This window comes from Dipodomys spectabilis, unplaced genomic scaffold (assembly GCF_019054845.1).
Source record: "Dipodomys spectabilis isolate Male_0828 unplaced genomic scaffold, ASM1905484v1 ptg000032l, whole genome shotgun sequence".
Classification (NCBI taxonomy): Eukaryota; Metazoa; Chordata; class Mammalia; order Rodentia; family Heteromyidae; genus Dipodomys; species Dipodomys spectabilis.
In genome coordinates this window covers 30,194,520-30,338,698 of record NW_024870709.1, presented here as the reverse complement: position 1 = coordinate 30,338,698, position 144,179 = coordinate 30,194,520, and the positions used below count along the sequence as shown (strand labels likewise).

The window sequence follows — 144,179 nt, the reverse complement described above, 5'->3', positions numbered from 1 at the left end:
GTATTATATTACTAATATATTCTCTTTTGTTGTTCCCATATTAGGGCTTGAACCCAGGGCCTGGATGCTGTCCTTCAGCTTTTTCATTCAAGGCTGACACTCTACCTCATGAGCCACAGCTCCACTTCTGGCTTCTCTTTTAAAAATTAATTTACTTTATTGTTATTACAGAGGGGTTACATTTACATACATCAGGTAACAAGTACATTTCCTTTCATACAGTGTCATCCTTTCCCTCATTTTCTCCCATTGACTTTTTTTTAAATGTCAAAATCTCATATAAACTTTTAAAATCAAAACAGAGCAAGGAACATTCTTTGAGCACACTTAACTTCCTGATCTCTTTTGTAATGAGTTAGCTTCACCAGGAAAGAGAACTAGACAGTTTGGCACACAGGAATCTTGATAAGGACATATGTATGTAGGGATCAATATCCATGGGAGGCAGCAAGATGGGGCAGAGGGAGGAGTCTAGTTGTGGTGGTCTCCACAGAAGCTTCAGGTGGCCAATAGCTGTGAAGATAGATGAGCTTCAAAGCAACTGTGATACGCTGCAGGGAGGAGGGAGAGGAGAGGTGGGAGGGGAAGGTAAGTGGGGAAGGAAGAGAAAAAGTAGTTAAGGGGAATAGTTGCCCTAGGAAAGGCCCATGCCCTTGGTGAAGTGATTCTCTTTAGCAATTCTGAAGGGACCTGGAAGCTTGAAGACTGTCTTCAAGCAATTCTCTCAGCAGCTAAGTAATCAATCTTAGTCCATAATTACTGAAAAGGGACATGGGCAGTCCATTACAGTGTTTGTTACATTTGAGAATAATAAATGAGGTCTACTAAGCTTGTCTTGTACTGGATGGAGTCTTTATAGCAGCTAGCATTAGTTGTGTAGTCACGATCCAACTTCAGATGGTCTAATTTGTTTGAGGCAATGATGTACCTAGCCCACTTAAACACACAGGCATAGACACATACGTGTTTAACTCAATTAGGAGAATCCCATTCCCTTATTTTCTAGAGTTTCTCTCTGCCCTCTTATCCTGTGAAAAACTTAGATATACTCTAGATAGCCTAGTTACAGACAATAAAATTGATGGAAATGTTTGCTATAGAGATTTTGAAGACTGTTTTTATTATTAAAAGGAGATGAAGATAGCAATCTCTTGCCCTCCCTGATTCCTTCTTCATGTAGCTTGAACACAGAAATAGTACTTAAGAGTTTCAGAAGCCTTCTTGCTGAAGATCAAGAGAAATTCCCTGACATTGTTTAGCTATTGAATAAAGTCATAATACTCTAGGCTTCCTTCTCATTAAGGGAAATGAGTCCTAATTGTCAGTAGCAAAGCATAATTCAAATTAAACCTAAAATTATAAAATGGAATGATGACTCCATTAACAATTTTGTTAAAATAGATAGCTGACATCTGTGTGTATATTTTGAATAAGCTTAAAAACATCCCAAATTGGGCCTTTCTTAAAGGTTTCAAGTTGCATATAAGTATTCATGGTGTTAATGACCAGTGTTAAGATGTTCTTCCACCAATAATCATATTTAAACAATTGCTTACATTTCAGAAAAAAATATCTGCATCTTAAATGCATTTGCTATTATTTGGACTGCTTAATCCAAAGTTCTGTAGATTATTTCTGAATAATTTCCTAGTTCTGAAATTGTTTTCCCAGAGTTCTGAGGTAAGTAAAAAGAGCAACAAATGCCTTTGTTTTCATATGCCAAAGATGGATGACTCAAGCAAGAAAGTAGCTTTGAAACACTGACATGTTGATCTGAGTTTTAGGATGTGGTTGATGTGCTACAGGGAAAGTGCATAACAGTATGTTTGCAGCATTGTTTTCTGGTCATAACTAACATCCTGTGCCTCTCTGTAGCAGTTTTTTTTTATCTGCCTGCAACCAGTCTCTCTTCATTATTGTGCTAGCATGTGCAGAGACAGAGTGGAAATGTACAACTTCCTACACTGGAGACGTCTTCCACTTTGACATAGAGAGTGGTGGCTGTCAACAGTTTAACAGTGGTCTGATTTGCACTTGGTGAACAGTCTCCTAACCTTTGTATTATGCATCAGAGTCTGCCCACAGGTGCTTTGGAATGCCCCTTGATTATTCTGGTGTGAATGATGAGATGATAGTCTTGCTTTTGTCTTTAACCTGTTTTTTTTTTTAAACTTGTGCTTTTATTCAAGTATTCTACTGCAAGGTAACATAAGATGTCTTTTCAAATATTATCTTCTTCAAATACTATCTTTCCGAAACTTCATCTTCTATATCTAGATAAGAAGCCCAGGTCATCTCATTCATCTTTATGTGAAATGATCAATTCATTTGCATGGTCTCTCTGCTGTCCCCTAGAGGCCAAGCATGGTTATTCCTTGCCTTGATCACTTCCACACAGTTTCAAGAATAATGCTTTAACTACAAAATTAGGTCAAGTCACTCTTTATAATGGAGGTTCTCAATAGATTTACAGCAAGCTAAGAATAAACTCTCAGCTTCTTACTATCCTTTAAAGCTGTCTATGGTCTGTATCCCAATCAGTTTTCCAATCGCAACACTGAGCCCTCCAGGAAGTCTAGCCCTCCAGGAAGACAGATCCTTGTCTATTTTTCCATATTGCTATCCCAGTATCCAGAAAGGAGCTGCACATAGTATATGCTCACAACATATTGATTTAACAAAATAAATATTGTAACCATTTTAATGAAAGGCATTCAATCATTACTTTCATCTCCAATATAAGTTTCCATAGAAAATAGTGTTCTCCCTTAGAAACAATGTAGAACAAGTGCAAGAATAACAATGCTATGATTTCAGTTCCTAAAACTAGTCAAGTTGCACAATAGCCAAGATATGGAAACAACCCAGATACCCCACTATAGATGAATAGATCCAAAAATTGTGGTATCTATATACAATGGAATATTATGCAGCCATTAGAAAGGACAAACAATGGCATTCACAGGGAAATGGATGGAACTACAACAAATCATTTAAACCAAGGTAAGCCAAGAGCAGACAGACAAATGGCACATGGTCTCACTGATATGTGGATGTTAAATCCAAAATGCAAAGAGATATGACAAAGTAAACAGAACTCAAGAAACAAAGGACCTCTCTCTCTCTCTCTCTCTCTCTCTCTCTCTATATATATATATATATATATATATATATATATATGTATATATATATATATGTGCACATCTGAAGGGAGTTAGGAGGAGGGCACAGAATCAGAGGGAAATGGGGAAATATACAACAGAGGGGCCCATCAGCTGCACTGGACATTGATGAAAATGAACTAAGCAACTCAAGGGCAGCTATAGGAGGGAAGAAATGAGAGGGAAAGAGGGAACAGCTTACACTAAGCAAAAGGAAAGAAACATCCATATCACCTAATGTAGAAGAAATAGTTGTATTGTCAAAGCTTATAGAAAACACAAACATTACAGACCATGATAATGACAATTTTCCTTGTGAAGGTTAAAATGTGTTTGTGATTTTGACTATCACTATCTCACAATACTGTGAAATTTATGTAATCACTTAATCCCATCCCAGTAAAAATTATTTAAAAAACTAGTCAAATTGCCCAATGTATTCATTTATGTATCCATTTATTCATTCACAAATGTATATGAACTGCCCATTCTAAAAGCATGGGACAAAGACTGATTTAATAGGACTGTGCATTTGCCAGTAGTATGACTAATCTTATCTTAATGTAACTATGAAAAAGTATTGCCAGTATTATCTGTGAGATTTCAGATATCAAAGGGATGTCATTCTGAGGTTTTCCCACAACCCAACACTCTACTTATCCAGAACCACTGCCTCACAGGCACAGCAAGAATGCTGCTGCTAGCCCCAAGACAAAAGCAGCCAACCTGTTCCTCTCCACCCTAGTGAGAGGATAGCTGAACATAAGACTTAACTGAAGCATTATGTAAGGAAAGGAATGAAGCTGGAGCTACTTTGGTCGTGGTGCTGATTCTCTACAGCAGAGTGTGGAAAAAGGAATTACTCTAGTCATATGTTGTCAAGAGAGGTATGGGAGAGTTTGGGATAGCCTCCTAACATTCTCAATTTTCTTCTATCCTCAACTTTTTTTTTCTTTGTCCTCTTGGGCTTGAACTCTGGGGCCTGTACCCTGAGATTTTTCACTCAAGCTAACATTCTACAGATTTGAGCCACAGCACCACTTCCACTTCCGGTTTTCTGGTGGTTAATTGGAGATAAGAGTCTCAGAGACTTCCCTGTCCTGCCTGGCTTTGAACCATGATTCTCATTCTGTAACTCCTAAGTAGCTAGGATTCCGGGGGAGAGTCACTGGTACCTAGCTTCTCCTTAGCTTTTAATGGGTAAAAGAGTACATGTTATCTTGGGATAGTTTGGGTTTACAGGTTATAGAGCACATTCCAAGAAGTAGATACAGGCTATCAGCATATAATAAAGATTAGGCAAGCTAAAGAACAGGCATTCATTTATTTCATCTTTGGACCAGGCGCACTCAAAATCCTATGTCTTGGCTCAAACACAGGATAAAGAAGACTCTTATACCAGCAGTTTCTACTAGCATTAGACTTCCTTCTTACACATCACCAATCCTACTTCCTACCAGTCATAGCTCCCATGGAGCTTTATGGTCCCCACGTGATTGTAAGTCTGGTCAACTATGGAAAAGGGGAGGGTTTGTCATCGGGGGCTGTTGGAGCTTGGTGATAGTGAACTTGAATGAGACTGTAGTAGAGGGTATTGGACAATGCAGCCACAAGTTTTATGGAGTCAGACATAAGGACAGTGATTCCTTAAAAAGCAGAGCAAAGCTGGGTATGGTAATGAATTCATTTAATTTCAGAGGTGGAGGCCAGAGTATTGCACAATAGACAAGTCTTAACAAACACAAAAGGAAAAAATGGTATAGTGTTCCTACCTTGCCAAATGCTATTTTAAGTTTTTGGGTAAACTCCCTATTCTTCCACCTGCCACTCTAAGCTATTTGGTAAATTCTCTTAGGTCTAGAGCCATGAATTCAGAGTCTTAGTTTATTCACCCACATCACATTCAAACTGCCTAGCTCATATTCTCTTAAATACATAAACGAACAGCAGGTGCCATTTGAAAGATGTGTTTTCCCAAGTATTCAATATGTAGCGAATATAATCAAAGCACTTACATCACTTTTGAGATATTTTTCTTCTTGTATATATTGCTAAGTTTGCAACACAGTGTTGGAAGACAGATTTAAATGCTTTTGGTGCTTCCTGATGAAACTGTCTGGTAATTATCTTGTTTGAAATGGTAAATGATGCTTAGCAAAGTGTAATCTCATTAACCTAAACTTGAAGTAAGTTTCACAACAAGTGCAACATGAACTTTCCTACCACTCTGTGTCTACCACTGAGCATTAACGGGTATAATTTCTAAGGAAACTGTAAAAATCCTGTTGGTATGATTTCTTTCAGTTTAAGCCTGTTCTTATTGTGGGATATATTAAAGTTTTGTAAAAAAAAATATATTGCTTACTGTATTTTTCATACTTGACAAGTCTTCTTTTGCTAAGTTGATATAGTATTTGTACACATCCCTCCTATTTACCATCATCCTTCTTATATTAATGAAGCCCTTGTATTAGAAATGTCAAGACAAATTGCTGGCATTCGATGACTATACAGAGTTCAGTATTGCCCTGCTATTAGTAAAAGTGAAACTATGTAGGAAACTATTTGGCTCAGAAATCCAGGTCCAGTTTGATACCAAAATGCTGACAGGTTGAAGCATTTAAAGCCATCCAGGCAAATAAAAAGGCAAATAAATCATTTGAGATCATGACCAAGGATAAATATTGATATTTTATATTTTATATAGGAACCAGCTTGTTATAGCTAAACGAAAAATGAGAACCTAAATTTGTCATGTAAGGAAGTATACAAAAGTGTTTTCTCAATCTTTACTTCCATGTATTAGAATATTTTAAGGAGTACTTACATTAACTTTTAGTGTTTAGTAGAACTCACAGAAAAGTCTTTAAATTCTTAAAAATAAAGGTAAGTAGGAAGCTGATGGCTCATACATGTAGTCCTAGCTATTCAGGAGGCTGAGACCTGAGGATTGCAGTTCAAAGCCAGCCCGGGCAGGAAAGTCCATGAGACTCTTATCTCCAAAAAAAAAGATAACAAATAAAAGAAAACTACTCAGAAAAATCTAGAAGTAATGATGTGGCTCAAGTGGTAGAGCACTAGCTCTGAGCACAAAAAGGCACAGAGACAACACCCAGGCCTTAAATTTAAGCCCTAAGACAGGATATATATATATATATATATATATATATATATATATATATATATATGATGTATATAATACATATTTATGTATATATTGTATATATCAAGAGAGAGAGTGAGAAAGAGCTATTAGCTCAATATCCACTGAGCTATTGAATGGTTAAGATGAACTCAATATCGTTTATAAGTAAAGCACACAATCTACTTATAGACTATTAGGAATTTAAAATATCTGGATTTGTAGGAAAGTAAGTGTAAACTCCACAGAATTTGTACATTAAGGCCTATAAAATGAATTTTGCTAACTTCTTGGGGCAGAAAAAATTTCTTAAGCGTTTTTCTGATTCACTATATAATGCCTTAAAAAGGTTCCATGATCACAGGAGGTATTCCATGTTTATTTAGTAACAGAATTAATGTTAAATCAAATTAGTAAACCCAGACAAGCTTGTCCACATTTTACTCTTAAATATTATGAAGGACTTTAGTTTGCTATGCATTTTAAAAATTACATCCCTCAGTTCATTTGTCATTTTCCTGTAGCACTTTGATTTTGAATTATCAATCAGTGCATCAACCACATATACTTAAGAGCACATCCTTCAGGTTTCTTGTAGCTTTGATAGATTTTCTGTTCTTCTTTTTTGTAATCTTGGGAGTTTTTGATGAGTAACGTTCCATTGTTCCTTTAATTGTATCAAGTATTTTTAGAATTTCCTGTTAAAATTCCTTAGTACCTTCATTTCTAGTATTCATTTGTTCTTGAATATTACCTGTGTCTTCTATTAAAACTCTTCTTGTGTTAATCTTAAATATTTTAAACCTTCTGCTTGTCATGCTTAATCTTGTCAATTTGATTGGAAAAAGAAATATGTAAGAGATTAATATGACATACCCCCTGCCCAAAGATAGATCTGATCTATTCTATATGTGCATTCAAAATGTGGACTCTTGGGAGGTGATGGAACTGTGGCCAGTCTGGAGGAAGTAGGTCACTGTGAGTGTTCTTAGGGGTTCTGTCTTGCCCTCTTCTATTCATGTTATGACTCCATTGTGTTTCCTGGCTGCCATAATGTGAGCTGCCCTTCACCATATCCTCCTCTACATGATGGATTCAGAAACTAGAACTCATAATAAATCACTCGTCTACATTGTTCTTTGATGTATTTTGTGTTTTTTTAAAAAAAAACTCTATATTTAAATCTAATTCTAATTATTTGTCTCTTAAGATATCTTTTTCTTTTTCTTGTACATTGTGAAAGACAAATGTCCTGAAACCAAGTTCAGTAGGCCACCAAAATGAAATTTTATCTTCATATGGCTGGAAGTTGGGCTCTTTTGTATTTGCTGTTGCTATACAGGACAAAAACTTCATGTTTCTCTATTATCTTTATATTTTGTCTACCTTCTTCACTTTGGACTTAAGTACTCTAACTAGAAGATAATTTGTATCTTGTAATGTCTTTCAGTTGTCACCCACTGCTATTTTACTGGTACCTTCTTGGTGAGGTGGAAGGTGTGTGTAGATTGGAGGAACATCCTTTAGTTTTTTTCAATTAAATATCAAGCTTTTTGTGAGATTGTTTCTCTGGCCTATGGCTTCCAGAAGTGGCTTTTCTTGAACAGTATCTCCATCATTTGGTGAGGTAGAAAAGTTTGATAGGACCATAGAAACTCCTTCCCAGCATAGTACTTGAACATTTTGAAAAGTCTTTCCCCAGAATAGTAAGCCTATTGTGGGGAGAGCTCCAGGCAGTCACATTTCCCATAACTTTTTTCTATTCTCCCTGTCCAAACCTGAGGAGAATCTCTTAAATCTTGAGAACTTGTTGAGTTTTCCAGAGGTAGAGTCCATCAGTGTGGGAGGTATCTAGTATATCTGAAGTCTGTAGAAATCACTCTCAAAGTACCCTACACTGAGCCTTCAGAAATTCATCATAATTAATATATATGCAATTCTACCATTTTCTGCTTTGCATGATGTCTGTCCCAGATAAGCAAATTTTGGTGTGATACTGAGTCTGTCTGCCCTTCCAAATTGCAGGGTGATGTCTTGTCCAGTACACACAGTTCAAGGATAGGTCAGAACAAAGGTACTTCTTTTGTTTGTTTGAATTTTGGTCCCAAGGGTAAAATGAATGAGGCACAGCCTCCTCGAATCTCAGGGCTGAAACTTGGATTTTACTTTCATTGGTTGCCTTTTATAGATGAAAGTTTCATACTCAAATTTCAAAACTATTTGTGCTTTTCTTCTTGGCAATACATCAACTGCCACTGATTTAAATTTTTATCACTAGCAGTAAAACAGCCATAGAATCATTTTATATATCTTGCCACATGTTCTGAATCTATTGTATCTCTTTTGCTTTGCTGAAAATGTGGGGTTTTATGTCCATCAGCCACAAATCTCAAATATATAAACAAAAATAAATTAGATCAAATACATCTTTTAAATGTGTGCATGTAGTTTCATTATATATGGTTTTACCATTTTATTATATTGAATAGATATTCAAATATATATTTGATATATTATATAGATACATAATTCGGGGACTAATTATAAAATTATTACCCATGTAATCATTACTCACATTAAGAAATATAATGCTGCCAGTTAGAATATACTATTAAATTATAATAGAAATTGTGGTCATCTTGTCTTTATGGGAAGTTTATAGAATTTATTCAGTAAAGTCATTACTTTAAGTACCAAAGCATATTGTTTCATTATATTAAGAGAAGGAATATTCTCAATTCTTGTATTTCCAAACATTTTTTTCTTTTTTTATTGTAAAAATACTGTACAGAGGGGTTACAATTACATGAGTAAGGTAACGAATACATTTCTTATCAAGCATTGTTACCTCCTCCTTTGTTTTTTCCCCTACCATCCCTGCCCTCCCATCTCCACAAATATACCACCCCCCCCACACCCCCCACCACCGCCAAAGTTGTAAAGTTCGTTTTTCAAGATAGCATTTTGTACATCTCATTGTTGCAATGGATTAGCCTGTATCCCTATTTAAACAATTTATTTTTTTTTCCCTTCCCCTCCCCAAATTTTATTAACATCAAATACAGTGAAGACAGGGGTTATACGGGGGAGGAACATACAAAGCAACAAAACAATCACCTAATCTATATGTTAGAAACAATAGCAAGAAAGAAAAAAAAACACTTGTATCCTTATCTTGGGGTTCATTTCACCTAACATCATCTTATCTGATGATTATTCTTTTTAAATTATTCAAAGAATTAATTTTCAATAGGTCTTTATTTCAATAAGTCTTTATAAAACCCCACATTTTCAGAAAAAAAGGCTGGTGATAGTATTTTATAACAACTTTGTAGAATAAACTAGAAGTTCCAAGTTATCCTTTTTCTATATTATTTAAATTTATCCAACTCTTCAATGTTTTCTTCATCTTATTTGTCTGTTTTATGATTTTAAATGTCATTGTTAATTCCTATAGTCATTAATTGAATGATTAGCCTGGAAAAATTAACTGTCAAATTTGTAAGTCAATAATTATCCTGAAAATGAAAGATAAATGTCTGTCTGTCTGTATGCTTATCATCTATTTTCATCTTACTTTTTACTACAGGCCTTTTCTTTTCTTTTATTGATGAAAGAAAAGATAATAGGCTAATACTCACCTTGAAAAAAAATTCTCACTAGAAACTTTTTCTGGCTAGCAAAATGTACATTACTATGGAAAATAACATTAAAAAAAAAGAAGTGATAGGTAAGTCTTTTAAATTGATAAGTTCCACTTGTGTTGACAAAAATAAAGAACTTGAGGCCATTGCCCCAAATAATAATAAACTCTTGCTGCGTTCAGGAGCCTTAGTAGCTCCAGGCTTCTCCAAATTAAACATTTCTGTTCTTTGTAGATTTTTTCATATCTTTCTTTACATATGTGCATATGTTTTATTCAATAACAGGCTCAATAAAACCATGTAAGTTGAAATTTTCTTCACTTAGCCTATCATCAAATATATTAAATTAACCTGACTTTAGGTAATTCTAGTATAAATGAAGTAAACAAAATTCATGTAGTGACCAAATTGTTAAGTTTCTGTGTTCCTTCCAGTTGTAAAGAATAAATTAGATTCTACCTCACAGCTACTTGTCCAATTTAGCCTTATTAATATGCTATTCATCAGATTTTCTCCTTTTAAATAAGATTTGTCTTTCAAAGTGATCCCCAAACTGAGCTTAAACATCAATTTTATTTTCGTACTTTGTTGAATATTTCATGTCTCTTCATTAAAGTTTAACATTTAGTTTAAACAATAGTAATGTTACTAATAAACTATTAACTCCCAAGCATCTAAATTTCTATCATTTCCCAAGATTCCAAATACTTTTTGTAGTTTTAGTTACCTCCTTTACTGGGTAAAAGGACTTAGAAAATTAACGTTTTTATGACTGGCTTATCCAGAAAGCAACTTCAGTGGAACTACAGTAGTTTAAATTCGGGGGAAGACTCAAGAGATGAGGAATGTTGACAGAGTTGGACAAGGGAAAGAGAAAATTGGAGGGAGCAGACATTTTGAGAGTGAAGAGCAGAGAAGAAAGAATGATGACAAAATAAGTTATTAAAAGATGTTTGCTTTGCTTTAAGAATCAGACTGTCAACAGAAGGGTAGAATAGTTAGTGTCAACCAAGAGCACAGATTTAACAACATGTAAGAAATGAAACACTTTGTAAGAATGCTTGAATCCATTTAGGAAGTTAAAAGGGGATATATTAATGTGGGTAAGACCAGTTCCTCTACCAAATTAGCAAAATACTCAGTACTCTCTAAGATAAGAGGGAAATGTGCAATGTCCCTGGCCTTTCAGAAAGCTTCCTAAGGAGCCACTTTCTGTCTCATTTCACATGAGGCACAGAAAGAACTGACATAAAAATCTAGATCCTGAGGCAGCTGGAGGAATAGACATATTCTTGTGGCTGAAAGAGTTCTGGGAAACTTTGAAAAAGAGAAGAACTCAGTTCTATGCTCCAGAAGAAGGGATAGAATGTTACTCCAATATTACCAGCCTTGCAGCATTATCCCTGATGGACTTGTTTCTGCCCATCTTCATATAATGGTGAAGAACCTCAAATATTTACAGATGCCTGAGACAGGTACAGTCAGAATGGCTCTGTGAAACTTGGAGAAGGTATAAAGTTGAGGCTTCTCCTCTGGGAGGTAAGAGGAAATTGTAGCTGGTCAGCAGTGTCTCTAGCATTTCATTACACCACTTGAGGGGCTATAACATATCATCCAAAGCACTAAAAGAATTGACATAATAAGATATGAGAAAATGCAAAAGATAGTAACATCTTCTGAAAAACAAAACAAAATTCCCCTTAACCTCCCAAAATAATGGAGAAACCAGAGCCCCAAATCTCTGTTAAAACTGAGGAAGGACTTCCTAAGTACAAAGACAAGTGGGTTTTTGTTGTTGTTGTTGTTTTGTTGTTTTTAATTGCACAATGTAAAGTAAAGTAAAGCTGTAAGGAAAAAAACAAAACTCCCAGGAAAACTCACATGACCAAAAGAACAAATAATTTTCTAAGTACCCAGAGAGCTATGAATTACCTGATGAATGATTGAAAAATCATCTTAAAGAAGCTCAGGGACTTGTGAGGACATAGATGAATAAACAATACAAAGAAAAATCATACACAAACAAAATCAGAATACTAATGAAGTTGTGGAGAAAAATCAACCAGAAATTCTGAAGAATACATTAACTGAGCTAAGTAAGTCACTGGAAAAACTCATCAGTAGATTTGATCAAATGTAAGAAACAATCAATGAATTTGAAGTCATTTGAAATCACCCAGTCAGAAAGAAAACAATGAGTGAGATGGAAAAAAAGTGTGAGGGAATTATGAGACATATATGTAAATGTAATAAATTGTTAAAATGGAGTTCCTTCAAAAAAACAAAACTGGATCACCTGTTTTAGTTTCCGGATTTGGGAGGAGAGATAGAGAGACAGAGATACAGATGAAAAAGGAGGAAAGCACAAGGAACAGAAAGAGAAGAGAAAAGAAGGGAAAACCACAACAAGGATAAGGCAGCATCACAATGTCCAGAGGATTTCCTGTTTCTCAAAACCAGTTCTTGATTTAAATGATGATTGATCTCTCTGGAAGATATATAGAGGAAGGGATAATGTGTTTCTTTTTTTTTTTTTTTTTTGAGTCCAGTCATGGGGCCTGAACTCTGGGCCTGGGTGCTGTCCCTCAGCTCTTCAGCTCAAGGCTAGCTCTCTACCACTTGAGCCATAGTACCACTTCCGGCTTTTTTCTTTTTGCTTATGTGGTGCTGAGGAATCGAACCCAGGGCCTCAGGCATGGAAGGCAAGCGCTCTACCACCGAGCCACCTTCCCAGCCCGATAATGTGTTTCTTGTACACCTTCTAGAAAAATGGAAATGAAATTAGAAATTAAGTGTTAAGAAATAAAAATATAGAATGAATATTTTCCTTCAGAAAATTTGAGAGATGGAAATATGGGTTTAAATAAAAATACACTATGACTAAGTGTGTTCAGCCAATTTAACTTATTTTTCAACATACTGTACAGGTTAAATTCTTTAAATTTTTTTATTGTTATTATAAAAGTGGTATTATAAAGGTGATATTACGTAACTCAGGTAATGGGTCACTCTTTCCCTCTTTCTCTCCCAGGTTTTCCCTTCCATCTATAAATTGTATAGCTCATTCCCAACAGTGTCTAGTGTGTACTACTGCTACATTTGTTCACCCTTTGTCCCTTCATTTCTGTGCCTCCTCTTACTCTCCCAAAGAAAGATAAATGAACAAACAAGATAATAAAAAAACAGTCATGGGCTTGAAATCTGGTCTGGCACTGTCCGTGAGCTATTTAGTTCAAGGCCAGTGCTCTACCATTATAAGCCACAGGGCCACTTCTGGTTTTCTGGTGGTTAATTGGAGATAAGAGTCTCATGGACTTTCCTGCCCAGGCTGGCTTTGTACTGTGATCCTCAGATCTCAGCTTCCTGAGTAACTAGGATCATAGGCGAGAGCCATGGGCACCCAACTGAAAATACCTTTTGTTTCTATTTCCTGGAGTTCATTTTTTTTTTTTATTGTAAAGCTACTATACAGAGGGTTACAGTTACATGAGTGAGGTTATGAGTACACTTCCTCTTGAACATTGTTACCCCCCTCCATTGTTTTCCCCCTACCATCCCCTCCCTCCCTCCCTTCCCCGAGGTTCTTTTTTTTTTTTTTTTTTGATTGTGATTAAATGATTACATAATTTCAAAGTCACAAGTTCATTCTAACTTCCCTGGAGCAAATTGTCTACCACAGTCTGTAATATATAACAGTGTTCACATGTTATATACCATATTTGTGATCAGCAGCATGAGGATATTTAGTAGTGGTTCAACCAGATGAGCGGGAGTTCTTTGTTTCTTAAGTCCTGTTAGTTTTGTCGTATCACCTAACCTTTTGGATTTAGCATCCACTTATGAGGGAGACCATGTACCGTTTGTCTCTTCGTTCTTGGCTTACCTCGCTCAACATGATTCCTTCTAGCTCCATCCATTTCCCTGCAAATGCCATTATTTTGTCATTTCTAATGGCTGCATAATATTCCATTGTGTATAGATACCACAATTTTTGGATCCATTCATCTGTGGTGGGGCACCTAGGTTGTTTCCATATCCTAGCTATTGCGAACAGTGCTGCAATAAACATGGAGGTGCACGTGTCCTTGTATATTGGTTCCTGTTGTTCAGGGTAGATGCCTAGAAGTGGTATGACTGGGTCGTAAGGGAGGTCAATCTTTAGCTTTCTAAGGACCCTCCAGACTGCTTTCCAAAGTGGTTGTATAAGTGTACATTGCCACCAGCAGTGTAATAGGGTTCCTCTTTCTCCACATCCCCTCCAGCATTTGTCGTTGGCTGATTTGTGGATGTGGGACATTCTGACTGGGGTAAGGTGGTATCTCAGGGTTGTCTTTATTTGCATTTCCTTCACCACCAGGGATGATGAACATTTCCTCATGTGTTTCTTTGCCATTTTTATTTCTTCATTTGAGAAGTCCCTCTTTAGTTCCCTTGCCCATTTAGTAATTGGTTTGTTAGGTTTGGGAGGGATTAGTTTCTTGAGTTCCCTGTATATACAGGATGTTAACCCCTTGTCTGATATATTGCTGGTAAATATTTTTTCCCAATTAGTTGGTTGTCTTTCTAGCTTAGTTGCGATAGATTTAGCTGTGCAGAAGCTTTTTATTTTAAGGTAGTCCCATTTGTCGAGTCTCTCTCCAACTTGTTGTGACCCTGGGACTCTGTTCAGGAAGTTCCTTCCTGTGCCTATTAGTTCAAGTGTCTCTCCTACTCTGTCCTGCAGTAGTTTCAGAGATTCAGGTTTAATGTTAAGGTCTTTAATCCATTTTGAGTTGATGTTGGTGCATGGTGATAGGCTGGGGTCCACTTTTAGTTTTCTGCATGTGGCTGCCCAGTTTTCCCAGCACCAGCGGTTGAAGAGGCTGTGTTTCTTCCATTGTATGTCTTTGGCTCCTTTGTCGAATATCAGCTGGCTGTAGGCCTGTGGATTTATATCTGGATCTTCTATTCTGTTCCATTGGTCTTCGGGTCTGTTTTTGTGCCAGTACCATGCTGTCTTTGTGATTATAGCTCTGTAGTAGAGTTTGAAGTTCGGCATGGATAGCCCTCCCATATTGTCTTTATCCCCTAGAATTGTTTTGGCTATTCTAGGTCTTTTGTTGTTCCATATGAATTTTTGGACTGTTTTCTGTATTTCAGTGATGTACGTCATTGGGATTTTAATAGGAATTGCATTGAATTTGTATATTAGTTTTGGAAGTATCACCATCTTTACTATATTAAGTCGGCCTATCCAGGAGCATGGGAGGTCTTTCCATTTCCTAGTGTCTTCTGCAATTTCTTTCTTTAACTTTTTATAGTTCTCATTAAATAGTTCTTTTACATCTTTGGTTAGGTTAATTCCTAAATATTTTATTTTTTGGGTGGTTATTGTGAATGGGGTTGCTCCCTTTATTTCCCTCTCTTCCTGTGCGTTATCAGTGTATAGGAAGGCCACTGATTTTTGTGGGTTTATTTTGTATCCTGCTATTTTGCCGAAGTGACTTATGATTTCTAAAAGTTTGGGGATGGAGTTTTTGGGATCGTGGAGGTATAGTATCATGTCGTCTGCAAAAAGGGATAGTTTCACTTCTTCTTTCCCTATGCGGATCCCTTTAATGTCTTTTTCTTGCCTTATTGCCCTGGCTAAGGGTTCTAGGACTATGTTGAAGAGGAGTGGAGACAGTGGACATCCTTGCCTTGTTCCTGTTTTTAGGAGGATTGGTTGTAGCTTTTCCCCATTAAGTATAATATTGGCTATTGGTCTGTCATAAATGGCTTTTATTGTTTTTAGAAATGTTCCTTCTATTCCTATTTTCTCCAGAGCTTTTAGCATGAATGAATGTTGAATTTTATCAAAGGCCTTTTCTGCATCTGTGGCGATAATCATGTGATTCTTGACCTTGGCTCTGTTGATATGCTGGATTACATTTATTGACTTACGTATGTTAAACCATCCCTGTGTCTCTGGGATGAAGCCTACCTGATCATAGTGTATTATTTTTTTTTATGTGTTTCTGGATTCTGTTAGCTAGAATCTTGTTAAGGATCTTTGCATCTGTGTTCATCAAGGAGATTGGCCTGTAATTCTCCTTTTTGGTTGGGTCTTTGCCTGGTTTGGGGATGAGTGTGATATTGGCTTCGTAGAATGAGTTTGGGATAGCTCCCTCCTTCTCTGTTTCTCTGAAGAGCTTGAGGAGTATGGGTATTAGTTCTTCTTTAAAGGTCTTATAGAATTCTGCTGTGAATCCATCTGGTCCTGGGCTTTTTTTTGTTGGAAGACTTTTGATAGCTTCCTGTATCTCATTATAGGATATTGGCTTATTTAATTGGTTAACTTCTTCTTTGCTCAGTTTGGGTAACTTGTATTTCTCTAAAAATGCATCCATTTCCGCCAGATTTTCTTCCTTTAGAGAGTATAGCTTTTGAAAGTAGTCTGTTAGAATTGTTTGGATATCTTGGGTACGTGTTGTGATGTTTCCCGTGGCATCCCTAATCCTATTAATATGGGTTTCCTCTCTTCTTTTTTTAATTAATCTTGCCAACGGGCCATCAATTTTGTTTATTTTTTCAAAGAACCAGCTTTTTGTTTGGTTTATTTTGGTTATGGTTTTCTGATTTTCTAATTGGTTAATCTCTGCTCTCAATTTGGTTATCTGGCTTCGTCTAGTAGCTTTAGGTCCCATTTTTTCTTGTTTTTCTAGCTGTTTTAGTTGCAACATGAGATTATTTACTTGGTCTGTCTCCATTCTCTTGATGTGGGCACTGAGGGCAATAAATTTGCCCCTCAGGACTGCTTTTGCTGTGTCCCACAAGTTTCTTTGTGAGGTGTTTTCATTTTCATTGAGTTGTAGGAAATGCTTTATTTCTTCTCTGATCTCTTCTGTTACCCAGGCCTTGTTAAGGAGTGTGCTGTTCAATTTCCATGTATTAGAGAAATTTCTGCGGTATGCTTTGTTATTGAGAGCTAGCTTGATTCCACTGTGGTCAGATAGGATACAGGGGATTATGTCGATCCCTTTGTATTTGCTTAAGTTCCTTGAATGAACTATGATATGGTCTATTTTGGAGAAAGTTCCATGAGCTGCTGAGAAGAATATGTACTGTGTTGTTTTAGGGTGAAATACTCGGTAGATGTCAGTTAATTCCGCTTGAAGTATGGCCTCAATTCGGTAGCTTCTTTGCCAATCCTCTGGTTGGTAGACCTGTCCTTTGGTGAGAGTGGCGTGTTAAAGTCTCCTAGTATTATCGTATTGGGATCTATTTTATTCTGTAAGTTTGAGAGCATTTGTTTAACATATCTGGGTGCACCAATATTTGGGGCATATAAGTTGATGATGGTTATATCCTCCTCTTGGATTGTTCCCTTTATTAATATGTAGTGTCCGTCCTTGTCTTTCTGTACTGATTTTAATGAAAAGTTTATTTTGTCAGATATCAGGATAGCTACACCTGCTTTCTTATTGGGGGAATTTGATTGGTAGATCCTTTTCCACCCCTTCACTCTGAGTTTGTTTGTATGTTTGGCTGAGAGGTGGGTCTCCTGAAGGCAACAGATGGATGGGTCTTGTTTTCTGATCCAGTCCTCAGTTCGTTTTCTTTTAATTGGCGAATTCAGCCCATTTATATTAAGAGAAAGTATAGAGAGATGCATTGTTGTCCCTGCCATTCCGTTTTCCTAAGTTTTTCTTCTTTCCTTTCCTCCTGTGCTTGCTCAGTTAGACTTTGAGTAATGCCTGTTTGGGGCAGGTCCCAGTTCCTGGTTGCTTTCTTCAGGTTGTGTCCCCCCTCTTAGAATTCTTTGTAATGCTGGCTTAATGTTTATGTATTCATTTAGTTTTTCTTTGCTATTAAAAGTTTTCAGTTCTCCATCGAATGTGAATGCTAGCTTTGCCGGGTATATCAGTCTGGGTTGGCAGTTATTGGCTCTCAGGGCTCGTATGGTGCTTTCGCAGGCTTTTCTTGCATTCATTGTTTGTGTGGAGAGATCTGCAGTGATTCTAATTTTTTTCCTGTTGTAGTATAGCTCCTTCTTCATTTTTGCTGCATGCAGGATTGTTTCCTTATTATTCAGATCCATCATTGTTACTATTATGTGCCTAGAAGTGTTTCTCCTGGGATCTTGCTTGTTGGGTGTTCGATAAGCTTTTGTGATGTAGTTAAGATGGTCGTTTTTGAGGTGGGGAAAATTTTCATTGACTATCTTGTTAAATAGGTGTTGCATTCCCTTGCTCTGGAATTCCTCACCTTCGTCCACTCCGATTATGCGAAGGTTAAATTTTTTAGCATTATCTGCTTGCTCTTGAATTTCCCTTTGGTTTAATTTGAGTGATTTTTCCATATCTGTCACTTTTTGGTCCAGTTGGTGTATTCTGTCTTCTGTATCTGACACTCTACCTTCCATTTCATTCACTCTGTTGACCGTGGCTTCTATTGTGGTTTGCATGGTGGAAATGGATCCCTTTATGGATTCAATGTTGGTTCTCAGAGTACTGATCTCACCTCTCAATGAGGTGAGATCAGTATGCATTACCTCTAATTTGGCGTTTATCTCACTTCTTACTGAGGTTTGTGCAGCTTCTATTTTTGCATCCAATTTTTGTTTGATATCCTGTATATCTTTTGATAGTTCATCCTTGTGCTCTTTCAATTTCTGATCCATTTCTCGCTTTATTTCTTGAGTCATTGCCTCCAGCAACCCTTGGATGTAGTTTTTGTCTTCCATTCCTGCTTTGCTCCCACTGGGGCTCTCCCCTGCGTGGCTGCTGGCTTTTGAGGTGAGCTTGCTGTCCTGGGTAGTGGTAAACCTTGTGATTTTTCTCTGTGATTTGCGCATGGGGGTTCAGGAGACTGCTCTTCAATCTTGTTTTGGTGTGTCTGTCTTTGCTTGGTTGCTGATTCTGTATTGGTAGAGAGAGTCTGTGCCTGATCTGGATTCTGTTGGGAGCCTATTTCCAGCTGCTATTCACTTAGGATTCTCAGCTCTCTGCTGTAGCAATTCCCGCCTTTGGAAGGGTTGAGCAGCCTAGACTGCTTGTGTTTGCTCCTGCGGGTGCTCTTGGGAAGATCAGATGCTCTGGATGCACTCTCCCAAATACTGGAGTCTGCTATGGGCTCCTGATGTGTTTTTGTTTGTTTGTTTTGGGCTGGTTGTGGGCTTGAACTCTAGGTTTGGGTGCTGTCCCTCAGCTCTTCAGCTCAGAGCTGGCACCCTACCATTTGAGGCACAGCCCCACTTCTGACCCTTTTTGCTTTGTTCAGGCGCCGGTCCCCTGGCCTGGTTCCGGCCCCAGCCTGGAGCGCGCTCGTTAGGCCTGTGCTAATGTGTATACCACCTTGGTTATGCAGCCTGGAGGACACAGTTCAAATTTCTTCTACTGTTGGTAGTCTTGACCCAAGGGCACTGTTCCTGGCTTGAGCATTTAAGCTCCCTTCCAGGGGTGCTCTTGCTCTGGCCTGGCCAGCAGAGTGTGCTCCACCGGCTGGTGGAGCTCTCGAACAGTTCCCAGTTTTAGTGGGTCCTGTGGTCCGGGTGTTGGGGTAGGGAGTCTAGGTCAGGGTCTGGGGATTCCCTCCAGCTCTGGTCTCCCTTGATGGATTCCCTGTCCCCTGATGGGTACTCACCCTGTAGGTCGTCAGTTGTTGTTGCAGTCCGTCAGTTGTTGTTGCAGTCCGAGTTCAGTTGGGGTGGTTGCGGGCTGGGTTGGGCGGCCCCCCCGCCGCGTCGTTGCGATCGCGATTGGGCGGGTGGTCTGTGGACAGGTCCCTTTGTGGCGCTGCTGGTGCCGGGCGGCTTTGGCGGGATGGAGCCTCTCTGCTCCGGTGGAGAGTGATGGGTGGGGTGGGATCCTCCTGGAGACTCCCGGCTGGTAGGTTTCTCTGTTCCTGGCGATCCGCTGTTCTGCAATCCGGTACCTGGTGATCTGCAAGCAGCCCCCTGTGTCTCTGTGGCTCCGGCAGCCCCCGCGGGGCCGGCTGGCCGGCGGCTTGGCGCACTGCCGCACGGCCAGTAAAGGTTGGGGGAGGGGTCTTCCCTCTTCTCTGTTCTGAAATTCTTCTTTTCCTCTCTTTCTTTTTTTTGTTATTTTCCACCTCTGGTTTTTCTCTGAGTGTTCGTCTCTTTGTTGTTGTCGGTCTCTTGGGGAGATTAAAGGTTGGAACTCGAACTCTCTTTTTGGTTGGAGAGAGCTGTGGCGTTTCCCTACTGCCCCGTCGCCATCTTGGTCCCCCCTCCTTCCTGGAGTTCATTTTGATAATTATTTTTTATGATCAGATGCACATAGGTATTATGCCATTATATTTCTCTTCTGAAAGTACCCTCCTTTGGTCTCTCAGAATTTGCAACTATTAATTATTAGATTTCTTCCTTTGTTCTCAGCTGTGCTTTTTATACTCTTACTGTCTCAGTGTCTGCTAAATTCCTGACTTTTTGGATCTCAACTCCTGGTCCAAATGCCCAGCTTGGAACTTGACCTCAATGAAAAAATAATCCACTTCAAAATCTGCAAGTATTATAGTCATCTTACAGTGTTCCCATTGCTTGAACCATATGTTTGCCCAGACCTCCAATCCTAGCTCTAGGTTTAAAGGTCAAAATTCACAAAAAGCAGTTGTCCTGGGTTGCATATCAACAGACTGATAGCCTCCACAACATTCTGAGCCCTTGCCAGATTGTATAACCATAACCTCTTAATTCTGCTGACAGAAGAGTGAAGTGAATGAGAACTCAGAACAACAACAAAAAAAGGGAAAAGAAAAGAAAAAACAGAACTAAGGAAAGCTTAAGACATTATGGAATGTTGTGCCAAACTTGATGTCAACAGGGAATGCTGAGGTCATATCCCAGATATCTTGGTTGGCATCAGTCAGCTTCAATAAATGCCAGAAGTTTAAATCATAGCTTTATTCTGGATGTTCATTACTCAGAGAGGAAATGCAACAGAGAGGAGAGGTCCTCAGCATAGAACTCCTACATTCTAATCAGCACAATTCCCAAGTTTCTGCATGTTACGGTAGATTATAGCCATTCTATTTGATAATAATGCTTTAAAGCCTCATGCTCAGCTCAGAGGCTGTGCCAGAGCTTGGTATGGAAGAGACAAAATAATAATGGAGACTGATTGCAGAGGAACGTATCAGTGAGTGTAAAACCCAAGAGGAGTGTGCTTGGAAGAGCTGAAATGCAAAAAAGTGAATATTGAAATTAGCTGTTGTCAAAATTCTTTTCTCCAAACCCTGCATGTGATTGTTTAGTTTTATAATAAATATCAATTACTCAGTAGGAGAGAGGAGAGTCAACATCCATCACAAAACATCTGGTTTTGGAAACATCTTTGTTTAGAATATAACCTGTGAAACTGAATCTGTGCAGACTCCATTTTCCTGTGGACACAACTAGCCTTGTACCCAGAAAGGAATCACTTTGCTGTTTTATGTCTGCATTTTTTGCTATTGCATAACACTTTGTTTGTTGCATAATTTTGATTGTTTTTTTTTTGGGGGGGTCCAGTCGTGGGGCCTGAACTCTGGGCCTGGGCGCTGTCCCTCAGCTCTTCAGCTCAAGGACAGCGCTCTACCACTTGAGTCACAGCGCCACTTCCGGCTTTTTCCTTTTTGCTTATGTGGTGCTGAGGAATCGAACCCAGGGCCTCAGGCATGCAAGGCAAGCGCTCTACCACTGAGCCACCTTCCCAGCCCCTTGATTACTTGTTTTATAGCTAGTGGCTTACAATAAAATGTTCCTAAAACTAGTGAATAAATGTCTCCTTATCACCCCTTACATTGTATTTACATTTAGAGAAATAAGACAATCTTATGTAAAGCATAATACAGAGAGGCCTATGCTATGCTCCAAGCTGTATGTCTATTGTGACTTTAGGTAAGCTACAGTGGTCTTAGTCTTAGTTTGGTTGATTTTTAGTTATTGTGCTCTAATACTGTTATGCTGAATTGAAACTGATACCTGACACACAGATTGTGGACTTCATCTTCCTTTTTGCATTCCTATGATTATATGCTGATCACTAGGGCAAAAAGCATCAGAAAAATGTCCTGGAATGTCCTCATACACAGTTTTTAAAAAGTAATTTTTATTGTAAAGGTGATATACAGAGAGGTTAGTTACATAGGTCAGGTCATGAGTGTATTTCTTTTTGAAAAGTGTCACCTCTTCCCCCGTTTTCTCCCAGGTTTTTCCTTCCTGATTCTCCTCTCCCACAGTTATATAGTTCATTCTCATCAGTGTTTAATGAGTATCACTGCTGCAGTTGTTCACCATTTCTCCCATCATTTCTGTGCCACCCTTCACCCTCCCCAAATCAGATAAACTTACATGCAGACAAAAAGTCCAGAAATCAAAAACAGTGACAAGAGGGGAAAAACAAAACAAAAACCCATAAAAAGTAAAACAAAAACCTTGTTTCCATTTCTTGGGAGTTCATTTCGGCAAACATCATTTTATATGATCATATGCAAATAATATTGAGCCTTTGATTTGAGAGTTAGTATAAGCCTTTGTACCATCTTTGCCTAATATTATTGATACTACATTTTGAGAATAAGGACAGTAAGCATTGTTGCTCCTCTTCCTCTAAAAGTACCACTGAATAAGAAAACATTGAAAAGCCCTGGGAATGTTGCCAAGGACCTCATCCTACAGGACCAACAGGATAGAGGCTCCAACAAGGTTACTGAGAGTCAGAAGGGGTTCTTTTGAGCTAAGTTTGCTTTCCAAGAATAGACACAGACATGTAGAAACACACTAGCTACCAATGTGCTGACACACTGCTTACCTTAGCAGTCCCTTCTTGACATACTTGATTCCAAAACAAACTGGACATCCATAAAGGTCCCATTTAATTTTTTTTTTTGGTGGGCCCTGGGGCTTGAACTCAGGATCTGAACTCTGTCCCTGAGCCTTTCTGTGATCCAGGCTAGCACTCTACTACTTGAGCCACAGTGCCACTTCCAACCTTTTCTGTTTATGTGGTATTGAGGACTTGAACCCAGGGCTTCATGCATGCTAGGAAATCACTCTACCATAAACCACATTCCCAGCCCCCCATATGTTTTCAGACAAGAACTAGCATCAATTTGTGTGTGTGTGTGTGTGTGTGTGTGTGTGTGTGTGTGTGTGTGCGCGCGCGCACATGCGCATGTGTGTGCACGCGCTACTTCTGGGGCTTGAAGTCAAGGCCTAGGCACTGTCCCTGAGCATCTTTTTGCTCAAGGCTGATACTCTATCATTTGAGCTACAGCGCCACTTCCAGTTTTTTCTCTGAGTCTCACAGACTTTCCTGCCTGGGCTGACTTTGAGTAGTGATCCTCAGATCAAAGCTCCCTTAGTACCAATTTTGAAATTGCAATCTTGAAAGACAGATTGACAACTTTAGTCAGTCTCTGCTTTTCGTTTTTAAAAATAACATTATGTTGCTGTTTAAACTGTTTCTGTGTAACAACCCCATTCCAAAACAGTGACTTAATGCCATAGTGATGTATTCGTTCTCATAATTCTGTATTGATGGAAAATTTCCCCTGCTGGCCTCACCTGGACTCATATGACATTGTTCATCTATAATACTATCTGGCCAGGAAAGTCAATGATGCACCTATAGTCTAAAGCTCTCAGTTTATATTTGCTCCCAAATCATGCCCAACACAAAAGAGAATTCCAAGTTCAATCACTAATTTTACCTGGTGCCATCTAATCCTTGGTGCTGACTGAACTCAACAGCAGGAAAGCTCCTTTGGGCTCAAATCTACCTGTGTAGCTTTCCTCTTCCTTCCTTATAGCTTCTCATATGTTGGGACCTTGGAGCCTTTTTATATTAACAAAAATCTAACAGGACACCTCAATCATCGAACATCTCAGTTCTAAAAGTCTCATTCTTAAAGTTAAGTTTCTTCAAAAAAGCTGAACTTTAAAGCGAATGTTTTGAAGTCTCTATGGCTTTACTGCTGTGAATCTTTTGGGTCTTTTATAAGCCCTTTCTCATTTGAATAGGTCATGTTCAATGAATTCCAAGAGTAGACTTAATTATAAAAATCCAGACATCTCCCAATTTGATTTCCTATTTGTGGGTTCATGGGATGGGCCACTGAGAGAATTAAATGGATTCATGGACATACAGAATTAAATTTTATTATGTTTAATTACTAGGTAATTAAAATACATTTTAAGTATGATTTTCTAAAGGATCAAACTTACTACATCATAAGTAGTCTATAGCATTATATAAATCATATATATTAAAAGAATGACAGTTCAAAAACATGGCTTCATCACTGACATTAATCTACCCTTTTTCTTTGTCTATACCAAATCACTGATTTTTTTTTTTATAGCAGTGAATCTGTCAGAGTAAGGCCTTTATCAAAAGCAAAAAGACCCAATAAGACAACGGGGAGCTGTGCCAGGAATCTGACCATTTGTCATCCCCAAAGAGATAAAGAAGACATTTGTGAAGTATTAACTTATGAGTCTAGAATTTTAAATTATATGGCCTATAAATCTCAGCTCCTCTTGAGTGAGACTTCTACCTGAACATGAAAGCTGAAGAATAATGGCATTATTTATCTGCTAAGGCACTGTGTATGGCAAAGATGCCAAAATTAGCATTGGTAATCAAGGCTACTAAGAAGTACTGACCACTGTAAATTATTTCCAAGCATTATATCTGCAGCTGACAATCTCTGCAGAAGAACTCAAACAAGAAGTGAGGACTACTGAGAGAAAACTCAGGTCATTGTTTTGGTGGCTTAGGGTGATTTTAAGGGTAAGATAGTCCTTTTTTCCTTCCAGAGGAAAAGTAATTGTAATTAACAGGAGTTTTTTAATCCTTCTGTTATAGTTTTTAAGCTTTACCAGTCCTCTTTCAAGATACAAAGTCAACATACAAAGGAATCAATACATTTTTTCTATAAATAAATAAACAAGCTGAGAAATGAATCAGAATAATTCTGTTTACAATAGCCCTTCTATATCCCCTCAAAAAGATGCTTTGGAAAAATTTAACTAAGGAGAGAAAAGGTTTCTAAAACAAACAAAAAAATTAAAAAATGGAAACAAAACAAGAAAAAAACAAACAAAAAACTATAAAACACTGAAGAGATTGAAGACACTAAGATATGTAAAGACCTCCCATGTGCATGTATTGGCAGAATTGTGAAATTGACTGCACTACTGGAAACAGAAATGCAAGGCCATAAGTTCAAACTCAAGTAGCACCAAAAATTCAAAATATACGTAAAGAATTTCCTGTTTATTGATGAAAAGTTAAATTGTCCCTGCGGCCCTTAGCTCTCCTTGGACATTATTTTGCTTTCTTGCAATGAAGTTAAAGGCAACAAATGAAGAAATGAAGTTGGTTTAGTGACCTAGAATTGCTTTCCTTTGCACTTTTCTCCTGCTTCTCTATTTAGATCACCACCAAAATATCTTTTATAGCCAATGTGAGCATTGAAAATAAAACACCTAAAATGTCAGAAAAAGCATGGTATTTTAATTAAGAAAGCCAAGATACAATAGTACGCAATTTGTAATCCATATCCAAAAAAGGAGTAACCATTTGAGAAAAAGTTGAATCCAGTGATCTTTAGAAAGCCAGTAAGTCATACAGCACTACACATGGCCTTGGTCTAATCTCATCCAATAATCTAGAAAAATTTAGTGATAACTTAATTTTAAGGTTACTTCCTTCTTGCCTTCCTGGTGCTGATGTGGAACATAAGGCTCCTTTGAATGCTAGACAAGTGCTTCACCACTGAGCTGCATCCTTACGCTTGACTCAGTTGATAACATTCTCAAAGAATTCAGTTTCCGCTACCAGACGATTCTCTTTCTTTCCCTTCATCCAGTCATCCTTTATTTCTGCTAACTTCTTTATCACTGCCTTCTAACTGGTCCTACCCTTTAAACTTCTTTCTTCAAGATTCTCATAGAGATCAGATGAGCTCTGCATTATGAGTTAACTGTCAGTCATTTTTCACAATTAAAATAGTCTGTCCTTTACAGATTCTAAGCATTGCCTATTATTGATATTTTTCTTTCTATTAAAATGTTTTAATATTTTTATAGAGAGGTACAATTTAAAGAAAAGAAAATGAAAAGCATATCATCAAGTAAACCATTACTACAGTTTAGAATATATCTTTCCTGTTCACTGCTATGTATCAACAAAAGTTGGGTCTATAATGAAATGCAGTTTTCTTTTCTTTCTTTTTCCTTTTGTTGTTGGCCATAGGGCTTGAACTCAGGGCCTGGGTGCTGTCACTGAGATCTTTTACTCAAGGCTAAAGTTCTACCACTTTGAGTGAGCCACTTCTGGTTTTTGAGTGGTTAGAGATAAGTGTCTCACAGGGACCTTTCTGCCCAGGCTGGCTTTGAACCATAATCCTCGGATCTCAGCCTCCTGAGTAGCCACAAGTGCTTGGATTTTTTTAAAAAAAGTTTCCTAACCTATTGTTTTCTATAATTCTTGGAAAAATATTCAGGATTCCAAATATAGGAAGTCTGCAATCAAATATTTAAATCAACAAATCATTTCTCTTTGGAAAGAAATTTTGTAACTGAAATTACTTTTATTCTATTTTATTCATTTGGTGGTTCTATGGTTGAATCATGCTTGATGGTTAGGAGAGAACTCTACCATTTGAACCATGACTGTACCTTCAACTGAAATTAGAGGTAATTTCTTTGACAAGAAGAAAATTTAGGAAAGCAAATAAAAAGTAGTTTTAAAGAATGTATTTTCTTTAAAAATATATGAGAAATAGGGCTGAAGAGTATAGAGCTTGTCTTCCCTGTATGACCAGGTTCAGAAGGTCTAAAGTAGTGAATTTGATTGCTGTAAACCTTCTAGTTGAGAGAATCTTGGCATGATGCAAATTACTTGGTCATAGATATTCAGAAAATGTGACTTCAAATTGGTTGTTTGACAAATGTCTGCTCATTAAATATGCACCTCTTTATCACAGAATAGCAATGACAACTGTTTCCCAGAAAGAAATATTTCTGATCTACATATGTGTGGCTGATGCATGAAGTCAGTCTTATAAATCACTATGTCATCACCACCACAAAGTCCCTCTGGCCATATTAAAAAAAATCATGACAAGAGGCCTATCAAATTGAATGGATAGGCCATAAAACCATCAGTTCATTTGACATAAAACTGATATATTATGTGATAATGCTTCAAGTAGAACCTGAGACCCTATTCATCACATAGGCCGCTCCATACTAGGTTCTGAGGTATGTGCTAATGAAATCGTCATGCTCCACTCACACTGCAGATTATAGTCCCCAGTCAGCACAGCAAACCTACATACCAGAAAATGTTCCTGTTGAAAATGATTCACTCACTAATGAGCTTTCCTGGGGGAAAGCTACATCAGGACAGAGCACACTACCTCTTGAGGAAAGAGTCAGGCTAGATCTTTGGGTTTCAAAGTACACCTTATATATGTGCATAAGAAAGGGCAGAAGCTGGGACCCATCTCAGGGGCAGGACCTAGGAACTCTTGGCTTTAAACAGATACTGGGGTGATTTTGATGTTCTCTGTGGCTTACTTTCTATGCAAACTATCATCCCAAAACTAACAGTAGCATCAGATGGGAGATAGAAATTTAAGAATGTCAGAACTTACCTCAGACTTGTTGAATTATAATTAGAATTTTAACAAGAATACCAGTGATTCAATGGATGTTAAAATTTGATCAACATGAGAGCAGTGTCTTATATTCTGTATCCCATGTTGACATCACTTAGTTTTAAATAATTACATTACCTATTTATGTCATCTCTAGGCAAGAATCCAAGTGTCAGACAGGTGCCAGGGGCTCATGTCTGGTTCAGATCCTGCCTAAGCAGGAAAGACCATCAGATTCTCATGTCTAATAAATACCAAAAAGCCGGAAGTAAAGCTGTGGCTCAAGTGGTAGAGCAATAACCTTGAGAATAAGCTCAAGGACAGCTAGCATCCAGAAGTTGAGTTCAAGCCCCAGGACCAACACTAAATTATTTAATAGATAAGATATGGAACCAACCCCGATGCCCCTCAGTAGATGAATGGATCAAGAAAATGAGATATGTACACACACACACACACACACACACACACACACACACACACACACACACACACACACACACACACACACACACACACACACACACACTGGAATTCTATGCCTCAGTAGAAAGAATGACATTTGTTAGGAAATGGGAAGACTTGGAAAAAATTATATTAGTGAAGTAAGCCAGGCCCAAAGAAACATAGGTTCCATGGTTTCCTTTGTTTGCAATGACTAGTACATGTCTAGGACAAGCAAAGAAGGTCAAAGGCTATGTACATATGACCACATTAGATAATGTTAAGCAAATGTACCCCAGACAGGGATACAAGTGGTTTTTTTCTTTCTTGCTAGTGTTTTTAATGTACTTACAATGCACTGTGTGATTCTTTTGTTTGATGCTGGTGCTCTGCATGTTGTATATATATTTTTGTAATTTGGGGAGGGGAAGGGATATTGTGGAACACTTAAATGAGGATGCAGGCTGACCCATTGTGACGACAACGAGATATACAGGACACTATATTGAAAATGAACTTTACAATGTATGTGTGTGGCAGGGCGGGGAGGGGGGTTGGAGAGGGAAGTGATGGTAGGGGGAAAACAAAGGAGGAGGCAACAATGCTCGCTACAAAATGTACTCAGTACCCTACTCATGTGACTGTAACCCCTCTGTACAACATTTTTACAATAAATATATATAATAAAATAAAAATTAATAAATACATTTTAAAAATTAAAGAATCCGCCGGGTGCCAGTGACTCAGGCCTGTAATCCTAGTTACTCAGGAGGCTGAGATCTGAGGATCATGGTTCAAAGACAGATCGGGCAGGAAAGTCCAGAGACTCCAATAAATCACTCAAAAAAACCAGAAGTGCACTGTGGCTCAAGTGGTAGAATGCTAGGCTTGAGCTGAATTGCTGAGGGATGGTGCCTAGACCGAGTTCAAACCCCACTACTGACCAAAAGAAAAAAGAGGAACCCAAGTATCATTTCAGAGGATTTTTTTCCCCCAGACTCCTCTTGTGATTCTAATATTGCTTGTCAGACTTTCATCACTGTAACACAATACCTGACAAACAACTTAAAGGGGGCAGTGGTTTTTCAGCCCACAGTTCTTGTTTTTGTTTCTTCTGGGCTGAATGCCCTGAAGCATGTGCACAGGTTACTGATCTCAAGGATGACAGAAAGTAGGAGAGGGGCAGCAGGGGCCTGGGGTAAATACAGCCCCAAGGACCTGTCCCTAGTAATCTACTTCTTCCAGAACATAAAATTTCCAGAACCTGGGGAAGCTGGGATAGGGGATATGACTCAATGGTAGAGTATTTTTCTAGCAAGCAAAAAGCCCTGAGCTCAAATGCCATTACAAAACAACAAAAATAACAAAACCAACCAAATAAAATCCCCCAACAAATAAAAAAGTTCCATCTCTCCAAATGACATCACTAGCTATGAAGCAAGCATTCATTCAATACATGAACCTATGAATATGATAGCTCATATTCAAACCATAAGCAAATGTATAGTCAACCTTGAGACTCACTAGCTAAAAACCTCCTTTACCCTTAGACCCAAGGTTTCAGAAAGAGTCCTCACAGCATGATGTGAATATGTAGTCAGTGAAAAAACAGTGGCATAAAGAAGAAAGGCATACCTATTGCTCATTACTCTTTCATGTCAGATGCTATTGCTTGGATGTTGAGTGTTCTCCAAAAGGCTTATATGTAAAGGTCTTTATATGTAAGTTTATATATTTACGTTATCATACTAGGTTATGATATTGGTATACAATTTTGTTTTGTTTTGTTTTGTTTTGGTCAGTCATGGGTCCTGAACTCTGGGCCTGGGAGCTGTCCCTAAGCTCTTCAGCTCAAGGCTAATGCTCTACCACTTGAGTCACAGTGCCACTTCTGGCTTTTTCTATTTATGTGGTGCTGAGGAATTGAACACAGGGCCTCATGCAAGCACATCTACCTCTGAGCCACCTTCCCAGCCCCTGGTATTAATCCTATGATCAGGGGTTTCATGGGAGATAAAGTGGATACAGGGGTCTCCGTTTCTGCTTTCTGACTAGAGATTGACCATTTTGTTCCTCAAATGTACCGCTTCCACCCCTGTCCCTCACTTTACCAGAATTGAATCAATTCAGGTGCCATGCTTTTGACCCTCTCAAAATGCAACCTAAATAACACTTCTCTTTTTGTCAGTACCTTGGGAATCTTGTCCTAATGGAAGCTGAGTCACATATAAGGCATTCTATTTCATTGTTTAGATCAGTAGAAAAGTAGAGAAGCCTATATCGAACCAACAATATGGTGGTGAGATTTGTCTTTGTCTCTGTTCCATTAGTGAATATATCCTCAGGATACAATGATCATGCTATGAGAATTTAGTGTTCACCTTTTAAAGCCCCTTAATTGAAATATAACCGACATACAGCAAGCTGAACATATTTAAAGTATATGATCTAGGATGTCTTTCACTAAAGAGTTAGCTAGCCTGTGAAAACAAATAAAATAATCTGAAAGAAATTAAAAGTACTACATTAGTTAATAAGCAAACGAACAGAAACAGAAATAGCCTTACTGCTGAAAGTTTTAGTGGTCTGAATAGAAATTTAAACTAGATAAAACATTTCTTTAAACTAAAGCCCAATCCAGAAAAAGGCTTTAACTCTCTTAAATCCTAGGAAGACTGAGAGAAGGAAACTTCATAAGAAAAGCTTTAATCTAGCCTAAAGAAATAGAAATAGACATCTGAAACAGAGATTTGAAGTTTCTGGTACACTTAAGATGAAAGACACAAATAGTTGTTCAATTAAGAAACATTTATTCTATTCCACATAAACATGAAATTACAGTTGTAAACATGAACTAAGAAACAAGTTGTGAACATGAGCAAATTTTACAAGGTGATGTGCTATATGACCACGACTTTAGGTTGCTAGGCAAGCTGATGACCAAAGGTTTTGCCCTGTACGTTTTGAATTCTGGTATATTCTTGGCATTTTATGTATGTACATGAATGCTACTTTTTCTTTCCATTATTGCCCTTTACATTTTCAGTCTATTTTCAATTCAGAAAAAAGTTTAATATGCAATTATAGAAGTAGAAAATTTAAATAAGGATCAAAGTAACTTCAAAACACATTTACACTAAAATATACAGATAAATAGCTGCTGAATCAGAAAACATTTTATTCTTTTCCAAAAGTTAATGAAATTAACATTTTGAATATGAAATGAGGAATATTTGTCTTATAACTGAATTATTTTAATTTTCAAGTTAATAGACATATACAACACATATATACAACAACATTTATACAATGCTATTTTTAAGTAAGTTTTTTGCCTCTAAGTATTAAAGTTCTGAGTGACAAGCTATGGGTATAAAGCTTAGCCCATTGGATAATCCATTTTGTCACAAGCATGAAGTACATATAAGTTTCCTCCTTCTCCACAAAAAAATTAGGTGAAGGAAACTTTTAAAGCCAGAAAAGATATCCATCCAAAATGCAAATTATTAAGGTTCAAAGAGAATTATCTACAGATAAACATAAAAATTTCAATTATTCAACTCAGCAAGAGACTTAATTTACATACTAATATCCCATACACTTAAAAAACTAGTTCCTGATTTCTGATTCTGAGAATATTAATTCTACACAGAATGTCTGGTGGTGTGCTGATAAATGTTTAAGAACCAGCTACTGAAAGAAACATTTGCTTACGGTATTTACCAATGTCTAAGGTATAAACACTCCCGACTGTGGCAGATCTCAAGCCACCAATAATTGGACAACTGGTTTGCAAAATACCTGCAACTTAAACAATCACCTCTCACAAGCCATTACAAGCCAGCTTCAGCATACCACTGCATGGTCTCCACCATCAAGTAGCTCATAATCTCTTCATGGGCACATATTTAAGAAAGCAAAAAAAGAATAGGGAAGACAAAAATACAATTTAAATAATTCATTTATATTTAATAGCTAGTTTTAAAAATTACAGAAACACTGAAATCTGTGGAACTTTCCTACTTTTCTCTGTTATTCTGTTTTTCCTAAATTTATTTCCAGATAATAAAATGTAGTATACTGACAGAAAGTAAGGGGCAAGTAGAAGGAGAAAATTGCCAGAAAAGATATTCTAAGAAATATGCTAACAGGAATCATGTTCACAGACGAAAAATAAAACCCACTAAACAAATATAATGTAACTATTAAAATTACATTTCTTTAAGCCCCTTCAATCCAGTTTATAAGCCCTGAAGACTTGTCATAATATCTTTGGCTACTGTCTTATTTGGCTAGCCTTATTAGCGTAATATTGGAGAACACAGTGCTTTCCACCAGTTATACAATCAGCTTATAAAAATGAAAAGCTCAACTAAATTCCATTCTGAAAACTGAGCTTCCTTTACATAGCCAGCTGTGTTGTATCAGATCTTGGGCAACTGTCGGCTGGGTTGACCAGGGAATTCTTCTGGTAGCAAGACATGGAGTCTACAGGTAGGGCATGTCCCCTGTTGCATCAGCCATGGTCTAATGCACTAAGGAGCAAAATGATTCATGTCAGAGTTTCAGACTTAGCTTAGCAGAGGCAGCTGTCACTCTATATATCAGAGATATTAACTTATATGTTTTCTGATGGATCTAAAAGCCTTACCCTGTGGATTGCCAAACCACCTGCAACAACCATGGCACCTGCTCCTGGTTTGCTGAGCAATATACCTAGTAACTGCAACCTTTCAACTAATTTATTCTACTCAGAGTCTTCCCATGATTTCTGTTTTTAAAATGATGCAATTCTTCTTAAAAAGCAGATTGAGGAAATGGGTACTGGTGGCTCACACCTGTAATCCAAGCTACTCAGGGCTACTCAGGAGGCTGAGATCTGAGGGCCGTGGTTCAAAACCAGCCTAAGTAGGAAAGCTCACGAGACTCAGCTCCTATTAACTACCAAAAAAGCCAGAACTGGAGTTGTATCTCAAGTGGCAAGTACTAGCCTTGAGCCAAAAAAAGTTGTCAGACAGCACCCAGATCCTGAGTTCAAGTCCCAGGACAGAAAAAAAAAAAGTATTGTGGAAACTTGCTATATTCTCTTTATTTTATTATACAGCACCCTTATTTATAATGGAAAAATGTTAAAGCTGATCATAAAAAAATTACTAATATTTTGTAAGAAGCGTTTGTGGTGTTCTAAGATTAAACATCTCAAAAAAGACAAACTAGATTATTTTCAATGGTAACAATAGTATTTATTTTAAACTATGCGTTATCTGTTAAGTGACTTGCTGATTAATAATTAAGAATAAGGTATTTTTAAAATTTATATCAGACCTTAAAAGACTTACAATGGAAAGTTTGGATTACTACAAATCTTTCTTGAAGATCTTTTGGGATTAGATATTTTGTGTATAACTTTTCAGAGCCAAAGAGATACAATAAAATTTTGTTTGAGGTACCATAGGTATCTTTGAAATATTGTTTAATGAATTTGGTTTAAAAGATCTGGCAGTTCTTCAGTTTCTTGAGAATCTTTTCTTGTTTAAGATTATCTTTCCTATATTAAATTACATCTCTCCATAGAGGACATGAATTGTAATAGTATATCAATAACACTTACACAGAAGGCACATTAGAATTAATCGACAAAAATGCCCAGAATAAACAAATGATATGCCAGCTTTGTATTTTTTCTAACATTAAATTAATTCTCAGAAAAACCAAACATAAAACAGAAATAAAAAAAAATCAATCCTACGAATCTTCAAAGGCAAGTACAGGAATATGGATCAGATTGCTAGGTAAGTCTTATGTTTTATAATGATAAGAGGTCATCATTAGACCAAGGAGACTGTAAAAATCATGACAAGTCAAGGAATCATAGCAGTTCTGTTGCCAGTTCTGTAACTAAACTATAATACTAATGAATATTTCTCTTATACCTATATTCAAGAGAACCAAAATCTCAAATTAGTCCCTTCTCCTGTGTGATGTACAGAGATCTGAGAGTACAATTGTATCTGTGTATAAATGAAAAATGTGTGTTTCTGGGTGATATCCAGAAGGTGAAGTATAGTTATACCCACTGGAATTTGTGACATAGTACAAATCATAGCATGATTAATCATGTATATGATATTAAATAAGGTAGTATAAATCTTGCTTAGCTAATTAATAGAAACTACTAGTAGGGCAAGTTTAAAAGGTTTACCTGAGAGTGGAATTTGTGAGCACAAGGCAAAACTGAAAGGTTTTCTGGAGATAGGTTCTCATGGCAGATCACACAAGGCTCCTCTTCTTCCTCCTCCTCATCCTAAGTGGGGAGAGGAATAAATTTAGTTTACTTTTTCTTCTCAAATATAAATATTAACAATCAACAATTTAAAAATATTGTAATTATTAAGGTGTTGTACAGAGGAGTTATCATTTCATAAGTCAGGTAATGAAAACATTTCCTTCTAGACAATGTCACCCTTTCCTTTGCTTTCCCCAAAACAATCAACAATTTTTATCTCACCAAATTATTGGCTTCTTCCCATGTGGAAGCATCTTGTGAATTGTGTGGCCTCCAGGCTGGTTTGGGGGTTTGGGGAGCACTAGGCTGTGATGGAGAATGACTGGGAGAAACACAATTACCATTTGGCACTGATTTTCCTTCACTCTGGAATGAAAATATTGTATTTGTTTTTAAGAACTATTCTAAAACAGGATAAACTGATGAAATGCACACAGTGGGATATAGTGAACATTAGCAAAAGGGTAAAAATTGGATTTATGCTAAGTCTTGAAACAAGATGTTGATAATATTTGTCAGAGCTAAAGATAACAATGATCTCATAATATTTGTCAGAGCTAAAGATAACAATGATCTCCATGTTCTTTTGATTAAAATTAATTTTTTCAGATTATTAGGAAAAAAGCTCTAATTTACAATGATTCAAAGTAACCTAAAGAAAATTTCATGAGGATTACTTTTATTTTAGAATGATCAAAAAAGACTTCCTCTATCATTTTGAAGTGGAAGTTGTTGAATTATTTACTGCTAACCAATATTCTAATATGATTAGAGCTTATTAATTTTTATAACATCATGCAGATAATTAAAATGACCATGTATTAGGTAAGAGTTGAGAAATACAGTTTTCTTCATTGTTGCTGTTTATATGTTTTTTTTCTTTCATTTTTACCTGAGATTTCTTGGGATCAATTAATTGGGAAATCTTGTAAACAATTTCATCAAATGTCATTCCAGATAAGGATTTTCCATGGGTATCTTTCAACTTTCGTAAGGAATCTGTAAGCTCTTTTCTGGAAGAGATTATAAAAGAATGGTGATTTTTCCCCATTGCCTTGAAAATATGTCCTCCAAATGAGATACAAAATAGGTATGTAGCATTATAGATAAAAGTCTAAAATGGAAAGAAAAGATTATAGTTCCATCTTGACTTATCTTAAACCAAATGTAACTCCTACTGTGCTCAATGTGTAACACGAGTAATATATTTTCTTTCCAGATTGTAATTTTATTTTTATTTTTTAAACTTTGTTTTTGAGAACTCACTTTCAAATGTGCAAATCAAGTTTAGTTTTTAATATACTGAGGTTTTAATATTACATCTCTCAAATTTCCCTCAGGGCTAAAATATTCCTAAGTTATTACTGGATTCTTCCTTATTCAGTGCTAATAGTTTTACTTTTATAAAACTTGGATTCAAAAAATAAAGATGAAAAGAAAAGATTAAAAGATGTATTCCTTAGACAAGAATTATTATGTAATTACTTTAGTCAACTTGTGCCTTACCACTTTTCAAAGTCCACTGCTCCAGAGTCTCCATTTACATTTTTATTTGTATGTATGAGTGCCAGTACTGGGGCTTGAACTCAGGGCATGTATACTGTCCCTTAGCTTGTTCACTCAAGACGAGTATTCTACCACTTGAGTCACACATTCACTTCTGGCGTATTGACAGGGCTGGCTTGAAATCATGATCTTCAGATCTCAGCCTTGAGTTGCTAGGATTACAAGTATGAACCACTAGTGCCTGGCTCCATCTACATTTTTGATGGGGAAGATTAGGATAAAATAATTTTCTTTCACAAGTCATTTTCTGTTTATCTATTTGTAATATCCTTATGGCAGTTCTATTTTCTTATTTCTTATGGCAGTTCTATTTTCTTATTAAGAAACTTAAAAAACATAATTTAAAAGGTATAAAAAGCATTGTCTTCAAATGAAAATTACAGAGAAAACTTGAATTATACTCTTGAACCAAGAGTAGAGATGAAAGATATTTCATTTGTATAGAATTAAGTATCTTTCTGCTAAAGTCAGGGTATGAAAAGCATAGTAAAATTATGAATTTTTATATCTAACTATATTCTTTGACAAAAAATTATAAGGACATAAGTAAAATTAAGGTTAGGAAACTAAAAGTTACGCTGTTTGAACATAACTTATAGTGTACAATAAATGTTTACTTTGGTATTTGGTTATTAAGGTAGTTATTATAGCTAGTGGCATTAAAATTGTTAAATTTACAACTACTTATACTTCCAGTAACAAATTTAGTTATTTTCCCATTACTTAAGGCTAATAATAAAGAAGATATTTCCCATATACGTTAGAACATTATCTCTTCTTAGTAAATTACATTTTACCAAACCATAGTAACACAATATTAACATAATAACTGTAGTTTTTGTGTATGTGTATTGTTTCTCTGAAAGATTTTATTGACACAATTATAGCTATAGGAAACTGTATAATACCATCTGTATCTACTAAATAAAAGCTGAGATACCTGGTATGTTGTGGAAAAGCAGTTTTCAGCTTGTCTGTAATTCTTTCCAAATTCATCATGGAAGGATCATTTCCCAGACCTGCTGCAGCAGGGACGGCTTCTGCTACAGGTGTTGGCATAGTCCAGGCTATGCCAGTCATCTGTAAGGAGCAGAGTTACAACTGATGAGCTTCAATTATTAAGTACTATTCCATGCCAAAATGCTATTTCAATATAACAGAAAAAAGCAGCACTAATAATACTGATACCCACATTCTCTTTTTAGAATATTTTCTTAATATTTCTAATTTAATGTAATGACCTTAGCATAATTTGAAAACAAGCTATGCTTGCCTTTATAAACATGTATAAAAATACATGCAGGGTATTTATTGATGGCTATGAAAATTTTAAATTGTTATTATAAAGGGGTACAGAGGGGTTACAGACAATTATGTAAGTCAAATAAAGAATACACTTTTTTTTGGGCAATGACACCCCTTCTGGTGTTCTCTCCCAGTTTTTCCCACCCACAAGTGGTATAGTTCATTTTCAACATAGTGTCTAGTGAGTATCACTGCTGCATTTGTTTACCCTTTGTGCCTCTACTTCTGTGCCTCCCCTTAAACTCCCAAATGGCTGTTTCTTGAGTGAGTGAGTGAGTGAGTGAGTGTGTGTGTGTGTGTGTGTGTGTGTGTGTGTGTGTGTGTGTGTGTGTGTGTGTGAGATATGAAACTGGTGCTTCATGTTTGCTAGGCATGTGTTCTGCCCTTGAGCTATATCTCTAATCATTTTTGTTTTAGTTATTTTGACATAGGGTCTTATTTTCTGCTTAGGTCAGCCGAACCATAACATTCCTAGTTATGCATTCCATTGCCTTTCGGATAATACCATTATGCCCAACTGTTGCTTGAAATGGGGTCTCAGAAACTTCTTGTTCAGGCTAGCCTTGAAACAAGATCTACTCCATCTCTGCCTCCCAGGAGCTAGGATTATAAGTCATTGATGCTTGATTACTGCATATGTTTTTTTTTAATAACAGAAAATTGAAAACAACCTGAAATCAATAAATAAATGAAAAAACAAATTATGAAAGAGCCAATCAAATTCTTAAAAATACATCTATATAGGCATGAGAGATGATCATAGGATTTTTTTCTTTCTACAGTCTAGAATTCAATCATAATAATTTTGATATCTCACCTCTGCATTTCTATATTATTTGCATTTTTATAATTACCCATAAACTTTTATAAGTAGAAAATAACAAAGTTTTCAAACAACTAAACAAAAAAGGCTACTACTATTGCAGAGAAAGATATTGTGGAAGTGATAGTGACATACCTAAGCTATGAAACCATTAATGTTCTCCTCATATTTTATGGTTATTCTTCCTTAGAACCATTATTATACTGTGAACAAGTGAACGTTTTAAGTGTGAATCTGATTACTAAGGTAATTATAGACATATCTTCTAAGAGTCCATGCATTATCATGAAAAATAAGCAACTACCAAAATAGCTTGTATAAAGCCTAATGAGTAAGAAGCAGAATTTTGCTCAAAAATCTGATTCACCTTATAACTCTGATTTACCTTAGTATGAAGTTTTTCCTAAAGACCTCAAACAATTCTAGTCACTTTAAATTTCTTTACTCCTCTTCAGGCCTGGATAAGACCTATCTAGCTGCCTATAACTAGGAAAATTTATAACATTAAATGTATGTTCCAAGGTGAAGCTAATTTCTATTATCCTTTATAGAGTATACACTCTGTGTATTCTACTCTGTTTTACTTTTGTGCTAGTCCTGGAGCTTGAACTTAGCACTGTCCCTGAGCTTTTGTGCTCAAGACTAGTTCTCTAGTACATGGACCACAGCTCCACTTCCTGTGTATTCTATTGTGTATAAATTATATTTTGCTTAGCTTTGTGACATAATTTGTTTGACTTGGCTTCATTTTGCTTTTCAATCTAACCAACAGCTGTGCTAAAAATAAACCAGTTATTAAAAATACCCTACACTGTTTCCTGCTATAATTGTAAGATATATTTTTCTTTGTTTCCAAATACTTAGCTAATATCAGTTAAAGAAATAGTAAATAATATGTAATGCCTTTAGCAAAGCTTCACAGGAAGTAGTCATTCAATGATCATTTAATTATCACCATCCCCTCAATCAACATCATTATCACATCAAACAAATGAACAAAGAGGAAATATTAATTCAGGAAGCCTACTGTAGTGATAAAAAGCTAGTTAATATCTTTTTTACCAAAAGAGTTCTTACCAAGGGGGGTCTAGGTTGGCCAGCTGCAGTGATAACTCCAGGGCAAACTGCAGGCATTTGAGGAACAGTAAGTATGGGTCTAAAGAAAGGTTCCTTCATAAGAGGTCTTCCTAAGAACTGCTGCATCTAAAACAGAAAAAGAAAAAAAAAGGTGTAAAATTCACATTTTATAAATTTATATAGGTGACTATTTAAGTTCATAGATCAATGTATAAGACTCATATGGGAAATATAGATACAAAGCATATTAGAATCAATGTATGTCAGAACAGGGACCTTGATATGTGAATACATAAAAAAGCAAAGGAAGTGAGATAGTGGTATGAGAAAACACAATTAGATTTTAACTTCCACATTCACTCACCTACCTGGGTAACTCAGGATGGCAAGTTCATAGTTTATGAAATAGGGTCAGATTAGGTGATCTTTGTGTTTCTCTCAAGTAGAATAAACATTATAGACCTTGTAAAAGTGATATTCAGTGGAATGTTCCCCATGTTAGCAGACAATATTGATAATAGGAAATTTCACAGAAAAGAACTCAAAGCTACACATAGACAATATGGCCTATATTGTTATGCCTTGAACATACCAATTCTTAAAATAGTTGCAAATGATAGACATTTCAAACTAGAACAATGTTCTTTTTAACCTTTATTTGGCTATGCTGGGTGTTTGAACTTGGGACTTCCTGTTTTCTAGGCAGGCACTTTGTCTCTTCAGCTACACCTACATCCTTTTTATGTTCTCGTTATTTTTGAGATATGGTCTTATCCTTTTGCCTGGGCCAGGCTGAATCTTGACTTTCCTAATTATATTCTCCATTGTAACTGGTATGACAGGTGCTTATCATCATACATAGCTACTGGCGGAAATGGGTCTCTTGTCAACCTTTTGCTTGGCTATTCTCAAATCAAAATCCTCTCTATCTCTGCCTCCTAAGCAGCTAGGATTACAGGCATGAGCCATGAGTGCTTGGTCAAAAATGTTCTTAAACACAGTGCTCCTACAGAAACTAAACAATCCAAACTGTGACAGGTAACAATATCATTTAAACTAAAGGGCTAAGGATGTAGATTAGTAAACTTGACTGGCACGTTCAGTGCCTGAGTTTGACACCCAGCACTACAAAATTAAAAATTAAAAAATTAATAATATTCTAAAGTACATGGTGTTTAATATATAATGTGTTTAGCTCATGATTATATTTTTAATAAGTCAAAGAAGTCATATAGTTTTAGAATTATTTGTTATATTCAACTATGAGCAGAATGACATCTTAAAAGTTCTACAACAAGTAGAGTGCTAATAGCAAATGCTATATGCACCCAAATATCTTACAGTCATCTTAAATTTCTTTACTTAGATAAGTTATGATAATAAAATTTATCACCTTCCTAAATGCTCTTTTGAAAACTGGTGTGAATTTCCTCAGATAAGTTACTATTTTTCCTGTAAACATATTAAAACAGTGTAAAATAGAGTCTAGTATATCTAATTGGTCCCTAGCAATAAAAAGAGAAGGAGCATATGTGGGTGGAAGCTATCTTTTGTGTTGAAAATAGGCTAGAATATACAAGTAAAGAAAAAGAAAATCTAAGTGGAAGGCACTAAATTTTTGTAAATGCTTTCTAGGGTATTGTGCTGAGATGTTGCTAACACAAAAGCATTGTCAATTCTGTTTTCATCAGTTATCTCCCCACAACTACTGTGTAGGGGAGGTTGAATGAAAATTACTCTTTGATCAAATGTATCTCAAAGACTCATTTATATAAACTACTGAACTGAACTCAGCTGAAACAGCAAGCTAATTGTATCATCTGATAAAAATATTTATCCGCTAATTGTATCAGCAGGTATGAACATAATTACAACTGGTTCTCATAACATGGGCATGTTCTATCTTGAGCACACATTAAAAACAGCATATTCATTGTTAAAGAGCTTTACAAGTTAATCAAAATGAAGATGGCAATTTTGAAAATATCAGGTTTCTTTCTTTTTTTTTTAATTTAATTTAATTTTATTTGTGAACATACTGTACAGAGGGGTTACAATTACATGGGCAGGATAATGCGTACATTTCTTACCAAGCATTGCAGCCTCCTCCTTTGGTTTACCCTTCACATCCCTTCCCAGCCTCCCCCCTCCCCCCCAATCCCAATCCTTCTCCTTCCCCCCCTTCCAATATCAGGTTTCTTACGAGTATCTCAGGACTGGGTGGTGGTGGAGGAAGCTGGACTGGAGGCAAGGTACTCAAGGCAAAACCCTGTTTCACCTTGTTGATTTGCTCATTATACTGTGTCTGGTAGAAGAGAAATTATTTTGGATCATAATTAAACAAACAGTATATAGGAATTGCTTAAACAGTTTTGAATAGCAGAATAGTTCTTTATCCACTGATAGAAATGCTATAAAGTTTCTCTACTTAAATACAATTCTACAAACAATTCTATGAACCACTATTCCCTCACATAAATAACAGTATTACTAGAAGATGGTTGATAAGAAATAGTGACACATGATTCACAGTTCCTTATGAGAACTCCTGTGTTTCTATACTTTTCTGTTTCCAACTAGAAACCATCCATAAGAAACAAATGAAGGGGCTGGGAAGGTGGCTCAATGGTAGAGTGCTTGCCTTGCATGCCTGAGGCCCTGGGTTTGATTCCTCAGCACCACATAAGAAAAAAGCCGAAAGTGGCGCTGTGGCTCAAGTGGTAGAGCGCTAGCCTTGAGCTGAAGAGCTCAGGGACCGCACCCAGGCCCAGAGTTCAGGCCCCATGACCGGACCCCACCCCCCCAAAAAAAGAAACAAGCTATACATAATGCACTAGCTAGAGAAAACAAAAGATTTGACTCACAGAATTGAACTACTCATAAACGTTTCTTTAAAAAAAAGTGTAAGGGAAAATTTTAGTGGCATTTACTATCCACATTAAAAAAAACCTCAAATGCTATACATATAGCTCGATTTACTTCTATACATTTTTCCCCTTACTGGATTCCGCCAAAAATAAGAAAGCTTAACACAATGATTTAAACATGTTTAGGGATTATCCCTGGCTCACTTCATTATTTTAGTAAACAAACTGCAAGTTTGTAATCAAAGTCGTACAAAACAATACATTTAGAAATAGCCATGCAGAGAACATACTTAGAGGAAAACAAGGAGAAGGAAAGAGGAATCTCTTTTGAGGTCTAAACTTGGAATAAACCCAGTCCATATGCTAAACCTCACTAAACTGTGAGCTAAAAAAATCCTGAGGAGAAATAATGAAAACTCTCACACAATAACTGTTAGTCTATAGTACTCTGAAGTAGCTCTTCACAATTAATTATCATTGCTGTAGTGTTTTGAAAGCAGAAATAAATTACCACTGTACATAAAAAGGTTATAAAACCAAATTAACAGATATTCGGGGGGACAATTATGTCTCTAGATTACCTCTAGCATAGAGACTCACTATAATTAAGCCAATCATTAGGAATTATTTTGCATTCTGAAGTAATCTCATAAAAAGACTTAAAAAAGAATATAGGGCTATTTAATATTCCTTTTAATTCTGTAAATACATTATTAGACAGAGCTGGTCAATACATTTAAGACTGAATGGGATAGAGTTAGTTTTGGAATTTTAGGAAAACTTTGATGTACAATTTTTGTGTTTAATCATTTCTTCAACTAAGGATGTAAAAAAGGCAGTATGTGTGTGTGTGTGTGTGTGTGTGTTTGTGTGTACAACTACAAATAAACTACATAAAAGCAATCTCAGGCCTGGTGCCAGTGGCTCATCCTTGTAATCCTACCTGCTCAAGAGGCTGAGATCTGAGGATCACAGTTCAAAGCCAGTCTGAGCTGGAAAGTCAGTGAGACACTTATTTCCAATTAAAGCACAGAAAAAGTCAGAAGTGGTGCTATGGATCAAGTTGCAGAGTATTAGCCTTGAGCAAAAGAAACTCAGGGACAGCATTTAGGCCAACTTCAAGCCTCAGGACCAGCAGTCTCAGACCAAAGGCATAAACTTTGACACTCAAAAATTTTTTTAAAAGCCTCAAAATTTACTCTGGGCCTGGGCCCTGTCCCTCAGCTCTTCAACTCAAGGCTACGGCTCTACAACTTAAGCCAGAGCACCACTTATGGTTTTCTGTTGGTAAATTGGAGATAAAGAGTCTCAGACTTTCCTGCACAGGCTGGCTTTGAACTGCAATCCTCAGATCTCAGCCTCCTGAGTAGCTAGGATTACAGGCATGAGCCACCAGGACCCAGCCTAATTGCTTTTAATGTCAGATGTCCTTAAGTGTGTACCACAGGTAACATTGGGTCAATTTGCTTTTCAGAACTTACCCGGAGGTATGCAATCTTGTTTCTAACATCCGTCACAATGGCATTCCAACTATCTACTGCAGCCTTTAATTGAAGTGATTCTAGATTGCTGATACAGACATGGAAACACAGAAAAAGCTTTGTTTTTAATGTGGTATTTCCATTATGTTTCTAGCATATATGTAAACAATATAAAAGAAGAAAATAATTCCTCCCCAAGCAATTATTTCAAATAAGGTCAAAGATATATAGTAATGCTTGTTATTGAAAATGAAAACAGAAGAGTAGGGTCCTGGTGGCTCACACCTATAATTCTAGCTGTTCAGGAGGCCGAGACCTGAGGACCACAGTTTGAAGCCGGCCTTAAAAAAAAAAATGTGTGATTCTTATTTCCAATTTATTACTGAAAAAACTGCAAGTAGAGCTATGGCTTAGTGGTAGCCTTGTGAAAGCTCAGAGACAATGTTCAGGCGCTGTGTTCAAGTTCCAGGACTAGCACATTCACACATACGCAAAATTCCAAACAAACAGAAATCAGTAATACAAGAATTATTTTTTTAGTAATACAAGAATTATTTTATCCTAAATATAATTTAGGATTTGAGTACACCCAGGTTTTTAATCTTGGCAGTATTTTTAGGATATATTATAGAAATAAACCATTATTTTACTGGAATATCTCTAATGATGTCAGAAAGTAGAGAAAAACCAAATAGAATAATTACCTTAGTCATCTCAAAAATGCTGATCCATCTTGAAAGCAGGTTTTCAACTAGCTTCTCATTAACCATGACATCACAGAGCTATAGTTGGTCTAACTGTCTCCTTTGTGAATTATGAAACTATCTCTCTCCCTCTCTTTCTTTCTCTCTCCAGCCTCTGAGAGGGCAAATGAGAAAAGGATCTCCTCTATGAGAAGAATAAGATTACAGGTTTTTGTAAAGTGTCTAAAGTGGACAAACATAAAAGGTCCACCAATTCATGTCCAACAAATAAAGAAGGAACAATTTTGAGACTTTTAGGGTTTATCATCTCTGAAAGAGATTTCATGTGAACTTCCAAAAGGTGTAGACCTATTCTAACATTCCCACTCCTGTACTATTCAGCCTAACAATCTAAAGAGAGCAGAAATTATTTCTAAGATAGTCTCATAGAAATAAGTTTCATAATAATAAACCATTAAAAGGAAAAAGGATTAGAAAAAGTTTCCAATTAGAATTCACCTGATTTTATGTCTGGTGTTTATGCATTTTTCTGATACTTTTGCTGTATTTCACAATGCAACACAACTGTGGTTATTTTTCCAGCAGCTATTATATTTAATGCTCCTTAATACTTACACAGAAGCAACACAATGCAGGAATCAAAGTGACTGGATTAGTTTTGAAGTTTAATAGAACCAGGGTTTCCTTAATTTCGTTTTGTCGGCTGTACTGTACATAATAAACCTTATGTTCAATATGGAAACATTGACCTATCTCTGAGATTATGATGAATTCAGGAAGAAGAAAAGGTTACCTTGCTGCCATGTGAGTCACCCTGGCAAGCTGATTAAGACACTCCTTTTCAGTCTGTTCTAGATGAAGTAAACCAAAATCTCTACGACATTGTAAAAAATATACCTATAGATTTTGGAAGGAAAAAGAAGTTGAGGAATCTTGTTAAAAGTAAAATTTCTCAATTATCTCAAGTAAATTTTAAGCTATTTTTTCAGCCTAATACTCCTAGTACTTCTAGTAGCTCTAGAACCTTTAGTATCTCAATTTCTTGACCATTACAATACCACTTCTTTGTCAGTGTTACTCTGAAATTTTCTTGCTCAGTGGTTATTGGCTTTATAAGCACTCAAGGATATTACTTTTCAAACGTGCGTACATATTAGAATTATTTTGGAAACTTTAAGAATGATGCCCTGGCCCAGAGTGTCTAATGTAACTGATGAATGGGTATAGCCTGGGCATTAGGATTTTTGAAAGCTCTCAGTTGAAGTTTGAAAATATTATTTATTATTATTATTATTATTTTGTCTATCGTGGGGCTTGAACTCCTTCCCTCACTTTTCTTAATTTTTAGAATATGCAGAAAAATATTTTGTCATTTGACAAAGCAGTTTACATATAGAGTACATCTTGATTTGTGTCATCCTTTCAACATTTTCACTTCTTCAACCCACCCCTTCTTATTTTTCTCAGTTCTATGATACATACAATGAATTCTTGGTTGCTTTCTCCCCACTCTCTCCCATTCTCACTTCATTACTCTACCCTTTCCCTTTACCCGACTCCCCTCTTGCAACATTCTCACTAATCCAGACTTTATCCGGCAAGGGATTGAACCTTGCTTTCTTTTTGGAGAGAAAGTGCTTACTGTTATTAAAGAGTGTTAAAAATCTTTTTATCTCTGTCACTAGTAACTTTTATTTAGGATCTAAGAGCTCAACAACTCAATGATGTTTTCTATAGCAAATATCTGTGGAATATAGTGTTGGAGTACTAGTTTTACAAGAAAAAGCTCATCTTACATTAAAAGGTTAACTTTGTGTCCTTCATTTTTCACACTTTCAGTCAAAAGTTCCTTTCTGCTACCATTTAGAAAGGGTGGGTAATAATGTTGAAAGGAGTGACATTGATCAAGGTGCACTTCATAAAGTGCTTCATTGGATGGCAACTTCTTGGTACAACTACTTAAAGATTTTATAATCAAAATGCCCCATAGCCCATTAAAAAAACACAAGTCTATCTTCATAAAAATTTCTCCAAGTGGTCAGTAGTTTCTATACATCTACAATAGATCAATTTCTTGAAGTCACTGAAGCAAAATGACACAAAAATCATAAACATTAATGTTCTCATGCACAATATGCTGCTAACTCAAAAAAGTATAAATGTTTAAGCTGTTTCCTGGATGGTAGTAAGGTATCTTATTTAGGATTTCTTTTTTTTTGGTCGGTCGTGGGGCTTGAACTCTGGGCTTGGGCGCTGTCCCGGCTCTTCAGCTCAAGGCGACCACTCTACTCTGGTGGTTTATTGGAGATAAGAGTCTCACAGACTTTCCTGCCTGGGCTGGCTTTGAACCTCTATCCTCAGATCTCAGCCTCCTGAGTAGCTAGGATTACAGGTGTGAGCCACACAAATCAGTCTTTTTGTTTTGTTTTGCTTTCTTCTTCAATTCTTTCAGTTATATTAATAGTATACAAGTAAAACTGGCCTCTCTCTTAGTCCATCCTCTCATTCTCCCACTGTTCTCTTTTTATTGTCTTACCTCGGCTGTTAAGGCTCTGCTAGTTTCTGCATTCAACTTGTTTAAGTATGTCTTAACTGTGCTTTCCAAGTTATGCTTTTCCATTTCCCACTGGGATCTACAATATATGATCATTAAAGAATCAGCAACATTATAGCAACGATAAACTTTTTCATTTTATTCAGGAGAAAGAAGAGTCAAGCTATATAATCAAAAAGAAAGGATTTCTTAGAAAAGTGTATGGCACATAAAAACAAGAGAAGGCCTTACTGCCATCCTTTACTTTGACGAAGTTTTAAGGTTGTCAACACAGTGCTTATGACCTATAGTGGTTATGATCTGTAACTGGCTCAGACATCAAGTATCTTAGGATGAATCTTAGTTACACATATTAATAAGTATAAGACTTGGGCAAAAATGATATACTTAATGTTTGTCCTTCCACTATCCTCACCCATCACAATTCAGGTAATGCCTTTTTAGAGGTGATAAGGTTAAAAAGGTTAAGTATTCATGAATAGGGTTAGTGCCCATGTAAAAGAGGCTTGAAAGTGTGATGCTGTGTGCTCCTGAATCGGCCTTGACCAGGAGTAACACAATAACAGAGCCAGGATAGCAGAACTGAGGTTTGGGGACCTGTAGCCTTCCACCAGCAAGAGATCCAAAGGTTCTATTAACACAGTTTAGGGTAAAATTCCCTATTCAGTTCCCTTATGCCAGGACTGATAGACCTTTTCAGGAAAACTCTCAGCATTACAAGACATTCCAAACTTCTAGTCCTTTCGGATCTCACAGCTTGGATTTTCAGGCTCTCACATGAAAGCACTTCTTTGCCCCTACCTCTATGTAAAGGTTACAGTGAGAAGATGGCTATCTTTGAGGAAGTAGATTATTACCACATAACAAAGTGGCTGGTGTCTTGAATTTTCAGACCCCAGAACTGTGAGAAATACATTGCTTTAAAAAAAATAGGCTAGTGTCAATGGTATTTTGTTATAGTAGCTAAAACAATCAGAACAAGTGAATTAGTTTCTGTATTCCACAGTTTGTTCAGATATAAAATGGAGAAAGTTGTACTTACTTAAAAAGTGGCTGTTATAAAGTTCATTTGGACAGTATCCATAGAACACTTTTTATCTGTTACATAAGTACTAAATGAAAACTATTACTATTAGTACATTTTATATAAAAGTATCTACAAGTCTTTTGTACATCAATAATAGCAACTACCTACGTTTTTATTATTCCATCATAAAAGGAAGATACTTTACTGGTTGAGTCAAATCTTACAGCTTGAGGGGAAAAGAGAAAGATAAGGACACTGTTTGCGCATATTATAAAAATGGCTAAGTGTAAGGTTTCTTGCTTTTTGTTTTTTTTTTTTTTTTGTCATTCCTTCTCAGCTTCTTACACTCAAGTCCCTGAAGTCCATCGCTTACAAGCTAAATTCTGTTTTTAATTAGAACAATTAGCTGAAAATATATTATGATAGGGGCCTCCCACAAAAATTATTCTCAATGCTGTGTTATTAACTCAAGAGGTTTTGGGAAGAAATAAAATTGTGAAAAACTCAAGTAGATATTCTAACTCCACACAAAAAGAGTTCATTATTATGCCACTAAGTATTTGTACAAAATTTGTACAAAAGTATTTGTACAAAAGAAAAAATACAGACCACCAAAATTAAGAAACATTTGTGCTTTTTTTTTTTTTTTTTTGGTCAGTCATGGGGCTTGAACTCTGGGCTTGGGTGGGACCCTCAGCTCTTCAGCTCAAGGCTGGTGCTGTACCACTTGAACCAAAGTGCCACTTCTGGTTTTCTGAGTGGTTTATTGGAGATAAGAGTCTCCGGGACTTTCCTGCCCTGGTTGGCTTTGAACCATGATCCTCAGATCTCAGCCTCCTGAGTAGCTAGGATTACAGGCATGAGCCACTGGCACCGGGCTACATTTGTGCTTTAAATACTATCAAGAAAAGCAAAGATAACCCACAGGATGGGAGAAGTACTAACAAAACATAGCTGAAAAGAAATTTGTGTCCAGGATTAGTAATACAGCTTGGTGTTAGAGTACTTCTCTAGACCACATAAGGCCCTGAGTTCAAGCCTCAGCACAGAAAAACAAAGAAGCTCCCATGATACCTACATACATAGGATCATTAAAACTCAAGAAAAAAAATGACATTCCAATTTTCAAAATGGGCAAAAAAATTAAGTATAAGAAGATAAAAAGAGGACTAATAAGTAGATAAAAATACATTCAACATATTTAATCACTGGAAAAATGAAAAGTAAAGCCATAATGCTATACCATTTCATACATAAAAGGTAAAATACAGATAATTTAATAAGTCTAAATAAGAATGTAGAGATATTAGAATCCTTATATATTCTTGAAACTGTAAAGTGATATTGCTACTTGGAAAACTGGTAATTCTCAAAAAGTTAAATGTAAAATTTACTGGTGACCCAGCAAATTCTAATCCTTGATATATATGCACAAAAGCATCTCTAGATAAATATTCTTTGATGTTCAATACAACTTTACTCACAATAGTGGAAAAAAATTAGAAAAACTATTCTCCGTATTGATAAAAAGATAAAATGAGTTACATCTAAACATGAATTATTATGTATCCATAAAAGAAATGAGTTCTTATATAAAGGACAGAGGGGTTTTAAAACCATTATGTTAAGTAAAAGGAATTTATCATAAGGAACCACATGTTGTGATTCCATTTGCATAAAATATCTGAAAGAGGCAGATCCATAAAGACAGTAGAATAGGTTTACCAAAAGCTGGAGGAGAAATGACATCATTTTTAATGGCTACAAGGTTTCTTTGGTATAAAGGTTTTTATTATTCCTTTTCATGTACAAAATAAATGTTCATTTTTGTACTTGAAAAAAAAGCACTCTGGAAATAAAGATAGTGGTGACAGTAATATGGTTCTGTGAATAAACTAAAACACCAAAGAACTCTATGCTGTAACAGAATGAATTTTGTGCTATATAAATTACATAGGAAATAAACTTTTAGAAATTATCCAAGGAAAACAATAGGTGGCTGAATGATACCTCTCCAGTATCATAAAACAAATATACCTATTATTACTGATTAAAGGAATAAGAACATGTAAGTTCTAATTTAGGTTAGTAATTTGTTGTTTCTAAGACCAAATTAAAGGTGAATATCTTCCAAAGTGCCAAGGACACTTCAGTTTATATCCACCGTCTATCTGTAATTACTGATACTGTTCAATATCATGCTTTACCAGTTTGAGTGGCAAAGGATATGGCTACTCTAGCCAGAAAATGTAGAGAAATACACAACTTCAGAGAGGGTGCATCTAGCCAAAGAAAATTACCTTTTCATGGAAAGTTGTTCCTTAAGGTTCTTGATTTCATTGTCTTTAGAATGAACTTGTCGCTGTAATCTAAAAAAAATAAGAAAAACATAATGTATTAGAAATTATTTCCCATTAGCGGTCAAAACAGTTTTTCTTGTGGCTGAGTAAGGACCAAGTGGGCCTAATTCAAATAAAAAAATCTTAATACTTGAAACGGTAACTGTACTCCTATATTTGGTCTAATGGAAACTTATCTAATTCACAATTTACTGACTTCTGATTTACTGATTCTAATCTCCAATTGACTTACTTCTGAATTACTGCCTTCTCAATGAAAAGGCAACTAAAAAGTAATCCAAAACATTAGAAAGCCAGAGACAACTGTTACCCTATCTTGCATTCCAGCTCCATGATATGGAAAAGCATCTTTAGCTCCTTATACTTTACCTCACCCACTAAAAAAGATTTGTTCCTAAGAGCAGTGTGACTAGTTTTCTAGTTTATTATAGTTACCCTCTCTCATCATTTTGTTAAAGAGAGAACAGGCTTTTCTTGGAATGACTTTTCCAAGGGTTTACTGACAGTTCCAAATTAAGAAGCTTTTGAACCACCCTGTCTGAGATGTATATGAGGGAAAAAGGATATTTACTGTCACCTCACTCCTCAACTTCCAATGTTTCTACACAGTATATTTTCTTCTTCCATAGCTTTGGATTATTCAGAGTGTTGAAGTTGTGAAGAATGTGTTACACTATCTTGATGGGCCTGGAGATCTCTTTGTTATATAATTTCAATTCTCACATGTTAATCTATATCACTCATTAGCTCAAAAATTAATATCTTACCACATTATAGTATCTTCTACGTATGTGTTATGTATGTTTCTGATGTATTGGGCATCTGATGTTTGATGAATGTTTCATAGTGAATGCTTGTGTATACATATACTTCCTCTAAAGTGGTTCATTTATAGCTTCAAGTACACAAGCATGAAAAGGGAGTAAACCAGTATGAACTACACAGTAAGACTGTCTCAAAAAAGTAAAAGGGATCTACTCAGCAAAGGAGAGAAGCAGCTCATCTGCGCTGATATAATAATCACTTTTCTGATAATATTTTTCTAGATTGGTCATCACTTTTCAGACAAGGACAAAAAGTTTTGAATACTGAAGTCTGAATTTCTTATTCAGTAACTGCAGCCACATAGTTTGTACAAGCTTTCCCTCTTCTTAAACTTAGAAAATCTTTCTAATTCCAGTATCAAATACTTTGTTTTTAAGGTATAAATATTGGAGAAAATTTAAGACCTAAATGTCTATCAAATGTTTCTCTAATTTTATAAGATATATCTTATACTTTTTTTCCTTCTTTAAAAAAAATTATTGAAAGGTGATGAACAGAGAGGTTACAATTATGTATGTCAGGTAATGAGTCTCCCTCATTCTCTTGTTTTTCTGCTCCTCACCCCGTCCTTTCCCTTCCCCCAAGTTGTATCATTCATTTCCAACATAGTGTCTAGTGAGCGTCACTGCTAGATTGGTTTAGACTCTTTGTTCGAAGACATTGTCTATTCTCTCTATAGCATTCTAGGAATAGTAAAAGATTTTAAATTAGGTTTTAGGGATGGCTGGAGTGTTATACTATTACAATTTATTAATATAATTTGTCACAAACTATGTCATTTAAACTAATGCACATCAGATGCAGTGATTAATAAAAGAATATTTATTTTTTCCTGTTTAATTCATCATTTTACTATAGATGTAAGAGAGTTTGGTCAAGACGGGAAGTTTCCATGAATTTGGCTTGTTTCCAATCTCTCAAAACACAAAAACTCTGAGAAATAAGCACTCAACTGATTCTATTATATTTGAGAAATAGACTTATCAAATGCTAAAAAGAAGCAGCCAAGCATTGATCACACTTTTACAAATGAGTCATGACCTAAAAGTTAATTATCTTTGTCATGTAATTCTATTATCTTCACACTTGTACAGTCAATTGAAGAGCTTGATATATAGAATATGCAGGCACTCCTTAATTCAGTTGGTGAAGTGAAAATATGGTGATTTTTAAGCAAGTATAGCCTTTGGAATATCTACTTGTGCAGTAACAATGCCCTCTAGTGGCTACATAGAAATTATCTTTCACAGATGAAGTTAACACAGCATTTCTCTTTTGTGACATTTATACTTACTTGGAAGCTTTATTGATTCCAAAAGCCACTTGTTGGTTAAGAGATGCAATAATTTTGTCTTTCTTTTTAACTTGCATTTGATTTTCTTGCCACCGGAATGTCACTGTTTTCAACTGTCTTTTGAAGTCCTGACCAATGAAAAAGATTATTTTACGGTTAATTATATTTAGGTTATTAAAAATGGAAAGAAAACATTCTTTAAAAAAATAAAAATTTATTACATTAACATTTGAAGGGGCTGGGGAGGTGGCTCAGTGGTAGAGCACTTGCCTTGCATGCCTGAGGCCCTGGGTTCGATTCCTCAGCACCACGTAAGCAAAAAGAAAAAAAGCTGGAAGTGGCACTGTGGCTCAAGTGGTAGAGCGCTAGCCTTGAGCTGAAGAGCTGAGGGACAGCGCCCAGGCCCAGAGTTCAGGCCTCCACAACCGGACCCAAAAAAAAACCAAAAACATTTGAAATACTTCTTACCTCCTTTAACATAATGGCAGAAGTACTTACTTCACATTGATAGTGCAGTTTAAACAACTGTTGCTGGCGCGCAAGCCTTTCTTTTTCAGTTTCTCCATACTCTGTGTTTGCCTTGCCAGTTGAACCCTGTGAAAGCAAATGAAACAGGAAAGTTTCATTTTCCTATAGAAACAGTAATATTTTAGTTACTTATAGGTATAAAGTTGCTAACTCCAAACTTATGCTTTATGGTCCAACTCAGCCCTTCACCAATTACAATATTCATTTAAACTATACTAGTCACTTGTCTGCTGCTATTGGGTAACAATTATCTGAATGCTTAACATTTTTTTAGGAATTTTGTGTATTTTATTATGATAGGAATTATATGAAATAGGCACACTTTTTATCATTTTAAGTAACTTGTTCAAGGTCACACAGCGAACAAAAGAATCTGAATTCTAACTCCGGCAGGCTCAATTGGCTAAATACTTAGTTATTTCACTATATCATCTCATTTTAATGTTTTAACTTCTCCATGAGATTATAAACACTATAGAAGGGATTATGTCTTAACATCTTAACATAGTTCTTGACACAATGTAGGTATTTCATTGGTTTGTTTATTTATTTATTAAGTGCCAGTCCTGAGGCTTGAACTCAGGGCCTGGGGACTATCCCTGAGTGTTTTTGCTCAAAGCTACCATTCTATCACATGAGCTTTTTGATGGTTAATTGGAGGCAAGAGTCTCAGGGACTTTCTTGCCTGGAATGGCTTTGAACCATGATCCTTCGATCTCAGTTGCCTAAGTTGCTAGAGCACCACAAAAAAACATCTTTCAAAAATGTATAACACTTTTATTCTAATTTTGAGTCTTATAGTTCTGACTACAGAAAAACCTATGTACTCATATTTAAACTTCAATGTGATATTTAAAGATAAAAGTATCCCAATTCAGTTTAAATGGACATATTCTAACAGTTTATTTGGAAAAGACAAATAGGGCATACAAATTATGTGGTTATTATACCAGCTAGGGAATCATTTGTATTAACTCTTAGGCAATGAATATCTCTATATAATATATGCCATTATATTTAAATCACAGCGGTTATCACTGAATTCATATTTGTGGGCAAATACTTTCTAAAAAATTTTCATGGGGGCTGGGAAGGCGGCTCAGTGGTAGAGCGCTTGCCTTGCATGCATGAGGCCCTGGGTTCAATTCCCCAGCACCACATAAGCAAAAAGAAAAAAAGGCAGAAGTGGCGCTGTGGCTCAAGTGGTAGAACGCTAGCCTTGAGCTGAAGAGCTAAAGGACAGCGCCCAGGCCCAGAGTTCAGGTCCCACGACCGGAGCCAAAAAATTTTTTTTCATGGACATTTCATGGTTAAAATGAGATTTAGTTTAAAAAACTCAATGTTTTACAAAAATACCTTTCTCATGACATTTAATTCAGTGGGGTTATTTTATGTATTTCTTTTTGTGATGTTCCAAACCTTTTACATGGAATCCATTTATAATAAACTTTACCTAATGATTAAAGCCAGGAAATGATCTGAGGGCTAATGAAAAGAGGCCAGGAACAAAGGGTCTTAAAAAAAATAAATAAGTGCAACAATTTTTAAAAAATCCCAGGAGAGGGTAACAATGCTCGACAAGAAATGTACTCATAACCTTACTCATGTAACTGTGAGCCCTCTGTACAGCATCTTTATAATAAAAAAAAAAATCCCTTTATATGTCTCTTCTTGTTTTTTCTTTCTTTCAGACCACTGGCTTAAAAAAAGAAAAAGTCATACTGTTCAAAAGGAAAATAAAGTAACAAGGAAGGCAGGACTATACCTTCTTCAGTCATGGTTACCTGCTCTATCATGTCCAGAATATGTAATTCATCCAGGCTATAGAACTTGTCTTCAGTTGCAGAATCCTCTTGAATATCACTTGCATCATCTTTCATGTACCTACCAATTGAATGGAGATTTGCTTGTTTGTTCAACTGATCTTCAACTATGTATGAGCTATAGTAGTGATATGATCGATGTGACATTTTAAATTTGTTTGGTGATTTTATATCTAAGCTATTGTTTCCCAAATTAGTGCTGTACTGGTCTCATGAGACACTCATCATTAGAAGGAATTGTAATCAAATAGGCTTTGGACAAAGTTCATCTGTATTTCTGTTAAAGATTTGTTATAAATATTGGCATATTCAAAACAGCACTTGAAATAGTATTTACTTAATTGTGCATCCCAGTATTTTCAAGAATTATGAGACCATAGAGTTCATTTATTCACTATAACTATCAATGTTATTTTGGGAAACAATATTTTGAGGAACATTAACAATCATTTCTGAATTTGCTTTACTATTTTAATCATATAACACATTCATCCCTGTGATCACAGTATTTCTTACAGGTATTTGGGTTTAATCAACTTTTGTATTTTGTTCCAATATATATTTAAATAGAAGGCTGCAACTAACAACAAAAAATAAGATCGCAAAATAGAGAGTTTTTGGTTTTAGAAAAATCTATAGTACTAATATAGTGGTAATAAGTAAATCATTAACAAGGATCAGTAAAAATGAAAATGCTATAGATACAATGATAACTAATTTTATACTTATTTCTCAAACACACCAGTTAAATTACTAGTTTTTAGTTGGCCTACTACCTAATAACTATCAATTTCTTCCTTGGACTGATAACAAGAAGTACTTTTACTTATAGTGTGAATTAGGATATGTTTTACTGTTTTAGCACATTGACATCTTAAAAAACAATGACATCTAATGTTTGTAGAATAACTCATAAAGCACTATATAAATTGTTACTAGGTGTCACTTAGGTATTTGAGAGTGATCTAACATTTTGGAAAATTCAATTAAATCAACTGATTATATAAACTATTCATTCACAACCTCAATGTTCTAAATTAACCAAAGAATAAAAAAAGAAATTACGTATTCTTAGGCATCCTTGTAACTGAATTCTGCAAGATGAAGCATGATGAATTTATATATTTTTAAAGGATCCCCAAAACAATTTCTAAATTTTTAAGTAAAATACAAGCATTGGATAATATAGGAAAATGATCATATTTCTAATATAGACTAAGTGAAGTAAGTAAGGGTAAAGTTATAATGATATTAAGGGTTAAAACACCTAAACACATAAAAGAATGTCAAAGATAGTAAGAAATAAATGTGAAAACAGTACTAGTTATTGAACTGGGATCACACACACACATACATACACACGAACATATATGAATATATGTATGTATACACATATATACTTAGACAATCTACATTTATATATATACTTATATATACATATATATATTTATACTCGTTTGTGCATTTATATATAATATTCTCTTTTTGTGTATATATGAAAAAAAATCTCTTCTTTAGTGATTTAATCATCCAGATTGGGATGCAATACATGGAAAATGAGTGAAAATGATTGATGAAATAGTTTCATCACTATTAAGTTAATTTTATACCACACTGACACAGCCTAAAAAAATTAAGGAAACATATTGACCCAGTGGTTCCAATTTTCTTCCAAAGCAGGTGAAAGCATCTTTGATAATAAACTATTTTAAATTAATGGATTATATTTATGAACATTAATAAATTGTATTCCACAAACCACAGCTTTTAGGTTAAGAAAATATCTTCTTGTGTCATTTTACAGATATCCAATTTATAGGATTAGAATTCTTCAACATTACCAATACTCAGATGAGCAAATTTTTTGGTTGGGATAATGATCCCTTCATTAGACATTTCCACCTCTTCTTTAAATTTCTTTTATGTGTTGTAAATCATATGGCTGCAAAATATATCTTATACCGATCTTCTGACATTAAAATGTTTGTTAAAGTTTCAAATTTTACTTTCAAAAACTAAAATAAAAAAGTACCTCAAGTTAAACTAAATTTGTAAAAGGAGCCAGTGAGATATAAATGATACATCCTTTAAGTCTTAGTTTAGATTTACCTAACTATTGATACATATTTTAAAGTATTTTTTGCAGTATTCACATTGTGAACGAAGCATTAGGAATCAGATGACTCTTAAGCAGCCTCACAGACAAAGGGGTGAGTCTGTTATTGATGCATATTTTAAAGTATTTTTTGCAGTATTCACATTGTGAACGAAGCATTAGGAATCAGATGACTCTTAAGCATCCTCACAGACAAAGGGGTGAGTCTGTTCTTTAAAGATGATAACTTAATTTTATGAACAACTAGATTAACTTAGCAGCTCCAATCTTGTACTACTGATTAAGAGATGGAAATGTTCATTGTTCTTTGATCAGTACATACTGCATGTGTACTGAAATATTACGTTGTACCCTATGAATATGTCCAATTGAAGTAATGAACAAAAGAAAAATGGTAACTAAATTTTTCATCATCTTCTGTGAAATTGAAACAATATATTAAGACAAAGTTCTATCCTTTTTTCAATGAGAACATTTCCCAAAAGAAGGTGTTCACAAACTCACTTTGAAAAATACTAAGAAAAACTTTAAAATTAAATAAATTAACACTTACATTTGCTCTTCCTTTGAGTCTTTACTCTGAAAAATACAATCACAAGGATTTAGTAATCTATATCAACTATGCCAGCATAGTATAGTGATATGATATTTAGGTCATCAGGTCAGTGTAAACTTTTTGAGAACCACCAAATAAAAATTTTTTTCATAATATTGAAAGTACTGAGTTATAGTCTCCACTCATAAACTATAAATCTTATGAATTAAATTTTATCCATTTTACCTGTGAACTATGTTTTTAAATTTATACTTACTTTATTTCCTTTTATGGTTCACTAAACTGATATTATCTATTACTGAGTTAAGACAAGTAACTTGAAACATCACTGATACAGATAATGGAGCTGACTAGTAGAGAAGGTGAATATTAAGAATTGAATTCATACCTACTAGAAAACTTTGGGATAAGTGAGTATAACACATATTCATAGATAGGTACAGGACTTTTGGAAACATAAATGAAAGGATAAATCAGACTGAAACATGAAGAATCTTACAGTAAGTTGAGATTGGTCCAGGAAGAGGGTATGTAAATAAGGGTGATAGAGGGGGGTGAGTTTAATCAAGGTACATTGTATGAATATAAGATAGTATAAAATGAAAATTTATTATAAAACAAACTGATGCTAATAAAAATGTTGAGAAAAAGATCTTTAAAAACGAAGTGCTAGAAGATCACAAATGGGAGGAAATTAAAAATTTCTCAATCCAGCTCCTCAGGAGGCTGAGATCTGAGGATCATGGTTCAAAGCCAGTCTGGGCAGGAAAATCTGTGAGACTCTTATCTCCAATAAACCACTAGAAAACCGGAAATAGCTCTGTGGCTTAAGTGGTAGAGTGCTCCCTTATCCTTGAGCTGAAGAGCGCAGCAACCAAGCCTAGAGTTCAAGCCCCACGACTGACCAAAAAAAAGAACACAAAAAAACAAAACTCTAAATTCTGCTTTCATTAAAACTACAACAACATGACATTTTAACATATAACATTTAACATATATGAAGACAAAAAATTACAGCATTAATACTTACTATCTCCTTTATAAGAAACTTTTATTTATAAGTCTCCTCTATAATGCTGTATGCAAAAACTTGCTCTCTTTCCTTATCAGTATACTAAACTTTATGTCACTGTCTGATTTATGTTCAAAGTTCAGCAAAATTTGTTTCTATAATTTAGAATTACTAATTCCTATCTTGGTTCTAGTGTACTCGATTATGATTTAAAATGACTTTTGATTGTTCATAAAAAACATATCTACTATTCTTGATCATTTTTCAAAATGCCTTTTAGTTCTTCCCTTTACAACTTCAATGCAATTCATATTAGCCTCTATTTTATGCATCTGTACAACTTCTCTCTTATATAGAAGCCACTGATTTAAAGGGCTGGCTTTACTTCCTGTCATGTTTCTCTCTTTTTGTTTCCCCAAGGCTTCATCACAAAAGTCTTCTTGAGTTTTGATCACTCTAATCCTCAGTGAGTGATAAAAGGAACTAATTAATTCCCAAAACTTAGTTACCATTTAGGCATATTACTACTTAAATACTAAATACCTAATTAACAAAGTGAAGGAACATACAGTGTAGTCACAATCCTAATCTAAAGGAATTAATATTTGCTATTAGTATATTTTTGCTAGAAAAATTATACTTCTTCCTATTCTTTCTTTCTTTTTTTTTTTGGCTGGTAGTGGGGCCTGAACTCTGGGCCTGGGCACTCTCCTCAGCTCTTCAGCTCAAAGCTAGCACTACTCTACCATTTGAGCCACAGCACTACTTCCAGCTTTTTCTGTTTATGTGGTGCTGAGGAATTGAACCCAGGGCCTCATGCATGCAAGGCAAGCACTCTACCACTGAGCCACCTTCCCAGCCCACTTCTTCCTATTCCTATACCTAATTGGTATACCTGACTATTGTCAGGTAGACAAGACACAAAACAAATAATTAACAGAGGATACAATTTCACACTGACTTTGTTGTAACTATATATAACATAACTAGTATATGTCTACGACAAACACAACCAGTTAGATAAGTTGATGTTAGGCAAAATGAACCCCAAGATAAGGACTCAAATGTTTATTTATAAGATATTTCTTTGTTGCTTTGTATGTCCCTCCCCCACGGTATAACCTTTGTTTTCACTGTATTTAATATAGGTATAATTTGTGGAGGGGAAGGTGGACCCATTGCAACAATGAGATGTAAAAGACGTTATATCAAAAAACAAACTTTACAACTTTGGCGTGGGGTGGGGGATGGCGGAGATGGGAAAGGATGGTAAGGAGAAACAAAGGAGGAGGCAACAATGCTTGATAAGAAATGTACTCATTACCTTGCCATGTAATTGTAACCCCTCTGTACGGTATTTTCACAATAAAAAAAATAATGCCAATAAACCAAAGCCAAACAATTCAAAAAAAATTTTCAAGAAAACTGAAGAATTTGATTGACTTTATTACTTATTGCTAAGTGTTCACAACTAGATAATTATTTGTATCTACATTAATTGGTTATGTAAGACTACCATATGTAAAATAATCATATGCATAAATCCTAAAACCTGTTCAATAATTTAAAACTTAGAAGATACAAAACTACAGTGTGAAAGTTCTCCTTCCTAATGTCCAAAGTTCATCTTAATAAGAGTATTAACTATCTCATTTTTTAAAAATAAACTACAATGGAAAAATAGATGGAGAAGAAAAATAAGTTTCTATGTGCTTCCTGATATTAATCAAAACATTTAAATAACATCAATCACTAAGTGTGTATTTCTGAAAAGTATGTATATTGATGTTTATAGTTGTGTTGTTCTCTTTTTTCTTATTTTTTCATTAGGCATAACTGGAATTTGAACTCAGTCTCTCATACTTGTTAAACTGGAACTCTATCACTTGAGCCATGCCTTAGCCCCAGATTTCCTAAAAGTTTTGAAAACTGTTCCTAAATATAGTAGAGATAGGACAAAAAAAAGTTTTACTAAAACAAGAAGTAGGTCTTTCTTAAAAAAAAAATTTTTTTTTTTTTTGGTGCTAGTACTGGGGCTTTAACTCAGGACCTGGGTGCTGTACCTTAGGTTTTTCACTCAAGGTCAATGCTCTACCACTTGATCCACAGCTCCACTTCTGGTTTTTTGGTGGTTAATTAGACACAAGAGTCTTATGGACTCTCCTGCCTGGGCTGGCTTGCAATCAGAATCCTCAGATCTCAGCTTCCTGAGTAGCAAAGATTACAGATGTGTGCCACTGGCACATAGCCAACAGTAGGCATTAAAATGAGTGGTATTTGCAGAAATCAATACAATTTTCAAGAGGCTAAATCATTTTATTATTTGTATATTTAAACCTATAAATTATGATTTAGATATGTATTCTGTTTAATTTAAAAGATAAAATATAAAATATGTAAATTTCTCAATAATATATTAAATCAACTATAGAATATATATGGCTATCTGGACAAATTTAACTTCTAACAAAAATTCATGTATTAAAATCAGGAAGGTTTAAACCGATATTCCTAAATTTTAATACTGATATAGTTTCTTACCTTTTTATTCTTAGTTTTTTTCTTTTTCTTTGGTTTATCCATAACCTAGTAGGTAAGAGATAAATCATTTACGTAACATGCGATTTAAATTGTACAATCGATTAGTTTGCAAGGTTAGCTTGCAAAATATATTTCCTTTTACTGATATCTTAAATATTTCACTCTTGAAAAATCACCGATACATAATCAATAAGTAGGCAAGAATGTAAATTTATATTTGCTCACGTGCACATATGCATGTGATAAATGATGAAGACACTTTGAAAAGAGCAACATGTTGTACATGGCGGCTCACACTTATAACCCTAGTTACTTGTAAGGGAAGTGAACATCAGAAAGATTATGGTCAAGGCCAAAAGCTTCATGAGATTCTATCTTAGGACTGCTCTTTCCAGCTATGGGGAAGGCATAAATAGAAAGATGGTGGCCGGGCCCTGGTGGCTCACGCCTGTAATCCTAGCTACTCAGGAGGCTGAGATCTGAGGATCGCGGTTCAAAGCCAGCCCGGGCAGGTGAGACTCCTATCTCCAATAAACCACCAGAAAACCGGAAGTGGTGCTGTAGCTCAAGTGGTAGAGCGCTCGCCTTGAGCTGAAGAGCTGAGGGACAGCGCTCAGGCCCAGAGTTCAAGCCCCACAACCGACAAAAAAAAAAAAAAAAAAATAGAAAGATGGTGATCTAGGGTAATTTCAAGTATAATTTAAGACCCTATTTGAAAAATACCTAAAATGAAAAGATAGGGACATGACTCATGTGGTAGAGCCTGCTTAGCAAGTGCAATGTTTAATAAGTTTAAATTCTGGCACTCCTAAACAAACAAAAAAGTAACATATCCAGGTCTATGGATATAAGATTAAGCCTAAAAAAAAATGAAAAAAGTTGTGATTATAAAGTAGCTGATGTCTGCTAAGAAATATGGACATTCCACATTAGATTATTTAAATTCTACCTTTGTATTAAGAGGTAATAAATTATTTTATTTTAGCTTTTTCTTATTTTTATATCTTCTTTAGTCCTCACTATTCTTTGTTTTGTTTTGTGCTAGTACCAAGGCTTGAACCTGGGACTTCATACTGTCACTCAGCTTGTTCATATCTGGCACTCTACCGTCTTCAGTTATGCCTCTAGCTTCCCCTATACTTTTCTCTCCATTTTACTATCCTTGCATACCTACTTCTACTAGTCAATAAGAAGAAATGTACTCAGAAATATATCATAGTGCCTGGTGCCAAATATATGTTCAATAAAGTATGGCAAAATAAATGATTATTTATAAAGACTACATTAGAAAATACTGAGGGAAAATCATTCCTCTTCAAATTCTGTGTAACATGATTGTCTGGGATAATTTAAATATAGCATATGCAACAAGTAAAGGACCAGAGTAAGCAATAGTAATTCAAATATTAAGAAAAGTTCATACTTCTTGAGGATCTTTAGTAGATTCTGTTGAAGATTCACTGGGTATTGAGCCTCCATCTTTATTCATTTCTGCCAAATGTATTTCAGTGTTTGATTTCACATTTATATTGTACTCCATAAGAGGTGGACTCAGTTCTTCGTCCTCATTTTGTAACTCTTCTATTTCAATACCTAGTTATAAAAGACAAAAACTCAAAATCTGGATGCAAGGTTTAGGGAATTTCAGCCTCTTATTATTATGATTATAAATATTCACCAAACAAATAAAATATCGGAAAAAATAGAAATCTTATTCTTTCAAATCACTAGATGAAGATGTAGTATCAATATATCCACAATCAAATAATAGGTACACACAATAGCCTGGAACTAATATGTAATGAAATACATTACTGGAATCTTAAGTAAACTCTAGATATTAGTTACTATAGAACTTCAGCAAAGTTTAGCACTAGCCCTATTAATTAGTTTTATTATACAATTAGTATTAAGATATAAAGAAAAACTAGAAGATTTTTTTTCTTTTTATTACCCCTAAGAAAGGTATCAGATCCTTTATACATGACCTCTTTTTTGAGTATGACCCTTGATATTGCCCTAAAGATTCAGGCTCAAAACTTCATCATAAGGAGGTTCAATATTGAATGCCAAACAAACTCATGGTGTTGTTTTCTTATATCTAATTTAATTTTAGAATGTGAATTTACATTTTTTAAAAGTTCAAGAATGGAAAATAAAAAGCTGGATATAGTGGCATGTGATTGCACTCCCAGGTAACTGTTAACAGACTGAGATGGGAGGATGACATGAGCTCAGGAGTTTTAGTCAAAATGATATACAATGTAAGAAAATTCTATGTAAATTAACTGACTAATTAATGAACTAAGTAAGTAAATGGTAGCATGCCATCATCTGTCAAAAAAGCTAGAAAGTATATACAACAGATTGTTAATCAGATAAAGCCATATTAAACAGCACAGATGAGTCAGTAAACAGGAAGTAGGAATTCCTACATGAGAATAAAAACTAAATTTCCATCCTTGGATAAGTCCTGTGGCACAGCACAAAGACCAAAGCAGAGTAAGGCTCACAGTACATTCAGTTAACCAGTAGTAATTTCATCAGATGATTTTGTAAGCTTTTACGAATCGTTACATTTTATTGTATAATTTTTCTGACCAAGTATAAATCTTATAGATTTATCTATAAGATAGATCCCTTAGGTATCGTAAGTTAAATGATAACTTAAGCATTTAGTTTATAAGTATACTTACGTTGACTGCCTGTTATTGACTGTAGAGCAATACCTATGGTACGTAAAGAAAAAAATTAGATAAACAATTACAAATACGAACAATAAGTATGAAATAAGGATTAAGAACAGACAGTAGAATTTCATACTGCATTTATCTACTTTATAACTATAAAAATAACCAGATGTGCTTATCACTGCAGTTCAGATAAAGGTCAATCTTTAGATTATCAATGTAAAGGATGTAAATGATTTAGTAAGGAAAAATCAATGAAAAAAATTAATAGTCCTTAACAGGTAAAAACCAGAAACAGACATATACAGATTAAACCAAGCAGACAATTCTTATTAATTGAAAGCCACAAAGAACCAAATAACTATCAACTATGAAGGAAATGTCCAATATTTATTTGAGTCTTTTTTGGTTTTTTTTTTTTAGTTGGTCATGGGGCTTGAACTCCGGATCAGGACCCTATCCCTGCGCTCTTCAGCTCAAGGCTAGTGTTCTACCACTTGAGCCACAGTACTACTTCTGGTTTTCTGCTGGTTTGCTTGGGATAAGAGTCTCACTGACTTTCCTGCCTGGGCTGGCTTTGAACAGTGATCCTCAGATCTCAGCCTCTTGTGTAGCTAGGATTATAGGTGAAAGCCAATGGTACCGGCTGACTTTGTTTTTTTTTGTGGGTTGTGGGGCTTGAACTCTGGGCCTGGGCGCTGTCGCTCAGCTCTTCAGTTCAAAGCAAGAGCTCTACCACCTGAGCCACAGCACCACTTCTGGTTTTCTAGTGGGTTCATTGGAGATAAGAGTTTCACGGACTTTCCTGCCCCAGCTGGCTTTAAACCATGATCATCAGATCTCAGCCTCCTGAGTAGCTAGGATTATAGGCATGAGCCACTGGTGCCTGGCTCTGAGTCTTTTTTTTTTTTTTTTAAAGCAATCTGAATTGTCTTGATCATCATCCTTCTCCTTACCCATTAATATTTATTGACTACTCATAACGTAAATCAAATTGTGTTAAGTTCTAGAGATTCAGTGATGAAGAAAAAAGATAACCTACATGGAGACTTACTGATGACAATGGATGTTAATCAAATAATTAGATAGAAGTGAAATGGCAACTTTAATAACTGAAAGATTAATGATACTAAACAGCCTCTATTAAAGGAATTCAACCAATAAGCTCTTCAGATGGTCGAGAGAAAAACTGCTTGAAATGCTTTGAATTGAATTAGTACTCACAGCATTTTTCCCAAATATTACCTTATTCACTTAGGTTTTTGTTACTTAAAATCTTAAAAGAGTAAATGTATTTCTTAAAGCCTCTAATTTACATGTGAAAGTTCTTGCCTAATTTTCTCCTATCATCAAGCCCAGCATTTTCTTATACTCAAAGATTTTCAGATCTACGTAGAAAAAAGAAAAGAAAAAAAATATTCCCCAAGCATAGAGCAGCAACTCAAGGAAGGTTTACTGGCTGAAGTAAATAATTATTTAGTACCTTGTTGATAGCAGGATAACATCCTCTGGATGATTTCTGGTACTGGTATGCCTAGGTAGATAGATAGCTGATGGTAATCTAGAGATATATTCTCAATGGGATTCTCCTTCACTTTGTCTATATCCTCTTGTTTCATCCCAAGGCGCAGAAGAATATCAGAAACTTTTTTCCAAATTGAATTGAACTGTGACTCTGTGAGACCATTCATCAAAATCTCACTAAGAAGAAAATCCCTGTATTTGCATAGCCTCAGGATGTCTGCAGACTTAGAGAGATCAGAAGATGGTGGTTCCATATTCCAGCCTTTTCTGGGTGCAGGGAATACATTCAAATGTTTTATGAGAGCTAACAGGAGGCATAAATCAAACTGTTTGGATTGTGGTAGCTCCTTGTTTGGGGGATAAAGCAGATGCCATGATCCACCCAAAGGGTGATTGGTCCAAAGATGGTTGTAGTAGGATTCCAGTACATTCTTGTGTATAAGCAGCTCTTTTTTCAATAGAAGGGGTGGCATAGCCTCATCAAATATTTGCCGGACAATGTCAGTACCAGAGATAATAATTATATGGAGCAGATGATAGAAATAATTATAATTGAGTTTGAAGATAGGCATCTCCTCTGAAAACGAATTTTGAAAAGTGAAGACATTTCATATTAATATTATTTTTCTATGTGATTTCTTATAGTATACTCAAATCTCCTGTAGGGCAGGAATCATTCCAAAAAAATGAAGTACATTATAATAGTTTACCACAGCCAGTACCATGCTTTTTTTTGTCCAGCTGTGAAAAATTCTAGACAAAAATAGTATGTTCACAAGCAAGTAATCACAAAAACTATTCTCTATCAGAAGCTTTTCAACAATCCACAAGGGCTTTTTGCTTGTTTTGTTACTTGGGGCTTGAATTAAGGGCTTCAAGCTCTCCTTTGGCTTTTTCACTCATGACTGGCACTCTACCACTTGAGCCATATTTTCACTTCTGGCTTTTTCCTGATTGTGAAGCCACTAGCCTTGTAGATTTGTCTGTCTGGATTGCTTTGAACCACAGTCCTCAGATCTCAGCCTCTGCATAAGTAGGATGATAGGCATGAGCCACCACTGACTGGCCAACTACAATATGTTCAAATAAATGAGCTTTGGCCATCAAGTGGCATTACATATTATGCCTGGAAGTAGAATTATGCTCAAGTGATAAGAGCACTAGCCTAAAACTAAAAAGTATTAAGTCTTTGAAAATCCTGAAATTTGTCAAGAATATTAGCTGCCAATATGTAAGTATCCTTTACTTAGACAATTACATTTACTCTTTCATACTAAAGCAGCACTTTCAGCACTGTCTGAACTTTCTGTGCCAGAACGTTTTACAATTTTCTCTTTCCACTATTCACTAAGTACTGGAAAGGTTGTTTGTCTGACTGAGAAACAGTGTTAAAATTTACTTTACATTAATATAAATTTAACAAATGCATATGGATAATGGATATTATATTAGCTCAGATTTATATTAAGAGACACAGTGACCTAACGCCTTGGTACTTACCTGGTCCACAGTCCAGCAGTATCAGCATCATCTACCTGAAAGCCTGTTAGACACGTAGAACCTCAGGCTCTACTACAAACCTACTTACTGAACTGACACCTGTATTTTAACAAAATCATCAGATGATTCAAATATATACAAAGTTTTGAGAAGTACTGATCTCATAAGTTTCATGTTCATGAAATGTAATGATTGAGCATTTTATAAATGAAATGCAATAATAAGGAATGTGACTAGAGTAATTGGTATTGTTCCTATTTAACAACACAAGGATGAAAACAGAGAAGAATTTAAAAACAGTAAGAATTGCGTATAGGAGGACTTTTGATTTTTATATGAATCTAAGGTATCAGTATCATAAAATGCAGCTTTATTCTTTTATGCTTATGATTTGGTATGTTAAAAGATTTTTATTATTTTTGTTTAATATACTTGACATTCACTGTGAAGGTGAACAAAGTTAAAGAGCAAATGACTCAAGGAGCTTTCTAGGTTGCCATACAAACTGCTGACTAGTGTTAGGGGTATCCTTTTTCCCTAGCAAGGACTACTTCCAACTATTCTTCCATAGATCAGGAGCCTATAAGGCTGCCAAGTGCTAGACAGAGCATTTCATAGTCTATTCCTAAATTGCTGGCACCAAAATTTATACTACTTGATTCTAAGCATCATTCCTTTCATCTTTGGCAACTCTTCTGCTTGCTCTGTTGAAAGAGAATAAATCAAGTGAGGAATGATGAAGTTAATCTCTTCTGGAGGAAATTCTACTATGTAACCATAGCTAGGCTGAAGACCTATCATATCCCTTGATAAGATGACAAAGGAATAGAAGAAACATATACCTGATGATATTTCTATTTGAGTTCTAGCCTATACATGTTGGCATACTACATGTTTGGCATTCACCCTAGTGAATGACAAATGTAAGTGATAGCATGTTTGTTAATTATTTAGCACTTTACAACACAACTAAAATGTGTTATTTTTCAACTGGAATCATATAAAAATAAAATACCTTTTGTATTAAATTTTAAACTGATCTTCGGTGTTATATCGGTGTCACTTATTTTCAGAGACATCTTCTTATAACTGTCAAGTGGAAAAAATTAATAGAGAAATAATGTCAAAATCATTTTTTAGCATGAATAACTATTTTCTTCTTCTCTAGAAAATTATTTAAAGGTAAGGGAGAAAAAGGAATGAACTACCAACAATTATAATCTCATAATGTCAATATTTGGAATTAGGAGGTAAGCAGTATTATGAGATCTTACATAAAAATATTGCTAAATTTTTATAGGACACATCTATCAAATTTATTTTCCATGTGAGATAGCAGGAAAAAAGAAAAAAAAGACTTGTATTGTAAGTAAACAAATATGACCAAAGAAACAGCAAACCTCAAGTTCCCTCTTGGCCTTCTCCTTATGCAGAATTACTTTGACAAAACTTTTAAGAAAACCCAAAATAGTCAACACCTAATAATGTTAAAAATTAAAATATTTTTTAAAAAAGTATGAAATTTCATAACTTTTTAAGATTTATTTCCAGGTATTAAATTGTTTTAATAATAAAAAATTAAAGTGGTAATCAAAACAAATAATTAAAAAAGAGAAGTAACAAAATGTATTAAAATATTACCACTACAAGGGAACACTTCTGACTTTGCTTGAAAAGAACCTTTCCAAAGGAAGTAAAAATAATGGACAATAACAATTGAATAAAAGTATAAAGAAACAGGAATTTTGGTGCTGATTGTTGTTTCTTGTTAACTGATCTTATCTTCAGAATTACTGTAATATGCCAGCCCCTCACAACTTGGGAGAAATTTAAAACTCTAATAATATGAAATATTGGCAAAGACAGTGGGTTAAAAAAAAACATTCTCCTAGACTTCTGGTAGGAGTTCAGCAAAATCTAGTACATTCCACAATATACATGAATGTACTAAGAATTCAAATTCTAAAAATTTATTACGAATAAATTTCCTATGTGTATTCATATCCACTGTTTGCTATGGTTATAGTGTGAAATTAGAAATAACTCAAATATCTGTCAACAGGATAGGTATACAATAAAATTACAGCAATGAAATAAAATGAAGAATGAAGCACATAACCACAATAGTTACAAATGCATAAGATACAAATGTTTCTGTGTATATAAAATTCAAAACAGAAAAATAAACTATCTCATAAGTGACAATGGATTACAGAATTTAGGAAATCTGTATAAGTAAAAGACATAAAAGCCAGAGACAAGGCTGGGTGCCAATGGCTCACAACTGTAATCTGAGTTACTCAGCAGGCTGAATTCTCAGGATCCAGGGTTTTCAGCCAGCTTGGATAGGAAAATCTATGAGACTCTTATGTCTAATTAAGTACCAAAAAAACTGAAAATGGCTCAAGTGGCAGCACACTAGTCTTGAGAGAAAAAGCTCAGGGACAGGGCCTAGGCACTGAGTTCAAGACAGGAAACCATCACAAAACACAAAACAAAAACACCCTGAGACAAATGAGACAAAACAGAAATATATCATAAATTGAATATATTATTCTAAGATTTTCATAATATACATAAAGTGGTGAAAATTCTTTGAAAATAAATTTTGATAAGCTAAAATTATATATTTCATAATCAATCTACACTGCAGAGTGACTACTGGGAAAAAATGAACAACTAGTAAAGCAAAAAAAGAGAATATGGAACAAATTTTAAGTATCAAGGAAGGTAGTAGATTTAAATCCAATGACATAAATAATTATCAAAAACTTATATGGAATATAAAGGGAAATAGCATGGTAATCAAAGGTAGGGTGGGCTAGGAGTTGGTGGCTTGCGCCTGAAATCCTAGCTACTCAGGAGTCTGAGATCTAAGGATCATAATTCACAGCCAGCTCAGGTAGAAAAGTCCATGAGACTCTTATCTTCAATTAACTACCAAAAAGCTGAAAGTGGAGCTGGGGCTCAAGTGATAGAGAACGAACAAAATCAACAGTACCCAGGTCGTGAGGACTGGCACAAAACAAGCAAACAAAAGTACGGCAGATGCTGACAAGAAAGTAAAAATGAACTAAAGGGTAAAGTGGAATGGAAATATTCATATTAGACAAGGACACAAAGTAGTACTTGCGGAACAATGAGCAAGTTATGTAAAGTATGAATATCCAATAAAACAGCTTCAAAATAACAGATAACAAAGACAAAAATATACCAATTTCAATATTTCCCTCACAATAAATTTAGAAAAAGAAAATAACTGGTTAAAAAAAAAACCATTGAAACAAACTGTAATTTACTTTGACTTATATGTACAATGCTCCTACAAGAGTAGAATATAGATTATTAAACTACATTTAATTAATTAATTTTGTGCTGGTCCTGCAGCTTGAACCTGAGTTCAAGGGTCTAGGGTTCCTGGGCTTTTTTGCTCAAAGCTAGCACTCTACCAAATAAGCCATAAATCCATTTCTCACAAACTTTCCTGCCCAGGCTGGCTTTGAATTCAGTCTCAAGACCCTAGGCTTGTAAGTAGCTGGGATTACAGGAATAAACCATGTTTTATTTAAAACTAAAACATAGGGCTGGGAAGGTGGCTCAGTGGTAGAGTGCTTGCTTTGCATGCATGAGGGCCTGGGTTCGATCAGAAAATGCCAGAATTGGTACTGTGGCTCAAGTAGTAGAGCACTAGCCTTGAGCTGAGAGCTGAGAGACAGTTCCCAGGCCCAGAGTTCAGGCCCCACTACCAAAACAAAACAACTAAATAAAACATAATATGAATTATGTGACAGACTTTAACAAGTTTAAAACTAATATATTAATAGAAAATAATATTTGATAATTCAGGAAATTAAACTAGAAATCCATATCTGGGAAGATATTTAAATATACTCAATTATTTGGCAATCAACAATATTTGCAAATAACCCATGTTTAACAAGTTAACACCCCCACCATGCACAATTACGAAACATTCCAAGTTGAATGAAAATAATAAATCTATACAAAGCAATACATCTTAACACATCTAAAGCTTAAACTTCATTAACATAAAATAGGTTCAATGGTGGTTTAATAGGTAACAGAATATAGAATGAAGCAACTAAAAACATATACTCAGAAAAAAAATAATATATTTTATTTCAAGCTTACCTTGCTCCTAAATTTTCAATGGTTATATATTCATCCTGTCTCACAACTTCAAACTGGAAGTGATAAAGAATAAATAAATAGCCTTACAGTAGTTCATTTTTTTGTCAGTCATGGGGCTTTAACTCAGGACCTGAGCACTGTCTCTGAGCTTTTATACTCAGGGCTAGCACTCTACCACTTTGAACCACAGGGTCACTTCTGGTTTTCTGGTAGTTACTTGGAGATAAGAATCTCGTGGACTTTTCTGCCTAGGCTGGCTTTGAATTGTGATCTTCAGATCTTAGCCTCCTGAGTAGCTAGAATTACAGGAGTGAGTCACCAGCAATCAGCTTCAAAATGTGTTTTTTTTTAATATGTATTTTTTATTGTAAAGATACTGTACAGAGGGGTTACAGTTACATGAGTAAGGTAATGAGTACATTTCCAATGGAACATTGTTACCCACTCTGTTTTTTCCCTACCATCCCTTCCCTCCAACCATCCCTTCCCTCCCTACCTTCCCAACTCCTCCCTCTCTCCACCAAAGTTTGTAAAGTTCGTTTTCAATGTAGTGTCATGTTTATGTTAGCATGTAGTTTTAACATTTGAAAATGGACAATAAAAATGAAGACATTGTGAATGTAAACAAAACAGAATTAAAAGGTGAATAATATACAATACTGTTCAAATAACCACAACATTTACCCTTAAAAAGTAATTTTACTTAGCATCACTGTAGGATTTAAATGCCAAAATTGAAGTACAAAAATATACTATATTTCATATAAGAAATAAAAATTTATTCACCTGTAATTTTGGCATGCTCACTTGTAAACTAAAAGTTCACCAAGATATTAATTAAAAGTAAATTGGATACTTTTCTATGTTTTACTTGATGTTCTGTAGATATTTTTCAGAAGTATAAATACTGTACAAGTATTTCATAAGATTTATGGATTTAAACAGATTCATAAAGTTTGAAATTTTTTTAACCTTAGATGACACAAAACTAGATCAATTATTATACTTAGCTCATGATACTTTCCTCATTCGTATATACCTGGCCTATTATCTCTAGTTTTTCAATTTTTTTGTTCTTAAATATCACCTAAATACTACATTGGGTAAATCACAGGAATAGAATGAGCAAGGAGCTTAGTCACCAATAAAGAGAATATGGCTATGATCCCATTATTATAATTTTTCAATCTGTTTCAAGTCAAAAATAGTATTTCCCTGAAGAAAAGTAAGAAAAAATTTAAAAACTCACCAAAATTTTAACAATTCCAGGTACATCACACTGCAGCATCCTTGCCATGTCACCTGGACATCCCTCTTTCAAACATTTTTTCCCACTGAAACTCTAAAGTTATTAATAAAAAATAATAAAATGAAAGAAAGTATTGTGTCAATCTGAGCACATTTACATAAAAGAATTTAGAAGTAAGGGTTGCTACCTGGTTAACTTATAGATGTGTAAATATTTGAGGGTCAGCAGTTCCGTCAATTTCATGTATCAATTGATATATTACTTACAATGTGTAACTTTACTTATCCTCTAATAATTTTTTTTTTTTTGGACGGTCGTGGGGCTTAAACTCTGGGCTTGGGCACTGTCCCTCAGCTCTTCAGCTCAAGGCAAGCGCTCTACTGCTTGAGCCAGAGTGCCACTTCCGGTTGTCTAGTGGTTATTGGAGATAAGAGTCTCATGGACTTTCCTGCCCAGGCTGGCTTTGAACCGTGATCCTCAGATCTCAGCCTCCCGAGTAGCTAGGATTATAGGAGTGAGACGCCAGCACCCAGCTTCCTCTAATAATTTCTATTTCAAATTCTTTATCAAGTTATATTACAGGCTAAAATACATTTGCTGCTTCAGAGAGAGTGATTTTAATTAGTATATAGTAATGAAGTATTTTTAAAATAGTGAAATTCTATAGTTACTTAAGGATTCCAGGGCAAAAGGAACAATGAAAATATTGAGTCCTCTGATTCTGATTTTGTTTTCTCTGATTGAATTACTTTCTTTTACTTTTCATTCAAACTGAACAATATTGCACAAAGAAACTGAAAAGGATTTATACACCAATTAACAATAAGAAACAATGTCTTATATGAGTATCTATACAGCTCACTATGACAGTTAACTTATTTGTTAATTTTCACACCCCTTTAAGGTAGGTCAATCTTATTTTTATTTTAGAGATTAGAAAATTAGTCTCAGAGTACATAACCAGTCTAATATAATAAAATTAGTAGGGGCCTCAATTTGAATTGAACTCCCAAATCCATATCCAATGCACTTTATACTAAATCACAATTCTTTATAGGGTCACATTGTTGTTTTTACAATGTAAGTGCTATAGAACTGAATATTATGGACCAACTTAGCTCACTAAAGAATAATTTGGCTTTCCATTTCAACTTTAGTTGGGAAAAAACCCTCATTTTATCATGACTAATATACTAAATATGAATAATTAAAGCCAAAAATAAAGAATAAAAACTTAAAAAAAAGATTTGTTCTTATTCTCCTCCCCTAAAATAGAAATTACTCCTAAATTTGTATAATTATCCTTTTCATGTGTTTATCATGCAATTCTATTATTTGGTTCTATATCCTTTATGTGAATATGAAGCATTATTCTATTCCTGAGTATGTTAAAGGCATATGAATAAACCGATAAAAATCACTATACTATACAAACTATCATAGTATTCCCTAAAAAGATATTTAATAAATAATGATAATAAATGATGAGTGGTGGGAAGATAAGCAGGTAGAGTTGAGAAAGAAAAGGGGAGGAAAGAATATGTGAATAGGAGGAAATAAACTGGAAGAAACGGGGGAAAGAGGAAAGCATGCTGTAGCAGTTTTAAGAAAAGGAAATAGAGGGAATACCTGATCATTTTCACCTGGATATTTTAAACTCTTGAACTTTTTCCAACAAATTTTATGGAAATAAACACAGCAACTTTTACTGCACATTAACTGAAAAAATCCCTTGGGGAAAAAAAAAAAAACAAGCTATTGATATAGAAAACGTAACAAACATATAGTCATAAAAAATACTAGCTCAAATCAGTTTTGTAATTATTCTATAGCTGATGGGCTTTCCAAAGCATGCACAATTTACCACTTGAGATTATAAACCATCAAAGACATTTTGGTGTCATTTTTAATCATGAAAGACAGAACATAAGGGCAGTCAAAAAAAAGCCAATGACTTTAATAGTCAATGAATTATTTTCTGCGTGTTGGAAAAATATCAGCAGAAATCCAGTGATTTTTATAAAACATGCCATTTATTATCTCTCCATCTACCTCATTTTGCTTTTCTTCCATCTCTAGTTCCCTACTCATATTGCTTGAATTTCTTCTGTTACCTATCACAAAGATCTCAGGTTTGCTCCATAGATTACAGATGCTTCTTAAGCTTCTGTGCTATACCAGGAAGTTGATTTCTTTGTTCTACTATTGGCGTTTTCTGCAAATCATAGGCTGGTTTCCTTTAAACAAGTACAAAAAAAACTCTACACACAAACTTCCTATTGTTGTAGAATGTGCAATTGATTGGAACTCTGCAGCATTTCTAAATAACTTAGACCTACATTACCATGTCACCAAAATCAATACTGACCATACCTGAGCCTGAGCACTGAACCTTATTAGGCACAGTTACCAATCCCTGTATTATCATAGTGAATAGCTCTTGACCTTCCCCTGGACAATGATCTCCTATTTACATTTCCTACTTAGCTGGGATGAGAGGCACATACCAGTATGCCCAGTTTTTGTTGACTAAGATGGGGGATCAAGAACTTTTTGCCTACACTAACCATTGTGATTTCAGCTTGCTGAGTAACTGTTAGGATTATAGGTGGAAGCAAACCAGGCTTGATAGTCACATCTTCTTAATCTTGTGATTTCACACAGTCATATTCTGATTGAGCCAGAGAGATCTAGTTTGATCTGCAGAGATCAAAATAATCAGCATTCTCATAGTTTAATTTCCCTCTATTCAAGAGGAAGTAATAATTTATTTAGTAACGTAAATCCTGAAGTGATGACCTTTGTTCTTATGAAATTAAACTACACATTTCTAAGTATAAGGAAAACAATTAGACTATTTTCATTACATAATAGAAGGGACAGGAGTCATAACTTCAGAACCATGTAAATGTTATAAAAACATTATTAAAGAAAATTTTATTGTTTCATAGGATATACATAATTAATCTGAAACTAAGTTTTCAGACAAACAACTTTTCAATTGCATTGCCACTGAAATTGAAGACTCACTTTAATTGTTTTGGTAGGCTTAGAAGATGGAATCTAGGACATTAAATACTAAACATGTAATTTCTTGGTGCTCTACTACTAAGCCACAACCCTATCCCCAAAATAATACTTTGATCTATAATAATCTAATAATTTTATCTAAGTTTAATTCTTTTAATTACATTTAAAAATACTAAGATAATCATATTACCTTATAATTGGTGTTCTTTAAAATGTCAGCTTCACAAGATCTCTCACAATCTAAATAACTACATATTGTCTGTTTCATTATATTATTTTCAGTAGTCTTGATAAAATCATTGAGAAGATCCTAGATTTGAAAAATAAAAGAATTCTCATGAATTAATAAATCATTAATTAATAATGCTTCCAATGTTTACATACGTAAAAATGCGTTGATATCATTTCACTTTCTGAAGGACTTATATATATCTATTGTTATATATACATACATATTTCTAAATCACATATTTTTATTTATTTATTTTTTTTTTGGGTCCAATCGTGGGGCCTGAACTCTGGGCCTGGGCTCTGTCCCTCAGCTCTTCAGCTCAAGGCTAGCGCTCTACCAACTGAGCCACAGTGCCACTTCTGGCTTTTTTCTTCTTGCTTATGTGGTGCTGAGGAATTGAACCCAGGGCCTCATGCATGCAAGGCAAGCGCTCTACCATTGAGCCACCTTCCCAGCCCCGATATATCACATATTTTAGAAGGAACATATTTCCCTCATGCAAAGTTAAAATATAAAGGAAGACTCTAAACTAGAAACAATAGGTTCCTTACTGAATGATACAAACATGGAGAAAGGAGAGGTCTATATCACAATTGGCTGCTGGACACAGTAATAACAAGTAACACACACACTACAGTGGCAAAATATGTCTGCCACAACAGACAAAAGTACAGTATGAAAATATGTAAGTATGTTTCCAGTGGTGGAGCAAACAATTTCAGTAGTACTTGCTAGACACTATGTTAAAAATGAACAATACAATTTGTGGATGGAAATGAGAGGGAAAAACTAAGACAAGGAAGGGGTGACAATGTTCAAAAAGAAATGCACTCTTTATTTGACTTAGGTAACTGTAACTCCTCTGTATAGTAACAATAAAAATACATGAAAAGAAAAAAGATACAAATTAGAATACAATTTTTTATTTTAACATGCTCATTAAACGTAAATGAAAAACATGTCTAACTTTGGCAATTAGACAATGGTTTTAATATTTCACCTTTATAAGAGGATCACATAATTTCAAATGGTACCACTAATATTCTAGTATGAAAAATATTCTAAAATGAAAAATAACACCCTTGGTTATTTTATGAATATTAGAGAAATGCAGAAAGACAAAACTGAGAAAATCTATCAGAAGGTATACAAAAATACAAATAACTAAAAATACAAAAGCAATAATATATTGAGAATCAGTCCAGTATTCAAAGCATCTAAATAATAAGCACTCCGTAAAGAAAAAAATTAAAAAGTTAAATACATGTATCTAACAAAAGATTGTCCAAGAACCAGAATCATAAGTTCAGGATACTAGGGACAGAAAAAATATCCTTAGAAATTCCCAGGAAGAACATGGAACCAAGCACCGGTGGCTCGTGTCTGTAATTCCAGCTGCTCAGGAGCTCAGGATGTGAGGACTGCAGTTTGAAGCCAGCCTGGGCAGGAAAGTCCATGAAACTCTTATTTTCACTAAATTACTCAGAAAAAAAATAGATGTGATGCTGTGGCTCAAGTTGTAGAATGTCAGCTTTGAGCACAAAGAAACTCAGGGACAGTGCCCAGGCCCTGAGTTCAAGCCTTAGGACTGGCAAAAAAAAAAAAGAAAAAAGAAAATGGAAAGCAAAAGATAAAAACAAATCACATATAAAAGACTGAGCTCAGAATGGTCTGAAATTTCTTAAAAGATTAAAAGTTGAAAATAATCTATAAACATTTTTAAATCATTCAAGAAATAGCTAAGGGTTACAATGTATTTTCATCAAAGTCGTCTCCTTTCATCATTCCCCCCCATCCCTCCTAACCTTATCCTTCAGTTCAATTTTCTTAATTCTGTAGGATATACACTACATTAACTCCCCTTCAGTCATCCCCAGAAACATTTTTCTTCCCAATCCTGCGGCTTGAACTCTACCACTTGAGCCACAGCATCACTTCTGGCTTTTTCTGTTTATGTGTTAAGTACTGAGGAATCGAACACAGTGCTACATGCATGCAAGGAAAGCACTCTACCACTAAGCCACATCCCAGTCCCCCAGAAACATTTTTTGAGAGAAAGGAAACTTAATTTCAGTATTCTACACCAAGACAAGATATAAATAAAACACATAACTTTGAGACTTGAAAGAACTAAAAAAATTTACTTCCCAAGTAAGCACTCAAGAGAAACAGCTAGAGAAGTTGTACTGCCAAAAAAACGAGCAAATCTAGAAAGAGGAAAACTTGAGATTGAGACAGGATTTAAACAGTAGAAAGGTACAGGAAATTCTCAGCACCAGAACAATTTAATAAAAATTTAAAATTACAGGTAAGATGGGGGAAGTTGTGTGTGTGTGTGTGTGTGTGTGTGTGTGTGTGTGTGTGTGTGTGTGTGTGTGCATGTGAGAGATGATTTAGTGTAAGAGCTAAACTGTCATGGTCCATACTAGAATGACAAGACAATGCCTAAGACTTTTTAAATGATAGTCAGGAGTTTAAATTAGAAATTATGGAGCAAGAACATTTAATGATGTCTTTTAATGCTTTATGAAAAACAACATATATACATTACACTTCACACTGAATAAAAATTCAATAAAAAGTTTGGATGATAAAAATATTTTAAAAGGAGGAAGAAAAAGAACACAAAATTGAAAAGTAGGGACTGCTTTAGATAGGTGTAGAAATCCAAAACTTTTAAAAATATGCAAAATTATTACTTTAGTAACTCAAGTTAAGAGTCATGACTATTTTGATGATGCCAAAAGATATTAGGATAGTCTATTGATAACTGAGAAGGGTATTAACACAATGGTTCTTATATTTGGAAATATTTAAATTTCTCCTTTTAGTTTTGTCTATCTTTTGGTGGGAGGCTGGCATCAAGCGTTGAAATCTGAGCACAGTGTTTAGTTCACTGTAATTAATAACAAAATATTAGTAAATATAATTACAAAATACAAAACTAACTTTTTTTTTACTTTAGTACATTTGACACTAATATGAGAACTACTGGGCTAGAAAGGCTATAGACTTGTTATTTGAAACCGATGACACTGGTCCCTCACTTCTTTTTTGTTGAATTTTATTCATATTGTACAGTAGGTAATAAAATCTGGGCTGTTTTTTATATAAAAAACTAATTGTCAGTAAAGGAATGTGCTTGCTGTGGAATACAATAGAGGTGGTTTAAACAATACTTTACCAAAGATGGGTCTCAGTTACAGATGAAATATTATTCTTAAAAATTCTTACTTTGAAAGATGTAGGTAAATCTTCATCTTCTGTAGGATCTATGTCAAACCACTGATCATTTGGATCTCCTATTTCTTGTAAGCTTTTGTGAAATTCTAGCAACCCTCCATTATATCTGCAAGATATATTAATATAAGGTTATCTGAGTTGACACTCTGGTACTACATAATTTATTTATCAATAAGGGAATAACCTAATTTTTAGTGGTGTGGTGGATGGTGTTAACTTCCCAACAAAATATGAAATATGAGCATCATGACTTTCAGACTGGGATGGTGGAAGGGGTAGTAATAGATTATGAAGTAGCTCAAGTGTGAACAGTATGAGGGTTAATGATAATTAGGCAGGTTGTAACCTTGGTTGGCTTGTTAACTGTGGTATAAATCTTGAAAAAAAAAAAAAAAGAATGTCAGATACAAGTCAGCAACTATTAATTTAGTATACACTGTGAAAGCCAGAGGCTTTAATGACAGAAACGTTCATCTCCTATATCCATCTGTGGTGAAAGTGAAGGACCAGGTTTATTCTTAAGGTGGAACAAACAAATATGAGCAAATGTAGAGCCTTAATGAGCTACAACTATCAACCTAGGATACTCTGTAAAAGCTAGAAGGCCTCTCCTGTAATATTTAAAGAATTTTCAACTTCTCTAGACATACTAAAACTGAGGCCCAGGATTTAGTCAGAAAAGAGATCACATGTACAACTCAACAGGATTATTATTCTAAAATCTTGGCTTTAATAAGGAATGAATAGGCTCAGACATCTGAAATGAGGATTTCTAGATTGCTTCAGTGAAAATTTAGATTATCCATATTTTATTTGTGATCTTTTATTACTTATCACATTTCATAACTGAGTATTTTAACTATTTGGTTAAGAGCTACATCTTTTACCACACTGTCTGTAACATTAGGATAAAAACAGTCAATTTTACAAACCATTATATTCCCAACATCCAGCATAATCTCTGAAATATGATAAATAGTAAAGAAATGAATGAATGATGCTAAAAATGCTAAGGTGTCTTTATAGGAAGTAAACACATTATATAGGTTCCTGTACAATTTTTTGGTCTTAAAATAGGTAATATCTAGTACTAGACTTTTCAAATATTTTCTTTATTTGCTCACTTTGAGACAGTTTATAATCTACACTATCCTCAAATTCACTATGTCATTGAGGATGGCCACAAATTTGTAATCCTTCTGTCCCTACCACATTGCTGTATCAAGCTACCATATCAAGCTCCCTTTCAACTTTTTATAAGGTCATTTCCTATTTTAAAAAAAAGAACATAGAAACCAGTGGCAGTAATGTTAATAACTACAATCATCATTAATTTGTTTAGGTTTCAAAAAAAATTTTTTTGGTGGAACTGGGGTTGGAATGACAGGGTCTCACTTTTGCTAGGCAAGTATTCTACCATTTGAACCATGCCCCATAACCTTTTGCTTTTAGTTTACTTTTAGTTTATTTTGCAGAGAAGTTCTTGTGTTTTCTACCTGGCTGTTCTCAAACTGATCTTGCTACCACTGAAGCCCTGGTGGTGTGGTGGATGATTTAGCTGAGATTACAGATGGACCATTGGTCTCCACTTTCTTTTGAACTAAAGTTTGGCTAACTTCAAGCCCCGATCCTTGTAACTATTTCCCAAGAGCCTGGGAAGAGAGAGAGAGTGTGTGTGTGTGTGTGTGTGTGTGTGTGTGTGTAAGATACTGGGGCTTAAGCTCAGGATCCCTCTGCTGTGTGTGTGTGTGTGTGTGTGTGTGTGTGTGTGTGTGTGTGTGTGTGTGTGTGTGTAAGATACTGGGGCTTAAACTCAGGATCCCTCTGCTGTGTGTGTGTGTGTGTGTGTGTGTGTGTGTGTGTGTGTGTAAGATACTGGGGCTTAAACTCAGGATCCCTCTGCTGTGTGTGTGTGTGTGTGTGTGTGTGTGTGTGTGTGTGTGTGTGTGTGTGTGTGTGTGTGTGTGTGTGTGTGTGTGTGTGTGTGTGTGTGTGTGTGTGTGTGTAAGATACTGGGGGCTTAAACTCAAGATCCCTCTGCTTCCTGATTAGCTGAGATTATAGGCATGCCTAACTCCATTTATTTTATGCATGCATGCATGCATGCATGCATGTATGTATGTATGTACGTATGTTTGGTTGGTTGTAAGACTTGAATTCAGGGCCTGGGCATTGTCCCTGAGCCTCTTTGTCCTCAAGGCTAGTGCTCTAAGATTTGAACCACAATGCTGCTTCTGGTTTTTGAGTGGTTAACTGGAGGTAAGAGTTCATTGGAAGTTCATTTTCTTCCTGGGCTGGCTTGGAACCATGACCATAAGATCTAGCTGAGTTAAGATTATAGGTGTGAGCCACTAGTGCACAGCATCATTTATTTATTAAATATTTCATTTTTTCTATCATAATTGTTGTTATTTACTTATGACATCCTTATGAGATGAGTGCCATTATTAGTTACATTTTACTGATAAAATAGAGCTTAATGATATTTCCTTAGAATGAATGATAGAAAATGTGTCTGAATTCAGGTCTGTCAGACTCCAAAAGCTACATTGTCAATATTAGATGCGTGTTAGTGTCATTTTTATACATAAAAATGTTATGTATATTTGTTTTATGTAAATTTTATATATTTATAAATGTTAAAACACTTTAAAAAATAATGTATTTTAGTGAATTATCATCTAGAGAAGATGAAGACAGGCACAGTCCAAGAGTACAATTTCATGATCCCTTGAGCAGTATTTAAGCTTGATTCTTACTTTACCTATTACCAGTTGGGAATGAAGATCTGTCCATAAATAAAATCCTTACCTCTTCTGAGAACACCGAAGCAATCCGCGCCCAAAATAAACTAAAGACATAAAATTTTCACAAATTTCATTTTCTTGGATCACCATCTTCATTACCAGAAATTTATTCTCAGCTTCTGTAAAATCCTGCAATAACACACAATTAGGTTTGGTTGGTACGAAAAACATTCTGTTTACAATAAACAATTCTTTCCCAAGCTGAGGAAACTAAGGCAGTTTTAATGATGATCTAGTCCACTGGTTATATCTCTAAATCTCAGCATCCTTGTGTGTGATCACAAAGATAATGTACTTGATTTTAAAATATTTGTTTCCAAAAAACTCAGGATCTTCAACCATAAGTTCTACAAATGTCTCAAAATGAAAGTATAAAAACAACAATTTATATATATAAATCTGGCAATAGAATGCTGAAATAAAAGTTTTCTGATGACTATAGAGGCACAATTTTTTATTATTTTTAATTTTCTTTCTTTCTGTCTTTTTTATTGGTGGTACTGGTGTTTGAATTTGGGGGATAAGAGCTTGTGGTTTTTAGGCAAGTGCTCTATTACTTGAACCATGACCCCAGTACTTTTTGTTTTAGGTTATTTTTCCAAATAAGGGCTCTGATTTATTCTAACAAGCCTCAGACTAGAATCCTCTCATCATGCCTACTACACACCTGGAATTATATCAATATACCAGGTTTATTTGTTAAGGTGACATCACCCTAACTTTTTCTCTGGGCTGGCTTCAAACCACAATCCTCATAATATCCAGCTTTTGAATAGCTGGAATTAAATGATGTGAGCCACCACACCTGGTCTTATTTTTCTTTATAATCACAGCAAAATTTTTGCTATTTTTCCAAGAAATAATAGTAAGATGTCTTGACCATGCATATAATTCCTTTTGTGGAAGTAGCATCTTGATCACAAACAATATAGATTTAGAAGTAAAAATCTGGATCAGTTCTAACAGCTGTTTAGTAATAAGTAATAAAATAGGCATATGACATTAATCTCTCTAAAAAAAAGTTGAAAAAAATGCTGCATGGCCTTGTTTTAAAATATTGTCTATCACATCTCACTAAAAACAAACTAGTATTACATGAAATTGTTTAAAATGAAAAATAATATGTTACTTCACTTAACAAATCATATTTGTAAACTTAGTTTATGAAACCAAGTAGAGTATAGATTGGGAAGAAGAAAGTATAAAAAGAACAAGACAATGTTAAATTCAAACAGTTAACTTCAGTATTTTAATTTTTTGTACTTCACCTTAGTTTTCAAACAATTGAGGTAAGACAGGATGCAGATGATTCACACCTCCTTACTATTCAGGAGGCTGAGATCTGAGGATCATGGTTTGAAGCCAGCCTATCTACAAATTATCCACCACAAAACCAGAAGTGGAGTTATAGCTCAAGTAATAGAGCACTTTGATTTGAACAAAAGAGCTCAGGGAGAATGCCCAGGTCATGAATTCAAACCCTAAAACCAGCATTAAAAAAAATTTCTGAAGTAAAACTCATATTTTACCAAACTGTAAGATTAAGACCAGAGAAAGTAAGCTACACTAAAAAACATATTGAAGTGTATTACATAAGTAAAAGCAACTTTTTGTTTAACACAAATAATAAACATTTCAAAGTTAAATTAAGGACATTTTAAGAATATGAAGTTAAATCATCTAAGTTATAAGCTAATATTAATAGTTTCTTCTTTGTCTTCAGTTTTATAATATAATCTTTAGCTTACTCAGTATTATAAATATAGGACAGAAAATTAATTGGATGCTTTCAATTTTTAAAGGTTTAAAAAAGCAACAACATACCTCTTTCTTTCCTCTTTCGGTGAGTGCTACCCCATACAAAAACAATAATGTCAAATAATAACCAATATTAATTTGATGTGCCTATAATGAAAAAGATATTAATAATTTATTTATTTTATTTTTTATTTTTTGGGTCCAGTTGTGGGGCCTGAACTCTGGGTCTGGGTGCTGTCCCTCAGCTCTTCAGCTCAAGGCTAGCACTCTACCACTTGAGCCACAGTGCCACTTCCAGCTTTTGTTTTCTTTTTGCTTGTGGGGTGCTGAGGAATCGAACCCAGGGCCTCATGCATGCAAGGCAAGCGCTCTATCACTGAGCCACCTTCCCAGCCCCATAATAATTTAGACCAAGCTACTTTTCAGTAATAGTTAAATACCCTGTTCCACTTAATAACTGAAAATAGTAAAAATTCTTTGCCACCTATTATTCAATAACTAGAGAAGCATTTTAGATACATTTGGCAAATTGATCCAGAAGAGTAATTTGACTTAAGAAAATAAAAACACATACAATCAAAATTTGTCAATCTTTTCAAAAACTTCTCCTCCTTATTTTGTAATATTTTAGGCACTGAGAACACTTTAGATAATATGAGTATCCAAGTATATACAAAGCACTTTAAAAATATGATCACAAATAAAAGTACTTTACTATCCACAGGAGGGCTTTATTATTACAGTATAAGGATAAAGTATATCAATGAAAAATTGAAGTGTATGTATTTCATTCATTTAAGTAAAATCCAGATAAAGCTATGGAGATGATAATTGCTTAAGGATAAGAGAAGGGGAGAGGAAGAGAGAAGTGGTGAATATGACAAGGGAAGAGTGAGAGAGACATTTATTTTATTTTATTAGTGGTTACATTATGATAAAATGGCAAAAAACTATACATACCTGTTCATAAAAAAATTAATGAAGTTCACCTGAGACTGCTATCCCTCCCTGCCCACAGAGTTAAAATTTGGAAGGTGTCCAGATTTTGGTAGAAATTCCAATCTTCTCTAACTGTGTCTATGTTTAACTGGCTCACTGTGCTTAGATTATCTGCTCAAACAATACAATTTATGCTGAATACCTGAGAGATTCTTCTCATAGTCTGTAATTTTAGTATATAGCAGGCAGAAGGTTATTCTAGCTAATAAACAAACACCAAGAAAAATGTAGAACACTGAGTCTCTAATGGCTTACCCAGAACTGAAACTATACACGTGTGCTACATTTTGGTTGCAGAGGATGGGAGGAGAGGCAGTTTACCCTATGTGAATCCTTAGCAGAAGAGAAAACATGAAAAAAACCTATAAATAAATCCTTTCAGATTCCACATGTCTTTTCCCTTATGATCTGCTTTGTATCTTTACTATGTCATTCCAAAGTAAATAAATTTTGGCCATGAATATACTCTGCTGATTGTAGTCCTTCTATTAAATCTTTTAACATGAGAGTTGTGCCACTTTCAATATCTGATTTTGATAATGTACTGTAGTACAGATGTAATTATTGAGGGAACTGAGAAAAGGGCACCTAGATCTCTCTATGTACTTTTGTATTTTACAGTGGTAATTTTGTGAATCTATATCAAAATGAATTTTTTTCAATTATGGAGAAAAGTGTTTTCATGCTAAACAAACACTAAGTGAGATATTATTTTGTAATTTTTCTTAAAAAACAAACAAAAAACCCCAGCTTCATTCCAAGTCCGTGGCTTGGAAAAATTTAAGAGAAACATTCTTGAAAACAAGAGAAAATGCAGAGTTGTGGTATTGTTAGAATATAAAAAAAGAGCAAACAACAACAACAACAAAAATAATCCTCTGGAAATTTAATGATACAAGCCTTTCCTCACCATCGTAACCTAGTTAGCAAAGATGATTTCAAGCATTAGAAATGGATATAGAGATGTTGGTGCATACATCTCACCTACCCTCCAACCCACAACTGCCTCCTAAAAGGTGGTCTCTCCCCTATTGATAGTCTCTGGGACAAAGAGATACATTTGGATATAGAAGTAGGCTATTTTGCTTATGACAATCCCAACGATGCTTACAAATGCTACAGACAGAGAGATATCTTCCATTTTTGTCTACAGATTCATCTGTAAAATGACACCTAACTAGAAAAAGTTAAGCTTTCAGCAACTGTTAATGTAGATTTTATAATGAAATCTATATTATAACATCTCATGAGGGAAAAACTAGGCATGCAGGCACCTCAGAAGTTCTGGGATAATTACAAACTTCCTTTCATTGTGCTTTTATATCTACATAGAACCCTCCTCCTTAAGAGTACGGTATAATGCTCTTTAAAATTCTAGACCTGAGAATAGGATTATTTTTTTATATTCCTCATACACCATTATAATGTGGAATTTGGTGTCTTTAGCTACTTTTTATGCTTTTTGTTGTTGTTGTTGTTGTTGGTCATTGGACTTGAACTCTTCATGTACTGAAGTTATCCTTTCTCTTTACATGAAATGTATCCTTTGGCCAACAGCCCAGTTAGCCTTGAATTACCAATATTCTGTTCTGTACTTAATATGAGTCCAATATTTTTGATTTCACATATAACTAATATGCAGCATTTCTCTATGTCTGACATGTAGTTTGAAATTGAATACTCCCCATTTTTAATTCAGAAAGCCCAATTTTCCTAATTCAAGTTTCTCTGGACTTAAGATGAATAATTTTGGAAGGGAAGGAAACTAGAATAAATTTATTACAGAGACTCAGCCATACTAGAAAGCAGAAAAAGACTATAAATTTATTTTTAACCTTCTCTAGAGGAAAAGCAGAAAATTTAAATAGATGATCAATGGTGTTTTCTCATTGAAAAGTATTGCCTAAGTCTATTACTTCAAACTTTCAAAGCAAAAACACTTACAGTATAATTGGTGGCTTGGATGTTCCTAAGTGCTATTTCTAGTTGTATTATCAAAAAACGTAAAGTTAAAGCAGGAACAATTTCTTCTCCATTCTGGTTGTTGTCTGTAACTTCTCTCTGTTGAAAATAATTTAGTTAAAATTTTCTCTAAGAACAGTTGCATACACATATTTATATTAAACAAAATGCATGCCCTTTGTAGAAAATTTGGAAATACATGGTTTAAAAAATTCTTATCACTGCTAGGCGCTGGTGACTCACATCTGTAATCCTAGCTACTCAGGAGGCTGAGATCTGAGGATCACAGTTCAAAGCCAGCCTAAGCAGAAAAGTCCATGAGAATCTTATATCCAATTAACCACCAGAAAACCACAAGTAGACCCATAGCTCAAAGTGCTAGAGTGCTAGACTTGAGCTAAAGAGATCAGGGACAATGCCCAGGCCCTGAGTTCCAGGCTACCAGTTTCTGTTTTTGGCTGTATCTAGGTGAATTCTAATATATAAAGGAAATACATGAAAGAAAATGGAGGCATTATTCAATTCAAGCTAGAATTCATCTCTACTATTGCAAATTATCTCAGTTAAGTTATAATTATATATAACAAGTCCAATCTTTTTAGCAATGGCCTTTTAACCCTTGTAGAAAAACTTTAGGCTATATTCAACCTCAAAAAGGACCAAAGGTAGTAGGACCATACGGTAGTTTACTATAGAGTTTGAATTTTTCATTTTGTTTGAATTCTTATTTGGTTTATGAAAAATATTAATGATGTATTTTTTCCACAAAAAAGGCAAACAAAGTCTTTTCAAACAAATATATTGTCTTGTCCTGACCACCTATTAAGTGTCATAAAAAAGAGTGGAATACTTCTTTCAATTTTAAGAAATAGTTCTCTTACTATATTGGAAGTCAGCACAAATTATCATCTGAAAAACTATTTGTTACATGAAACTTACAATATATACTCTAGAATATTTAATTTACTCATAATAAATAAATCCAAAAGTTTTGGATATTATTTTTAATCTTACTTTTTTGAAAAATGTTGTCAACATTTTATGAATGAGAAAAACAAAAGCATTCCTTTTCCCATATTAGAACATTTACAGGTGTTTGTGGAACTGAAACAAATCTTAGACTTTATAGTCCAAAGCTATGAAGTGCATTCCTATTATTATTCTTAAGAACTTAGTATAATTTATTCTATTTAGTTCATTAAAAAAAATCTACTCAAAGTTGACATTGAAGCCCTTGACAAAAAGTAAGATAGATATTTTAGGACCTTAGCTACACTATATGGTTTTAAAATATTGTATGTAGAGGACTACACTTCTGTCCCATAAACAAATTATAATGTTACCTGCATAGACTGGAATGAAAAATCTTCTTGTAGAAACTTCTTAATGTGGGGAACCACACCCTTTGGTAGAGTACTAACCGAACTTAATAACTTCTTCATTTCAAATAGCAGATTAATAGGGATAAGATCAGTAGATATGTCCTGTTTCTGTTTGTCCTATAAGACAAACAGAAAAATTAAAATTTTACACAATTATATTCACAATATATTCTATGAAGAAAACCAGCAAAGGTGTTTTATAAAGAAGTTCCTATTATATAGACTTATAAAATACAAATAATTAAGTATCAAGTAACTGCTATTATAGAGATTACATACAAACATAAATCAAGAATCTCATTTGTGGGCTGGGAAGGTGGCTCAGTGGTAGAGTACTTGTCTTGCATGCATGAGGCCCTGGGTTTGATTCCTCAGCACCACAAAAGCAGAAAAAGCTGGAAGTGGCCCTGTGGCTCAAATAGTAGAGCGCTAGCCTTGAGATGAAGAGCTGAGGGAAGTGCCCAGGCCCAGAGTTCAGGCCCATGACTGACCAAAAACAAAACAAAAAATCTCAGTTGTCTTCTATCTTTCCTCCCTCCCTCCCTTTCACCTCCCCTCCCTTTTCCTCCTCTTCCTTTACTTTCCCTTTCCTCTACTCTCCTCTGTTCTTTTCTCTTTTCCCCTTTCTCCTTTCCCCTTTCCCCTTTCCCTTCCTTTCCTTTCCTGGAAGGAATCTATACTAGTGAACACTACAACTCAGCAACCCAACCAAACTTCCTCTTTTGTCTTTTGGCATATCACAAACATACATATATGCAAAACACACACACATATAGAATATTATTTATTAAAAAGTTTCACTGGGTAGTTTCTGAAGTTAATATTTTTATCCATTTTATTATCTTCGCTATTAGAACTTCTAGGTCTAATTGAAAGGGACTAACTGGGCATGATTGATATTTCAGCTACAAAACCCATAGCAATTTGAACAAGAATAAATTTAAGAATTTAATTTGTAAACAAAAATAAAATGATATCATGATTCAGAAAGAAATAAATGATCAGTAATCTAGGAACTTCAAGAATTGTTATTTATATAGTGAGTACAGTCATATGTATAATAGTTAATGACAACTATATTGTAAAGCCCTGATGGATTGTTTATTAGCAATAGTTTGAGACATGTTTGTGGGTGAATCAATTAAAATTTTAATAATTCTAATTTCGAGTAAAAACTGGTGTTTTGAATGAAAATCTTGGTCTATGGAGGATTTGATTATGATCAATTTATGTAATAAAGTAGAATATAACTTTTTAGAGTTTTTAATAAGTTAATTAGATTTAACATTACATCCTCCTATATAATTATACTTTTACTATGTTATTGTAAATTTACTGAAAGTTAAAAGTTAATAATAATTAAGATTAATCTCACCATTTCACTGGCTGATTTTTCTACTTTATTTTCCATTTCTTCCTTAATCTGCTCCTCCTCAGCAGTATCCCTACTTTAAATGAAAGACAGAGGTGTATTAAAAAAAAATCTTCTCATAAAGGTAACAAGCAATGAAAAATATAATTAGGATTTTTGTCTGAAAGTCTCAGAATGATAGTAATGCATTTCTAATAATAATAATGATAGTAGTTTTCACATATCTATAGGGATTCCAGTTAATGAGAAGTTAGGCTAAATCCTTAATATATGCCAATAAAAAACTAAGCTGGGTGCCAGTGGCTCATGCTTGTAATCCTAGCTACTCAGGAGGTGGAGATCTGAGCATTGAGGTTCAAAGCCAGACTGGGCAGGAAAGTCAGTGAGACTCTTACCTCAAATAAACCACTAGAAAACCTGAAGTGGTGCTATGGCTCAAGTGGTAAAGCACTGGCCTTGAGCTGAAGAGCTGAGGGACAGCGCCCAGGCCCAGAGTTCAAGCCCCAGGACAGACTAAAAAATAAATAAAAATAAAAAATAATAAAAAAATAAAAGTTGATGTGCTGTTTTATATGTGTGGAAGAAAAACAAAAATTAAATTGGCCTAGCTCCAAAAAAATCCTAATTATGTATATGCTTAAGTTAAGCTCTGTAAAATTGTGATAAAGAACATCTACTTTACAGCATTGAGGCTTATATAAATTAGCATTAAAACATTCAAAGTATCACCTTTTACATAGTAATTCTATGTAAGGTCTTTTTAAAATACTATTTTGATGAAATACCATATGTAGTATACTGTTGAATTCTTAGCTCTTTAGCCAGTATATAGTCCCTAGAGGACTTTTCATCTACTTCACACTCTCCACTATCAATGATGCTAAACTGTTTTGAAGCAGAGGGGTATTACAATCATAACAGCATTCCAGGTTATGTGGAAAAATCAAATGTGTCCTTGTACTATGAAAATTCAGTTGATTTTTATCAACCTATTCCTTACCTCCCCAAACATTCTTCTTGCAGAGAATCCATCTTGGACAATATTCCTTTCTAAGTCTTAGATCAGTGCTTACAAATTTTACTACTACTGATGTTTAAAGCTGTAAGAAAAAAAAAAAGATACTTTTAGTAAGAAAGTAAGAGTTTCTTTCTGTTCTATAAAACTGTACATGATCATTAAAAATTTTGAAGCTTGTATAAAGGAAAAAAAATGTTAGTTTTGTCATCCAAACATAATCACTGCCTCTACCCATTTTTTTCCAGGCATACATGTATTTTACATGGAATAAAATGCTCTGCTCCACCTTTTTCACCAATGAAAGTTCTAACAAAAGCATTGTTCTTATTACTTTATTTACCTAGTAAATATTCTCAATTGCTACACATGGTTAGTTGACTGGAGCACCCATGACCCTTTTCTTATGGTTAAACAGAGTAGCTATCCTTTCAATATAAAAAATTCCATTATAAGTTTGTGTAATTGCAACAATGATATGTACAAGTCGTTATGTCTAAAACTTTACAACTTTGATGGGGGGGAGGGGGAAGGAGGATTGGGTGAGGGGGGAAGGGAGGAGGAGGATTGGGTGAGGGGGGGGAGGATGGGAAGGGATGAGAAGTGGAAACAAAGGAGGAGGCTACAATGCTTGATAAGAAATGTAAAAAAAGAAAAGAAAAAAAACCGAACTTTACAACTTTGGTGTGGGGGAGGGGAAGGGGGAAGGATGGGGGAAGGGGTGAGATGGGAAGGGATAGGAAGGGGAAACAAAAGAGGAGGCAACAATTCTTGGTAAGAAATGTACTCATTACCTTGCCCATGTAATTGTAAACCCTCTGTATGGTATTTTCACAATTAAAAAAAAAAGTCTCATGGGCTCTCCTGGCCAGGCTGGCTTTGAACCATGATCCTCAGATCTTAGCCTCCTGAGTAGGCATGAGCAACCGACGCCCGGTTTTTGCTCTTTTTATTCTAGCTAATTCTAAAAGAACCTACTTTAAAGTTACTTCCAATGTATCTGATTTTACCACAGAACATCAGAAGTGACATCACTGCACACTTTTGTAATGCAATCATGTGCATGCATTTTGAATGATTCAGATGTTCATTGCTCTGTGAATCCATATCTATCCATCTATTGCCTATCATTGCATATCTATCATCTATGAACATCTATTCATGTCCCTGTTCTCTACTTCTCTCTATATACTATGTATCTTCATACATACAAGTCTATATACATATGTACATATATAAATGCATATATAGACATATATATGTGTATGTATATTATCACATATCTATTATGTAATCTCAGTATTTCAATTAATAAATATTTTCTAAGCCTGGGGGGAAAAAAGCTTGTCTATAACACTTTTCTATATCTATGCTCTTTCCTTACAATAAATTCTCAGAATTCTTAGGTCAAAAGATTTATTTTTTATTTTTTTGGCCAGGTACCAGTGGCTCACACCTGTAACCCTAGCTACTCAGAAGGCTGAGATCTGAGGATTGTGGTTTGAAATCAGTGCAGGAAGGAAATCCAATTAACCACCAGAAAACTGTAGTGGCATTGTGGCTCAAAGTGATAAAAGTGCTAGGTGAGTGCAGAAAGCTCAGACACAGTGCCCAGGCCCTGAGTTCAAGTCCCAAGACCAACAAAAAGAAAAGATTTTTTTAAGCTTTATGGAGCTTAATGGCTTCTGAAAAAAGTTTATACTAATTTATTTCTTATAGAGGTATATTTGTTCCTGCTTCCTACAATTTCATTACTAATTACTTGGTATTATTTCCTTTTAGTCTAAAAGTAATTTCTTCCTAAAATGGTGGTTATTATACAGCTCCTTAAGAGAAATGGTTTGTAAAGGGAAAAAAAGCTGCTTCACATTCTTCAGTTTAATTCTTTATGGACTTTTAAAAAGATGATTCCTGAAATAAAAACATACTAAGGTATGCCAAGAAAAACTATTCTGAAATTAGTCCCATTTGATCTTCTATATCTGGTCAGTGTTTAGGCTTCTCACTTAGTACCCTTTGCTAGGCTTGATTTCTTTTCTGATCTCTTTGTAAATCCAGGAAGGGTTACAACTAGCATATGTAAAGCTATTGTTAAGACCCTCCTATCACCAAAAGTTCCCCCCACACACATTTTTATGATGAAAGAAATATCTGAAGGATCTGAATCTTTCAAGCTTGAGGTCTTAGTATTTTCTTATTAGTAAGCTTAGAACAGGGAAAGAGATAACTCAGTTCTGGAAGTAATCCTGTGGAATAATCTTCACAACACATATAATGCTTCTAATTTCTATACTTGACTAGCTCTCTAAACAATACAAAGTCAAGATAAAATAATTCTCCAACAATTTGATATTGATACTTTAGATACGAAAGTACAAAGATATACACATATACACATATTTTCTAAATTTTCTCATTTAGAAAAGCTCTCTAACCATTTCTTGTCTTCAATAAGAACACTTCTTTGCTGTAAGTGTTATGATTCACCTATGTAGAACCCAGTTTTCTTTTGTATATTACTTTTACAGTTTAGTCTTATTTTAAAAACTCAGTAAACAACATCATATTGAAATTTACATGCTGTCTAATTATTGCTGAAATAATGAAGCAGAGATTGATTGGATAAACTGTGCCTTTCACGTTAGGTCAGATCATCACTATTTCATTAATAAAGCTGTACAAGCAGCTTCTCAATGGTATTTTCACCATTTTCTACACAATTCCTTTTCTAGACAATTCCCTAATTTCCAGAATGCAGAAAATCTCAGGACATAGAGACCTCCCTCTCTGATCAAGCCATCTTTTGCCATTAACTGCACAGATCACAGAGATCACAGCTAAGATGAAAAGAAAGGAGTATAATCTTCTGATTACAAGATAAATGATAGAGGCCTCTGCTAAGCTATTCAGCGTTCAACTTTTTTTAAGTGCAAAATAAATAAATCAGAAGATATTTAGAACCTGAATTAACAGTTAATATAAGCTGAAGGTGACTTTTGTTTGTTTGGTCCTAGTCCTGGGACTTGAACTCAAAAGCCTAGGACTATCCCTGAGCTTATTTTTGGTCAAGGCTAGTGCTCTACCACATGAGCCACAGCTCAACTTTCAGCTTTTTAGGTGATTAAGAGTCTCAAGGATTTTCTGCCCAGGCTGGTTTCTAACTGCAATCCTCAGATCTCAGCCAAGAGTTACCAGGATTGTAGGCATGAACCAAATTGCCCAGCTCTGAGGATGAATCTCTGTGATACGCTGTTTCCCAGGAGAAAGGAATATAAATCTAATTTCCAGAAATTGAGCAGGGACATATTCAAACATTACCTTCAATAATGACAGCAGTAGCACTTTACAGACTTTCAGAGGAAGGCCCAAGTACCCAGCAACCAAAAGAAAGTAGCTTGCCAAATGTTACTCCTGTGCTTAAAAAAAGCTCACTATTTTAAAAGGCACTAGAGGACACTAAAGCAAAGGGTGAATCTACTTTCTTCTATAGATTAATTTCACTAGCCCTTCCATGTCATTCATTGGGAGACAAAGTTTACTGTCTTCCTAAGAGACTGTTTCTCCACAGAAACTTATATAGGTTCCTGTTGGTTGATCTGATGACAAGTTTAAGTTGTGAAATTTACAAGGAATTTACCTAGTTTTTGTTTGTTTTGTGTGTGTGTGTTTTGTTTTTTGTTTTTGCCAGTCCTGGGAACTCAGGGCCTGGCACTATCCCTGAGCTTCTTTTGCTCAAGGCACACCACCACTTCTGGCTTTTTTTACTTATGTGGTACTGAGGAATCAAACCCAGGGCTTCATGCATGCTAGGCAAGCACTCTACCATTAAGCCACATTCCCAGCCCTGCCAAACTGATTTTATATGCAAGACATTTCTCATTGGCAAAAAATGAAGTATTACCATCTTTGATAAATAGTAAGATGCTAGTCTTATCATTCCCTCTGAGCTCTAGCAAGTTTTGGTTTTAATTCATAAATGTTTTGTCTTCATTTATAAAATTGTGCTAATTCACATTAAGTTTCACTTACATGTGATACTGTTAACCTCCCCAAATTGTGTAGATGAACATTTTGTAAAAACGTACTCAGAGGCCTATATCATTTAGAGGTCTAATTTGCCAAAAAGTTCAAAGACAGCTCAGGCAGGAAAATCTATGAGACTCATCTCCAATTAACCACTAGAAAACCAGAAGTGGTGCTATGGGCTCAAGTGGTAGAGCGCTTGTCTTGAGCTGAAGAGCTCAGGAACAGCACCCAGGTCCAGCATTTAAGCCCCATGACCACCATCAACAACAACAACAAAAAAGTAATGGGATAAAAACGTTTTATACATTTGGAAGTTGTGTGAATTGTTTAGACACATATATGCCTATTATAATATGAATGTATCATTCTTACCAGACCACTGCTAATAAAAAGCTCACGTTTCTGGGTTTGACATTTTAAAAAAGTTTTACAACTGCACATATTACCAGACTTCTAAAAATATTATTTCTAGAAAGACTACAACATTGAATTAAATACACTCCTGAAGTGTATTTACTCTAACAAGTCTATGCATCTATCAAGCTGAATCTGCCAGCTAGATTTTACCAAAATTTTGGCTTAAACTGGAGATGTGAGATGTTAGGCTCACTTTAAGACCTGAAAACAGTGAAGTATTTTCTAGAAATATACAAGCCATTTTGGAATGGGAGTTCCATTTAACCAAAATTTTAACTATTGTTTAATCTGATTATGTCTGCTGCATAATAACGGCCATTTTTTTTTTTTAATGTGGAAGGTTGTTTTAGTAGTTTGAGGCTACAATAACAAAGTACTATAGACTGGGTACCTAACAAATACTGATGGAGGACCTTTTTCTGGTTGCTTATTACTGATTTCTGGTTATATCGCATGTTCTGAAAATGATAGATTTCTAAGGTCCCTTTTACAATCAGAGTCTTGAGTGCTCTGTTCTTATAACCCAGTTTACCTCTCAAAGACCCCATCCCCTAAACCACTATGTTGGAGGTTAGGATTTTAACATAAGAATTTAAAGGGTAAGGATAAGGCTAGGTCATTGCATATGTGTTCTCTGGCTCCAGTATTCAATGTCTTTATTGTTCATGTTTGTGAGAATCAGGAAGATCAAAATGGCTAAGGTAATCAGGTCAAATTCAAGGGATAAGAAGTTGAACAAATAAGTTGTATTTAACTTCATAGCATGATAACAAAACAAACTTACCTGCCTTATAAAAAGATTGCTCAGGCAAACTTTAGGACTAATGAGTGATGCAAAAGTTATCAGAAAATTTGGTTTCATTTTTCTGCCTCCCCTCCCCAACCCAACTGCTATCTCAACTTTGTCACTTTACAAGCATCAATGTTAGCTCTATTTTGCAACTCAAGGTAAGAAGAGGCTTGAAATATATACCCATTGCCTCTTTTTACAAATCAATGTAGGACATGTGTCCGCCTAAAATAAAATTAGCATCTTGTCAGAAAGGTGAGAGTTCTACTCCCCTATGACCCAGCAATCCCACTTTTGGGCATTTACCCTAATGTTTACAAAAAAGACCACACTAAAGCTACCAGCACAACAATGTTTATTGCAGCATTATTTACCATAGCTAAGATATGGAACCAACCCAGATGCCCCTCAGTAGATGAATGGATCAAGAAAATGTGGTATATATACACAATGGAATTCTATGCCTCCATCAGAAAGAATGACATTTCCCCATTTGTTAGGAAATGGAAAGGCTTGGAAAAAATTATATTAAGTGAAGTAAGCCAAACCCAAAGAAACATAGGTCCCATGGTTTCCCTTATTTGCAATATCTAGTATAGGTATGAGTCAAGCAGAAAAAGTCAGAGAATGTGATGTTAGGAAAATGAACCCTCAAATATGTATTTTAATGTTTTTGTTTCTTTCATGCATGTGTTTCTAACGCATTTATAAGATTATTTCTTGGTTGCTTTGTATGTCCCTCCCCCACAGTGTAACCCCTGCTTTCACTATATTTGATGTCAGTATAACATGTGGAGGAGATGGGGACAAACAAGTCGTTTAAGGATTCAGGTGGACCTGTTGCAACAATGAGAAGTACAAAATGTCATGTCAAAACCAGCTTTACAATGTCGGGGGGGGGGGGGGGGGGGTTATGATTGGGTGGGGGGGAGGGGGGAGGCTGGGAAGGGAGGTGAAGGGTAAACAAAGGAGGAGGCTGCAATGCTTGGTAAGAAATGTATGCATTATCCTGCCCATGTAATTGTAACCCCTCTGTACAGTATGTTCTCAAATAAAATAAAATAAAATAAAAAAAAAAGAAAGGTGAGAGTTCTAGTTTTTGAGATAGTCTCAATATGTAGTTCAGGCTGTCCCCAAACTCATGTTCCCTCTTCCTCAGACTTCTTGTGTTGGATTTACTGGCTTATGCTACAACATTCTAACCTAGAATTTACTTTAAAATTCCAGATAATAAATTAGCCATTGTTCTCAAGTATTTAAAAGTCTGTTAAAACCACTTTTTAGAAATGTGGGTAGGAACAAGGAGATAACTAATATGCTACACCTAAGCCATCTCTAAGAGAAATACCTGAAGCAACATAGAAATGATTGTCACTGCAGTTAGAAAAGATGACAAAAGGAAAAGATGAGACAGGCAGGGAATGGACTCTTGTATGTACTTGGCCCTCCTACTACCAATGATAGTCTCCTTATCTTTCTCCTTCTCATTATACTCAGATAAGAAAACTAGCTGCTCACTGTAGGTACACATTCGTAATATGTTGAAAAAATAGTTTATGCTTTTGGTTATAATTTCTTTTCTACAACTATACGCATCAACTAATTTCTTAGGATTTTATCAGTTCCTATTTGCTGGGCTCTCTTAGCTACATTACCATATCCACCAGATAAACATCTAATCTTCACACAACTCTGAATAATCAACATTACTGCAACCCATTTAAAAATAATAAAACGTAAGGGTTGTCATTGTTAACAAATCAGTAAGAGCAGATACTCACGCAAATTGTTCTTTTCCATATGTTCCATTACTTCTAGTTTCGTGATTTTGGAGTTGGTAATATACACAAACACAATCACAAACAAAACCATTTACATGATTTATTAGCCAACAAATAATACAGTAAATATAATTAATCATGCGAATGATTAATTAAGAAGTCCAAATTTTTTGGTCACATAACCCTAAAGGAGCAAAAGAAGACTGAAAATACACTGAAACATGAAAATCAGTTCACTTATTAACTTTATAATGGTACTAATATAAAGAATGACAGAAAAAAATGTCCTAATATTTGTTTCCAAACCCAGTATATACTTTCATAAGGTCACTGATGTGTGCTTTACCTGGCAACAATTGTCCTAGAAAATGGTTCTGCACTGAAATTCAAACAACATGATCAAAATACTTGATGTACATATGAAAGTAGAACAATTAAATTTGTTGGTACTGGACAGAGATGAGGGAATGTGACAGACATGGACATGTCAAAATGAAAATCTTTGTACAACTAATTGATACTAATATAAAAATTTAGTAGAAGGGCTGGTAATATGTGGCTTAGTGCTAGATGCTTGCCTAGCATGCATGAAGCTCTGGGTTCAATTCCTCAGTACCACATAAACAGAAAAAGCCAGAAGTGCTATAGCTCAAGTGGTAGAGCACTAGCCTTGAGCACATAAGAGACTCAGGGACAGAGTCTAAGCCCTGAGTTCATGCCCAGGACAGGAAAAAAAAATAGAATCTATATTTTAAACAACCAGAAGCTTTAACATGAGCTTTAACATATGCACAGGACTTTACTTTGTACAAAGTAGGTGGGTCTTCAAGAAATAGTACTTATAATTAAAAATAACTGTACTCTAACTTAAAATGTCACTTTATCTAGAAAACAACTCATAAAACGTGTATAAGTTGTGTAAAAAATTTTAAAAAAATGAGATTTTGACTCTGGGATATATAAGAGAAGAAAACATCTACCCAAACTATCCATGACTTACACTTTTAACCTAGAGATAAATCCTGTGACAAATATGCAAAGAATTATTAGAAATTCTTTGGAGAAAGAAATGCTATAGTTTAACAAATCATTTAGAGCAGAAGTAAATTTTAATATTTGATAGTTGGTAAAGGTGTAAGAATATAGGCATAAACCATGTATCGACAGGAATACCTGAAAAATGTTTCCTTAAGCAATTTTATTCTACAAATATAATAGAGTATACTTACATAAATCTAGATGGCTTAAGTCATTCAACAGACATGGATTCTTGATAAATAGAAGAGAGTTGACACATACATGTTTATGAGACTGTATGTATGGCATGGCATACTGTTTTAAAGTAAACTTTTTATGAGTATTAGCACACTATAAAATTATAAACATTTTTTTCTTATTTTTTTAAATAGGTCATGGGGCTTGAACTCTGGGCCTGGGTGCTGTCCCTCAGCTCTTCAGCTCAAGGCTAGCATTCTACCACTTGAGCCACAGAGCCACTTCTGGTTTCCTGGTTGTTAACTAGAGATAAGTCTCATGGACTGACTGTGATCCTCAGATCTCCACTTCCTGAGTAGCTAGAATTACAGGTGTGAGCCACCGGTGCCCAGCTATATATATATTTTATAAATACATATGCAGTAAAATAATTCTCATCATTACTAAGTAGGTACCATGCATAATTTTATAGCTTTTTTTTTTATAGGATGTTGTTAGTTTTATTATACAAGCATAACCACAAACACAGTATTAATGTATTGCTTTACACACAGATGTCACTAGTCATAGGAATTCTGCAACTCTATTATGATCTTATGAGACTTTCATATTTGTGATCTATCATTGACCAAAAGGTTGCTAATGGCATAGAACTATAATTGTAACAGAAAAGTCTTTGCTTTTCAGGTTGTTGTTTTGTTTTGTTTTGAGTTGTTAAGTTATACAAATTTTGTTTCCTGGTTCTGTATAATATTAATATCTGAATGTTGATTTTGTTTGTTTTCTGTAGTGGCCCAAGTTATTTAAATGACTCCATGCTTAGATCTTTGCCCATTTTTACCACTGAATTTCTCTGCCTTGAGTTTTTGGAACCTAGCCACTAAGACTTGTTGTATTTGGTATTAATGCTTTCTGAAAAGTCTCTTAATTTTATACTTGGCCTTATGCCCTTACTAGATCATAAGTCACACATAGACAGGAAATCTCATTTTTAGAATATTTTTGTGTCCTCAATGCCTAGAACAGCACTTGATATAGTTTAAGTAGTAATTATTGGCTTAAAGAATGCTATCTATCTATTGAATACCAAAAACCTCAGAAGGCAGATATAGAGGAAGCCCAAGGGTTGATTAAGATTGACCTTAACACAGAGTCCTTCTTGGGTTCCTTCTGAAACCAAGATAGTAGGCTGGGCAATGGTGGATCATGTTTACAATCCTATTTGGCAGAATGACACAAGAGGATAACGGTTTAAGGCTAGCCCATGAAGAAAAGTCCTTAAGACCCCCCTACCCAGCACACGCACACACACGCACACACACACACACACACACACACACACACACACACACACACACACACACACACACACACACACTTCAACTCATAGCGGCACAGTAGCAGAACTCTATAATCCTATGTCATGTGGAAAAAATTGGGAGAATTATGGTTCCAGGCCACCCTAGGTAGAAAAATCCTCCTGACGCCATCTCAGTGAATTAAAGCTGAATACAGTGGCATAGTAACTAGAATCACAGCAACAACAGGAATCCTGGATAAGGAGAATCGCAGCAAGACTCTACCTCAAAAGTAACCACTAAAAAACAGGGCTGGAGGGTTGGCTCAAGTGGGAGAGGGCCATCCTACCAAGGCAAGGATGTGATAATGATAGGATAGTTATTTCTACATCACATAAAGGGAGTTTGATATCTTTCTTCAGCCCCAATTTCTTCTTTAATTATCAATAAGAAATTTGATTCTCTCTTCTAGAAGCTCCTGGATGTCTTATGAACACCTCAATATTAAAAACAGAACTCTAGTTGGGCATCAGGAGGCTGAGATCTGAGGATCACAGTTCAAAGCAGCCCTAGCAGGAGTGTCTGTGAGACTCCAATTAACTACCAAAAAGCCAGAAATGGCACTCTGATTCAATCAAAGTGGTAGAGTACTAACTTTGAGCACAAAAGCTCAGGTACAATGCTCAGGCCCTGAGTTTAATTCCCAGGATCAATGCATGTGTAAGCATGTATACACAATACACACACAGAGCCACAAACAATCCTCTCCCCACAAAATGTCTGAACAGAGGTACCCAACCATGTCAAATCTAGACCAATCTATTTCGGCCAACCCACAATTTTATGGGCAAGAAATAATTATTTCTGGTGTTAACCATCAAGTCTAAGCAAAATCCAATTAATACTCTAAAATTAGAACCAAGAATTGTAATACTTCAATCTTTAGTCACTATTCCTTTTCCCCTTTCCTCCCACCACATATTAACTCGCATATATTTGCCTGTTTGCCCTAGTTACTGTTTATATCTGTCAATAAAAAAAAATTTACATGGACAGAAAGTTTTATCTATTTAATTCATTGCTGTGTCCTCAGAATTAAAAAAAATACTCAAATGTTCATTTAAGTACAGGGTAGCTGAATGAACAATTAGCTTTCTGTTAGCAACCCTGGTATAAATCCCTTATTATAGCATTCAATATTCTACAAACTGCAGCTCTTTAAAGATCGTATTTCTTGTCTTCACTCATTCAACATGACTCAAATCATTGGTACAACAGATTGATACTTTTTATTTGATTATTCAGTACTGAAGAATTTCTAGAATTAGGAATTTCTAGAAGAGATAAAGGAATTAAACAGCCATAAAATTGTGGTGCATAAGATTGTGGTGCATGATCCCAAATGCCACTTACTTCCTTCAAGACTGCTACTGAACTATTACAGCAGGCACTCGAGTCTTTCATATTTCATCTTAAAATAAACATGCTCCTAAAACTTTTTTTCTAATAGCACTTACTTTGGTTTCCTAATAAACTCTAGCCTCTTTGACAAAGAACTGGCGCTCAATAAATATTGATACATGAATATATTTACCTGTCTGGTTAAAATGATTATATTTACTTTATGCATACATGTACACAAACCTAAAATTTTTTTTTTTTTTTGGGTCCAGTCGTGGGCTTGAACTCTGGGCCTGGGCACTGTCCCTAAGCTCTTCAGCTCAAGGCTAGCACTCTACCACTTGAGCCACAGCGCCACTTCCGGCTTTTTTCTTTTTACTTACATGGTGCCGAGGAATCGAACCCAGGGCCTTGAGCATGCAAGGCAAGCGCTCTACCACTGAGCCACCTTCCCAGCCCATACCTAAAGTTTTTTAGGGTAAAAATGTATACACTTGCGTGAGCTATTATTAAAACTCCTTGGCATATCATGATAAAAAAAAAAACTAAAAAAGAAACACAAAGAATAACAGGAAAGTAAACCTGCCTCTGGTAAGTAGAGGCTGAGCTAACATGGAAGGAGGATGAATATGGCTGAAGTGATTCATTTCATTTATGAAAAATAGAACAAAAAAAGCCTGTTGAAATTCTTTTAAGAAATGTGGGGGGGGGGGAGTTAAGAAAGAGTAGTAGGAGTGAAGTTGGTTGGAATATGTTTTATTTATATATACACACACACACACACACACACACACACACACACACACATATATGTATATATACAAATGTGTGTATGTATGCATGTCTATGAAGGCCTAATTGGTACAACTGATGTTGTACTTTTAAACAAATAAATAGATTCTTCAGCATAAAGCAAGTACTTTCTAGGAAAAAATGCAAAATGTAAATATATTAAGACTTCATAGGATAGAATAAAGACAAAGTAAAATTACTAATTCTAAAATAAAAGGAAAATAAGAATATAACAAAAGGCAAGTTGGTTTTTGAGAGTTGAGTAAAATCCTCTTAAAAGTCCAACAAAGGAAAAAACAGGTAACATTGCAATGAAAAGGAAAATTTAAAACTACAAAGATATTAAGAATATTAATGGAATACTTCATATAATGTTACAGCAACAAGATTAGCCACAAAAATAGTATGCTAAATATTTTATAATTAAATTTTTAAAATGTAAAAGCATTATCTGAACTATAGTCACAATAGAAATTCAAATATATCGTAATGCATACCACTAAACTGCTATCAGGCTTAATTTTATAAGCTAGATCAGATAATTACTATTATAATTCTCATTATTCCATCATTAAAAATTATGGAACAGTCATTTTTCAAAAGTTACACATAACCTATATTACAAATGGAAAAATTAGGGAAAAAAGTCACTAAAAACTCAATTAAGAGCATAAATATAAAACATCAGAAAATTAAAACCTGTAGCATAGCAAATCTATAGTTTATTATTACTGGCTATATGACCCTGACAAATTACTTCACCATTCTATGTCTGTCTTATCTGTAAAATGATGATCATCCTAATTTAGTATGGGACTGTTATAGAAAGTCCTTATAATGGTGCTTGTAAGTAATAGTTATTATTATTATCTAAGAACAGAAAGGCAACATGAGTCCCGAATTATTTTTAAGAAGGAAAACTAAATGCATGAATGTGAACATCTGTTAATAGTTAGCAGTGTTTTCTTAAACATGATAAAAATATCTAACACAATTCAACAACACAAATTATACTGTTTCAAAATACTGGGTTAATCTTTTATATTATTAAAGATACTCAATATTATCACTAGTTCTCATGCTATACAGACTACAATACCATAACCTGAGTACAATATTGGGAGATGAAATTATTAAAAATAATATATAGGTAAGACTGAGAACAAAATCATATAGAATGAAAGATTTTAATAGTTGTCTTAAAGATGTACCAATAATTGGTACATTTATGTTAGAAATAAGAACAATTTTTTTCTTTGTTTTTGTTTGTGGGTCTTGAACTTTGGGTCTGGGCGCTCTTCCTGAGCTCTTCAGCTCAAGGCTGGCGCTCTACCACTTGAGCCACAGTGCCACTTCTGGTTTTCTGGTGGTTTATTGAAGATAAGAATCTCACGGCCTTTACTGCCCAGGCTGGCTTTGAACCTCAATCCTCAGATCTCAGCCTCCTAAGTAGCTAGAATTACAGGCCTCAGCCACCGGTACCCAGCTAAGAACAAAAAAAAAATTAAAGCAAGTCTTGTCACAATAACAAAAGTTTTATAGTACTTAGAAATAAACTTAATGAGAATGGTACAAGAGTATATAAAATTTCATCCACCAGCAATTGTACCCTGAATACTATTAACTAGCTCAGCAGTATCTGTATCTTCTCAGAAACCTAGAAACTTGGAATCCATTCTACACTCCTACTCTCTTCATATCCAGTTATGAAGTCCTGCCTACTTACCCTTACAAGTAGTTCTGAAATGTTTAACTGTCATTCTACTTCAATTATCCTAGTTATTCTTTGTAAAGACTCTACTAAATAATTCTTTCTACTTTAAGTCCTATTCCTCACAAAATCACAGCCTATCCAGTTGCCAGAATATTCTATAATACAAAGTGACTAGACCAGTTCAAAAACAGAGATCATCTACCACTGCACTCAGGAGTTCAAGCTCAAGATTTTAGGTACCTAAGTTATTTGGACCAAGGATCAATTTCCTTTTCGGTTTTTGAGAAACTAAAAGTATGGCTCTGTGATTAGAATATGGAAGTATCATTGACTAAAGATGCCAGTGCTTCTCACAACTATAAACATACATTTTATATTAATTAAAATATACAGAATGAAGTGCAAAAATTAAGTGACTGTTTAAGTTAAATGACCCTTACATCATCCTCAACATGAGGCTGATGATTTATAGGTAGGTGACACTACCTTTCTTCACATTCCATTTACTATCACCTATAACACAGAGAACCCAATTATGTCAGTCAAGTCGATTCTTTACTCTGATTAATTCGACAATGGTCTTCAAGACCATCATATGATCTCACCTGTACAGTTCAATTACTGTCATCCTCACTAGTACCTAGTAGATTGTAGAATCTAAATGAGTGAACAATCCTGTGTTAACAGATTCTAGTCATCCTTTATGAAAAGACTGAAGCACTAGCAAACGGTCAAAGATACACAGCTAGGAAAGGCAAGCTATCCACTCTGCTATCACAAATGGTGCTGCTCATTTGTGTGGATTATAGTTTCTATTGAGACTACTTCCCTTTCCCCACAGTTCCTTCACTAGAGAGGATAGTTCCCATCTTCCTTCCCTGACTGGCAAACCCCTAGCCACACTCCAACTACGTTCACTAACTGCAGCATGGAATAATTCATGGACATGCATCAAGGAGCCCATCTAGGCTAATCCCCCCATTTTCACCTGACCGTCTCAAACTGACCAAACGTTTTACAAAACGTACTGATGCAAACATTTGCATCCGATTACCGACCACGGCTTCCCATGAAACTATTAGGCCAGCTACCCGATTTCTTAGTCTCTTCTTCCACCTGACTTTAAAGCTTTATTCCTTGTTGCATTATTATTTTAGACACAAAACTCCCCCAACCAATCAGTTACTGACTCACTCCGTTAAGGACACGGGCGGAATTTTATCTCTGATCCAAACCCGCCAACAAGTGCCATGTCCAGCATCCATCCACCAGGCCAGGCCGGACCCCGCACCTCGGGTGGGCACACACCCTGCGGGGCCCGGCCCGCCTGCGGCCACCGCACCCCCAGGAAGCGCTCACGAACCAGGTCTGACCCCCCGGCACTTGAAGGAGCTGCCGAACCCCCAGAGAGCCCGGGCTTTACTCTGAGAGACGCTCGTTTCTAGGCACCAGGGGGCGGGTGTCCTAGAGGTTTTCCCTTTGAAAGAGGCCCCGCCCAGGCCGCTTCAACATCCACAGCCCAAAGATTCTCTCCAGAAATCCTCACCGTTCTTAGACTAGGGGAACCGACCATTTCTCAGGTGGAGCAACGAGGCACCAACGAAAGCCCGGGCCTCTGGCATAAAAGCCGACGACCCTACTGGAGCCCACAGACGATCAAGGACCCCGGGCGCCTGCCTAACCGCCCCTCCACAGGTGGAGACCGAGCTCCGATCTCGCGAGATTTCTCCTCACGGATCTCAGGCTGAAATCTCGCGGCCTCTCGGGGGTCTGGGGGGTGGTTCAGGAGCGAGTGGCTTCCAACCCGACTCCACAAACCTGCAGACCTCGACCCACCCTGGGCCCACCCCCGCCCGTTTTAGAGAGCGCTCCGCTGGATGCCTAAGACTTCCGGTGCCTGGCCGGAACCGGAAGCACCTGAACTGGGGGGGGGGGTGGAGGAGGAGCAGGAGGCGGGGCCTAAAAGTCAAAAAAGCGCGGTGAAAGCTGGCTCTGAGCGGACCCGGGGTGGTGGCTGACTCCCCCGCGGCGGCCGCGGCCCTTTCCGATGGACTCCACCGCCTGCCTCAAGTCTTTGCTTCTGACCATCAGTCAGTACAAAGCCGTTAAGTCAGAGGCCAATGCCACGCAGCTTCTGCGACATTTGGAGGTGAGGGATTTCGGGTTCCGGCCAGACTAGCTTCATCGGCTCGTCGACGTCGGTTCTCGGGAGGGCCGGGGAGTGAAGGTGCAGCCCCGGAGAGCCGGGGCCGCCCGGGCCGCCCCAAGCCGGGGGAGAGCCGCGGCCGCCCGGGCCGCCCCAAGCCGGGGGAGAGCCGGCGCCGCCCCAAGCCGGGGGAGAGCCGCGGCCGCCCGGGCCGCCCCAAGCCGGGGGAGAGCCGGCGCCGCCCCAAGCCGGGGGAGAGCCGCGGCCGCCCGGGCCGTCCCAAGCCGGGGGAGAGCCGGCGCCGCCCCAAGCCGGGGGAGAGCCGCGGCCGCCCGAGACGCCCCAAGCCGGGGGAGAGCCGGGGCCGCCCGGCCGCCCCAAGCCGGGGGAGAGCCGGCGCCGCCCCAAGCCGGGGGAGAGCCGGCGCCGCCCCAAGCCGGGGGAGAGCCGGCGCCGCCCCAAGCCGGGGGAGAGCCGGCGCCGCCCGGGCCGCCCCAAGCCGGGGGAGAGCCGGCGCCGCCCGGGCCGCCCCAAGCCGGGGGAGAGCCGGCGCCGCCCCGGGCCGCCCCAAGCCGGGGGAGAGCCGCGGCCGCCCCGGCCGCCCCAAGCCGGGGGAGAGCCGGCGCCGCCCGGGCCGTCCCAAGCCGGGGGAGAGCCGGCGCCGCCCCAAGCCGGGGGAGAGCCGCGGCCGCCCGAGACGCCCCAAGCCGGGGGAGAGCCGGCGCCGCCCGGCCGTCCCAAGCCGGGGGAGAGCCGCGGCCGCGCTGCTCGCCCCCGGCCCGGGAGGGACGTGGCCCCCCTGGACTCCCTGAGCCGCGGAGATCCGGGGCCGCCCTGGACGCCCCACGCCCGGGAGAGACGGGGGCCGTGCTGGTCGCTCCCAGCTGTCTTCTTGAACTGGCGAAGACCCGGGAGTCGCGAATGGCCGAGCGCCCACCCAGGCCGGGACGAGGGTGGGGACCCTGAGGACGGGGAAGTGTGGGCTGCATGCACTCGCCTTCCTCCGCTCCTTGTTTTGCTTATTGATAGTGGACAGTTGTGCTCGGTTTTGCCCTAAAGAAATAATCGCAGCGCTGGTTGCCTGTGAACTGGGTTCCCTGTGTTGAATTCGAACGTGAAGTTGTCATTCCAGCTTTCTTTGAATTAGGAAGCCACCACCCTCAATAACTCTATGTGCACCTGATCCTATAACGTGATGCTTATCTAAATGAACTCCAAGAAGTGGGAACAAGAGGTGCTTTTTTTTTGATTCTCCGATTTGCGGTTCTTTTTGTTCTCTTCGTTTTTTTTAAATTTTTCTCTTTTGTAGCTGTTTTTGATTTCTGTACCCTTTGTCTTATAAGTAAGTTTATCTAATTTGGGGAAGGGAAGAGGAGGCACAGAAGTGGTGGGACAAAAGGTGAACTAATTCAGCAGCGATATTTATTAGTCATTATGTAGGAAAAGAAAACTGGGAGAAAAGGAAGGGGTGACACTATTTTTTTTAAAAATGTACTCATTACCCGAGTTATGTAACTGTAACCCCTCTGTGCATCACCTTTACAATAAAAAAAAAGTAACCATCCTTGCTAGTAACCGTAATCTTTTCGATTTGCCAAAATATTTCCTTGACAGTTTTAAATTAAATAATTAAATAGGGAGAAAAATTATTCCTTGTGATTTTTTTCCCCTTGATTTAGACTGTTAGGCTGTTAATCATTTGCTGTCATTTCTCAGGTGTTCCTGGGATTCAAACTATCATAAACTTTGGTGTCATAAAAAAAAAAAAAATTAAGCCCAGGAATAAATACATCCATTCTCTCCCTCATTTCCCTCTCTCAGTATTAAACAGGATGTTGAAATATATTCTACTTGTTACATCGACCCTATAAAGCTAGTATATCAAAAACAGTCAAAAGAGTTCTACTAAGATTACTTTGTTTATTGTACATCAGTCTTCAGGGAAAGGAATATAAATTTTTATATTTATTCTCTTAAGCTCTTTGATGCTTTTACTACTCTAGGGACCCATCTCCTAAGAACATTTTTTCCCCCTCTTTTCACTTATTACCTTGTTAAAGGCCCTCAAGCCGTAAGGTGTTAACTGCTGCATTTTTAAGGCTTTGCATCTCTTTTAGGATAGATAGAACATGTGAACTCCAGAAAGCAAGAGATAAGCAGAATCTTCAGTTTTAGGAATTAAACCCTTTAACACTTTGAAACATTCCCTTTCTTTGAAAACAGTTTATTTGTATTGCTCATGGTGAGAACAACTTCTGAGGATACAGAAATGGTTATTGTGTGAAAAGAGATATTTTCATTCTTCTGAACTTGTGCTTCTAAACTCCGTCTGTAGCCTTGGCTGCCTTATGTTTGGTAGAGCGAGGCTGAGCTAATTTGTTTCTTGATAATGGTGTTTGACTGCACTAAACTTGAGACTAGTGATTGAAAATTTAGTGATTAAAAACATAGATTGAGAAAAAAGACTGCCTGCATAGCAATTCCACTTGTGCTCCTGTATTGTGGCCTCAATTAACTCATGTATAAACAAAATAGTAGTACTCATCTTACAGAGCTATGAAGGTGAAAGGAAGTAATGTAAAGTATCTCATTCAAGGCTACAGTAAGTTGCATTAAAATAATTATTATTGTGATAAATTATATTTGCATTAAGACATTGTATGTAAGTAAAAGGAAAAATTGTAAAGCAGTTTAAAACTTTAATTCTATTTTTATAATTACTACACATTATATAATACATACATGAAATATTATGTTTACTATGTACCTTATTAGGTATAGTCCTGTAGAGAAATCATATATAAAACAGAAAATGTTTAAATCATGTGGTGAGCTACATGTACAATAAGCAAAAGAGCAATGTTCAAGAGGCTCACTTTGGTTTACTACCCCAAATATCTATTAGTGTCTGTAATTTCATCTGTTGAGTTAATGTTTAGTCTTAAACTCTCTCACTCTAACAATATTACTAAAACACGTAGTACTTAACACTAATGCTTCAGATTCATAGAAGAAAAATTAAGAATGAGAGAACAGAAGAGAGCTAGAAAAGGAAAGATCAGGAGAATGCTAAAACAGTTTGCTTAGTCCTGACCTTTTAAAATATGCATTTACAGCAGATTTAGTGTAATTCTAAAATAATCTCTTTACCATTTTTGTAGAAAAAGATAATAATTCAGTATAAAACATTTGTAAAATTCATAGTAATTGTCAACTGTTTTTGCCCTTTTTAAATTTTTTTTTTATGACACGGGGGTTTGAACTCAGAGGCTGCACTTGCCACGTGAGGCATTCCTCCAAACCCTTTTTGCCTTTATTTATTTTTCATATAGGGTCTCACTTTTTGCCTGGGGTCAGCCACAGACTGAGATCTTCCTACTTCTTCAGACTGGGATTACAGGCAAGCATCAATATACCTGGCTCTGGTTTTTACTTTGTTTTTTTTTGTTGTTGTTGTTTGTTTTTTTCTTTTTTAACTTTCCTCTTTTTTCTGTCTCTCATCTCTCCCCTCTCCTGGAATTTTAAAAATATTAATTATAGTTTATCCTGGCTTCATTCTAAAAACTAGATTACTTTTATATTTTTTCTCCATAATCTCATAGTTGTTGAACTCATTCCTTCAGACGGAGCTGTCATATAGTTATCCTTTAGGATTCTTATTCTTTTCCTCAAAGAAGGTGAAATGAATGAGTACATTAGAATTCATTTTTAAAATAAACATTGGCTCTAGTGAATTTTTCTTTTTTATACTAGTAGTAGGGCTTGAACTCAGGACTTAGTGCTTTACCACTTTGAGCCACTACTCCACTTTTGGCGTTTTTTTTGATGGCTAATTGGCTGGAGAAAAGGAATGTAAACTGAAATCCAAGCATTTAATTAGAAAGTGAGTAATTAAGTAATCTAGAAAAAGATTGTGTGAATTTTCCAAAACTGACAGTACCACTTTGGAAAAAACTGAATTTTTTATTTGCAATATAGAAGTAAATTTCCAACTTTAACACATTTTAATGATCATTTTACAGGTAATTTCTGGACAAAAGCTCACACGACTGTTTACATCAAATCAGATTTTACCAAGTGAATGCTTGAGTTGCCTTGTAGAGCTACTTGAAGATCCAAATATAAGTGCTTCACTCATCTTAAGTATTATCAGTTTGCTGTCTCAACTAGGTAAGGTACTTGGTGGCACTTGGTGTTCTTTTTTTATCAGATTTTGCAAGATTCTAAATTTAATATTTTTAAAAATTCTGATTTAGTTATAGAATCTGTTGGTTATTCACATTTAGGAGATTTCTAAAGTGCTGAACTTTTAAGAATTGTTCTATTTTCAAAATCTACATATTATGAGTCTCTTAATATATGGTAATATTATATATGTCGTTTCTTAAAATTATTCAACGAATCCAGTGTATACCAAAGATTCCATGTTCTATAGAACAGAATGTACGGTAGAAAATACTGTGCTACTTTTGAATTTTAATACAAAACTATGTACATGGAATATCAGTATTACATGTTCCAGTCAGCAGATCATAACTACTAATTAAGAGATTACCTTTCTGTGATAAACTACATTGAAGTTATACATAAAGATTGTTTTTTGTTTTTATCATGATTAGTTTTTATATGTCCACTAAATAGTCCACTTTTGATTTCCGAGCAAAGAGGAGTGAAATGTGTGTAGTTACAATATTAAAATTAATGTACAAAATAATCTAGAAGGATTAATCTGGAGCAGCATTTCTCAATTCAGTAAGAGAGAGAGGAACTTTGTAAATCTGTGTTGTCCAGTAGAGGAGTCATATATAGCAAAAAAGCATATCAAGTATTAGAAAATACCAAAGAACTAAAGCTTTAGTATTAAATAATCTAAATTTAAATAGCCACTCATAGCTACTAAATTAGCTAGCACAGATACAGAGGACAAAATAACATGACCCTGGATTTTCTGTTAATTTTTTTTTCCTGTACTGGAGTTTTAGCTTTGGGCTGGTAGTTGTTAAACAGGCTTAGTGTTTCTTGAGCCAAGTCGGTGGTGCTTTTTGTTATTTTTCAGGTAGGGTATGATATTTAACCAGCACCAGTACAATCTTCCTCCTTATGGCCTTCAGTGGAATAGAGGCACTGGCCACCCCTTGCTTATTGTTAGATTTGGGCTTTTCCTAACTTTTACACTGGGCTGGACTCATAATCTGCCTCCCATGTAGGTGGGTTACAATGCCAGAAGTGCCATTATGAGCCATTATTTACATTGCCATCAACCTTCCTCATCATTTTTATTTGGAAGATAAAATGTCATTAAATGGTTTGGTATACATCCTTCCAGACACTTTTTTCAAAAACTATTAGTTTTTGATCTTTGGTTGGTTGATTTTAGTACAAATAATTAAGTGGTACCAAGAACTAGAGATTTATTCTCATATCACTATCTTTACTAGTAGGGAATGTCACTTATTCAACCATTCTCCTACTGTTTTTTCCATGAACATTTTTTTCAATGAACATTTTCATGTTTCTGTTTGATAAATTCCCTGTAAAACTTGCAGATCATTTTAAGATTTGGTAGCCATTATAGATATTTCTAAAAATTGCTTTCCACAAACTTTTTCTTTCAACAAACTTCCAAGAGTGGATATTAGTCACTTCCAACCTTAAATGTATTTAAAAATTAGATTATTTTTAAATTAATTTGTTTTTTTATTTAGGTAATAAGACTGTATGTTGTAAAAACATCAAGGTTTATTAAAAAATAAAAAAGTCAAAGTAGTAATATTGGTTTGTTTAGCCAGGATCTTACTATACGTCTAGGCTTACGTCCTGCCTCAGGTTCCTGAGGGCTAGGATTATAAGTATGCACAGCAGTGCTCAGCTGTAATCTTTTAAAAACAAAATTTCTACAAATACACTGGAGCAAGTTTTTTTTTTCTTTTTTAGTCTACATAGAAAAATCACTTAAATGTATGAATAGAGAGCAGTAATAAAATGCTGTGTTTTCATAATACTTTATTTTCCTTAATAAGTATAAATGAATTAAAATTATTTCCTTTTTGTTTATGAAGACCATATATAAAAATGATATCATTTCTGTCATTTTATTTTTCTTAAAGCTGTAGACAATGAAACGAGAGACTGCCTTCAGAATACATACAATCTGAATATTGTGCTAGCAGGAGTAGTTTGTCGGAGCAGCACTTGCCACAGTGATTCAGTATTTTTGCAGGTATACAGACTCATAGTACACTATCACTTTTTATCTGTTCCTCTTTCCTTATTTTTAGATTTAAATTGATATTTTTTTACAAACTACTAACTTACAGTGTATATGATGGTATCCCATGACATGAGATAGGCACCGTTTTTAATCACTAAATGTGGGTTGGATACAGAGTACTCTTTAAAACTTTGTGGAGAAGGAAATAACACCCATACTGCACCGTTGTTGATTAATACAGATCAAATTCCTAACCATTTTAACTCATAAACACATATTTCTATATTTTGTAAATTATTCATATCAAAGTTGTAGATGTTAATTACAACTTGACTCAATCCGTTGAAGGAATGGTCTACAAATATTAAAGCTATGTTTATAGTGTTAGTACTAAGGCTTGAACCCAGGGCCTATGTACTGCCCCTTGGCTCAAGACAGTCATTCTACCACATGAGCCATCTCTATTTCCTATTTGTTTATCTCCATTTCCTATTTTGTTTAGTATAAATTAAAAGCTCTTATGTCAAGTTGAGTCTAAAATGTAATCACTTTGAAGAAAAATGTTAGCTGGGCGCTGGTAGCTCACGCCTGTAATCCTAGCTACTGAGGAAGCTGAGATGTGAGAACTGCTGTACAAAGCCAACCCCAGGCAGGAAAGTCTGAAAGACTCTAATCTCCAATAAACCACTAAGAGAACTAGAAGTGGCACTGTGGCTCAAGTGGTAGAGCACTAGCCATGAACTGAAGAGATGAGGGATAACACCCAGGCCCAGATTTCAAGCCTCTTGACCGACAAAGAAAAAGAAAAATGTTACTAGTAGCATACAATCTTAGAGATGTTAGAATGTGAAAAATATTTTAACATGAAGTTTTATATTTTAACATTAAGTTTATTTTAACATTCAAGTTTCACGTCATTAAGTGATGACCGTATTAATCAGCTTTGTGTTGCTACATCTAAGTACCTGAGGAATTTCAGTTTACTCACAATTTTGGAGGTTCATAACTATGGTGTCAGTTCTGTAAATGCCCCTCTGGATGTAGTCACATCATGGCAGATAGCACTAATAGGAAGGAGAATAATCAGATTTTGAACCAGGAACAAATCAGACCAGGTTTGCTTCTTGGGAAGTATTTCATGCTTCCCTTGGTCTCTGGATCTTATAGAGGTTCCATCATTTCCACATAACCTTACCCTGTGAGTTTAGCCCTTAATCAAAGTAAACCCTTGACTGGGCACAGTTGAGCCACATTCAAGCCATTGCAATGACTACTATGTTTGAGATAGAGTGTGTGGAAATGTGACTACAGACAGGAACTCTAAGGTTTTTGGTACTGCTTTGTATATGATTATAAAAGCTAACTCAAGAAGTAGCATAGTTCTTGCCCTAAACTTTGCCTTCTAAAATGGTAACATGCAGAAAATATTTATAGTAGTTTGTTTTTGTGAACAAGCAGTATTTTTTCATATATTTATAATTCTTTTCTTATTCTCAGTGCATTCAACTCTTGCAGAGGTTGACATATAATGTCAAAATTTTCCATTCTGGTTCCAATATAGATGACTTAATTACATTCCTGATAGATCATATGTGAGTATGCAATCAAGTTTATAATCAGATAATTTAGTGATTGATTTCTAAACTAAGATCATGTGATAGATGAATTCTTACATCAATGTTTTTTAATTTATTAAAAAGTTACTCCTTTTAGATGATTTCAAGGACATGCTTTTGCTAAGTAACTTTAATTTTGTAACTACTATTGATGAAACAAAAAGATTATGGCAGAAAAGACATGAAAATGAATAAGATAATTTGGTTTCAAACATGAAATATGTATTATTATTTAGGGTACAAATGCTAGACTTCTTTTGTATATAATTTAAATTACTATGTCATTTTGATTGATTTAGAATAAACTTAATATCTTTTGTCTTTTATTTTTCTTTAAATACACCACCAATGTAAAATAAGTCAGTCCTCTGAAGATGAATTAACAATGCCTTGTCTGGGATTACTGGCAAATCTTTGTCGACATAATCTTTCTGTTCAAACATACGTAAAGACTTTGGTAAGAAGATTACTTATTTTATGGTTTTCCTTTTGTTTTGGTTTATAGTGGATTTTATGATTAAGAAAATTTGTATTATTTTCTTTAAAAATTATTTTACTTACGACCTTTCAGCTGACCCATCAAAAGCAATGTAGAGACTGCCCTGTAAGTAACTTGCATTCCTATTGAAGACTGTAAGAGGTATTACAAATAGTGTTTTCTGAAACTTTTCCCTCTCTGTAACATCCCATTATTCATCACAAATAGTCATGTGAGAATTGCTAAGCTATTGTATACCTAATAGAAGGTAAGCATGCCATTGACGGTCTCATTTATGTCATCCTTGTGTTTTCACAGTTAGCGGTGCAACTCTTCTAGAAAGACTCATGAACAAGTATCTAGTTTCAAATTCTAGTACTTACAAGTCAGGGCATCCAAATGAGCTTAATTGAGCCAGCTGTGCAGTATATAGAATTTAAACTAAATATTATTTAATTTGTTGTACTGGTAGATTTTTTTCTGACCTTGTCTTATTTTCAGATGGAGCCTATTTTGTGCCAGGGAAGTGTTTGAAAGGGTTTATAGAAAGGAAGAAAGTTGTGTGTGGGAAGGGATATGGACATGTATTTTTTCTTACTGAAAAAAAAAAAAATGCCTATTTAGAAAACTTTAAATATGACAAAGAATAAGTATTTGTTCATTATTACCTATCTATACTAAAGTCAGAAATATATGAAAGCAGCTGTGTTACACACTCTTAATTGATGTCTTAAGCCCATATTGTGAAAAGTAGCTTCTGCCTCAAAATGTACAGAACAAGGCACTCTAATTGACTGAACCATATCTTCCTTCTTTCACCATAAAGTTCCTCTGTACAGTTTTTTATTTTTATTTTTTTTTAGTTATGTATATTTTTATATGTTTTGTTTTCTCTGTGATGGAGTTTGAACTTGGACTTTCATACTTTCTAAGCTTGAGCCCTTTGGGGTTTTGAAGTTTTCTTTTTGTTTTTTGTTTTTTGGCTCATTATTTTTCAGGTAGGATTTATAGATTTCCTAGGTCTAACCTTTACCATGATCCTCCTAGTTATGCATCCTTGTAGCTGCAATCACAGATATATACCACCATACCCACCTTATTTTGGCTGGGCTATCCCCTTCTTATTATCTCTACCTCCCAAGTAGCTGGAATTACAGGTATAAACCACCTTACCCAGCTTAAGTGCTAAAGCTTTTGCTGCAATGTTTAAATAAGCACTCATTCTCTATTCTGAATGTTGATACCATGACAACTGTGAAATATTTATTGCAAAATGAGACAACCTAGTAAAAAGTTACCTTTTATTTGGACACATTTATCATAGCCATTTTCTTTTTCTAGGTGCTATAATAAGTGCTCTTTGAATTAATTTACCTCTGTTCTAAACTTTTTATATTTTCTATTTCAATGGAAAATTGAAAATAGTTGTACAATATTTGAACTACCTTAAAATTTTAACTATCTTTCAGTTTAATATGTATGTTTATGTGTATAATGCATGCATCTTGATCAGAGTCAACCCTTACCAGTCTTAATGCTTCCTATTTCCATTTTCTTTTTTTTAATTTCATTTTATTATAAAGATACTGTACAGAGGGGTTACAGTTACATGAGTCAAGTAATGAGCACAATTGTTGGGCATTGTTTACTTCCATTTTCATATAGGTACAACAATTATTTGTTTAGAAGAGTTGATGATTAATGATCTTATCTATTATATACAGTACATACTTTTTAAATCAGAATATAAAACATAATTTTTTCTAATTTTTTTCCCTTAGAACAATGTGAAATCCTTTTATCGAACTCTTATTACATTTCTAGCTCATAGTAGCTTAACTGTGGTTGTGTTTGCACTTTCAATATTGTCCAGTTTGACACTAAATGAAGAAGTAGGAGAAAAGGTAAATGATTTTTTTTCTATATCAAGTTAATTTGAAGTTTAAAGATTATTGAAGTTTTTTTAATATAGAATGGTATCATTTACATTTTATTTATAATACATTTTTTCAAATTTTCTTTTAAGCTCTTCCATGCTCGAAACATTCATCAAACTTTTCAGTTAATATTTAATATTCTCATAAATGGTGATGGTACCCTAACACGAAAGTATTCAGTTGACCTATTAATGGATCTCCTTAAGAATCCTAAAATTGCTGATTATCTTACCAGGTATGACTCACTTCAGCAAACTTAGAAATGTTCCTTTTGTTGTTTTTTTTTTAAGCTAAGCTATGAATTGGAATGTTGTGATGGTTTTATTCCCATTCTTTTTCTTTTAGTATTATTATTATTTTATTGTGAAAATACTGTACAGAGGGGTTTCAATTACATGGGCAAGATAATGAGTACATTTCTTATCAAGCATTGTAGCCTCCTCCTTTGTTTCCCCTTCCCTTCACATCCTCCCTCCACCCCCCCTCCATCCTCTTCCCCCGCCCACTCTTTTTCTTTTCTTTTCCTGAACTGAAACACTAAAATGTAACTTTAAGGGTGCTTGAGTGTGTGTGTGTGTGTGTGTGTGTGCGCGCGTGTGTGTGTGCACACTTAAGTCTTAGATTAGTAAGATTGTATCATTCTATAAAATGTAGACATCTTGAAATCAACTAATAATTTTTTTTTCCAAAAAAACATGATTTTTTGCATCTCAAGTTTAATTTTCCCATTGCCTAACCTACATTGTAGTCCTAAATTATAGAACTATTGAAGTAGTTTCAAAGAGTTAAATTGACCATTATTCACAAAGAAAAACATTTACTAAACTCCTACTATCATGAGATTACTGGGAGAGAATGGAGTCTTGGCAGTATGAGAATATAAAAGTAGTTCTTAATAGTTAAGAAAGAGCATCAAGGCTTAAAAAATAAAGCTAAGGACAAGGGCAGAATTAACCACTATGGTATGAGTAATTAAAGTCTTACAAAATCAAGGAGTAACACTATCATTTCACTTCTTTTATCTGTCCCATCTTTCTGTGAGCTTCACACTACCCATGAATGTCTATCCTGGCTGCCAAGATAGTGCTAAATAGTTTTGAATTAGACTGATTTTTTTTTTTAACAAACCCAGGTAATTCTAACATACAGAAAAGCATGAAACAAGCCTCTTTTTTGCTTTTTGTTTTTCCTTGTTATGGGGTTTGAACTTTAGGCCTGGGCACTGACCCTCAGCTTTTCAGCTCAAGGCAAGCGCTCTACCACTTGAGGCAAAGCACCACTTCCAGTTTTCTGGTGGTTAATTGGAAATAATAGTCTCACAGCCTTTCCTGCCTGGGCTGACTTTGAACTGTGAACCTCAGATCTCAGCCCCCTGAGTAGCTAGGATTAAAGGTGTAAGCCACTGGTGCCTGCCTGTCTCGTTCCTTTTACTTATAAATATATGTAACTTTCAAGTCTTTAAAAATATTTTTTTTATTGCTTTAAAAATGAATATCCTAATTTTAACTCCAAACCAGAATCTTGGCAACTTCTCAACTCCCAACTTCCCATAAGACTCAAGTCTGGTAAACCTCACCTAATCAGGTCTTCTCTGCCAAATGTAGGTTGGATAATCATCTTTGGTTCTATAGCATCCAATATGTTAATCCATTTTATAATTTTTCTTTCCATTGCGCTATCACTTTCTCTCTGTTTCCATCATTAAATTCTTAGCTCTGTTTCAAGGTATCATTCTGATTCTATGATGCACTAGTCACATAGAAAATAACATGAATGGTACCTCTTAGGGTTGTATAGCATGGTTGTGGCTGCTACTATATTTAAAGAGCCTAATTTCTGAGAACATTGAGGGAGTGACACAGATCATGATGCATTGTATTCATAAACTGCTTTGTTATAAGGCACTTTCTTTGTACAACTACTTCAAGATAATTTTTTAAAAAAATTTTAAAGACCCTGCTTGACAATTTTAGTTTTTTTTATATAAATAAGTAACTATGTATTCCTGTACCCTTGAATTTTTTAAAAAATTGAACACAGTCTATTAAGACATTTGACAGCTGATATACTAAAAACTTCCAAGATGTAATTTATTGTCACCTGAGTAATTGTGCTTTCGTAAGTGAATAAGCTACTTTATATATAACATGGTGGTAAAATACATTCCAGAATTAAACACAGATAGTTCCCAACTTCATGAACTTTCAGCTTTACAAAAAAATGGTGCAAATGCCATATACATTTAGCAGTAACTGCTTCAAATAGAAGTTTGATCTTCTGGGCTTGTGATACATAGTACAGTACTTTCCCTGATGGGCAGTGACCGTAAGTTGCGCCTTCCAGCTAGCCATGGATTGTGATGATCAGTAGATTAACTAAATCCATTTGTTATATCAGATTTGTAATTAACATTTTATGATACACCTTTTTATTTTAAACCTAGATATGAACACTTTTCATCATGTCTTAATCAAGTATTAGGTCTTCTTAATGGAAAAGATCCTGATTCTTCTTCGAAGGTATGTAAAACTATGATAAGTTATTTTACAATCTTAAAAAACTAGTGTGCAGAAAAGTTTTTTAACTGCACTACTCTCTGAATATTACAAACCAAACACAGTTGTATGACCTATATTGAGATTAGAATCCTCTACATCCCTACTGATGCTTCCTTTTAATCAACACCTACTCTTTTCTGACCTCTTCTATTGCAAAGATAAATGCTATGCTGATTTCTAACAACATGTAGCTTTGTTCTAAGTCTAAGTTTTGGTAAGTGAAATCATATGTAATCTTTTGGGCGTCTTAAAAACAAAATGCTTTTTCAACATTAGGATGTGAAATTCACCTGTGTTTATATAACTTTTAGATCTTTTGTTTATGAATATTGGCTATTAAGAATACTTATATTTTTCTACTTGCCTTGGTAAGCTTATGAATATTTTGTTTTACCTGTGTAGCTAGGATTGCAATTGCTGACTTACATGATCTACATCTCTTCATTAGCTATTATGAAACAGCTTACCAAAGGTCATATTTGCATATGAAGGCTTGGTTATTGTGCATCCTTGTCAGTATTGGGTATTTCCAGATTATTTAGTCATTCCAATGTTTAAAATTAGTATTGCATTACAGCTAAAGTTTACATTTCCTTAACTATAAACTAATGGTTCATACTTTTTCACATTCATTAACTGTTTTGCGTCTGAAATATTTAGGAGTATTTTTGATAGACTTTTATAGATATTTAAATAAATAAATATTTGAGTTATATATGTTACATAGTTCATTATATTTTGTGCAATTATCTTCTGAGTTGCCTTTATTACTCATTTAATGTTGTCTTGATTTTAATAGAGCTTAATGCCTGTTTTAATAATACTTTTTTATTGTTTTATTTTTGGTAGTATTGAGGTTTAGAGTCAGGGCCTTGAGTCAGAATGATCCTAGATTTAATTTATCCTTTTTGTGGCTGATTTAAGAAATCTAGATGTACTCCAAAGCCAAAAAAATGAGCTTCTATGTTTATGGTAACTTTTCTATGTAGAACTACAATCCATCTAGAATTCAGTTTATGTCTGATATGAAGTCGGACTGTTGTTTCAGGCTAAACTTTTATCTGACAATATTTACAGAAGGGAAAAAAATTAGAAATTTTAGAATAGTTGTGAATTATCAGAAACAGTGAGTCTGGCTGCTGTAGAGGATTTAAAATAGTACAAAGTTGGCAGTGTTTCACTTTTGTGTGTATGTTTTTATATCTTTGCTCTTGCTCATTTATTGTTTGCCAAGAGTTCTTTCTGGATTATTTTCATTAAATGAAGTACTCAGATGATATGTCTTGGATATTTTGAACTCCAGGACCTAAAATTAAAATGAGAATTATTCCTAATCTAAATTAAGTTTGATAGAATACTGTAAATTTATACTTAATGATAAGTAAGGATTCTTGGAATTGAAGAAATATAGCAGAAGCTAATTAATCTAAAGGAAGTAAACTATATCAGAAAATTAGGAGATTGATTAGAACATGAAATAGAAACTTTACAGAGGTGTTAGAAAGCCTGAAAGAGAATGAAGACGTAAGAGTAATTAAAAAAAAAATCTTACTATGATAGAAGTAGAGAATAGTAGAAGCAGTAATCCAGTAGTTGGCTCATTTACTTTTTATATAATAGTTGACATAAATGTTTAATTTTAATGTCAGTATAACCTTGGTTGACAAGATTAGTGTGAAAAAATATTATATCAACATAATTCATAGTAATTTATAATTACATAAAAAATCAAAATCCTAAACTAATATGTTAGTAAATCCAGTGATATTTAAGAGAATTACATTCATTTGCTAAATAGATTTAATCCAAGAATACAAAGGTGTTCTAACATGATAAAATTTAAAGGTGTGTTAACATGATAAAATTTAATATTTATTCAAGGTAAAGATTGACTAGGAAAAACCAGACCTTTTTTTCACTGGTCAAATAACTACTAAAAAATCTACTGCATTCTTATTATTCTTGGCAAATTAGGAGAACTTATCTTCAGATTAAGTATAAGACAGAATAGACATGATCGCCATTTGTGTTTGTATTTATGGTGTCAGCCAACCTAGTAAGACAAGAAAAGTGAAATATACAAGAATTAGGAAAGAAGATGTAAAAGTCACTATTCAGAGAGCATTGTGAGTATAAAATATATAAAATCTGTAGAAACTTGTTAATTTAACAACTGGCTGACTATAAGATCAGTATGTATAATTATATTTTATTTATAATTTTAGGACCACTAAATAGATCAATTTGTATTTTATTGATGTCATTTAACTGATTTTTTTTTTTAAGTCAAGAGGTTAGGGGAGAAATCCAACAGAACATATATAAAGCCTCCATTGTGAAACTGTAAAACATTGAGAGAACCAGAAAATCCTTTAAGTATGTGCAGATATTTATATCTGCATATATATATATATATACATATATATATATATATGGAAGATTTACAATATTTAGTCAATCAAAATTCAGCAAATTTTATTTTGTTCGTTTTTGGTTGGGTTTGGCTTAGTCTTTGTCTATATGTCTGTTTGATTTTCAATGCAGGGCCTCATGCATAGTGAGAAACCACTTTACCCTTGTACTCAATCTACCCAACTCCACTTTTATTTCTTATTTTATAGTATGCTTTATGTTAATTTTTCACTTTAGGATATGGCATGTATTCGAAGTCCTAAATTAATTTTTAGATACCTTTTCATTTTAAAAACAATGTGTTTTTTAATTACTACAAAAGAAAATTAGTAGTTAAAATGTACAACATTTTTAGATTTATCATTTGTATATTAATGTCTAGTAAAATTTGATTTAATGATAACTTTATGTTGTACAGGTTTTAGAGTTACTTCTTGCCTTCTGTTCAGTAACTCAGCTGCGTCATGTTCTAAGTCAGATTATGTTTGAACAATCTTCCTCTGGCAACAGCATTGTGGGAAGCCGTTCTAAGTCCTTAGAACCTACTGTGGCTCTTCTTCGTTGGTTAAGCCAACCCTTGGATGGGTCAGAAAACTGTTCTGTCTTAACACTGGAGTTGTTCAAGGAACTATTTGAGGTAATAGGATAGTAGAAAATTGACTCTTCTACTTTTACAACTCTTAAGTTAACAGTTTTCATAAAAAGCTTGTTTTATGTTTTTAAAAACACCCATAATAAATTTCCAATTCTTGGGCTGGGAAGTTGGCTCAGTGGTAGAGTGCTTGCCTTGCATGCCTGAGGCCATGGGTTCGATTCCTCAGCACCACATAAGCAAAAAAGAAAAAACCCAGAAGTGGCGCTGTGACTCAAGTGGTAGAGCGCTAGCCTTGAGCTGAAGAGCTGAGGGACAGTGCCCAGGCCCAGAGTTCAGGTCCCATGACTGGACCCAAAAAAAAAAATTCCAATTCTTCATACAAAGGAAAATTGCTCATATTAACAGTTGAACTCAACTGTCATTTAGCTACCGCTAAAATCATATATGTTAGTGTTTCCCCTTATTTTGTTGTATAGCTTATATATATTGGTTTCTGGATAGTTAAAAAAAAAAAAAAAGGTCTTGACAGTATATGTATTGTATGATTATTCTTGCAGTAGTCATATTCCATCTCTGTCTCGATAAATGTTGTCTTCTTTTTATTAGCTGTTAAATAGGTTAAGATAAAATGTTGGAATTAAGGGCTAGGAAGTTGGCTCAGTGGTAGAGTGCTTGCCTCACATGCATGAAACCCTAGGTTCCATTCCTCAGCACCACATAAGCAGAAAAAACCGGAAGTGACACTGTGGCTCAAGTGGTAGGGTGCTAGCCTTGAGCTGAAGAGCTGAGGAACAGTACCCAGGCCCAGAGTTCAAGCCCCACGACCGACAAAAAAAAAGTTGGAATTAGTAAATGGGGAGGAACAGACAATGTACTAGGCCCGGATGAGAAATAACCACAGTCTAAAGGATTCTGCCATTTGGGCAATTTTTTACTTGTTTAGCCTACCCATGTCTTCCCTAAAATTATTGTATTATTAAATTTCACTGAAATTATTTACAATAATGTTTAAATAACCGTTTTTAAGTATTTCTGCCATTTCCTTCTCTAGGATGTTATAGATACTGCTAACTGTTCTTTGGCTGACCATTTTGTGACCCTACTGCTACCTGCAGTCCTGGATCAACTTCAGTTCACAGAACAAAGTCTGGATGAGGCCTTAATAAGAAAAAAATGTGAACGGATGATCAAGGCTATTGAAGTTTTATTAAATATCCTTTCCTCTCATAAAAATGGAAGCTATACTTCTTCCTTAGTATTGCATTTTATTTCCAATCTTGCCACTTCTCTGTATTTCATATATGTCCAGAAATATTGAACTGAAATTTGAAAATCTCAATGAAGAGTTCAAAAAGTTAACTAGTTTTCAGTGTAAAACTTTAAGCTACATTTTAAGAATTTATTTGTTTGTTTTTGTTTTGTTTATTTTGTCCTTATGATTCAGGAAGCAAGTTCAGGGCTAACACAGCAATCACTAAACCACTGAGAATCTCCCCCACATAAGAAAAGCTTTTTAAACGTGATTTCAACATTTTTGTCAGTTTGAGAGTTAGAGACATCTAAAATGCCTCTTGTATTATCCTTAGTAATCTTAACCACTGTATGATTTGTCCTTCCTGTTTTAGGTAGAGTAAATCAGTGAATAAAAATTATTTTTAGATTTGTCATGATTTTATCTATTTTCTACCTCATGTTTTAAAAATAAAATCCTCATGAATATTCTAATAGAGAGGAAATAATGTCATAGTTGATTATAGGAAAGACGAGTATATCAACACAAAAAAACTTCAAGTGCAGTTAGTTTCACAGCCTCTGTACCCTGATTGATTCTCAGTTCTTTCATGTATTTGCTTTTTCTAGATTACTAATTCCAAGTTGTGGAGATGTCTAAGTTCCAATTTTTAAATATTTCTAGAAATTTTCATCCCTATCCCATTGTGGGCAAGAAACGATACCATATTGAGATTTCTTAAATTTACCTGGTCACCTTTCCTTGTATCTCAGAGAAACAAAAAGAGGGGTGGGGGGGCAAACTATTTTTTTACTCTCTTCTTAGTGTCTCTTTTCCATCTCATTGTCCTTTACAGCACTCTTAATCCTGGCTTCAGATTAGAATCACCTGGGGAATGAATAAAACAAGATAGACACCAGAATCTTGCACAAATTCTAAAGTGATTGGAGCATTTTAAAACCAGAATATTTTTGGAGTGTTTGTGGTGGTGGTGGTTGTGGGGGGGGGGGGGGGCGGTTGGTGGGGGGAGAGAGTGGGTGTGAATGAATACGATTAATCTACACAAATGATTCTAGCATGTGTGTATGAGTGAGTGAATATGATTAATCTACATAGATGAATTCTAACATGCAGCCAAAGTTGAGAACCATTGTTTTACAGACATAGAATTTTTCTGCTTGACCTTAGTCAGGTCGTTGATCATTGATGGCATCAATACTGGGTTTGAATTCAGATCCTTGCTCTTAATAAGCAGTTGTTCTTACTACAGAGGTACATCTACAGCCCTAATTTTTGCTTATTATTTTTGAGATAGGTCCTGTTTTGGACTTTGCAATAGCTAGGCTAAAAGGTACATGCCACCACTTTACCTAGGCTGGCTCATACCTTAGCCCCAATAAATAACCCCCCAAGTACCTAGATTATAGTTGTGGACCACTGGTAACTGGCCTAACTTGACCCGTTTTTAACGATAGATACTCATAATGATATATAATTAATAAAATTTTAGGGAATTCCCTGATTGCAACAAATATTTATTGAAAAGTATGAGTGCTAACAAAAATGGAACATCCAGTGGTCTTTTCTGGGTGTGTGGTATGAGACCGTTTCTTGACATTCATCACTGATAATCCTCCATTCCCAGTGTTATAACCTCCCATTCAATAAATATAATTATACTGGATTACAATTACAATGTTGAGTTGACTTGTATGAAATTACCCTGAATGTTTAAACTATTACCAAACATAAATTATTTGGAAAATCTTTTTATTTGTAAGTGTAAATCTTAACAAAGCTTACCTCTATGTGGAGATGATACTCTGAAAATGCGTATTGCAGAAACTCTGACTGCTATAAAGTGTACCACTCTGATAGAACAACAATTTACATACGGCAAGATTGACCTGGGATTTGGAACCAAAGTAGCAGATTCTGAATTATGGTGAGTATTCAAAATCTAACTTACAAAGTTATTAAATGAAGTAAAAATTTTTAAATGTAGTTCTCATCTTTTAAGATACCATTCTTTAGTTATGTTCTAGCAGCTCAAAATATAGCCAAGAATTAAACATTGTATGTAATGAATTTTTAAATTAAAAATTATTCAATGTATAGATTGTACACTTCTGAAGAAAGGCTTTAACTCATCTGTTTTATTGTTTGGAATTTTTTGTGTGGCTGTATGTGACTGTGTGTGTGTGTGTGTGTGTGTGTGTGTGTGTGTGTGTGTGTGTGTGTGTGTGTGTGTGATTTGATCTCTAAATTTTTTTTTCCTGGAATTTGCTTTTTTTATTTGTTTTGTTTCGTTTTTTGGCCATTTTTTGGGCTTGAACTCAGGGACAGGGTACTGTTCCTGAGCCTCTTTGTGTTCAAGACTAGTGTTCTATCATTTGAGCCACAGCACCACTTCTGACTTTTTCTCAGTAGTTTATTGAAAGTAAGAGTTTCATGGACTTTACTCCTTGGGCTGGCTTCGAACTTTGAAGATCACAGCCTCCTTTGTAGCTTGGATTATAGATATGAGCCATCAATATCCAGCTGGAACTTGTTTTTGACATTACCTCAGTAATTTAATTATTTTGTTCCTTTCACTTTCAACTTTTAAATGGAAAAAAAATGAACATTTTTATTATAAGAAAATCACTGGGGGCTGGGAAGGTGGCTCAGTGGTAGAGTGCTTGCCTTGCATGCATGAGGCCCTGGGTTCGATTCCTCAGCACCACATAAGAAAAAAGAAACAAGCCGGAAGTGGCGCTGTGGCTCAAGTGGTAGAGCGCTAGCCTTGAGCTGAAGAGCCGAGGGACAGTGCCCAGGCCCAGAGTTCAGGTCCCCAAAAAAAACTGCCAAATTTTCTTAACAGTAATTCCTTAGCATGTCAGGCATTATAAAGGTGGATTTTCATGATAGTAATGAGACATTTTTTATGCTTTTTGAATTAAGTTCATCTAATAAATATTCATTGACACCCTGCTAAGTGTTGGATACCATAATTCCTTCTCATTTCCATAGAGAATGTCATTGTTAATAATTGTGTTTCTCAAGAACAAGGGTTCTTTTTATACTCTGCTTCAGGTACAAAGCATAATATATAGCAGCATAATTCATACCCTAATTGTTATTTGTTCTTTATTGTTTAATAATATTTTGTGTTGTTAATATTTTGTTAAAACTAAGTATTAATGGATCCTTTAATACTTAGTACTCACTTCAGTACTCTTACCTACTTGTGTGTTTTCTGAGTAAAAAAAGGAGCACTAAATAAATGTTAACTGTTGCAGGAAGCCCAGTCCTGTAATCCTTAACTATTCAGGAAGTTGAGATCTGAAGATTAAGGTTTGAAACTAGCCTGGGCGGGCAAAACCTAGAGACTCTTATCTCCAATTAACTTCAAAAACTAGAACTTTGAAGTGTGGCTCAAGCAGTAGTGTCAGTCATGAAGAAATTAATCAAGCTGAGAGTTCCAGGCACAGAAACAGCACACACATGTGAAAACACACACACACACACACACACACACACAAAACCTTAGACTGTTAATGCTAGTATGTTCTCTTTAGTTTTTGTTGTTGGTGGTGGTGGTAGTGGTAGTGGTGGTCAAGGGGCTTTAACTGGGGGCCTAGGCACTACCCTCAGCTCTTCAGCTCAAGGAGAGTCCTCCGCCACTTGAGCCACAACATTACTTCCAGTTTTCTGGTGGTTAATTGGAGATAAGAGTCAAATGGCTTTCCTGCCTGTGCTGGCTTTGAACCATGATCCTCAGATCTCAGCCTCCTGAGTAGATAGGATTACAGGCGTGAGCCTCTCTTTAGTCTTGAATTCCAAGAATGTTTTTTTATTTTGGTATTTTTTTATTCTCAGCAGAAATAATTTTGTCTTCTTGAATTTTAAAACTAATTTTTTCTTTAGAATTGTAGTTAAAAATATTTTGAGTTTAATTTAAATATTATTTTTCTTAAAGCAAACTTGCTGCTGATGTAATTTTGAAAACTCTTGTTTTGATGAACAAACTTAAACAGTTGGTTCCTGGTATGGAAGTAAGCTTCTACAAAATCCTTCAAGTAAGATTTAAATTTTTATACATTGATGAGTATTCCTTTGTAAGTGGTTTCTAGGAAATTATGCTCTTATATTTTAAATATTTAGACAATGTTTCTCTTAGACTTGATCATCAGAAGACAGCTGCTACCCTTGTCTTCATTGTACTGTTATTTTACATACTGCTACAAAAACTGAATGTTAAGTATTTCTGATTCCAAGTTATAGAATGTTCATGGTAATATTGTTTCTCAGCTTTTCCTTTTCTTCTGTTGAACTTGCTGGTTTGTTAATTTTTGTTGGCTTTGGGAAGAGGGTAGTGTTTGCTTTAGAGGTGTTTTTTTTTTTTGATCGAGGTTGTTGAAATAGTGTATTAAGTATATAGAAAACATCAGGGCAAAGGACGTGATTGTGAACAACAGTGAGATTAGAGGGACTTTGCAAACATAGCTAACTCACAGATAATTGTTGGATAAGAGGTTTAGATGTTATCAAGACTAACTTGACAGGTTTAGAGATATAATTAATTTGTATTTTTTTTTGTTACCCTTTTTTATTATTATTGTTATTATCTCTGAGGTGCTGGAGCCTAGAGCATGAACCTGTGGCTTGAGCATGCTAGGCAAGTGCTCCTCTGCTGAGCTGTACCCCAACCCTTATTTACTATTCTACAATCTGGAAATTGAATATTAGCAGAGGGAGGTTGACTTTATAAACAGAAAAGAGGCTGAAGAACAAAGCAATGAAACAAAAGTCTATTGATCATTTCAGTTTGTTACTTTATAGGGCTGAAACAGAGGAGACAAATTATGCTGCTACTGTTTTTATTTTTGGAAAACAAATTGGTTATGTGATTCATAGCCAAAATAACTTGATTTGGGTTTGAACTGTTCTTCTAGGGCCTACTTCAGAATTTATTTAACAATGTTTGTTAATAGATGTAACAGGTTTTTTTAATTAAATATTTTTATGTTTGTTAATAGATGTAACAGGTTTTTTTAATTAAATATTTTTGTTGAAATACATTCATTTAATAACGTGGCACAGATGATTTTAATGAATATATTAACAAGGTAGAAGACAAAACTGAAAACCCTTAGGCAGGGGTCACATGTACAATTTGATAGTATAATATTTAAAATGGAGTTTCAAGGTTTGTGTACCAGTGAATATAAGTTTTACCTAGTTATTTCTCTTTTTGGACTTCAGTTTCACTGCAAATTGCAAATAATGATTCTCTTTTCTGAGAGGAGTTGTAAAGAAAAAGTCCTGCCAAAAATATGTTCTGGTTCTGTGTGGTGCTGAGTTATATTTGTGTGTGCACAAGAAACAACATTTTAATAATAAAGAAGTGATTATATTAACATTTTCTTCACTAAGAATATGTTTTACAAAGAATTGAGTCCAAAGGCCCCTTTATGTTCATTTATAGACCTTTTCCAAAGAAGATGATATAGATTTTATAGTGCTATGTAAAATCTTCATTGACATGGACCTATAAGTTCTTTAAAATATTTAAGATTGCCAACATAGCATAGTTGAAAATATTTAAAACCCTTATTGGATTTATTTTTAAAACTCACGCTTATAGTGATTGGATCACAGTGTATATAAGAAATAAAATGTAATGATACATTAAAACATGAGACAAGAAACATTTTAGAATTTGCTTTATCCTAGAGACTTGATACTATTTTTGCCTCTTGTTTTCTGGTTTCTGATTTGCTTAGGATCCACGTTTGATTACTCCGTTGGCTTTTGCTTTGACATCAGATAACAGAGAACAAGTACAGTCTGGATTGGGAATATTATTGGAAGCAGCTCCACTTCCAGATTTTCCTACTTTAGTGTGAGTTGCAATCACTTGAAATATATCTCTTGTACTAAGACATTGTGCTGTGTTTCTTCAGTAATCCTCAACATACCTTAGTAAATTGGTAAAGTGAAGATTTCATTTTATCAGCAAAATGAAATAAAATAGAAGTTTGATTCCTGTACCTGAAAAGGCAAGTGTTTATTACCCGAGGGTTACCTTGATCTCAAGGTAGTTAGATGTGTTATCCAGGCACTATTTTTCTCTTTCTCCTTAACCACCACTTTTTAATGTAGTAGATTTTGGACACCTAAACTTGTCTTCTACATTTAGTTCTTTCTTAGAGAGCATTTTCCTTCCTGAATGTTTTAAGTAAAAAAATCAAATACTACTGTCATTGACCAGATCTGGGTCATTTGCCCAAGGGATCATCTCTGAAAACTGCATAAGCTGAAAGTTGTGCTTGAAGAATAAAAAGGTCCCTAAAGAAAATTTGTGTTTTTAATCAGTAAACAAAAGATGGTTAGGCAAAATTTTTTATTATAATCATTAATTTCAGATAATAAAAGAATACTTACAATAATACTTGGAAAACACCTCATTTTTTTAAGGTAAGACACTAAATGGTTAGCAAAATGTTTACTAGATGTCTATTTTAATAAACTTTTTAAACTTTAAATGATTTATTTGGGTGAATTTGCAAACATGGTTTGAATAATTTGAAGCAGTTGGTAAATAAGTGAGGCATTTACTGTGCCAGAGATCAGCAAGCAGGTCATTGGGCAGGCACATATTTTTGTAAGAGTTTTACTAGAATAAATCCATACCCATTCATTTTCATATTATCTATATTGTCTGTGGCTGCTTTTCTTCTCAAACAGCCAGGTTGAGTTAACTGTAATATGAACGGTTAACCAAATTGCACTTTTTAAAATTTAAAAATTTAGATGTTCATAAATTCATGAGCATATAATCAGATTTCTCTATATTGTTAACAAAAATGGAAAACAAATAGAAACCTCAGGTTACAACATAGAAATGGTTTATAATGAAGCTATTATATTTTCTGATGGTTTGCTTGCTTCAATTGTATTAGTTTAGCATGGAAAAGAAAATCTCCAAGGGAAAGCTACAGCCCCTCTGAACATGAGTATCTCATCCTTTGCCCCTGTGGCTAAGGCCTTCCCACCATTTTCTTGGTATCTTAGCCTTCCTTTTATGTGTTTTAGACCACAGTTTTCTCTGTGGTCTACTTATGTTTATTTTTATGTGTCCTTACTTGATACTGTCTTAAGCAATTTAGTAAGTGAATTTATTGAGTGGATGGATGGATACATAGGTTTTATGTATATAAATTTGCTTGCTTGTTTTAATTGAATACTTAACAATATTTTTAGGGGCCATAAGTATGGCTATAGTGGGCTGGCTACCTTCTGGGTATTTTTTGTTATAGCAGCAAATTATACTAAATGCCTGCTCTGGTAAGATTTGTCCTATAGTCAGAGATGAGACAAAGAGGGAAGGAAAGAAGAGGGAGGAGGAGAAGTAAGGAGAGAGGGGAGGAAGGAAGGTAGGAAGATATTGTGCTATGGGAGAAGGGGGATTAATATTAGCATTACACAGGGCTTAGTAATGAGTTTTCTTAGGAAAGGTGAACTTAAAAGAAAATCTAATGATAAAAAGCAATTTGCTTGGAAGGATGCTTGCTGGTAAAGAAATAGCCCAGGCAAAACCTAGAGGCAGAAGCTAGACTGTCTTTAAAGGGACACAAGTCAGATTGGTCTTGGAAGTCAGTGGAGGTCAGGTTAGAACTTACTGAGTGAAAAAGGAAAGAGTAAAGAAGGACATAGACACAGAAACACCTCATGATAAGAAGGCTGCTCTGAACAATACTAGTAGCTTTGTACTTAGTACAAATAATCTTCATCCATAAAAGTAGACTACAGTATCTCTAAACCAAAGATAGAAATGTCATTATTAAAGAACTGTAAATAGAAAAGGGAGTACTTTGGAAAATTTAGCATATTACCCAAACCATGTGCCATTTTCAAAAATATTTGAAGTTTTATATACCCTTCCACTCCCCCTCGCAAAAAAGAAAGCCCTCATTCTAAAAGATTTCCTAATTTTAATAATAGATTCCCTAATTCTTCAGTGCTCTGCCTTTGGCTTTGTTTTTTTGTTATTTCTTTTTGTTTTTGCTTCCTATTCAGGCTTGGAGAAAGTATAGCAGCAAACAATGCATATAGACAACAAGAAACAGAGCACATGCCCAGGAGAATGCCTTTGCAATCAGTAAATCACAGTTTTACAGGGTCGTTAAAGTGTATAACACCTCCCCTTTTGAAAGATGTTTCTGGAGTTAATATTGAGGAACTGATAGAGAAACTTCAGTCTGGAGTGATGGTGAGTGGTAACTAACAGTTACAGATGGGAGTATGGTTGGCACCTGACAGTTAATTATCTACTCAGATTGTATAACATTTTAGCACCTTTAGAAGGCAAATACAACTGAAATGTTACCTATAACAAGACAGTAATAGAATGGAAAATTTGGCAAGTGTAAGATAAGCCAATCATTACATCTGTCAGTTTTTAGCATGGCTACTATTGCTTTCTTAGTTTCCTTTCCTCTTGCCCTTCCAGCTTTGAAAAATTTTTAAGTGTATTATTTACATACCAAAACTTATCCAGATACTGTTCTGTAGTGGGAAGATTAGGGAAATAGGTGTTATCTACCAAATATAATATTCCTTTTGTTGTTGTGTATGTTTTGATGATTTAGTTTTGTTACAATTTTCTGATTATTTTATTAAAACCTAGGTAAGGGATCAGATTAAAGATATGAGAATATGTGATATAATGGATGTATATGAGATGAAGCTATCCACATTAGCTGTGAGTAAAAGCTTCTTTTAATTATGTTCAGTAAGCTTTAATAAATATTTTCTTAAAATTATGAAAATTAATTGTGTGTTTTCTTGTAGTCCAAAGAAAGCAGATTGCAAGATCTCTTGGAAGCAAAAGCTCTGGCTCTTGCACAGGCTGATAGACTGATTGCTCAGTATCGATGTCAAAGAACTCAAGCTGAGACAGAGGTAGGTACATGATAAATTTATGTCTGATTAGAAGAAAATTTAATAAATGACAAAAGTATAGACAATATTTATTTATCATTCTTAATTGTGCTAAATTGTCATCAGCAATTTGATACAACTGCTTCTACTTTTTTTTTTTTTTTTTTTTTTGCCAGTCCTGGGGCTTGAACTCAGGGCCTAGACTATGTCCCTGAGCTCCTTTTGCTCAAGGCTAACACTTTACCACTTGAGCCACAGCACCCCTTCTGGCTTTTTCTATTTATATAGTTCTTAAAAATCAAACCCAGGACTTCATGCATGCTAGGCAAGCACTCTACCACTAAGCCGCATTCCCAGCCTCAACTACTTCTACTTTTAAATTATCCTCTTTAATTTTTGTTATGTCATTGTCTTTTGGTTTTTTTTTTTGATATTTTATACCCTATGTTAATGGTCTTCGGGATTATATATTATATTATTATATATATTCTATTTGTTTATATATTTTGTTATTTCAACCATTACTAAAATACTAATGTTCCCATATTTATATGCACAAATCTTTTTTTTTTTTGGGGGGGGTCTGGTCGTGGGGCCTGAACTCTGGGCCTGGGCGCTGTCCCTCAGCTCTTCAGCTCAAGGCTAGCGCTCTACCACTTGAGCCACAGCGCTGCTTCCGGCTTTTTTCTTTTTGCTTATGTAGTGCTGAGGAATCGAATCCAGGGCCTCTGGCATGCAAGGCAAGCGCTCAACCACTGAGCCACCTTCCTAGCCCCTATATGCACAAATCTTTTTCCCTCACACTAAATGCTTTCCATAATAGCTGCAAAATATTTCAACCTCAGCATAACCAGTAGTGAACTAATCATTCTTCCTCTTTTTTAAAATGTCTTCCTAAGTATTTTTTACTATTCTTAGGATTTTCCAAATTAGAAACCTGGAACAAAAATTAGCTGTTATATATATTCATAAATAAATTCCACCTTTCATAAATTCTACCTTCTAAAAGTTTCCTCTTTCTAGTTTGCCCTTCCCATTGTTAGTAGCATGCATTTCTACATTTCCACAGCTGGACCTCCACCCAGACCTGAACTCCATCCTGCCCTTCACAAAGAAAAGAGAATGCTTCCTGGATAGGTCTGCACACTCTTCACCCAGATCTAGCTGCCCACACAGAATACCTCTTGCCTCTAGCCCTGATGTTTTAAGGATGCCCCTAAATAGGAACAGGTGCCATTTTTCTCTCTTCCATGAGGGAGGTGGCCTTGTCAGCCTTGACTGGCTATAAACTACTTTTCCTATAGGTGACTATCCATGTGTTCTTGTAGGATGGGTGATTTCAACCATTATTACTTTTTTATGCTATTGTAAAGATGCTGTACAGAAGGGTTACAGTTACATGAGTAAGGCAATGAGTACATTACTTGTCAATCATTGTTACCATTTCCCTTGTTGTTGTCCAATTCTCCCTTCCTCTCCCACCTCCCACACTCCTCCTCACTGACCCTCACCCCTACCCCAAGTTGTTAAAGTTCATTTCCAATATTCCAATATACTGTCCTGTGGGTCTCATTGTGGTAATGGGTCATCCTGTGTCCTTGTTTCACGGTTTTGTTATTCCTCTTCCCTTCTCCAGATTAGACAAATGTACAAGGTGCAAGGTACCAAAATCAAGTACAGTGACAACAGGGGATAAACCATAGGGGGAAGAACATACAAAGGAAACAAACAGGACTAGGAAGGTGGCTCAGTGGTAGAGCGCTTGCCTTGCATGCATGAGGCCCTGGGTTCGATTCCTCAGCACCACATAAGAAAAAAGAAAAAAGCCGGAAGTGGTGCTGTGGCTCAAGTGGTAGAGCGCTAGCGTTGAGCTGAAGAGCTGAGGGACAGCGCCCAGGCCCAGAGTTCAGGCCCCATGACCGGACCCAAAAAAAAAAAAAAACAACAAAGGAAACAAACAAACAAAATCATCTGGTACATTTAAAACAACAACAACAAAGACCAGACCTCTTGTGTCCATATCTTGGGGTTGATTTTACTTAGCATCAACTTATATGGTCATATGTACATAATGTTTGAGCTTTTCAGCTCATCTGATAAGATTATCCTATATGTATGTTATTGCAAATAAGGGAAACCATGAGGCCTAAATTTCTTTGGGCCTGGCTTACTTCATTTAATATGATTTTTTCCAAGTCTTTCCATTTCCTAACAAATGGGGCAGTGTCGTTCTTTCTGATGGAAGCATAGAATTCGTGTGTGTGTGTGTGTGTGTGTGTGTGTGTGTGTGTGTGTGTGTGTGTGTGTGTGTGTGTGTGTGTGTGTGTGTGTGTGTGTGTGTACCACATTTTCTTGATCCACTCATCTACTGAGGGGCATCTAGGTTGGTTCCATATCTTGCCTATGGTGATAGACATGGCTGTGCTGGTAGCTTTAGTAGGGCCATGTTTGTCTTCATTTGGTTATATGCCCAAAAGTGGGATTGCTGGATCATAGGGGAAGTCTATGTGTAGTCTTTCAACCATTATTTTTAATAGGTTACAGTCTTTTCCTTCTTTGTATCAATCTTGATAGAATCTCTAAATTATTCTTCTTACTTTTAGTCTAGTGCTCTCAACTACTTTACACATTTCTGCCAAAGGTAATTTAGTTCTATTCTTCCTCACTCCAACACCCAGGTGTCTCTGAGTCACTAATCATACTGTAGTAGTAGCTGCCTTTGCTCTCAGATGTCATTGATTTTTTTAAATTGTTATTGTGAAGGTGGTGTACAGAGGGGTTACAGTACTCAAGTAATGAGTACATTTTCTTTGACATATAAGGATTCTAACTAATTCACAGTCCACACCTACCATTTTTGCTTATTCATCACATTCAACCATGTTCAATCATATTTGTATTTTCTGAAACTTGCCATATTCTCCTTTCTCCTTGTCTTAGAACATTCTATGTCATGTCCAGAACATGTTTTCTTCTCTTTCTTTTCCTAATTCCTCATAGTCTTCAGATTTTAGTTTCAATACTACCATTTCCCAAAACCTACTGTGGTCTTCTCTTACCTACAAATGAGTTTGGCTATACTTTAGTAATCTTTCTTAAGCCATGTGAAAATCATAGCATTTTTAATACCTAGTTGTGATGCCAGAGATGTTTCTGTACCTCCACAAATACATGGTAGATGCTTGGCATATGATATGTGCTTGGTAAGTCTCACATTGTGCTGAGAACTTGCATATACATGATGTGCACTTTATGGGTAAGATATTACTTCAATAATTTGAATTCCCAGCATAAAATCTACCCAACATGATTTCATTTATAATTTATTATAATAAAGTTGTCTGGCTTTTGAAAGGCTTTGAAAGCAATAATAAAATATCTTTAAAATCTTTACAAAGTAAAGATATTTAAATAATGTTAAGATATACAACCATATTTTTTCTTTTTTTGGGGGGGGGGGTTCGGTCGTGGGGCCTGAACTCTGGGCCTGGGCGCTGTCCCTCAGCCCTTCAGCTCAAGGCTAGCGCTCTACCACTTAAGCCACAGCTCCACTTCCAGCTTTTTTCTTTTTGCTTATGTGGTGCTAAGGAATCGAACCCAGCGCCTCATGCATGCAAGGCAAGCGCTCTACCACTGAGCCACTTTCCCAACCCCCCATATTTTTTCTTTTATTGTTTAACATGACTCATTTTTTTTTTTATCTATTGCACCATAAATTTCAAGAAAGTTAGATTTTTAGAATTATTTGTTTTCTTCTCTCCTCAGAGTACACTGTAATGTTCTGTTATATGCATTGGACATGATAGACATTTTAATTGGAGAATATAATGGTTTTCCATGTTGCAGAAAAAATTTCTCAACAATAACACTAATAGATTTTTGTGTAATCCATGCTATAAAAAGAGTGATATTAGGTTTTTGTCTGACATTTCTTGTCACCAATTATAGATTATATTTCTTGGTTATGCTAGCTTGATTTTTAAGTGTTAAACATTTACGAGAGACTCTTATTCGTCAATCTTACCTGAAAGGAGAAGACTTGGGTATGCAAACTTATTAGTTTAGTATTAATGACCACCACCAAGGACTGTACCCTTTTAGTTAAATAGGACTACTTTATTTTGCAGTTTTGTTCATTTCCACTAATCTGGCCATCCTTAGGTTAACAATTTATTAAATTACAATTGTAGAGTTTAACATCCCTAATTGAAAATACATCAACATCTAAAACTTTTTGAGCTCTAACATGACACCACAAGTAAAAAGCTCTACATTATTAAACTTATTTTTATGCACAACATTGTTAGAAATATTGTATAAAACTACTTCTTTAACTCAGTAATACTGAATTGTTGAACATTTGCTAAATGTTTTAAATTGTGGAATATATTATAGCATTCTGAATATTCTATATTCTAATGCGATATTCTAGATAGTTTTATCATTCTGCAGGCATCATAGAATCTACAAAGTAATTACTTTTAATATAATTAATAATAATCTTAAGAGACCACCATCAGGTAGCAATCAGTTGTTTACCAAAATACTGTTATGTGGTGCATAGCTGTATATAAGTAATATTGGGAAAGCCCATGTGCTGTTTTCTTTTAAGGCACGAACACTTGCTGGTATGCTTAGAGATGTTGAGAGAAAAAATGAAGAACTTAGTGTATTACTGAAATCACAACAGCTTGAATCAGAAAGAGCACAGAGTGATATTGAACATCTCTTTCAACATAATAGAAAATTAGAGTCTGTAGCTGAAGAACATGAAATACTGACAAAATCATACATGGAACTTCTTCAGAGGTAAATAAAGTTATTTATAATCAACTGTGACCTGGTATGTAAACTCTTCAAGGAAGGATCTTTTTCTTTGTTGTAGAAACTTACAGATCCTTTTATTTATGCTAGTCCTGTGGCTTGAAATCGGGGTCTAGGCACCGTATGAATCTCTTTTGCTGAAGATTAGTGCTTTATCACTTGAGCCAGAGCTCCACTCTGCTTTTTTGGTGGTTAATTGGAGATAAGAGTCTCCTCACACAGTCTTTCCTGGCCAAGTTGGCTTCGAACCTTCATCTTCAGATTTAAGCCTCCTGACTAGAATTATGGGCATGAGCCTCTAGCTCCCAGCCTACAAATCCCTATTTTTATAAATTTTTATAAATGATAAATAATATGATGCATTAACTGTTAATTATTGTTGAATGAATTTGTCACAATTAGTCTTACATTAAACTATATAAACTGGTCATCTTTGCAAGTCAAACTTCTTAACATCAAGTCTAAAAGCACAGATATTTGGTATTAGTATTCAAATCCTCTCAATGTTATGAGATATAATTTATCATTATGACTTTATTTTGCTTGTTTGAAATTGTTCTAGAAACATGAAAAGACACATTGTGTTTATGAGATGATCACTTTTGAAGTAATTGTTCCACTATTTAACCATATAGGCAAAATAAAATAAAGAAGCAGAGAAATTTAGAATTATACATTTCTTTAAGAACAGTTGTGTATGCAGCATTGTGTGGTGCATTATAATTTGTAAACTAATGCTAGATGCCTGTCAATGAGACTGATATCAAACATTTCTACTTGACAATACTTTTTAATCCCAGCAGCCAGCCAAAACTTGGACTTTATTCTTCTTAAAGAACACTAATTTTCTTTTCTCTACGTTTTCGTCCATTAAATAATACCAGCTCATTTCTTTGTCCTTTTAGAAATGAAACTGCTGAGAAGAAAAAGGAAGACTTAGAGATTACCTGTGATTCTCTGAATAAACAAATTGAGACAGTGAAGAAGTTGAATGAATCACTCAAGCAACAAAATGAAAAGTAATATCTCTTAATTCTTTATTCTAATTATTTGGAGTTTAAAAACAGTTTTCTACACAGAATATTGTTCTTATTGATACAATTTATAAATTATCATTTATGTTAGAGAAAAATATTTATTTGGTAGGTTTTACAGGTAGTTATTATTATTATTTTATGGTAAAAAAAAATTTGTTTTTTTGTTTTTTTGGTTTTTTTTTTGGTCTGGTCGTGGCACCTGAACTCTGGGCCTGGGTGCTGTCCCTCAGCTCTTCAGCTCAAGGCAAGTGCTCTACCACTGAGCCACTTTCCCAGCTCCTATGGTAAAAAAATTTGTTAGGGGTCTGGGAAGATGGGTCAGTGTAGAGTGCTTGCTTTGCATGCATGAAGCCCTGGGATCAATTCCTCAGCAGAAAAAGCCGGAAGTGGCTCTGTGGCTCAAGTGGTAGAGCCCTAGCCTTGAGCTGAGGAGCTCAGGGACAGTGCCCAGGCCCAGAGTTCAGGCCCCACAACCGACCTTAAAAAAAAAAATGGTTAGGGACAAAAAGTCAGAAATGATATAATGATATGATTTGGTGATATTTTTTTCTTCTGTACTTCAGAACTATTGCTCAGTTGATAGAGAAAGAAGAACAGAGAAAAGAAGTCCAGAATCAATTAGTAGACAGAGAATGTAAATTAACAAGTAAGTAACCTTTGTTTGATATTGTCTATTTTTAGCATATATTATTTTAGAATAAAATCAAAACATGATTTATTTTAGTTTTTATTATTTTTATTTTTATTATTTTTAACTTTAAATTACTTCCTAAACAACTTCCTTTTTCATGCTATAACATTTCACAAGTACAATTTGAAAAAATTTTACTGAAAAAGAAATCCTCTTTTCTTTGACATCTGGGTGTTAATATAAAATAAAAAATACTTAAGGAACATAACAGTAGGTGGCAATGCTAAGTAACTTTTAGTTACTAGTTTTGCACACACGTGTGTGTGTGTGTGCATGCGCACACGTACACATCAATACTGGGCCTTGAACTTAAGGTCTTAAACTCTGCCACTTGAGTCACACTTCTAGTTCTATTTTTGCTGCTTAACTGAAGATAAGATTCTTCTGCTCTGACTGTCTCCAAATGTCAGTCCTCAAAACTCATCCTTAATAGCTAGGATTAAATGGGTGAGTCAATAGCACCTAGTGTATTTACTAGTTTCTTCATATGGTATCTGTGAAGTGATCCACAAAACACTTTTAGTTACAATTCATTTGCATTGCAGCACATTTATAATTTTTTTTATGTTTTTGGCTCTCCTCTTGTAATCCTTGTAACTTCTACAGATTGCCCTTCCTTTCTTTATGGTATATTACATTTTAAACAGAAAGTAGAGAAAGGTATCTATACACTGATGTCATAGGAGAAGAGTTTCATGGTGACTTTTGTTTAGCAAATTTTGAAAAACTTACATCCAGATAGTTATTTCTTCATTCTTATTGTCTTTGATTTTGCAGTAGCTATCTAACCTTTTCAGAGTACTATCAGTATGACTAATGACTACATAGTGACGATTTTTTGTTTTAAGATTTGTATCAAAAAGCAAAAGTACAAGAAGAAAATATTAAAGTCTTAGAAAAAGAAAATAACGATAAGAATGAAGCCATTGACATTCTTAGAAAAGAATTAAGCAGAACGGAACAGATAAAAAAAGAGTTGAGCATTAAGGTAAGACTTTAATTTCAATTTGCATTAAAACTTAAAAGTCTGTGAAAGGGTCAACTTGGATAGATTAATGTTTTTTCTTTAGTGAAAATATATAGATATATTTCTGCTTATAAGGGTGATAATAATTTTTCATATTTGTTTAGATATTTATAATTTGCAAAGAACTCTCTGAAATATTAAATATTTAAATTCTCCTTACATTACCAGATACTAATCCCTCCAGATGCTAATCCCTATATATGAATGCTCTAATTTACAAATGAAGAGATTGAGTCTGAGATTATGGTTAACAGTTTCAGTAATAAACACGTGTCTGGTATCTTGAGTCCAGTGCTCTTTCTATGTTGTTATTATTATTGCTTGGGTCATAGCTGTGATCTGTTTTCTGGCCCATTTACAAGCAGAGATGAGAACAGACTAGGATTAAAAGTTGAAATTTTACAGAACATTAGTAACAGAAGAGGCATAAAACTTAATGACACATAAATAGTTTCGGAGAGCCTACATTAATATGTTATCTTTTTAGTAATTCTGAATAGTATTATATATTGTTTTCTTCAAGTTTGTAGCTGTTAGCATTGATTTTTAAAGCATTGCCAATGTCTATTATTTATTACTTAAATTTATCATATAATTAATTTAGCTTTCTATACATATTTATGTATCTATAAAAATACATATGCTATTCTCTTTCTCCTAAATTTTTAATCTCTGATTTCTTAATTCCTTAGGCTTCCTCCCTAGAGGTACAGAAGGCCCAATTAGAAGGTCGTTTGGAAGAGAAAGAATCTTTGATGAAAGCCCAGCAAGAAGAGTTGAACAAACACTCTCACATGATAGCGATGATCCACAGTTTAAGTGGTGGAAAAATAAGTCCAGAAACTGTTAATCTGAGTATATAGACATTATGGCACTTTGGAATTTGTAATGTAATAACATTTTTGTAATATTTAAATAATAATAATTTATGTGGTGGAGAAGATGGTAAAGGGAGATGATTTTGTGGCTCCAAAATAGTCGGAATTATTATCTAATTTAGTAAAGATCCTAATTTGGTGTATGTCTTATTTTTTTCTTTTGAATATAGAGCTTTTTAAGTTTTACTTTCGGTCTTTGGCCTTTATTGCTTAAAGCTTTCCTTAGCTTATACATTAGGATATTACTCTTTAGAAACCATTATTGTCTCTCTAATATTCCCTTTCGTGTGTGTCTGATTTATTCTCACTTGAAACTATAATCATCACTTGATGACAAGGTTAAATTTTGATTAGCGCATCCTTAAGCAATTTTGTCATTTTTTAAACCTCTTAAAACGTCCTTACACAAACTAAGCAGCTGTAGTTTACCAGTCAGTATTATCTTATGCAGGCATCATTGTAAATGTGGAGTATCATTGGCCAAAACATTACATCAGGCACATAACTATAGTTCAATTATTTTTAATTGCATTACTTAGATCTTTTAAAATCTTTTTTTAATAACTTTTTTTTTATTGTAAAAATACTGTACAGAGGGGTTACAATCACATGAGCAAGGTAATGAGGACATTTCTTATCAAGCATTGTTGTCTCCTCCTTTGATTTCCCCTACCATCCCTTCCCTCCCCCACAATACAGTAATCCTAAAGATTAATAAATTGTAATTGCTATTAGTAAGAAGAGAGGTGCTATGATATTACTAAAGAAACTTCTCTAAAGTATTGTATCTCTGAATGTAAAATGATCTTTATTCATTTTAGATGAAGAGATATAAAGTTCCAAGTTTAAAAACCATAATTGGCAGGAAATAGTGTACAAAATTAATAAACAAGTAGTTAAATAATTGCATTATCTCATAACTTGTGGGATTATTCTTAAAATGCCTTTTTGTATTTTCTCTTTTTAAGATGTTACCACTTTCACTGAGTTCCAAAGGTAATTTACATTTCTACTCTTGCTACAGAAATGTGTTTGTTAATTGTAATATGCATTTATTTCTTAAATTGTTCTTAATTAGGGCATTTAATTTTGAAGTGTGTTAAATGTCCTTTTCATGTAAGAAAAGTTTTATATTTTGATATATCTTACTGCTCTATACTATTGCAGCCACTAATATACTTGATGCTTTCTCTACTTATCCCTATTTGATTTAGGTAAGTTTAGATTTACATTTATTGTACAAATTAAGCTTAAAAATATTTTTGTATTCCACTAAATACATTAAGTAATATAAAGCTATAATGGCTTTCTATGTACATTTTTTGCAATTCTTTAAACTATGCTGAGTAAAACATTTTAAGTTAACACTTGTTCTACAAGAATACATTTTATTTTTATTTGGAAATTCATACACATTTATTTTAATATAGAAAAACCTTCCCATGTATATATGCTACTTAAGAGCAGAAGGCTCTGTAAAATGAAAAAAAAAATGTAAAATGCTGAGTGATTAAACTGAAGACTCCAAGAAGGCCTAGGAATATGGTGTAAGTGGTAGAAGACCTATGTTTAAACCCAGATGCCACAAAAATAAGAGATAGATAAAAGGTTGAGGGAAAATGAAATTATTTTTTACAATTTAAGCATCCCTGGATAATGAACATTGCTCCATGCTGTTCTATAGAAATTCCTGTAATGATTGGACTGTTCTAGACCTATACTGCCTTATGTGGCTATTACGTGTCTGAATAGTAGCCTGTACAACCCCAAAACTAGATTTTTTATTTTATTTTATTGTAATTTTAATTTAATAGCCATCTAGTTGAAAATACATGTCTAGCCCTTTTTGCAAATGTACATTTATAGAACTTGCTAGCCTGCTCTCAAAAATCTGTATAGGCATATGAGGTAGGCCCATGTACTTTATTCATGATTTTGCTTTCTGTAGTTTGTTGCCATGGTCATCAAACATGGATTGAAAATAATATATGAAAAATTTCAGAAAAAACAATTTATAAGTTTTAAATTGCATGTAATCCTGAGAAGTGGAATACCACATCTGGACTTTAGTAAAGTCTTGTGAATTATGAAAATAGGACTGGGTGGTAGCTCAGGTAAATCCTCAGATAGACCCTGGCTTCAGTTGCCAGTACTGAAAAAAGAAAACCATTAACATTTATATCCTTCAGTTTGAATTTACTTTCCTCAAAGTAGTTATAAGGAAGTAGTTACATAATTTGTGCTTACATTCAAGGCTATTTTATAATTTGTAAATTAAGCAGAAACATAAAATTTTAAAATTGTAGGTTCTTTAGAAAATGGACATAACTTGAAAATCGTACACAATCTTATTCCTTCGTTTTATATATTGACTGCCTCTATTCAAAGACGCTGAAGTTTACTTCATTTATGCTTGTATTCATCTAAACATTTCCCAATATCCTGGAGAGAATTCTTGTTTTATAAAGCTCATTACATAAAGAGAAACATCTTCCCTCAACTGGATGTTATTAGTTATCTAATTCTCCCAATGACCCAGTGTTTCTATGTTCTTATGATATCAGAGGATGTATAGGTCTAGAACAGTCCAATCACTACAGGAATTTCTATAGAATAGCGTGGAGGAATGTTCAGTATCCAGGCAGGCTTAAATTGTAAAAAATAATTTCATTTTCCCTAGAACTTTTATCTCTATCTTTGTGGCCTTCCCCCTTTGAGTGACATTTTAAAAGCTAACAGAGAAGATTAAGTTTCAGCTTCGTTATGTTATTAAAAACTAATTTTCCAGTAAGTAGCTGAGCATTTGACAGTGATTCAGTAGTAAACATAGTCTACATTTCCACTATATTACCTTCACTGTTATTTTAAGAGTAATGATTCATTTTATTAATCTGGGGAAGGAAAAAATACAAGATATTAGAATATCTAGCCCTATCCATTTCTTAGACTTCAAATACAATGATGTATGATTAGCCCTAGGACAAACAACAGTGTTAGAGTTTAATTAAGCAGGATTGTCCCACAGTCAATTTTAGCTAGTAAGTTGTAGAATACCCAGTTAATCCTGTTAAGGCTAGAAGTATTCTGACAGAACCATGAACCAAGGGCCTTATGTTAGAAAAAGATATTTAAAAAGGATTTTGTCACATTTCATCTGGAGTGGCCAAATGACTGAAGCTAAGAGGTTGATAAGGGATAGTTTTTAAGCATGGTTGCCTGATGCCCCAACTTCTTTTATTTTTGAACTGGACAGAAACTCGCATCTCACCCTTGCCTTTCTCTGGCCCAGGGTAGGTGAGAACTGAATAAAGGAAAAGCAATGAGTCCCTTCCAAAATTTCCATTTAGGTTTTTCATACAAAAAAGGGATTCAAACTTGCAGAGTATCTACTCCTGACTGGCCAGTGTCAGGTCCCCAGTGAGCTCAACATGATGAAAACCCCATCTTGTTCTCCTATCTGAAAGCAGAACTCTGACTCCAGAATCTTGACAGGCTGCTAGAGATGAAACAATTCCTAGGTTTAGAGGCAGAGAGATAGGTGGAGAACCAAGTAGTTCTTCAAGCATAAAAATAATAATAAATAAAAATAAAATCCCTCTTATTCTATAACAGGAATCTTATAACAGGGACAATAAATTTCTGACTTGAGAACTTTATCCTCTTGTTTAAAGAAGACAAATAGAAGTTTTACATAGTGTATATACTTCACAGCTGTAAAATCAAGAATCTCTGATTTACATGAGTTAAAATTAGAAAGTACTTGACATAAATTCACTTTATTAATGAAATAAAGTGTTTCCTGGAGAGTTAGTTTATCGAAGCACCACTGCATAAGAGTCTAGCTTTATTGGGTCATTTTGTACACTAGTGTTAAGTTTCAGTCATGAGGGAAGATGTCTTGCTGAATTACAGACCCATGAGTTTTGAGATGTTGGAATTATGAGTAGTTCAGAACTAGATTTATCCTTACTCTTCTTAGTTACTAATAGACATCTTCAAGGAGTAATATTGAAAGAGGCTTGCTTGCCTAAATTAGACCCTTAATTCTAATTACAAACTATTTTAATAGCTCAAAATTAGACAGACATGATCTACTTTAAAAAGTATTTTTAATTTACAGCTGACATTGATGAAATTTATTTTCAAATTCATCTTTAAGGTCTAGAAAAACCCATAATAACCCACATTCATTATAAGCCATACCACCTGTTTCTCTCCATCTTTACTTATTAAAAATAGAATTTATTACATTCATTTTTAGTATATAACCTTCTTGAAAATATGCTAGCCATGAGAGTGTTTTAAAAGCTATTCCTTAAACCAAGCCACACATTGAAAACTACCCAACATTAATCTTTCAAGGTGAAAAGAGTTTCCCTTCCCCCAGTAAATTATTTTGTTGACCATTTTCCAGGTCAGAAAGATGCATTCCAGTTGTTCAGGTGATCAGGCATGGCGAGTAAATGATTGATGAATCTGAGCAGTGGATTGGTGTGT

The 144,179-nt window shown here is 35.1% G+C and overlaps 2 protein-coding genes and 1 long non-coding RNA gene across 9 annotated transcripts; 1 reads left to right on the top strand and 2 right to left on the bottom strand.

The window, feature by feature from the left end:
- Positions 1 to 30,806: 30,806 nt before the first annotated feature.
- On the bottom strand, positions 30,807 to 104,862 carry Dzip3 (DAZ interacting zinc finger protein 3). Of its 6 annotated transcripts, XM_042676798.1 has the most exons (32): positions 104,660 to 104,862; positions 89,665 to 89,764; positions 88,668 to 88,740; positions 87,254 to 87,409; positions 85,893 to 86,009; positions 83,016 to 83,096; positions 81,196 to 81,320; positions 78,376 to 78,490; positions 75,100 to 75,219; positions 73,509 to 73,610; positions 71,880 to 71,972; positions 70,631 to 70,683; positions 67,494 to 67,567; positions 64,938 to 65,555; positions 63,461 to 63,493; positions 62,188 to 62,357; positions 60,765 to 60,809; positions 57,209 to 57,234; positions 54,501 to 54,657; positions 52,687 to 52,782; positions 52,189 to 52,316; positions 50,010 to 50,078; positions 46,665 to 46,761; positions 44,922 to 45,025; positions 43,425 to 43,512; positions 41,280 to 41,381; positions 39,077 to 39,202; positions 36,812 to 36,951; positions 35,198 to 35,318; positions 34,528 to 34,671; positions 34,222 to 34,323; positions 30,807 to 32,554 (listed from the first exon to the last, which is right to left on the bottom strand). In XM_042676798.1, exons 2-32 carry the CDS (start codon positions 89,694 to 89,696, stop codon positions 32,444 to 32,446), a joined length of 3,618 nt encoding a protein of 1,205 aa, XP_042532732.1. In that variant the 5' UTR covers positions 89,697 to 89,764; positions 104,660 to 104,862; the 3' UTR covers positions 30,807 to 32,443. The 6 variants fall into 6 exon arrangements, with proteins under 6 accessions (XP_042532732.1, XP_042532729.1, XP_042532727.1 ...); XM_042676795.1 differs by lacking the exon at positions 60,765 to 60,809 and having other exon boundaries at positions 54,501 to 54,595; positions 57,207 to 57,234; positions 104,660 to 104,860; XM_042676793.1 differs by lacking the exon at positions 60,765 to 60,809 and having other exon boundaries at positions 54,501 to 54,600; positions 104,660 to 104,860.
- Positions 104,863 to 104,969: 107 nt separating this feature from the next.
- Positions 104,970 to 139,868, top strand: Cip2a (cellular inhibitor of PP2A). 2 transcript variants are annotated; one of them, XM_042676800.1, is made up of 21 exons: positions 104,970 to 105,262; positions 109,282 to 109,429; positions 111,367 to 111,479; positions 112,968 to 113,062; positions 113,447 to 113,543; positions 115,346 to 115,468; positions 115,591 to 115,736; positions 117,945 to 118,020; positions 120,890 to 121,108; positions 122,118 to 122,277; positions 124,101 to 124,242; positions 126,259 to 126,358; positions 128,066 to 128,184; positions 130,362 to 130,554; positions 130,972 to 131,046; positions 131,136 to 131,246; positions 135,838 to 136,034; positions 136,955 to 137,068; positions 137,650 to 137,732; positions 138,626 to 138,765; positions 139,497 to 139,868. In XM_042676800.1, exons 1-21 carry the CDS (start codon positions 105,161 to 105,163, stop codon positions 139,665 to 139,667), a joined length of 2,724 nt encoding a protein of 907 aa, XP_042532734.1. In that variant the 5' UTR covers positions 104,970 to 105,160; the 3' UTR covers positions 139,668 to 139,868. The 2 variants fall into 2 exon arrangements, with proteins under 2 accessions (XP_042532734.1, XP_042532735.1); XM_042676801.1 differs by lacking the exons at positions 104,970 to 105,262; positions 109,282 to 109,429; positions 111,367 to 111,479 and having other exon boundaries at positions 113,002 to 113,062; positions 113,451 to 113,543.
- On the bottom strand, positions 122,332 to 140,449 carry LOC122105540. The gene is made up of 3 exons (XR_006147049.1): positions 140,375 to 140,449; positions 131,599 to 131,612; positions 122,332 to 122,342 (listed from the first exon to the last, which is right to left on the bottom strand). It is a non-coding gene; the product is annotated as an uncharacterized LOC122105540 (long non-coding RNA).
- Positions 140,450 to 144,179: the final 3,730 nt, after the last annotated feature.

Excerpts from the sequence above, each read along its gene's own strand:
- Dzip3 (XM_042676798.1), bottom strand. The coding sequence starts at position 89,696 with ATGGATTCTCTGCAAGAAGAATGTTTGGGGAG. Across the intron at positions 75,220-78,375 it reads ATTTACCTACATCTTTCAAA|GATCTTCTCAATGATTTTAT; the intron begins GTAAGAATTTTT and ends TTTCAAATCTAG. Across the intron at positions 34,324-34,527 it reads GGGAAGAAGCCAATAATTTG|GATGAGGAGGAGGAAGAAGA; the intron begins GTGAGATAAAAA and ends CTCCCCACTTAG.
- Cip2a (XM_042676800.1), top strand. The coding sequence starts at position 105,161 with ATGGACTCCACCGCCTGCCTCAAGTCTTTGCTTCTGACCATCAGTCAG. Across the intron at positions 113,544-115,345 it reads AAACATACGTAAAGACTTTG|AACAATGTGAAATCCTTTTA; the intron begins GTAAGAAGATTA and ends TTTTTCCCTTAG. Across the intron at positions 115,737-117,944 it reads ATTGCTGATTATCTTACCAG|ATATGAACACTTTTCATCAT; the intron begins GTATGACTCACT and ends TTTTAAACCTAG.